This window comes from Osmerus mordax, chromosome 18 (assembly GCF_038355195.1).
Source record: "Osmerus mordax isolate fOsmMor3 chromosome 18, fOsmMor3.pri, whole genome shotgun sequence".
NCBI classification, from domain to species: Eukaryota; Metazoa; Chordata; class Actinopteri; order Osmeriformes; family Osmeridae; genus Osmerus; species Osmerus mordax.
Window position 1 is genome coordinate 10,025,436 of NC_090067.1, and position 121,733 is coordinate 10,147,168.

The 121,733-nt window shown below is 43.8% G+C and overlaps 7 protein-coding genes across 20 annotated transcripts; 5 read left to right on the top strand and 2 right to left on the bottom strand.

Annotated features, from left to right (window-relative positions):
- The first annotated feature begins 12,665 nt into the window (after positions 1–12,665).
- On the top strand, positions 12,666–36,043 carry gabbr1b (gamma-aminobutyric acid (GABA) B receptor, 1b). The gene is made up of 18 exons (XM_067255630.1): positions 12,666–12,806; positions 16,115–16,249; positions 17,320–17,490; positions 18,137–18,238; positions 18,934–18,999; positions 19,229–19,420; positions 21,675–21,920; positions 22,088–22,151; positions 24,318–24,395; positions 29,251–29,401; positions 29,930–30,062; positions 30,249–30,365; positions 32,138–32,245; positions 32,516–32,609; positions 32,724–32,851; positions 34,762–34,890; positions 35,365–35,508; positions 35,759–36,043. The coding sequence occupies exons 1-18, from the start codon at positions 12,681–12,683 to the stop codon at positions 36,041–36,043; spliced, it is 2,469 nt and encodes an 822-aa protein (XP_067111731.1). The 5' UTR covers positions 12,666–12,680.
- A 5,257-nt stretch (positions 36,044–41,300) lies between these two features.
- On the bottom strand, positions 41,301–42,597 carry tnfa (tumor necrosis factor a (TNF superfamily, member 2)). The gene is made up of 4 exons (XM_067255443.1): positions 42,424–42,597; positions 42,254–42,281; positions 42,017–42,073; positions 41,301–41,737 (listed from the first exon to the last, which is right to left on the bottom strand). The coding sequence occupies exons 1-4, from the start codon at positions 42,595–42,597 to the stop codon at positions 41,301–41,303; spliced, it is 696 nt and encodes a 231-aa protein (XP_067111544.1).
- A 6,351-nt stretch (positions 42,598–48,948) lies between these two features.
- Positions 48,949–51,091, top strand: ssr2 (signal sequence receptor, beta). The gene is made up of 6 exons (XM_067256439.1): positions 48,949–48,968; positions 49,525–49,682; positions 49,912–50,010; positions 50,271–50,379; positions 50,465–50,542; positions 50,643–51,091. The coding sequence occupies exons 2-6, from the start codon at positions 49,525–49,527 to the stop codon at positions 50,751–50,753; spliced, it is 555 nt and encodes a 184-aa protein (XP_067112540.1). The 5' UTR covers positions 48,949–48,968; the 3' UTR covers positions 50,754–51,091.
- A 98-nt stretch (positions 51,092–51,189) lies between these two features.
- si:ch73-109i22.2 (SH2 domain-containing protein 2A) lies at positions 51,190–56,192 on the bottom strand. The gene is made up of 9 exons (XM_067256438.1): positions 56,071–56,192; positions 55,344–55,504; positions 53,763–53,932; positions 53,238–53,327; positions 52,952–53,135; positions 52,593–52,868; positions 52,090–52,450; positions 51,747–51,904; positions 51,190–51,588 (listed from the first exon to the last, which is right to left on the bottom strand). The coding sequence occupies exons 1-9, from the start codon at positions 56,096–56,098 to the stop codon at positions 51,412–51,414; spliced, it is 1,605 nt and encodes a 534-aa protein (XP_067112539.1). The 5' UTR covers positions 56,099–56,192; the 3' UTR covers positions 51,190–51,411.
- Positions 56,193–57,300: 1,108 nt separating this feature from the next.
- Positions 57,301–68,077, top strand: si:dkey-240h12.4 (death-associated protein kinase 2). 5 transcript variants are annotated; one of them, XM_067256217.1, is made up of 13 exons: positions 57,629–57,955; positions 58,197–58,428; positions 60,003–60,174; positions 60,279–60,500; positions 60,842–60,980; positions 62,853–62,982; positions 64,032–64,080; positions 64,607–64,633; positions 65,079–65,231; positions 65,510–65,555; positions 66,152–66,241; positions 66,898–66,984; positions 67,059–68,077. In XM_067256217.1, the coding sequence occupies exons 3-13, from the start codon at positions 60,113–60,115 to the stop codon at positions 67,137–67,139; spliced, it is 1,086 nt and encodes a 361-aa protein (XP_067112318.1). In that variant the 5' UTR covers positions 57,629–57,955; positions 58,197–58,428; positions 60,003–60,112; the 3' UTR covers positions 67,140–68,077. The 5 variants fall into 5 exon arrangements, with proteins under 5 accessions (XP_067112319.1, XP_067112320.1, XP_067112322.1 ...); XM_067256218.1 differs by lacking the exons at positions 57,629–57,955; positions 58,197–58,428 and adding an exon at positions 57,301–57,376; XM_067256219.1 differs by lacking the exons at positions 57,629–57,955; positions 58,197–58,428 and adding an exon at positions 57,439–57,556.
- Positions 68,078–69,820: 1,743 nt separating this feature from the next.
- arhgef2a (Rho guanine nucleotide exchange factor (GEF) 2a) lies at positions 69,821–96,035 on the top strand. 3 transcript variants are annotated; one of them, XM_067255674.1, is made up of 29 exons: positions 69,821–69,880; positions 73,586–73,700; positions 73,955–74,190; positions 75,007–75,178; positions 75,348–75,456; positions 76,597–76,636; positions 76,946–77,090; positions 84,883–85,045; positions 85,473–85,540; positions 85,772–85,829; positions 86,172–86,304; positions 87,098–87,207; positions 87,395–87,538; positions 87,700–87,950; positions 88,183–88,308; positions 88,596–88,713; positions 88,792–88,868; positions 88,992–89,163; positions 89,410–89,486; positions 89,641–89,813; positions 89,902–89,969; positions 90,669–90,857; positions 91,406–91,504; positions 91,730–91,779; positions 91,988–92,029; positions 92,118–92,168; positions 92,389–92,697; positions 92,826–92,997; positions 93,598–96,035. In XM_067255674.1, exons 3-29 carry the CDS (start codon positions 73,955–73,957, stop codon positions 93,666–93,668), a joined length of 3,423 nt encoding a protein of 1,140 aa, XP_067111775.1. In that variant the 5' UTR covers positions 69,821–69,880; positions 73,586–73,700; the 3' UTR covers positions 93,669–96,035. The 3 variants fall into 3 exon arrangements, with proteins under 3 accessions (XP_067111775.1, XP_067111773.1, XP_067111774.1); XM_067255672.1 differs by lacking the exons at positions 69,821–69,880; positions 73,586–73,700; positions 73,955–74,190 and having other exon boundaries at positions 75,073–75,178; XM_067255673.1 differs by lacking the exons at positions 69,821–69,880; positions 73,586–73,700; positions 73,955–74,190; ... (2 more) ...; positions 76,597–76,636; positions 76,946–77,090 and adding an exon at positions 81,400–81,516.
- A 972-nt stretch (positions 96,036–97,007) lies between these two features.
- Positions 97,008–110,123, top strand: tpm3 (tropomyosin 3). 8 transcript variants are annotated; one of them, XM_067256372.1, is made up of 10 exons: positions 97,008–97,277; positions 98,080–98,205; positions 103,089–103,222; positions 104,084–104,201; positions 104,581–104,651; positions 105,087–105,162; positions 107,006–107,068; positions 107,282–107,351; positions 107,564–107,642; positions 108,033–108,334. In XM_067256372.1, the coding sequence occupies exons 1-10, from the start codon at positions 97,164–97,166 to the stop codon at positions 108,034–108,036; spliced, it is 855 nt and encodes a 284-aa protein (XP_067112473.1). In that variant the 5' UTR covers positions 97,008–97,163; the 3' UTR covers positions 108,037–108,334. The 8 variants fall into 8 exon arrangements, with proteins under 8 accessions (XP_067112473.1, XP_067112472.1, XP_067112476.1 ...); XM_067256371.1 differs by lacking the exon at positions 105,087–105,162 and adding an exon at positions 106,250–106,325; XM_067256375.1 differs by lacking the exons at positions 107,564–107,642; positions 108,033–108,334 and adding an exon at positions 108,834–110,123.
- Positions 110,124–121,733: the final 11,610 nt, after the last annotated feature.

A 121,733-nucleotide genomic window follows, 5' to 3' on the forward strand; every position in this document is an offset into this window, starting at 1 on the left:
GTAGCAGAGGGTCTAAACTAGGCCAAACAGCAATTCTGCCGTCTTTAAAGACCTGAGGTAAGGCTCTCTAACTCGACACCATCTTCTCTCCAAGCCTTCCTAGGCATGCAGCCTTCATTTACACAGGAAGAGGATCCCTAGAATAATAAACAAACACTGGCCTTTTACAGCACAATCTTCCTTTATTGCACTTGATTGCAATTGATTTGTAGCCTCACATGGCCTCCTCCACTGAGCTGCGTTAGATTGCCATGTGTCCTTCCGAGCACCTGTCCCTACCTTCCACAGAGACCTTCACTCACCAGCTAGGCTATTCAAAGGCTCCTGTACACTTCTAATGAATTACACCATTTGAGGGATAGGTCTTTTTTCTGAGGCATTTTATTTTCTGGACAGTTAAGTCCCTTCCCACCTCTCTGTCTGTCCTGTCTGACTGAATTGCATGTGTGTGTGTGTGTGTGTGTGTGTCCGTCCATGCGCGTGTCTCCCAGTGTTGCTGTGCCCGCGTGTTTGGACGTCCCTGGAGAATGGGCGCGTGTCGGAGCGACCCTCGGGTCCACCAGTAGAGGGCACCGTGCTCCACTACAGCTGCCTGCCTGGCTTCATCCTCGTAGGCCGGAACTCCTCCCACTGTAACAAACTGGGGAAGTGGGACACCCCTAAGCCTGTCTGCCACTGTGAGTTGACTAGTATACTACTCTACTAGGATATGGTTTGTAATGACCATCTGTTCTGTATGGAGACATCCATAGGAAATCCTCCAGGAAACACATAGAAATATCTATATGCAAATGGTTCTATAATCATTTTCTTTGAAAATATCCTATGATACATATTATTATGTTATCATCATCATCATAATGTCTATTATTTTATGCAGCATGTGATGTGTGTGCTGAGAGTAAGACAATTCAATTATGATTATTTTCTCCAACATGCATATTAAAAAGATGACAGACACTACACAGGTAAGACCAGTGTTTCTTATACACACGATTTGCACACCATAGAACACGTTGTGGGATTTAGCATGCTTTCTAACACCTATGTTAGAATAAATGCACAAATGCAGCTTTAAAATGTGTAACGAGAATTGTCCTTGGTCACATAGTGACAGTGTTGCCTTAGAAATGACATCCATCTCTTTTTTATCATGTAACTGTCAAGTAGCTTGAAGTCATGACAGAATGGAATTGAGGAAATCAATGTTAAAGACACTGTTCATTTGTTTGAGTGGTAAATCTTTTAGATTTCTGCTTCTTGATACATATTGACCGACCTGTTGTTTTTACCTCTTTTGGGTGGGTCCAGCTCTTAAGATGGCTGAGGGGTTAGGGAGTCGGGCTATTAATCAGAAGGTTGTTGGTTCGAATCCTGGCTGTGCAAAATGACGTTGTGTCCTTGCAAGGCACGTCACCCTACTTGCCTCGGGGAGAATGTCCCTGTACTTACTGTAAGTCGCTCTGGATAAGAGCGTCTGCTAAATGACTAAATGTAAATGTAAATTAGGGGGGTGAGACCCCCCCCAGACCCCCCCATAATTCGCACCCTGGGTACAGGTATGGCTCAGTGGTAGAACATTTGACTTCAAATCAAGGCTGTAATCATACACGTTGCTTTGGATAAAAGTGTCTGCTAAATAAACACATTGCATGTATTAGAATCATCATGTAAGTTAATCATTTAATTGTTATTTCAAGAATTGTCACTGACATTTTGAACAGGATTTACAGACAGTAACCTCATCTGCTGCATTTCTATTTTACTTCATTTTTATTTTATTTTACTTTATGTTTACTATATTTTATTAATGTTCCATCAATTCTCCTCAAATCACCACATCTAAGCAATCAGCATACCCTGCTAATCCAATCCCCCTCCTAATGAAATAAGGACTTAAAAAAAAAAATATCCAGTGATTATTTGCATATTAAGTCCACCCCTCTTTCTAGATTTAATCAGTTTTCACAAAAAAACTATTGCTATATATTTGTCTTGCTTTATTGGAGAGTACAGTTTTAGGTAGACAGGAAAAGCAGGGGAGAGAGAAGACACGAAGCAAAGGGCTTGGGCTGGGTTTGAACCAAGGCCACTTGGTTCCCACTGTCGTGTTGCGACAACTTTACCTAACACAACAGCGTAAAGGTTAAAAGAAAATGCTTCACTTTATTTTTGTATTAGGTAAAGTTGTCGCAACACGACGATGGGTCACAATAACTCGAAGGTTCCCAATGACCCGAAGGCAGCACAAGGGTTAATGACTGTATTTTACCTTCAAATTATAATGTGTAGTCAAATGCTTAGATTTTTTGGGGGGATAGGTATTACACAAATAGCTATTTAAATCTTGAAGTAAATTTGTTCAGTTACAATGCAGCATTGCTTTCCATTGGCTAGGGGGCAACATTGGTCAACTGTTGTAAAGACTGAAGTGTAAATGTTCTGTCTGACCACAAGGGGGAGCTAGATACACTATAAAGGAGAAGCTTGTGGACCTTGTGTTCTCTTTGTCCTATCCAGAGGTCATGAAGCCCCTAATAAGCCCAGCATTTTTCAAGGGAACATAAATCCACATGTCTGCATTCTCCTCAGTGAGAAATGACAGAGGATGGGCTGTGCTTCCTTAGCAGGCAGGAGGACGGCGGTTGGTCCTTCCTCCTGTGTGCTCCGTCCCTCGTCCATTATGATGATAAAGAGACGTGAAGGTCATGTAAGCGTCTGTTTTTTTGTCTCAGATTAACTTTGGCAGCAATTCGACGTGCTTCCCTGGCCCTGCAGTGGCCTGTTTGGGTGCCGGAGAACAGTACCAAGTCAGGGCGTCTGGGTGGCAGTGTGGTGCTAAGAACACTAAAGGCCATTTCTGCTTCATCCAAAAGTGAAAAATAAATAAATATGTTTCAGAAATGACATCTATGGCATGTTCAAATATTGCCACCATGGGTGGGAATGGGTTTCTAAAAGAAGTAAAGAGTCGCTTTAAGTAAATTCCCCGGTCACAGCTGGGTGGCTTTCTTAATATTCCAGAACGTGAACGGTGTCAAGGTTTCCGCTGTTCTCTCAGGATTATCCTCCAGTGTTTGCGAAACTGATGAATGGCAGTGCCACTGTCCCAGCATGCCTGTGACGTCAGCCAGACAGCCAGAGAAGGCAGACCAACAGACAGACCAAATGACAGCCACGGCCGGTAATAGAAAGTAAGGGTGACAGAAAGAGGGTTTTGGTGAAATAGAGGGATGCGGTAATACAGCGTTGAATAGGTGGAGAGCGGGGGAATGGAAGAGAGAGGGAGATTGGAAAGAAGACAGACATTGGGGATGGAGGGAGATGGAGTGGGAGATTTATGTCTCCCATCTATTTAGCAAATGGTGTAGTGTGGTTGTTTTGACCCAGCGGAGGGAATGCTCTCTCCAGTTCCATTACACTCCCTCCAACCCCACCTGAGTCCACTAGTCTGGGCCTGAAAGTCTCCAGAGACATCATGTCCTGCCTCAGTCTTATCAACATGCCTAGCTGGACCTTTATGGGACAGACAGAAATACTATTTCACTACCCTTCTGCAGGATTGACATTTCTCTTTTTTTGGGCTAGTCTTCTCCCACGAATACCGCTGTGCACGTTTTAAACGTTTTCATGTGAGTCATGGGATTCTGAGATGCCATCCTCTTATTTATTTGTCGCTTTTCAGTTATTTCTTTAATGGAACTGCTCCTGCAGATGAGAACACATTCAGTTTTGTGCCAATAGACCAGAGAGATGAGGAAGTCTTTGTAAGAGTTGTTAGCCACAACCAAAATAATTGGTTTACTTATTTCATAACCAGTATAAGTAAGACATTTCTATTAGAAATTGAATAAATTGGTTATTTCTAGTTAAAATACATGCTGTTATATCACAAGCAGACTCCATCTTGATACTGATGCAAATGACATCTTTCAAAACCCCTGAAAAGATGATTTTCTCAATTTCATGGATTGACTGTGTATTGTTGCCGTTGTCAGGAAGGCATCAATTTGACACAATTGATCATACTTTACAGAGGAAGCACAATACAGTGTGTTGTGGGCTTACTTCGTGGGCGCAGAGCTCTGGTTATTTGGTATTGTTTTCTTGAGGTTATAGGTAGGAGGGAACATTAATCCAGGATTTGATGGAGGCTTCCGTGGGAGTCCCCCATGGCTCCTTTCTACCAAGCGGGATGTAGAGAGAGAGAGAGAGAGAGAGAGAGAGAGAGAGAGAGAGAGAGAGAGAGAGAGAGAGAGAGAGACAGGCTCCTTTCTACCAAGCGGGATGTAGCAAGCATTAGAGTCTTTTAATTAAGACAGAACTCACGGTGGGGGGCCCATTCCATCTCACTCACAGTAGGCCTTCACCTCCCACCTGTACCCAGCCCAGCAGGGGAAAGGTTGGCGCTCTGGCTGGGTGTTTGTGTCTGTGTAGGAGGAATGGAGAGAGTGACGGAGGGAGGGGAAGAGAGAGAGATTTAAATGTCGGAGAGAGACAGAGATTTAAATGTTTGTTTATGTGTTAGTTGCACAAACGATGAGCGATTGAATACTGTGATATGGTCTACTGTGTCTGTGAGTGTGTGTCTGTGTCCTGCTTGTGTGTGAGTGTGTGTCTGTGTCCTGCTTGTGTGTGTGTGTGTGTCTGTGTCCTGCTTGTGTGTGTGTGTGTGTCTGTGTCCTGCTTGTGTGTGTGTGTGTGTGTGTCTATGACCTGTTAGATATCCTCATGGGAGATCGAAAGGAAAGGTCTCCCTCCAGATCAAAATACCATATGGCATTTATGTGACATTCTGAATTTACCCCATAGAGCTCGCTTTTTTTGGAAGACCTTACCATACTGTTCACAAATAAAGACTAGAAAATGAACGAGTATATGAGCTGAGCAGAGAACCAGCTTAAAGAAAGGACGAATTATTAGTAAGGGGACTGGTGTTAGCCGTCAGTGTGGTGTAGATCATGAACAAAGCCTGAATACAAATGATTCGATGGAGTTGGGGAGAGTGATAAAGACAGATAAGGTGAAAGGTCTGGAGTGAACTGCAGGCAGCCAGGGACTATATTAATCTCCCCACCAAGCAGTTTGGATCCTCTTCCACACCCACTCCAATGATAATGACTCCAGTCACATCTGGAATGGACACCCACTATCACCCAGCGTCACAGGGATGTCCTACAGGACATCTGTCACTAACAAACACCCCTCATCAATATTCATGTCCATGAGTGATGACATCATCCTGCCCATATTCGGAGGACGGTAAAGATGACGCACCATTCGTGCCTCTTCTGTTGGTTGTGACCTTGTCTGAAACCCTTCGCCTGAATGCTCCCTTGGCTCTTACCTGTGTGCTGTAGCTTAGACTGCTCACACAGTCTCAGTACCGACCTGCGCTCGATACTAGTCTGTCACATTAGCAATCAGTCCCCATACAGACGGTCTCTAGGGTTTGAGTTTGCCCTCACATCTCAAAGTCACGGGTCATGATGACCTACTGAGCATGTTTAGTCTAGGGCTTGTGTTCTGACAGGACTGCTAGCGTGTCAGAGGCCTGTCTAATGCAGGGGCGTATTGGCCTGTTACTCTGCCCTGATGCTGTTATTAATGCTGTGATATATTGGTCTGTCAGTCGCCTCTCTCCTCCTCATCTAACCAGGGCTCTGGAGGGTCAGCTGGGGTTAAGTGGCTCGCCTGAGGGCGGGAAAGGTGCAGGCCCTTGTCGCATGCCAATGTCCGAAGCTTGTCTTTCCAGGGGTCTGAGACGGGTGGAACTTTTGCCTCCGGAGGAAGTAACCAATCACAGAGTTTAAATGGGATCAGGAGAGATGTGCGTGCAGGAGGGCTAAATGGATGAACCTGCACCAAGGGGCCCAATGCATATTTATAAGCCGTTTATGTTGATACCGTTTCAACTGCAGTTGTGTATGTGGATACTTTTCCAATGAAAGAGACCCTGGAGGTTGTGTTATTTCGGGTGTGACAATTTTGGGTCTATATTTAATAGTTAACATTCCATTTCAGTTGGTTTCCTCAAAACTGTATCATGTAGTGAAACGCAATGCAAGCCTTGAATTCATCTGTATAAATGTATTTATTTATTTTTTACTAAAGGGAAAGAAACTTGAATAGAACACCACCTCCAGCTTTATACCATGCATAGCAACAACCATGTTAGCACTGTGGCGCATGCAACCACAGTGAAGTAAGCGCTCCAGTGACAAAGCAATCATACAAGATGTGTCGTAAACATGAGGAATGGAGGAGCCCGAAATAGCAGAGAAGGTTCAACTCTGCTCACAGACAGCCAGGCAGATTAGTGTGTGTTTTATGGACGCACTGCAGATCACATTAACATGATTACATTGAACGGGGATGAGCGCAGAGAAAGAGAGAGGGGGGGGGGGGGGGGGGCATCTGTGGGACTGGGGGGGAGGGGGGTAGGATTGTAAGGGGAGAGAGAGAGTGAGACCAAAAGTGCAGAGGTATGGACAGTTTAGATGAGATGGGTAGAGCTGAGAGAGGAAAAGGAGGGAAATGGGTGAGAGGGAAAGTTGCGTAAGAGTGCGCCAGAGATGTTGATCAGGAGAAAGTGGGAGAGTAGGAGGAGGGATAGAGGGAGGAAGTAGAGAAAGGGAGGTATAGAACAGACTCGCTGAATCATAGTTTTTGGACCGGGCCCAAACCTGCCGTAGCCCGACTGCAGAACTCTCAAGCCGCAGACAAGTGGACATCATAAAGAGCTAGTCAGTCAGATGGCGGTTTTGTCAGGACCAGGGTGACACAGTGAGGTGCATTGGCTGCCCTTCTGACAGCTATTAGTGTGAAGTGTGTGTGTGTATGTTGGGGGGGGGGGGGGGGTCAGTGGTAGCAAGGAGGGGAGATGAGAAGAGGGGACGGATGGAGCACTATAAGATGAAGAGGGCGTTTAAGGTAGAAGCTAGAGAGAAAGAGAGGAGTGGTGGAGATTATGTATGAAGCATACTAAACTGGAGAGGCCCTGAGCAGCTGAAGGTATAATGGGATGTCAGAGAGGAGTGAAGGAGGTTTGAGATGGGGGGATGAGAGAGAGAGAGAGAGAGAGAGAGAGAGGGGGGATGAGAGAGAGAGAGAGAGAGACAGCGAGAAATTCAGTGGGACAGACGGTTGTAACAGCAGGTGTGTTATAAAGCAGGGCCTGGTCATATTTCACTCTCCAATGTTCAATGGGGGGTGGGGGCATCCTACAATTCACAATTCCACCACTAACATCTTCTCACATTCCCCTGTTATTGTCTGAGTTGAAACGATAGTTTTAATACCTTTCGAACCACTGAGGAACAGGCTGACTGATGTTCTCTGATATTGCCCCCCTTCTTCCCCCCATCTGCAGCTAAATGCATTCTGTTTACTGGCAAGAGAGCTTCTGATGTCATTTTGTGTCCCCAAATATATGGACAAATGCAATTTAGACACAAATTGAGAAACGTGTCTCAATACAGCTGGCCATGGTGGAACAATAAAAGGATTACTGCAGTGATGAAATGAGAAGGCTGCGTTTGGATAAAGAAATGACATTTCTGCTACACATATTAGTAAGGAGTGTGGGTCGGAGGTTGAATAATGCTCCAAAAGAAACAAGACTTGATTTGGCCGTTTTTTGTTTTAAGAGCACCCAGAACCCCACACACACACACAGACACGCTTCACTTTTATTGATGACATAGTTAACATTTATTTTGGAAAAATGAGTTCTTTTTACGGCTGCGGAGGGTATATCTGTTGTTTGGACAAAAATCGGAAAGCCAGCAGGCCTCTTAGCTGTGCTCTCTGTCATGATGCCAGGGGTAGGATTTTCACCGGCTTCCACTGGTGTGCCTCCACTCCTGCTGGGATCTGGCAGCCCTATGGAGCCAATCGCACTGCCCTGCAGCGACCTGGCAACCCCCACAACCAATCGCAGTGTCCCGTTGTGACCTGGCAGCCCATACAGCCAATCATACCTCCCTGTGGAGTCAACTCAGGCCCAGGGCGACGCCCCAGATAGACCCAGGTTGTCATTCAGAAGCCTAATGAAGGCAAAGGAGTTTTACTCTGCAGTCCAGATTTGTTGTTTTTTCTTTATTCCGTCCAGATGGTGGGATGTGATAATGAAGCTTGTGGTGCCCAGCTTGGCTGTTTGGCTAAAGGCAAGCCGATGGGGGCTGGGGGCACACTGACCTTAGATAGGACACTACTGGCCATTTTGGCTTCACAAGTCCTCTAATCATTGGTTATTGCTTGGATATTATGGTGATGGATCAGACAAAAATGTGAATGTGGATCTGACTTTCCATTCTATAATTATTGTTTTTATTGCTTCTTATCAGAGTTTGCAAAGAAATAACTGTGGATACAGTTCATGATGGAGGCCAGGATGCAACTGGCCATGTTTATATCATATAAGCCCATGCTTTATGCTATATATTGTTGGAATAACCTGCAGGGCTTCTCTTTCGAACCAGAGACACAGATCCATGAATATCAGATGTGGCCTGGAGACCTTGGAGTCCTATCAGAGCACATCACAGAACCAGACACCTCTTAAGACCTAATCTACCCACTATCCCTTCTCTTTCCTGCCTTGCCCGCCCTTTCTTCCCTTCCTCCTCTTCATCCCTTCCTCTCTATCCGTCCTCCCGTTTATCCCTTCCCTCCATTTCCTCTTGCACACAGACCCTCCTCCGCCTCAACCCAGCCTCATCAGGCTCAGAGAGTGCGACTGTGTTCAGCACTCTCTGGCTGCGGAACAGATGTACAGGGAGTGTACATGAGGTGTCGAGGGCCATCCTGCAACTTTCTGCGGGAGCGGATTGTCTGTCTGAAGGCAACACAATCCTGTAATTAAGGTTTCATCTTAATTCAACTCCCTCTGGCACTGGGGTAATGCCTGCTAAATGGCTGTCGAGCTGGCATTCGCTACCACCCCAAGTGGTTTTATATGTCCTACTCTGCTAAGTGGAGACTAGCTGGCTAATGACAGATTCACCACCAAGCTCTGGTAGAAGGTAGTCATACGCTGTATGGATGACATTTTAATGCCATATCTTATCAGAACACTCTTAGCATGTGTGTGTACAAGTAACATCGCCAGAATTCTATTTTTGGAGGGGCCCTATCAATGAAGGGGCCACTTAATTTTATGTCATAAGCAATCCAAACTCTGGGGGGGTTGGGCATGTAAATGAGGAGGCCTAGGCGTCCACAGGCATCCCCGTGGCTACACTGCTGGTGTGTACTGTACTTGTGAGCCCATCTCTTTGTATGATTGGGTGTGTGTGCATGTGTGTTTGATCTTGCAGCATGAGTGTGTCCCCTCCTGACTTGCAGAGAAAGGTTCTAGCTACCCTAGCTACCCCCACAGAGGCCTTAGTGTGGACAGAGGCCCTGAGTGGGGCTTTCCTACCGTGGTGGGTGTAGCCTTGAGCCTGTCAGCAGTCTTCTCAAAGCAACTTTAACTTCATGTTGCTGCTGTCATCTGTAAAGCGGAGGACTGTCTCCCGGGTGCTGCTGGGATATGCATACCAATGCAGCGCCATGCAACCAAGCCTGACGGGATTCCATTTTTTGACAGACAAAGCAAGTGTTCCTCCCGCACAAAATGCAAACAATAGGAGCCAACCTAGTTAACGTTCCGATCCAATCAAATTAACCTCATTCAGATCAACGAATCTATTAAAGTGGAGGCATGAATTAATCAACACGACACAGACAAGCTAATGAGGAGAGTGGACAGACTGACTGTGTAAAGACTGTAGCTAGGTTCCTCCCCCACGGAGCGCATTGTGGGCCAAGGGTGCCGCCCCGATGGCAGAAATGGACATTGCAGGCCTTTGTGTGGAGCCCCAGGCCACGGCAGGGTCTACGGCAGGGCAGCATGAGATAGGAACATGTCATGTGTGATATGGTATGGGTTGGGCCTCTGGCTTCCGATGTGCAAGCAAATATACCAATATAAGACCCAGGAAAAGAGAAGAGTGTGACAGAGAAAGAGCGATGGTGGAAGTACCACTACAGCTATTCTCTTTACTAAAGCACTCTGTATCTAAAGTGCTCCACTTACAAAATTACCCTGTTACTTCTAAAGGGTGCTGGAGAATTGCTAATCAGCCCTGCACAAAGATGTCAGTTGAATTTCTTGAGCAATGAGGTGCACAACATTCAAAACAGATCAGGATGCGTAATTAGTTTGCTTGTTTTCTCGATATCTTTGACAATACAATTGGTATAAATGAACATTTCTCTGAGATGGATGTCGTTCTGTCTCTTGTCGGAAAGTAAAGGGGCTTATAGGAGGATGAGCTGGGGTTGGGGTTGTGGGTGGCTGTGGTGTGGTGTGTGCCTCTCAGAAACACAAGAGCCATGGATAATCCCAAAGAGATAGGAAAGCAGATAGATTGAGGCACACAGATACATATCAACCCGCCAGAGAAAATAAGAAACAGTCAGACTGGTGTGTCTAGATTGAAGGAGAAGCTGGGAGGGAACCACAGAAAGAGATGGGCGTTATGCTGTAAAGGAAAATACGATGTAACAACTCCTGGAAATGAGAAAAGGGAGAGAGAGAAAGAAATGAAGAGGAAGGACGAAGGAAGGAAGAAAGAGGAAAGAGGAGAAAGGGATCAGTGTCAGCCCATCAGTGTGCTGATACATTATTAAAGACACCGACAGACTCACCCTTAGCACACACAGACACACACACACAAATTGGTATGAGAGCGCCTTGAAGATGGTTGCAGAGACAACAATGATGAAATTGTGTTCATGTACGAGTGTGTGGGTGGAAGGCAAAAGATGATTCATTTTGTATCTCAATCTGATTTAGTAAATGTGTCTCGCTAAATGAAATGTTTTTATTGATCAACATGTGGCAAGACGGCTACAGAATAAGCCAGAAAGGAAATGGGAGCTTTGATTGAAATATTCTGTGGTTATTGGAGACAGAATAAGTGTGGAGAGAGAATAGGTGATGAGAAATAGAGGTCACAGAGAAGTCTACTTTGATAATTACTTAACATTTATAATTAAAATGCCACATTCAGTCAGATAAGGGTGGAGATTGAAATTGAGGTAGGGCTCAACAAGAGAGAAGGGGAGCCGAAGAACTGCTCCCTGTTCGAGGTTGGGAGGAACAGGCTGTGTAGTTGGCTGAATAGAAAGGAGGGAGGAGAGATAAATGAGAGAGGCTGTGTTAAGGGATTGCAAATTCAAAGTGGTTTGTGAAACGGAGAGGGATATAGCGAAACCTCCCTCCCCTCCCCTCTCTCTCCCCCTCTGTCACCCTCCCTCTCTTTCTATCTCTCTCTCCCTCCTTCTCTCTCTCTCTCTCCCCCCCCCCCCCCCCCCCCCCTCTGTAAACCTGGCACACTCAATTTCTCTCACACACTCTCTGCTGCAGTCAACGAAAATGCACTGCTTAGACCTGTTCGCTTAACATTGCTCCCGCCGTTTCTTTGTTGCTTTTTTGCGGAAGGGTAAACGGATTACAGCAACATCAAAACGACTATATTGTCCTTACCTGTGTTTTTAAATTCTGTCGTTCCAATGCGTCTTGACATCGAGGCTGATTATTAAGAGTAGTAGGCAGATAGACAACTGTGGCATGTTTATTTATTGCGGTGATCCAACGCAACATGTAACGTGCGTTTTAATTAGGCTACTTTATAGTAACATCGCCTAAGTGATCCGTGAGTATGTAGATTTTGGATGTAGCAAAGGACGGATATTTAGAACCAGCACAAAGGTGCAGTCGGCTATGTCGCATGTATAGGCAATTCTTATTTTTCTCTTAATCACCTAAAAAACTAGGCGGCAGAGAAAATATGTTCTTTCCTTTCCTTTAAAATTGTTTTATAGAAAACAATAATTTCGCTTGCCGGGGGATTATAACGTGACGTTTTGACTCCAGGACCCTGGACAGCAGAATTATCTGATTCTTACTTCTTCGAAACTATCCAATTTAACACACTGCAGCGGTTTGGAATGGTTTAAAAAATCGAGCGGGCAAATCCAATTAACTGACTCAAATCTGCATTTATGGTTAATTGACCTTATCTGTTTCCGTTCGTTTATTTTGGTCTTTTCGCCTGCTTATTGATTGTGTTAAACGCTTTTGTCTAGCGCTGTTTGTTTTACCAGCAAATAACATAGGCAAACTTATTGCACTAATTCTATTGTCTAATTTCCTGCGGATAGTCTCATAGTCGCGACAACATGTGTTGAAAACTTTGTTTTTATCCTTTATGACCTTAATCTTTATGTATTTTTCATTAGGTCATAGCGTAATACATGTTACCCTTCAGTAAAAAAAGATGACAACAGTGTAGAAAGAGGCTACAAATTAAGCCCACTGAAACTATAAAAATTGTCTTTACAAAAACTGCCATTGCCAGTTCAATAAATGACTAATATCAGAGCAAATAGAAACTACAAGATCACCTGCTTCACACATCAAAGTGTGTGAAGTTTTTATTTATTTATTATTATTTTTATAATTTTTTTGAGTCCTCTCTTCCACCATGGCGGTTTCCAGTCCAAGTCTACCTGGGGGTGGACGCTCCGTCAAGAGATGTACTCTGATCTTCGCCTCGTTGACTTTACTACTCTCTTGGTCCTGCCCGGCTCTAGGCAAGAAGAAACTCTACATTGGTGCCCTGTTCCCCATGAGCGGAGGATGGCCCGGGGGACAGGCATGTCTTCCTTCCGCTCAGATGGCGCTCGACTTGGTGAACAAGAGAACTGATATACTGCCAGACTACGAGTTGGAACTCATACACTATGATAGCATGGTGAGTACAGCTCATACACTATGATAGCATGGTGAGTACAGCTCATACACTATGATAGCATGTTGAGTACAGCTCACACACTATGATAGCATGTTGAGTACAGCTCATACACTATGATAGCATGTTGAGTACAGCTCATACACTATGATAGCATGGTGAGTACAGCTCATACACTATGATAGCATGGTGAGTAGAGGCTGCACAAGAGCGTCTGCTAAATGACTAAATGTAAGTGCACGATGAACTATCACAGACTTGCCCATGCACTGTGCAAGGGGCGTGTTTTAACATCTGCTTACACACAAATTCTTGTCTCACGTGATTTGAGGGATCATTCATTATTCATGACGAACGTTATGATAGGGAAAGCCTTCCTTTGATGCCTGTTCCATGGAAAATATCCATGGAACAGGCATCATTCTCATGTTCACATTCTAGTGGAACGTCACCACACTCCTCCTTAATGCCAAGTGCTGTCTGGTCACCTCATAAACTCCTCTGCTCTTCGATTTCCAATCGCTTCCACTCCCGTTCTCCTCTACCTTATCACATTCCTCAACCTTCCCCCCCTCTTTCTCTTTGCCTCCCACTCCACCTCTTACTCTACCTGCGTTCCTCATTCTGCGTTCCTTCTTACTTACACAGGACGTCAACACAGCGCACTCACAGAACGTAAACAGTTAAATGCACTGTGACTGGTTGGTGTTGCTAAGAGCATTGCTCTGATTGGTTAAAACCGCTCTGCATTGGAACCCTACTTCAAAAGGCTGGAGTGTGTGTGGGGGGTAGAGGTTGGCATGACAACAGTAACCAAGACAACTGGAGTTCAAACAAACAGAGAACTTTAGATTTTGCTCCAATAACAGAAGAAGATCATGCACTTATTATAGGCTACCATTGCAACGGAACAGATGGACGGCAATATGGTGCAAGCCTGTCAGTGTGAGAACATTGTATGAATTGTAGTTTGCTAAATGGTATAAGTGCTGCTAGTTGGAGTAGTCATCCATATAGATACTTTTACAACCCCAGTAGCCTGAAGGCTATGCGGGCGCTTTGGTCGGTCAGCTACACGATGAGGAGTTCGACCCCTGTGGACCAGAGTAAATACGCTCTGATGGATCTCCTGCTGATTGCAAGTCACCACCATTGCCAGCTAGACCTACCATGCTGCGAAAACGCCGGTGTCATCAGAAGGCAAACCAACCTGAAAATATTCTGCATGAGGATCAAGTTATTCCCTAAACATTTCCATAGACCTTCAGAAAAGCTAATTAAATATCTGTCCAAGCCCGTTCATTAAAGTTGAAGATGCCATTTCCAGTAGGCTTCAGCGGATGGGGCACAACATTTGAATGCGGAATTGATTTCCCCAGAGCGTCGGGTTAGATCCATGAGTCACTTGCCACGCATATGGCTCTGGATTACTGTCAGTTTTGTTTACACAAAAGTTTATTTGATTTAGGAATAAGTGGGACACAATTCACAATGCACAAGGAGTGGTAGGCCTAGGCCTATGTCTTACATAGGCCTACCACTCTTTGTGTATTGTCCCGCTAAGACTGGTGGATTAGATCTAAAAATGCTAATGTAAAGAAATATGGTGCGCTGCCTTTCTGTGAAATAGAGTGATAGGCTAACCTTCAGGTTTCTGGAGACACGGTTGGCTTCCTACCACAAAATATGTTGAAATCAACATTATTGAAGGACATTTTCTGACCACGTTCTATCTGTTGGTGCCATAGGCTGATGTTTGCAGCAGCAGGGCAGACATGTTTTATAAAAACCTGAGTCCTAAGACAAAACAAATGTCTAGGCTGCTAGCCTGCTAGGTGTGCATTCTGACTGAGGTGTCATGTGAGATTTCACATAGAATCTATTTTAAACTGTAGTTGTATCTGATGCCTTGTTTGTATTTAGTTTGGTCGATTTGGCGAAGTCAGCCCCATCTGCAGACTGCAGAGTTCACGTAACGGAAGGCTCTTGCCTATCGCACGGATTCCCCAGAGTGAACTAGGGGGAGCCAGCCGGAACAGCGCTTCACAGGGAGGGGGAAAACCCCTACGGGAAGTCTGGGCATGCAGCGCAGGCACAAACACGCAATTCAGGCAAACTCAAAGTGCCTCCTGCACCTGAAGTTCTGGGTTCTCTGGTGAACGTTGTGGTTGCCTAGGCTGCTTAAACGACCCCGCATAATGTGGAATAGCTAATTTATTTAAAGGACTCGCCCTTCTCGTCACCGTGGTGTTGTTCACAGGCAATCGACGTAACCAAGTCCAAATAATTTACAATCTAAATTTACAGAAGTCGATTACCAACGACGAGTTCCCTCACTTAGGCCTAATTTAGTTTAGGCCTAAAGTGAGCAATGGAAGCCTATATACTCAGATCCATGGAAGCGAAATCGAGCGACCTGCCAATGCTAACTCGATTTGTAGACTGTAATTGCTCAAATCAAACGAAATCAGTCATAACGTATAATCAGTGTAACACAAATAATTGGCGTGGCCAGTTCAAGTTGGTCTGTGAAATATAATTGATTTTATATAGGCTACTGATAAATCCAGTGAAGAACTCCTAAACGCCATGCAGTTCTCCCCATATCTCTCTCTCATATAGCCCTTAATGTTCAGGGATTCCTACTGCGCTTCAGTCTCTGAACCGAATGATCAGTGATCTCTCTACCCCATACCGTTAGCATTTAAATTAAATATGGATTTTTCATTTGCTGCAAGTTTAGGAATGAAAGTGAAAAATACAATTTGTTAGGGGAGGATCAAATACAATGGGCCTTAAATATTATTAGATAACGGTTTCTCCGCATTCACCCAAATAAATGTTGTTTCCCTCTCTGCTAAAGCCACTGAGAGGACAGGTGCTAGTCACCCTGTCCTTGAAACGTGTCTCACCTGGCTTTCTCTCCCGGCTTCTTGTTTATGTGTTGTTGTGTGCAAACTAGTGTGAAATGAATGGCTGACTCCCTTACTCTGCCCCTGTGCCGTTTACCATACAAATAGCACTTGTATGTTTTTTTAATGCATTTCTGCTCTGCGGTGTATGTAATCAGTGTACGTCCTCCCCTCTACCTCCAATCTTTTGCTTACCCCCTGTGTTCCTTCTTTTTTCACCATCTCATCCTCTACTCACACCCTCTTTCCATTCCTATCTTTCTCCCTATTTTCTCTCTATCCACTTTTCTTTCAATCAATCTCTTGCTCCCCCCTCTCACCTATTTTGTCTGCAACTCTACTCTACCCTGCCCTCCCCTTCTCCTTCCTTTCTTCCTCTCTGTCTCCTCTGATCCTCAGTGTGATCCAGGAGAGGCTACCAAACTACTGTATGACCTGCTCTACACGGAGCCCATTAAGATTGTCCTGATGCCTGGCTGCAGCTCTGTATCCACCCTGGTGGCTGAGGCTGCGCGCATGTGGAACCTCATAGTGGTATGTGGCTCTCTCTGTGTGTGTGTGTGTGTCTATTAGTGTGTTTGTGTGTCTTTATGTGTGTGTGTGTTGGGGTTGGTGTGGCTGTGTAAGTGTGTGATAGTGTGTGTCTGTCTTTGTGTTCGTTCGTGGTTCTACTCACAGCATTAAACACTTTTTCCGATACCCATTATGTTATGGTTGGGTGCCGTACAGAATAATCTCACTGCCTTATAGTTAAATTGTGTTTTTTATTTGATGTTCGATCCACGTCGGGAGAGGTAGGCAGGGAGCAGTGTTGTCAGATAGCCGGCTGGCCCTGGTGTCTTGTGGGAGTAAGTCTCCGCCCCCAGGGAGATGTTGGCTACACCTGAATGCCAAGGCAATGACAAGGCAGCACACACCTCTGATCCACTTGGCAGGACAGCGTCAAGCTGAACGGGTGCCATCCAACCCTCCTGAACTACATGCTTGGAATGCCAAGCAGTAAGAGATTAGACCAGTAAAAAAGAAAAGAAAAAGGAAACTATTTTTGGCAGTCTAACTTTTATTATATAAATGTCATCTCATTTGGGGAGGATAATTCACCTACGTTTTTATACTGTCATTTATATTTGGGTCAAATGTATGCCCTAGAAACTGCATTTAACGTGTCATGTGGTGAATTAACAAAGCGGATGACTGAATTTGCGTACCTTTTCATTTTCTGTCCAGATGTGAACTAGAACAGCTACCTGGTAGTGCTATCACTGCATTAGTGTCATTCTATACTTTTGTCCCAGCTGGTAAAGTGCACTCTCACAGTGAAAAAAAATCTAGACATTCTATTCCTTCATTTTTCATGTCCAGTGCTATTTTTGAATCATAAAAAGCTTTTTTTGGCCAATTCTTACTGAGTGCTTTTGACCCATATTTCTGTACATGGGCCCTGTCATTGTTCACTATATAATAACACCTTCAAACACTGCAGCTGATCAATGAGGATGGTTTAAATGGCAGTCGAGCACATTTCAGTTAGCGCGATTTAGCTGAAATGGATTGAACCAAACGACATGGGGCCCTTTCTAAACTCTGCTAATCTCCTCTCCCAGTTGTCCTACGGCTCCAGCTCTCCCGCTCTCTCCAACCGACAGCGCTTCCCCACCTTCTTCCGTACCCACCCCTCCGCCACTCTGCATAACCCCACCCGCGTGCAGCTCTTCCAGAAGTGGAAGTGGACCAAGATCGCCACCATCCAGCAGACCACAGAGGTCTTCACCTCAGTGAGTGACCCATCTTGCATGTATGCCATAGGCTGTTACAACCCAGATTACTGTGGTTTGTTTAAATTGTCACATTCCCCATCGTGGGGAATGCTGGCGGACACGGCAAAGAAAGCAATAGCAGGTAAAATGGTTTCATATTTTTCATTTCCATTCCCTCCCTTATCTGTACTTATCCATCCTAACATCTCTTTCGTTCCCTCGGTGTCTGTCTTGCTGGCACCTGCTGTCTGTTGGTTCTCTCCTTCATTCTGTGACCTCTACCTTTTTTGTGTCCTCCACCCGATGCTCTTCATGTCAACATCATTTCTGTTTCTTGAAATCACTGTTTCCTCTGCTAACCTCCTCTTCCTTTTAACACCTATATCATCTGTTTCATTGATTTTCTGTTGTGCTTTCTATATACACTATTTGTATGTCCCTTTGGATAAAAGCGGATGCTAAATCACTGAGATATGAAATAAATAATTCCATATTGTGATTTCCAGCCATCCTATCTCTTACTATCTTTCTTCCTCTCTCTCTCTCGTTCTTTCTCTCTCTACCTCCTGCCTCACTCCCATCACCTCTTCCTGTCACTCCATTGTAATTATCTCTCTCCCCCTCTCCTCCTCTCTGTCTGTCGGTGTGTGTGTGTGTGTGACAGACTCTGGATGATCTGGAGCAGAGGGTGAAGGAGGCAGGCATCGAGATCAGCGTTCGCCAGAGCTTCCTCACCGACCCCGCTGTGGCTGTCAAGAACCTCAAGGTGCCTTCACTCCTCCTCCTCCGTCTCCCCTCCTCCCTCCACCTTTCTTCCACCCCCCCCCCCCCTCCATTTATCCCACTGGCTGCCATGGCAACTGCCAGGTGATTGAACACGGGAGATCAATCAGGGCCAGTCTGGAGAACACACCCCAGAGAGAGCTCACACACACCATTACAGCAGAGAAGCAGTGGCCTAGACCTGGCCTGCCACGCATAATCACCAGCCGTACCACTGCCAAAACACAGGCCGGGCCTTTAATGTAAATCTAGACTTTTGTGTACAAAAGAATCCAGTCAATTGGGGCATACCGCTTACTCTGAACCCCTACCTCCGCCCTTTACCAGCCCCACTCCTCCCCCTCCCCTCCCCTTCTCTGTTCCCTCCCCTGTTCCCTCCCTCCCATCTTCTCCAATGTGAGCTTGGCTTTCTTCCTGGCTGGCGCCTGCATGAGCATAACCGTGCCTAGTGTGCCGGCCTAGTTTTGGTGTGCAAGATTAATTGGCCTTCACAGGAGGAGCCGTTGTAACTGTGAGAATGCAGCCCAGCGGAGAGAGGAAGTTGGAAGATGTGCGTAGCGACGGCGGGCCCAGGACTGCTCCTCGACACCTACGTAGACTCCAGGGCCATTAGCTCGCTAGATTTGCTTTCCGTCTCCTGAGCAACTCTTTGTCTTTTTTTTTCTTCCAAATCCCTAGCGCCAGGATGCCAGAATCATAGTTGGCCTCTTCTATGAGACGGAAGCCAGAAAAGTGTTCTGCGAGGTGATTTCTTTTTTCTAATTTAGTTTTCAGTAAAAAAATACAATAAATACAGACTCTGCAGATGGTTGTCAGTGCGTACTTTAGGACTGTGCCATTTTTTCCAGTTTGAACTCTTTGTCCAGTGTGCCCAATCTGTCTTTACACTCAGCTTTTTGTTATCTCTCTCTTCCACACCTCACACATGCCCTATTCTCCCCCCTATCCTCCCTTCCTCTGTACCATGGGATAGGTGTACAAGGAGAAGCTGTTTGGGAAGAAGTATGTCTGGTTCCTGATTGGCTGGTATGCGGACAACTGGTTTAAGATCAAGGACCCCTCCATTAACTGCACCATTGAGCAGATGACAGAGGCTGTGGAGGGCCACGTTACCACGGAGATAGTCATGCTCAACCCAGAGACTGTACGAGGGGCCTCCAACTTAGTAAGTCCTTCAGTCACCCTTTCCTCCATTTCAGCACTTGCTTGCCTGACTAGCATTGACAAAACGGTTTCTATTGTGGCTGCATTCAAGTCAATGCCTAGTCAGCAGCAGCTATAGGGGGTGGGAGAGTTTTATTGTGGCAATCGTATTATATTTACTGCAGTATGTATGAGTAATTTAAGCACTTACGGTATGATTTGCACATAAATATTTATCACTGCTTTTATTGTGATATGAGGTACCTATTTTAGGTTATTAAATGACCGTGTCGTTTTCCCTCAAGCTAGTCATCCCTGGTGTAATGACCTTTTCTAATACAGACTCCTGCCCCGAATGTTAGAGCCTGAGGATGATGTTCAAGCTAACTCAAGTGTCTTATTAGCTTACAGTTTGAAGTTTCACATCATAGCAGATATTTTTGATTCTGCTCATGTGCCGTGAGCTGTCGTGTCACTGTCCAGGCATGAAGTACCACCGAGTTTGGCTTCAGAGCTCTGATAAAACCCAGTGGAGACTTGAAGTTGTTGACGTTCAGGGCACGTCACACTGAAGTGCAGGTGACTGAAGAGGGGACCATTAAAATGCAGAGCCTCGTCTTTTATTGATCATAGGCCCGGTTTGGTGACACGCGCGGCGTGCACCGTCGCTTCCTGTTTCTCCCGGGGCCGGTGGCGCGGCGGCGGTGACAGATCCAGCTGCTCGCTGCCCAGAGGGAGCATGGCATGTACAGCTGGGAGCACCAGTTTGACATCCTGTTCCCCAGCGGGAACAGGCCTGGATAGGGTCCAGATGTTCTGCAAGGCACCAGGGACCTTCATGCATACATAACAGCCTCCCTCCCCCACGTCGCCCACATCCTCTTCTCTTCTACCCAGCCCTACGACCCACCTCCGCTCCCTGCCCTGGCCCAGGGGCCGCCGTGCCCATAGAACAACCCCACTTGCCCAGATGGAACCTCATTCCATCGCCCTCACGCCACCTGCCACCCTCTAACCCCCACAGCCTGTGTTCTGACTTTGCACAGAAATATATCAATCCCTTCACCTACTCACGCACCACCCATCTTCCAACCCCCATTCCAGCCTTCATTTGGCACCTTTACTTATACCCCACTTGCCAAAAATGTCATTCTGGACCGAGCAATTTACAGTACAATAGTCCCCACAAATTGGCTCAATGCCGTCATTATGTTCACTCCTCTCTTTGATGTGAGGCTCTTGAAAGGATTGGACGTTTCTGACAGAGCTGTTTACTGCTTTTAACAAGACGAGAATCGCTCACATCCATTCCCACCCCCCCCACCCCCCTTTCTCCTCCCGCCCCAAATGCACCTGTGTGGCACGCAGAGGTGACAGAGACGGCATTTTCATCAGCAGAGCGCTGTTAGAAATGGTGGCAAATCAGCTTCCATATGCCCGCTGTAATAAAAGATGAGCGGAGCAGTGTTTTTTTTTAATATATTTTTTTTATAGCTCATCCTTAATGGAGAGGGTTTCTCAAAGACAACGGCGTCTGAGACTGTCTGAAAGGGAGGTGTTAATTGTCATCACTTCAGACCGGGTTGACAGAGGACTTGACAAGGGAGTGGAAACAGTTCTACCTGCTCTGCATAATGCATTCTCTCTAGGACGAGCTCAGGGAAGGTTTCACATACCAGAGTAGAAGCCGGTCAACCATTAGACAGATGCTGGGTGACCTCTCGAAGGCATCAAGAGGTTCATGTAATTATGCTGAAATAGCGAGGGGAAGAAAGCTAATTTCTTCCTCCAATTTACTCCTTTTATGAACAAGCTCATTTGGATGTTGAGGATTCTTTTGCTCCCACACTTAGTCCCCGCTGACGTGTAATGGCTGGGACATGGGCTGAGCACTTGGGCTTGGCCCCCCGGGCGCCAGCTGATGTAGATGCTTACTTCTTCAGGTTGCTCTGGGAGAAAGGACAGCAGGATGTGAAAGTCGAGTGTCTCCGGTGGTCTCTCCGGCGTGTGTGTGTGTGTTCTGATGCTCTGTGTGTGTGTGTGTGTGTTCTGATGCTCTCTGTGTGTGTGTGTGTTCTGATGCTCTGTGTGTGTGTGTGTGTGTGTATGTTCTGATGCTCTGTGTGTGTGTGTGTGTGCCACGGTTGTGAGATTTAGGTTTCTTCTTTTTTGATGTGTAAATGTTCTAACTCACATGCATGCACAACACACTCTCTCTCTCTCACACACACACACACACACATTTACTTATACTTTATTTCATTTTGCTTCCCAAGACCTCTCAGGAATTTCTGGGTCAGCTGATGTCTAAGCTCGGGGGAAAGAACCCGGAGGAGACAGGAGGCTTCCAGGAGGCTCCTCTGGCTTATGACGCTGTGTGGGCCCTGGCTCTGGCCCTCAACAAGACGGTGGGGCCCCTCAAGGCAAAGGGCCGCAGATTGGAAGACTTCAACTACAACAACCGAGACATCACTGCCGAGATTTACCGTGCACTCAACACCAGCTCCTTCGAGGGAGTATCTGTAAGTGCATCGCCATTGTAGCAGAGAGGAGAAAGAGAGAGAGACAGGAGGAGGGATTGAGAGGGGAATGGTGAGAGAAGAATGGTGTATGATTTGAGCTTGAGGAAGAGGCTCTAACACAGTAAGGTGGTAGACATGTATTAGTGATGAACTCTGCTTTCTTCCAGGGTCATGTGGTGTTTGATGCTCAGGGTTCTAGAATGGCCTGGACTCTTATTGAGCAGCTACAAGGTAAACCTACAACTCGGAAACACTGGATTATAATCACTATCCTCACATTCTCTTGGTTACTCCGTATCATAATGTGTCCAGTGTGTCAGTCATGACAAATGGCCGACAGACTGGTCTGTACAAGGTCTTGTAGTGCCTTTATGGTTACAATACAAATCATACGCTTGGGTGACATATGACTCCTGTAGATACGTTTGTTTATAAAAGTTTAAAGAGTGGCTTTTGCAAGGTGAAAGGTTTACACTGGGGTTTTGTTGAAGTCAGACTGTACTTAGGGCCTTCACAATGAGGTCTCACTGTTTTCCCCTGGTGCAGTTGTACTCTCCAACTAAAATTACAGAATAATTTGAACATGTGCATAAAAAGTTAATATAGGTTCTTGAATATTTCATTGGAAGTTGGAGGGTTTCATAAAAAGAGACTTTTATGTTGCTGCCAAATTAACTTTTATGAAATGCAGCAGTTTTTACGTCATTTCAATGAACCCAAGCCAATCCTCACTGCCATTCTGTTTCTTGGAAAAAAAAAAAAAAAAGAAAACTGCTGCCATGTCAAAAAAAGAAAAATATGAAAAACTAATGCAGCAAGGACAGTTTTTGAAAGGGTGTCATGCCTTCTTTGGAAAAGACTGTCTGGCACAGTCATCCCCAATCTCTCACCTCATTCTGCCTCGCTCTCTCAGTTCAGGATGTTTCAGCGTCCTACTTGTCTCAGTAAGTTGCAATCAATCTGTTTTCTCTTCTTGTTTTCACATGCATGCCAGCCTATGTTCTGTACAATAGTTGAGGGGAACATAATAAGTACTAAGAGCCACAAAAAAAATAAAACTTTGTATCTCCAGGACCCCAAGGCAGAGAACTAACAGGATGTCACCGTTGTACAGACTTGTTCTAACGCCAAGGCAGGATTGGCTCTGTCCTGCATCAGTAATGACTACCCTGGTTCTCGGCTGTGCCCGTCATATACACGACGAGGATGTGGTCTGTGTCATTCAGACAGGACTAATTTCTGTTGCCATGGTGGCCATGCCAGCCTCTTCTGTCAGAAGGCGATGGCAATCGTCTTATCTCTGCTAGCGTTGGCTCCTGCCTGCAAGGCAGCGTTTCACAGCCTGAGTTTTGATCACAGCGCCTGTGTTCCTGTGTTCAATCTGTCTGTGCTTTGTGTCTCCCTGACAGTGCGGCGCTGTGTGACACTGTTAAAAGCGCCTTTTTTTGTGGGGGAGAGGGTGTGTGTGTGGGGGGGGGGCTGCTGAAAATGAAGCTTGTTTTCCAAATTTCCTTTCAAAGTGCTGGCCCAGCAGTCCAGAAAAAGCAGGTCGAGTTTTGATTTACAATCCCTTTGAGGATTGATGATGAATCGTAGTGGCGTTTGCCCTGGACCGTTTTAGGTGCTTTGGTAACAAGAACAACAATGTGTAGACTAAGTGGCACATCAGATGTTACATCAAGCTTCTCTCTCCACTAAAATGTGATGTTTGACAGACAGGCTTTCCTACCCCCCCCCCCCCCCCCCCCATCCCCTCTTCCCCCCCCTGGCAGGTTGTGTGAGTTGCGGCGTTTAGAGAATGTTTGAGTTCTCCGAGAAGGGCTCTGATTCGCCCCCGCCCTTCTCCGCCTCTCCGTGTTGCCGTTTTCAGAGCGACTGTTCCCCAGGGACGCTGGAAGTTGAGCGCAGTAATTACAACTAACGAACAGCTGATAATTATAATGGTTTTTCACTTGAGCTCATTTCTGGTTGTTTTGGGTGTTTGGGGTCCCCTGAGCTTGGTTTGGCCCCGGCCTGTCCCTTCCCAGTGGCATTGCAGAAATATTACTGTTATTATACAGTAGATGGCCTTCTGAGACCTGGGGATGTCAAATACCGGCGGATATTCAAAGCTCAAGTAATTTTTTCCAGTTTAAAAAGATTTATGGAATTATGAAACAGTATTCTCAATAAAGGATCTTGGTTTTGGGAAACACAGTTTGTCTGATGATTGTACCTACTGTTACTGTATGTAAATCAGTCAAAATCCTGATTCCTGGTCTCGGGAAGTAGCTGTTTCTGTGTATCTGTTTGTGTGCATGTATGTACGTGCATATGTGTGTGTGTGTGTGTGCATTTGTTTTTATTTATGATGTGGTGACGCTGTCCCCCCCCCCCCCATCCTCTCTTCCTACATAGGAGGGAGCTATAAGAAGATTGGATACTACGACAGCACTAAAGGCAATCTGTCCTGGTATGGGAATGACAAGTGGATAGGTGAGCCACATTTATCTTTCTCATCCCTCCTTTATTTTCCTCTTCATCACTGTCCATTGCACTCCCTCTCTTTTCCCATCTCCCCCCATCTCTTATCCCTCCACCTCTTCTTCCCATTCCCTGTCTTCCGTTTATCCTGCCTTTGTCATTTACTTTAAGCCCTCCTCTTCATCGCTCCTTCCTTCTTCCTCCCCCTCTTGTACAGTTGGCTAAGAAATGTTCATCAATCAATCAGTCAGCTTTTATTTAGCATGTCGTCAGTGAGGATAGCGACGCTCCACTTAGCTTTGCACTGCTCAACAGAAAGCAAAATGATCGGGCCATGAAAACTGCCACTGGCTTTAATACACAGCATAAATTGAGCGGGCACAGTGATGGAACCATGTGCTACAGAGCAACAGCGGGAAAATTCATTTCATTAACTAATTAAACATGATGACCAGTTCAAGGCGTTGACAGGAAGAAAATGAATGGAAAATGCCTGCTGACAGTCAAAACAAAACAAAGCAGAGCAATCTGGGCAGCAATTTAAGTGGAGTCGGTTCTGTGACCTTGGATGTTGAAGAGTAAAATGGTCTTGCCTAATCAGTATGGGAGCCTGGTGTACAGCCCTGTCAGTTATGTCTTCCTGGGCTCCGGGCAAACGCAGATAGAAAAGTGCTTAATGGTTCGAAAACAGTTTATGTGCATTGTACTATGGAGGCTAGCGTGGAATTGGAATATTAAAAATACTGAATGCTTCCAGTAAACCAGATGTAATTAATCTTTTGTTCCTCTCAGCACTTTCTTATTATTATTTACCTTTTTAATTAATTGGTGATTATAACTAAATGAATGTCGCTGAACAGATTAGTTCCTTGGCAGCAATTTGAAACAAAGGGGATTGGATTGTCTTAATAAGGAGGCTGCAATCTATGTTTGTTTCCAAGGCTTTGGTCTGTAAGGCCATCTCACTGTCAGGCAGGCTGGTGTCTGGTCTTTGAAGGTCATCATGTGCTTGGTGCCAGCTAATCCAGCTTCCTATGCAGAAACTGTTGTGTGTACATCAATACATAAAGGTATTTAAAGAGGTACATAAATCCATGTGAGACATGTTCTCTAGTCATGTGGCATCTGCCTTTCAGCATCCCCAGCCCTTTGCCAGGATCAAAAAGCCCTTATAGCCCCTCGCCGCTTGCCCCCACCCCCTCAGTGCACCAGCAATGAGTTGCCTGTCTGTTCTCAAATGTTTGCCTTCATCTCAGAGATGATGACTCAAGAGCTAAGCTGTAATTTCCCAGGTGTCCCCTTTTGTCCTTCAGTCGGTTAGTGTTTGACGTCACGTCGGACCCATTGTGGCAGAACAAAAATGTCTAGGAGAGCAGCGATATTTGGGTTCCATGCCAGAAACGCTTCCCAGGCCATTGCAAAACTGTCTGGGAGTCAAGCTTTGTGTTGTTTTTCGCACCAGAGTTATATCAAGGTTACCTTCCCGCAATCTAGACTCCCCTGGCTGGGTTTTGTCCCCCAGAGTGTGTGTGTTCATAGGGGACATTCATAGGCAGATAACCTTTCGTGTTGCTGACGTTAAGATGCTGGGTCATGCCACCTGCGTTGGGCCCGTCAGCCCTGGGGGTGGTGCCATCTGTGTGTGCAGACAGGTCATCGGAGAAAGCAAGGACCCTTGTTATCTCCGTGACATTAGTGTCCCGGCGAGGCGAGGTGTCCTTCTTTCTTCGAGAACGGTCACCAGAGGCCAGCATCTTCCTCATGCCACTGCCCACCCCGTGGCACCCGCAACCAGCCTCTCGCCTCTCGCCAGTCTGGGAACCGCTCTAAAAATAACTTTGTCGGCAGTGACGTGACAGAATAGGGCCTCTTGAAGGAGATGGTGACTTTGTTCCAGATTGGTAGCCACGTGTTGAACCGGCGCAAAGCTTGAGTTTGCTCAACCTTTGCGGAAATGTGTGTCTCTATCTCGATCTCTCCTTCCCTCTTTATATCCCTCTTTCTCTCTATCACTATCTCTTCCTTTCGTGTCTCTCTCTCCCCCACTCCTCTCTCTGTCTCTCTCGCTCTCCCTCTCTCTCTCTTTCTCTCTCTCTCTCTCTCTCTCTCTCTCTCTCTCTCTCTCTCTCTCTCTCTCTCTCTCTCTCTCTCTCTCTCTCTCTCTCTCTCCCCCACTCCTCTCGCTGTCTCTCTCCCTCTCTCTCTCTCTGTCTCTCTCTCTCTCCCTCACTCCTCTCTCTCCCTCACTCTCTCTCTCTCTCTCTCTCTCTCTCTCTCTCTGTGGGTCGGCCAGTGAGCCCCTCTCAGAATCACTATCATGGCAGAGGGGCTGAGAAACAAGCCAATAGAATCAGGGTGGCAAATTAAAAATGACTGGCCTCTGCCTTGCTCTTTTAAAGCGCAGCAACACCCTGCCCCCTCCTTTCTATTCTCGTATCTGTCTCTGTATTATTCTCTCTGATCTCTTTTTCTCCCTCTGGTCTCTCCGTCTCTTCCTCGCTCTATAGAACTCATTTTGTCTCTCTTTCCAGCACCGTATCCCTCTCATGCTCTCACTGACTATTTTATTTGCCAGCATTTTTTCACACTCTCTCCTTTCCTCCCTCGTTCGATTGGTCACCCTGACAACCACTGCATCGCTGCTTTCCTCTCATATCGCCGTGGCAACCATTATGGAACCCGGTCGCCATGGTAACACACTGTCCCGATTCTACCATCAAGGGCAGGAAGAGGTATTACAGGGAGAGCACGGCGCCCCAAAGGACAGAACGCAGCGCAAATACACACACACACACAACACACACACATTCATACACACACGCACAGTGTATTTAGGGGTACATTCAAACTCGGCACACAGTCTCAGACGTGCACACAAATCCTTGTGGGATAGAGAGGCAGCTAGGCTCCCTTGCGATTTAGTCTGACTATAGTACAGTCAAGTCTGTAGAGAGTCACTAGAATGGGCAAGCTTTTGAACTGAGCTTCTCAAGCACACCAGCTACATCAAACTGTGAAGCAGTTACTGTATAATATATCAGCTTCTCCATATCAAGCGCAAACAGACTCAACTCCATACAAACAGTGTAGAGTAGACTCTGAAACTCCATGGCAACGGGCTTCTGTGGAAATAGAACCCCCCCCTAGCCCTCCCTGTTACTATTATGACCTCAGAACTCCATGGCAACATGCTCATATTAACATCTCTGTCAAACATGGCAGGCTTGTGTGCTGAGATCTTACCCAGCTCAGCCCGAGGCCTTGCCTTATCTGAAGCAGCTTCTGATCTGATCTGGGAACTTCTCAAAAGTGGGTTAGCTGCACACTAACCCCCCCCCCCCCATCCTACTAAACTAGCACCATTGTAAACATGTGCATTATTATATTTATAATGTGTATTATTATATCCACATCACATCAGTGTTCATTGCTGTTGCATGGATACTTAATGACAATTCCATAAAGAAGATGCAAGTGGTGTCTTGCAACCATGCTTGTATAAATGGTACCCACTAGGGGGATGGGTATAGCTTAGTGGTTAGAGCAGGTCAAATCCTCCCCAGTATATTGTTTTGGATTAAAATGGCTGCTAAATGAATACTTAATTATTATTACCTGAAAGCTCAATGTGGTATCAGAAAGCTGCATCAGGGCTATGACTATAGGGCAGGGCTGGGCACTAGGTAGGTCAGGGTTGGGTGTAGGTAGGGCAGAGTGGGACTAGTTAGGTCAGAGTGGGACTAGGTCGGTCAGAGTGGGGCTAGGTAGGGCAGGGCTGGGACTAGGTCGGTCAGAGTGGGGCTAGGTAGGGCAGGGCTGGGACTAGGTCGGTCAGAGTGGGGCTAGGTAGGGCAGGGCTGGGACTAGGTCGGTCAGAGTGGGGCTAGGTAGGGCAGGGCTGGGACTAGGTCGGTCAGAGTGGGGCTAGGTAGGGCAGGGCTGGGACTAGGTAGGTCAGTGTGAGACTAGGTAGGGCAGGGCTGGGATGATACAGGGTGTTGCTAGGCATGGCTGGGACATGACCAGCCAGGGCTGGGCAGCCTGGCCAGGGCTCTTGTGACTGCTGGAGAGAGAGATGTCTCCCTCCCGCTGTGCTAGATGCTGACACAGATACAAGGAGAAAAGGACTGGGTCGCAACATTCACTTATGAGAATCTATCTACCTCGAACAGAAATGGGTCGCTGCTATCCTCAGCTTTCACACTGATTTTATCCTGTCTGTTTTGCTCTCTTTTTCTCTCCCTCTCTCTCTCTTCTTATCTTGTTACTTGATTCTCTTGAACTTGTTCCCCTCCTCTTAGTAATGTGTATTTGTCTTTCCCACTCTCCCCATCACCATTTTACAACCAATCCCTTCTCCTTTTTCTTGTCTCTCTCTGTCTTGTCATTTTCTTCTTCATCTTTTTCCTCCCTCACCCCCCATATTTTGCTTTCCCTCCTATCCTCCCTCCCTCTCCCCCCACTCCATCCTACTACACAAGGCTCATTTCTGCTGGCTTTGGTCCCATGTCGACTTTAATCCAGTGTTTGTGTACTCTCTTTGTCTTGTCTGTGAACGCTAAATGAACCCTGTTGACGGAGTGAAGGGCTACACTTACTTCCTTAAATTATGTGGTCATGCTGATGCGCTTCAGCAGCGCTAGGCACTAACTTTACACTGGCCAGGCCAGGCCAGGGGCTGTAGCCACAACTGGAAGGCTTTTTACGCTGTGCGCTCGATTAGCTAATGACCTTTCTGACATTTCTCTTGACCCTGAAGCAGGGATGTTCTCTCTCTGTCTCTCTTCCTACAACCCTTCCTCATTTCTTGATTTCATGTCTTGTGGTCCTCCTGACTGTTTCTTTCCCCTTCTCGACCTGGTTCCAGGTCCGGGACCCCCTGCAGATCAGACTGTGGTCATCGAGGAGTTCCGTTTCCTCTCCCAGAAACTCTTTGTGTCTGTGTCAGTGTTCGCTGGACTGGGAATTCTACTGGGCATTGTCTGCCTCACGTTCAATATTTACAACAGCAACGTCAGGTATGCAAACACACAAGCTGTCCACTTTGAAACTTGCATACGGCTGGCTTTAACAGGTCCAAGATAAGCCAGAAAAAATGGGGCGAGAATTATACTTTTAGAAAATGTTGCACGGTTGGGAAGTGTTTTTTTTCTAAATATCTGCTGAGCCTATCAAAATTGATCTGTGTGATATTCACAGAGCTTAATATAAACGGCACAGTGTATTATCTGGTGTGACTTTTCCAAGCATATTCGGATTATATGCCTGACGTTGGAATCCAAACTTCGTTTGCATTCCGAACGGATAGCTAATATCCTGAACTCAGTGACAGTCTCATCTGAATACTGAATGCCTCACTGATGGAGTGACAGGCAGGCACCATTGTGTGTCTGCGTGTGTGTAGAGGCAGATAGAGAATTTGACAGCTAGACACACGCCTTTATGTGTGTGGGCACGTGTGTATATAATATTCTAGTCCCAAGGTGTTACAGCCTTTTGTGTGTGTGTGTGTGTGTGTGTGTGTGCTATATGGGTGTGTGTGACAGGTACATCCAGAACTCACAGCCCTATCTGAACAACATGACTGCGGTGGGGTGTATGATGGCCTTGGCAGCTGTGTTTCCCCTGGGCATCGATGGGCTGCATGTCCACAGGAAGCAGTTCCCTGTTGTCTGCCAGGTACAGGAAGAAAAGCCCACCACTGATGCATTGTGGGGTATTCTTGAATCTGTGTTCTAGGCATGTCAAGGTCATGGCAAAGCAAAGTGCCTCTCTAAAAAGGCAGAGCAAGGCTTTCTGATGTTAATAAGCATTTGATGGATTAAAGCTGCACAATTATAAGACATTTAATTTATTTGCTTGCAGTTTCGCCTGTGGTTGTTAGGCTTAGGCTTCAGTCTGGCCTACGGAAGCATGTTCACCAAGATCTGGTGGGTCCACACCGTCTTCACCAAGAAGGATGAGAAGAAGGACAAGAGGAAGGTAAATTGGAAAGAGTGTGTCTGGGAGGTAACGGAGCGAGAGGCCCTTCAGGAGAGAACAATTAACTGAGTTGCTGGCTCCGGGGTTAGGCTCAGTTTTATCACCATCTCAGCCAAGGGCACCCTACGTGCCCAGAAAATGATGTATTCCCCAATGATCATTTCACACGTATTCATTTTATTTCCTTACCCCTTTCTTTCTCTCTCCCTATCTCTCCCTCACTCTTTCTCTCGCTCCCCCCCTCTTAACTTTTCTATCTGTCTATCTATCACTGCTTCTCCCTCTCTTTGCTCCTCTCCATTTCTCTCCATCACTTCTTCTCTTTATCAAAATCTCTCTCACTCTCTGCTTCGCCCTCTCTCTCTTGCTCTCTCTTCCTCTCACTCCCTCCCCCCATTTCTCTTAGATCTGTAGCTAGCCCTTAGAGAGACTGCTAACCTCATGCCTGCCCTTGAATGTTCTAGAACTTCCATTAGTCCAGTCCCCCGAACCACTGATTCTCAGACCCCCCCCCTCCCTCCCCAATTGGCCCCATATCTTTATACCTCCCCCAATCAGAGTCTTCCACAACGCCTTCCACCCCTCTTGCTAATATATTCTACTGCCATTTAGAGGGACGTGTCAAACATCACATCTTAAAGAGGGTTCTCCAGCTGCGAGGCGAGAGTGAAGGAATACTCCAGGCTGGGAGATAAAGCCCATTACTGAATATGTATGAATATCCCTAGCAGGAGAGCCTATCTGGGGGGATTATATTATCGAGAGCCGTGTCAGAACTGATTGAGTTCATTTTGAATCACTTAATTCCAGAGCTGAGACTGCTGTAGCCAGAGCAGCCCCAGATCTAGACCCAGACCCCAACTCGGATTCAGCCCCTGCCCCGGCCCTTGTTCTAGCTCCAGCCCCCAGCCTCTAACCCCTGATCCAGCTTGAGGCCCTGCCTTCCCCTGGTACATCTCGATAGGACGCTGCACCATTCAAATGGAAATGTTCCGCTTGGCGCAGCCGTGTTTTGAAGCTGCCGTCGATGTTCGTTTTGTGCTTTGATTTCCTCTGCTTGTGTGATACCTCTCCAACAACGAGTTGTAGCTTTTTGGGCGTTGTGAGATAATACTCATAAGAAGCTTTGAAATGCAAGGAATCATGTACTTTGTAATGGGATAAGATGCTGTGGAAATGTGTGGGACAAATGTGGTCTGTTTGAGGCAGATAATATGTGTAAAATGTATTTTCTGCTGTCCTGATGTCCTATACATTAGCTGGTTATAATACCTTTATTTACAGAGCACTGGAATGCAGAGTGGATGAATCCATCCAGGAATGAACACTTATCTACATTGCAACTGATGAGGAACACCTTCTTACCACTGCCTCTAGCTAGAACTAAAAGAAAGCACAAAAAAGGATAATGCACCAAAATCAATACCCACTTTTCAGTTCTGTGCCTCACAAGTTTTCTTTGTTGTAAGAAGTATGACATTTTAAGGTTTTATTTTTTTCCTATTGATCGCGTCACGGAGCTCTGCTCACGGTTTGATTTTGGCTCTCCGTCTTTTCTCTGTTCATGGCCAAACGCTACGGGCCGATTGAATTGGCCTTTTAGCGATGGATCATTGTTTTCTCGTCAAGAGCAGGCCAGTCTATTTATGGCGCTATAAATCCCTCCCTCAAACATCAGAACTGTGTGTGTGTGTGTGTGTGGGGGGGGGGGGGGGTCGGGGAGGGGGGGATTTGGACAGTCGGATGTGACCGATCCTCCTGTGTATCAGCAGCACCTGGAGCCATGGAAGCTGTATGCCACTGTGGGGGTGTTGCTAGGCATTGACGTGCTGTCGCTGATGATCTGGCAGATTGTGGACCCGTTGCACATCACAGTGGAGGTACAGTATAATACAGAACACTACAGTACGCCCCTCCATAGCCTGGCCCCTTATTCACCCTGCTGTAGTCTCTGTTTGCACTGCAAGCAAATACAAGTTATTCGAATCAATGAATACATAAAATAAGACTTGGAAAAATTTGTAGCGCAGCATATTGTTGTTAGGTACCGTGAGTTATGTGAGATGAGGTATTGCCTTGGTATTCTGTCTCTCTTACTCTTTCTCTCTCACTCTCTGTTTCTGTCTTCTTCTGTCTTCCCATGTGAGCAGAAGTTCACCCGGGAGGCCCCTAAAGGGGACTTGGATGTTCTGATCCAGCCTCTGCTGGAGCATTGCAGCTCAGAGAAGATGAACACTTGGCTGGGTAAAGAGAAGAATGGTCTTCACTGATCTATTTATCTCTCCTCTGAAAACAGTAGATCTTCCCTGGCATGACCAAAACGCCTCTAAAATGAATCTCCCTCTCTCTCCTTTCCAGGGGTTGTGTATGGCTACAAGGGCTTATTGCTCCTCCTGGGGATCTTCCTGGCTTATGAAACCAAGTCCATATCCACCGAGAAGATCAACGACCACCGAGCTGTGGGGATGGCCATCTACAACGTAGCCGTGAGTCCGCCTTCCCGCTGTGCATACGTGTGTGAGTGCGGCTGGTGTAGAGAAGGTGGCGCGTGCTCACGTGTCCGCCCTCAAAGATTGTTTCTCTGTTTGCCCTTTCAGTGCATCTCTGGCTGCTGTGCTAATGTGCTCGCCAGTCATTTGCCTTTCTCTATGCTGTGTGTTAGTCTGAGGACTGTGTCTTTCACTAGCAATCTCTCTGTAGCGCTTCCCCTCTTCAGGCATGTGTCCCGTCCTCCTCTCAGCCCTTCTCCCTTGATTTCGTGCTCTGGCCAGGAGGCACTCTAGTTCTCAGTGGTATAGCTCACCTCTAGACATATTTTTCACCCTTAATGAGGAGGGAACTAGCTAGTGGGGCTTTCAGCATGGGTTATCTGTCCTAAATGACTACACTAGGGTGAAGGAGGCTGAACATGGTCCAAATAGGAAGTCATATGAGAGGAAACTGGGAGGGCTTTCCTCTCATCAGGGGGAATGAAGTCACACGTCAAGGTTTTTCCCCTCACGCCCCCCCCCCCCCCCACACACACACACACACACACACTTACTCATTCACATACACACACAAATGCGCACACACATACACATGCACACTCTAGTACACATACCAGAGGGGAGACTGTTTCTGCCAGCATCTCTTGAGGATTCTTCAGTCTTGGACCCAGTGTGATCTTCAAAGAACTCCCATCCCTACACTTCCGTAATTGGTTAGCCCCTTCTGTCCGGAGGTGTTCAAGATAAAGAAGTGAATAAAATGCTTAATGCCTAACAAAAGAAAGAGACAGTTTGAATGCATCCGATTTTCACTAGGCAAATTGCAAAAGTAGCCCGGTCGGTATGCCAATTTGCCCTACTTAAATGTGGTGTTTCATATTGGTTTGTAATACCAATCTTCAGTCGCCTTGCCGTTTTAGCTCTGAGCTCTGACACCATGTTTAATCAACAGCGTCCCCAATATGGCGGATTTCCTCTTTCTCGTCTTCGTCGTTGTTTTGTTAAATTCCTCTCCAAGGATTATCCATTATGCATTGAACCCAATTTAAGATTATGCTCAGTGAGAGAATTGCAAATTGGGTCTGCGAAAAAAAAAAAAAAAGAAAAATTAAAAAAATAACTAAACTGCCTGTGCACTCACTCCTCTCTTCCTTTCCCTTCATCTGCTTTTGATGAAACGTGGCCCAGCAAATCGCCCTCTCTGTAAAACAAATTAGACTGATCCTACACACCCCCCCCCTCCACACACACACAGCTGCACATGCCCTCACTCTATTTATGAAATAAACGACAAGAATGGGAAGAACACTGTCCACCTGCTCATTCTGGAGCAAAAACAAATAGGCACGATTAATTAAAGATTAATCACAAGGGAGCAATTAACATTCTGGGGCTAATCATTTCCCCCCAAAATAGCCCGCTTGCGGAAATGATGGCAGGTGTAATGATATGGAACGTTTTTCGCGGATTGTCTTGGATTGTGTTTGCGTCATGAGATTGTCCTCTCAGCTGTGACCTGTCTATGTAAGTAATGACCCGGCAGAGAAAATACGGCCTCTGTTGATGTCCGGACGTTCTTTTCCATTTGCGAGCCTGGATGAGATTTTGCTGGTTTTGGAGAGAGATGACTGACTGTTGGTCAATATGTATCGATTTCAAACAAGCCGTCCTGCCTCTGTTCGCTCTCTCGTTTTTCATCCTCCCTCTTTCATTTCTTCTCTCTCTACGCCCTAACCCTTTGTCTCTCCCTTCTTCCTCTTTCAAACTTACATTTTCTCCCTCACGGTATTTCTCATGCTGCTTTTCTTGCTATTTATCCTGCACCACTTCTTTCTCCATGCCTCCCTCCCTTCCCTTGTCCTCCCTCCCTTCTCCTGGCCTCCTCTCTATCTCTGTCTCTGTTCTAGGTGTTGTGTATGATCACGGCTCCAGTCACCATGATCCTGTCGTCGCAGCAGGACGCCTCCTTTGCCTTTGCCTCGCTGGCCATCGTCTTCTCTGTCTACATCACCCTGGTGGTGCTCTTTGTCCCCAAGGTAACACAAGATGGCCGCTTCCCCACTCATCCTGCCCTGTTAAGCTCCCATGTAAACGTCAGATGAAATGAAAAGACTTTCATCTGGGATCTAAGTAGCTCAATGATTTTATATGTAATAACTTCAGTCTGTTAGATGGCTGTCTTGGCCGCGCTGCTGCGTCAGCAGAGATATAGACCTCCCTGTTATCTGGCCCGTCTGCCTGAGCAAGTGCCTGTCTTTCTCTCTTTTTTCTTTCTTTTTCTCTGCTTTCTCTCTCTCTCACACTCTATTTATTTGTCTTTATTTCTCTCTCTTTGTCTTCCCTCTCTCTCTCTCTCACTCTATTTATTTGTCTTTATTTCTCTCTCTTTCTCCTCTCTCTCACTCTATTTGTCGTTATTTCTCTCTCTTTGTCCTCTCTCTCTCACACTCTATTTATTTGTCTTTATTTCTCTCTGTGTGTCCTCTCTCTCTGTGTTGTCTGTGCTGAAGATGCGGAGGCTGATCACGCGGGGCGAGTGGCAGTCTGACACCCAGGAGACCATGAAGACGGGCTCGTCCACCAACAACAACGACGAGGAGAAGTCCAGGCAGCTGGAGAGAGAGAACAAGGAGCTGCAGAAGATCATCCAGGAGGTAGTCTTTAGATATGTGCTTCTGTTACTGCTTAGAAGAGATGGACAACTGGACTCAGTTGAGGTCATTGGGCCAAATTGATTCTAAATACCATTTAATCCAGGGCAAACTCACTCAAAGGAAAAAGTTTAATGAATCTGCTATTATTCCTGCTACTCTACTTTCTACTGGCAAATCTCGGAACTGCAAGAGATAGCCTCCTAACCTACCTGATCTCTACTCTGTAACTGTGTTTGACCTGTGTTTACAGAAAGAAGAAAGGGTGTCGGAGCTCAGAAACCAGCTGTCTGAGAGACAAGCCCTCCGCTCCAGAAGACGACCGTCCACCACCAACCAGAACCACAGCTCGACCCCTCTGCCCATTCTCCAGAGCGACCCCAAATCCCTGGTGCCCCCACCAGGCTACCCCCTCCCTGCCTCCGACAACCACTCGCTCCCTCCCTCCTTTTCCAATTCCTCCAACCTCTACCAGCCCGATGGGAAGATCAGCCGCAACAACTGTCACACCAGCAGGCTCCAGTTGCTCTACAAATGAGATGGAGAAGTGTGTGTGTGTGTGTGTGTGTGTGTTTGAGTGAGAAGTTGGGTTGAGTATTGGTATGAGTCAGCGTTAAAATGAGTCAATGAGGGAGCACAAGAAAGAGAGATGAGTATGGTGAGGTACAAGATGAAGGCGGATGTTGCAATGAGGGTGTTTAGAGGTGTCTGCAGTGGATGAGTAATCTATGAAGCAACATGTTGTGGTAGTCAAATCCGAGCGGCCAAAAAACTACAACAAAGGAGCTGTCTTTGGATTAGGGGGACTGAGGTAGGGCCTGGATTCAGAGGAGGGGGGGGTTAGAAAGCACATATTATTATTTTTTTTTGTCTCCTTTTTTCCCCCTCTCCCCCTGGCTCCAAACGATTGAATTGCTACCATATTTCTGTGTTGATAGGAGGTTCTTTCTTTGTTCTAAGATTCCAAGTAAATCATGGTTATGCAGCTGTCTTCTCTGCATGATTAAGGAAGAGTCACCTGAGATTCGTGAATATATTGCTCAAGACTAAGGGAGTTCTTTATTGTTCTTGCACATTTGTTGTAAATATTGTTACCAAAAGGTGTGTTTATGGACACTGCAAAGTAAGATATTGGCTATGAATAGAATACAGCAGACAGAGCTTTTAAACATCAACCTTTTGTTAGACCAGCGATTGATTGTAGGCTACACAAAAATACCCTGCAAATGACATGTTTGGGTCATTTTGCATTGATCAACATTTTCCTATCCTATTTATTTTAGTAAATGATCCTATTTTTCTCTGTTCAAAGAGACTAATGAGGTGTTTTTACACAATTCTCTCAAATGTTGCCATCCTCCCAGTTGGCTGAAGCATGCCAAGGCGATCCACTCATCTGCTGTGTGCTGATTATAGGGAAGACTCCCAGCTGCAAGATTTTCTCTGTGTGTTTGTCACTGCAGGTGAGAGCAGGTGAGCATAAGGTCTCTCTCTCTCTCTTCTCTATAATCCTTTCGGTGCCATGACTGTCATGGTGAAACACTTCTTGACAACCGCAGAAATATGCTGGCAAAGGGTTAGTTGAGTTGAGTTGTTGTGTTAGGCCACAGGTGCAGCTGTAGAAGGTCATGTGTCAGAAAGGTTGACAGGGACAGTAGAAAATAACCAATACAAATATAGTTTTAGTAAGAGAGGGTGATTACACTTCAGCGTATAACCCACACTATGAACCAACAACAGTGAAATCAAATTACATATTACCAGAACATTTGATGTGAGAATAAGTCTCAATATTTTCAGAGAGCTTAGCGCGGTGCTTACAACATTGAGTTTACGCCATGATATGTTATGCTGCACAAGACTTCCAAGTGCATAGGTTTGTCATTGATTTTTTTTTATCATCCTCTCCAGCTAAAAGCTTTAGATTCAATCAGGCCAGGCATAATCCAGTTAGTTCCTCCATGACACCTGCCATGTCTGAACCATCTCTTCTCAGGGTGGCTCTACTCTGCATAGAAAATTGTTCAAACTGTTAACAACTGGCAGGAGAATCCTCAAGCTATTCATTTAAGTGTGCCATAAAACAGTGTAGATCTCCTGGCTCTAATTAAACTAATACAACATGTTGCTGTAATATTTGCATTGTGGTTTTTAGGTTTTGCTTTATTAATCAAAGAGAAAGAGAAAGGACTTTTATGTCACGTCTCAGAAGTAAGAAGACGCACTTCCCCTGCTTCTGTTTTGAGGTGACATTTGCACTCTGAAGTGAGTGGACTGTATTCATTACGTCTTTTGGGTTCTTGTTTTTGGTGAATCACAGTTTTGATTGACAGAGACATGCCCTGCTACTCCCAACAGCCTGACGTTGTGCCTGTCTGTTTTAGCGGCAAGCTTCTTAATTGTAAATCACGTTTTAATCCCGACTTTTTAAGCTATTCATATTTCTTTTCAGGAGAGCATCACAGTCTAATACGCATGTGGTTCATACTCATAAACATTTGTGGCAACTGGAGTATGACTATGATTTTGTGCTGAACTCCCCTTAAGGCTTAGAGCTCCAGACCTGTCTCTTCCCAGCCACTCGTTCAGCCCAATGCTCTGTTGTCTCGCAGCTTGCATCATCTTTGAACTGTGAACTCGAGTTGAGCACTTATGAATGATGGTGTGGTGCTTATGAAGCACTCATGTATTGTACAAATTACGAGAGCATTGTACAGTAGGTCCTCACGTTGGATACTTTGTTATCAATCCTGCTAAGTGACCATCTGTAAATATTGTATGTTTATCATCGCTTAATTGTTTATCAATTGTTGTAAAGTACGAATATAGTAACGATATTGGTGGCGTTCCTTCAAATGAGGATATGCACAACACTGACAATGTAAATGGTTATTAAGATAAATGTATTATCTTGCACATGCGTGTACAAGCTGTATTTTGGTGTGGTACAGTATTTGAATAATATTTATACATATATACTGTGATAACTGTGGACATGATTTGAAATGCTATGGAAAACTATTATGATGAATAAAGTCATTGTTTTTTTTATATATATAAAGTGACATTGTCTCTTGTGTAAAGAATAAAGGGTACAATGTTGCGTTCACATGGTCTGGTGATTATGTTGAAGGAAATAGTTGGAAAACTCTTGGTTTCAACACTAGATGGTGTCTTGGTTGGGCTCAGTGTCACACCTGCATGTGTATTGGTCCACCACTCCTACTTTCGTAGCCACAGTCAAAGCTCTGATTCCTCTGGACTTTCCCCCTTGCTCCATCCTCCTACCACTCATATGGTGTTTTTGCTTTGGAGCATTGTGTGTGTGTGTGTGTGTGTGTGTGTGTGTGTGTGTGTGTGTGTGTGTGTGTGTGTGTGTGTGTGTGTGTGTGTGTGTGTGTGTGTGTGTGTGTGTGTGTGTGTGTGTGTGTGTGTGTGTGTGTGTGTGTGTGTGTGTGTGTGTGTGTGTGTGTGTGTGTGTGTGTGTGTGTGTGTGTGTGTGTGTGTGTGTGTGTGTGTGTGTGTGTGTGTGTGTGTGTGTGTGTGTATGAGTGCATTGTGTGCAAGGAAAAGACAAAGAGAAGCCCCGTCTCTGTGGTTGTGTGACACTCACAGCCTTCATAGTGTCATCACAACCACGGTGGGACTTTCCCCTGACAGAAACCCTTCATGCAGTTGAGGAACTGTAATGGCAATGGAAACTGTCTCACTGACTTTATTTTAGCACATCTGTGCAAATTCCCTTAAAATGAGCACATACCAATAGTCTGCTTCCTTAATGGACAATAAGATCTGATCATGGTAATTGGTCAATTATGTCTATAAATAGAGCAAGATGCTAACTGGTCATGACACAGTATGTTGATATAACTTCCTCTTTTAATCATAATGGTTCTGTATTTTACTCATCTGTTAGGTCATTGTATTCCATTACCTTTTGAAAGATTCATAAACCCACTTTGTTTGTTTGTGTGTGTGCGCTTGTGTGTGTGGAAGAGTGGGGTGTTTGACTAAAAATTGCGTAACCGAATTTTGAGAACTGACTATTAGGCCTACATAACAAATATAGACTGCTCAGCAGTGATGGGCAAGCTACTTGATATGTGTAGTGAACTAAGCTACTAGTTAGCTACTCCACAATAAATTCAGCTTCACTACACAGAAGCTACCACTCATAAAAATGTAGCAAGCTAGCTAAGTTACAAAAATCTGTCAAAAGTAGCTTGATGCATTAGTAGTATACTTTCAGTTAAACAAACTGCATGCCAAGTCAATGCAATTTTAGTGATCAACACAATTGTTAGTCAGATAAAGGCTAAAATATGTTTAGATTTATGTATTGAACAATAGCCTAATCCACAATGCTAATACACAATTGCTGTTATCTAGTCGGACTGGCCGCGCAGGCGCTGTGTGAGTGGAGATGAGACGACGACAGCCCTAGCTGTACTCAGCTCTCGTGAAATCGGTTGTAACGTGAACTGCAGAACGGGATATGTGAGATGCTTTTTCAGTGCTTTGTCAACACAATAATCCACCAACCTTATGTATGAACATAAGAAATGTCCAGGAGAAATTAGCTTTCGAGGACGCTACTGTGCTACTTGATCAATAAAAGAGCTTAGCTACTGAAAAGTTACTTGGTTTTGTAAATAGCGACGTTACCGCCAAGCTACTGAAAAATGTAGTTAAGCTAGTGCCCATCACTGCTGCTCAGCACTGCATGCTGTTACACAAACATGTTATGATTATGCTAACATAGACACTAACCTGACTTTTATATTGATTCAATGGGATTTGGAGAAGGACATTTTTTCCCACTTTTTATTGAGGTAAAATATTCACTGAACAATAGCAAAGACTGCCACACAGTGGGACACATATTTTTTTCAAGAAAATATTTCTTGATTAGAACACATTATCTGACAAAATGTAATTAAATAGTCCAATAAATAGAAGTAATAAATTAATATTTGCATGCATAACCATAAATAAACATTTCCAATCAATAACACAGATACAAAAGTTTAAAAAATTAAATAGAACATAAATATAAGATTTCAATAAATAAAACGAGACTATTACCATCCCATTACATTAAATTAAATATTTCTGACAATATTAGATCAGTAATGATCAATTTACAATAATAAACTGTAGTTTCATAAGGAACCCACTGTTGTCATATGGTAGTGACACATTCAAAATTGTGGAATACATTCACCTGTCAGAATCAAGATAAGACAGCTATCACAGCAGAGATTGATTTAGCAGTTTGTGTCAATGCTGTGGATTGTAGTACAGCAAAAGGTACTAGGAGTAATACAGCAGTACATAGTACATTTACTTCATTTAAATGTAGCTCCAAAGATCCATTTGGAAATATATTCCTATCCAGGAGTTTCCAATGGAAAACTGCTACAGTTTACATTGGTTATTCTTCTTGTTCTGTTTCAAGTACGGCATAAAACTGCCTCAACTTCTTGATTCAGTGCGCCTAATAACATTCAGTAGACATCTTTAACTTTTCTAAATTTCTATGACCTGTATCTATCTGCCTTGTTCCTTCTTGTTCTTGTTCTTCTCTCTCTCTCTCTCTCTCTCTCTCTCTCTCTCTCTCTCTCTCTCTCTCTCTCTCTCTCTCTCTCTCTCTCTCTCTCTCTCTCTCTCTCTCTCTCTCTCTCTCTCTCTCTCTCTCTCTCTCTCTCTCTCTCTCTCTCTCTCTCTCTCTATCTCTCCCTCACTCTCTCTCTCTCTCTCTCTCTCTCTCTCTGTTTTCTGTTACTTTGTTTCTCTCACAGCGCAAACACACCGAAGAAGTTCTTCCCAGATTTCTCCTGCAGGTGTGGCAGGTGCCGGCTCTCGGTATCAGTCTTCAACCTGTCTCCATCCTTCATATGGAACACAGCTCCCATATACACCGCAGTAAAAGAGTTCCCCTGGCTGCCTCCACAGACGGTGCGCGTGGAGTGGAGCAGAAGCAGGTTACGTTTCTCATCGTCGTCGTCCCTGTTTCCGTAAGAGTCAGAGAGCTTATTGATGCTGTGGCTCAGGTGGACCTTCCCGGCCTGGCAGTGGACCTTGAAGGACACTTGACTGTAGACAAAGTACAGCCCCGTGCTTGGGATAACAATCTCGTTGTTGACGAGTTTGAGATTACCCTGAGAGAAGCCTTGGTTTACATCATCACTCCATTGCACTGTGGTGTTGGAGTATGAAGAATCGTAGTAACCTTTGGTAAGGAAAGAGGACAAAATGGAGGGGTTAATCTAGGTGATGGAAAATAGCAAATATACAGACACTGAATATTTGAAGCATAATTTCTAGTTCAAAAGGAATGCAGAAAGAGTATGAGCTAATGACATTTAGGATGCAGGAAATACTTAATTAAACCGAATAGTCAAAAGTGACTCTCATTTCCTCAAGGGTGATTATTTAAACCAGACCAGTAAATGTACCCAGACTGCTGAAATAACAGTAATGTGCTGAACATTTCTGAATATGTGCTTACCTTCCAAATGAATGGCATTTTTGACTCCGGATATCTGTCTTAATGTGAGGCGAAGATCTTTAGAGAAAAAAAGGCAGACATTTAGAAACTGTGGCAGGAGCTCAGAGGTTCAGATATTATCATTCAAAGTCCACATTAAAATCTACAACATGACAAATCGTGACACTATATTTATCATTTCCATTTAACTATTTATACATATTTAACAATACACAAAGAATAAGGAAGTGCTCTCACCGTCTGCTTGCTCTATATGAACTTCGTTCTAAAATAGAGGACAAAACACAATGAAAAATAAAAAACTGTTAGAGCTTCACAAAAAGGTTGCACAAAAAGGTTTAACAGTGAACATTGTACGCTACTTTAGAATTGCAGTCAGAATCAAATTCGTTGTGGTGTCGTTTTACCTTGTGGTGCCAGGTGAAGAAGAGCGCAGCGGAGACACAGAGAGCCATAGCAAGCAATGCTCCCCACATCTTCCACCGGCCACTGTGTGTGGATGTCTCCCGTACCACTGTCACCCCAGCCGGAGCCATGAGGCCTTCCTCAACATCCAACATTACTTTGTAATCACTTCCCATTGTATAGTTTCCCTAGGAGTCTTCTGGTTCTTGTAAGTGCAGCAAACGATAACTTAAGAGAGTCCTCAAGCTCAAATGTCAGCTTCAAGTCTTCAGTTTGGTATTGGTCTTCAAGTTGTGTTAGAGACTTACTGTGTTTTGAAGGTAGTTGTTTGCTTCTGTTGGTTGGATTGAGTGAATGATACTCTGAGTTAGGTTGCTTCTGCATTTAAAGAGCCTCTAGGGGGAAACTCCAGTGATGTCAGTGAGAGTGAGCGAGTGGAGAGTTGTTGGGGAAGAAATCTTTAGTGACTGGGAGAACCCATTGAAGTTTTCACACTTGAGAAAGATGCCCCCCCCCCCACACACACACACACAAATGCACATGTCCCATTTTGCATATTCACTGGCACCCCCCACACCAATCACACCAATTTTAACGCACACACATAAACACACAACCACACACAAACCCACAGAGCCTGCTGAAAAATGAGATCATGTATTTCCTGAGCACTTTCTTTACGAAATGGTCCTTTCACCTTTCTTTTTATTTTTTATTTTCATTTAATCGTGGATATTTGTACTTTTTTTGTCCTTTTGTTTAAGCAACTGCCCATGCTTACAAGAAAGCAGCCCCTAGTAGGAACAGTACTAAAGCAGCAGTGGTGTTTCATCGACATCCCAAAATGCTTGAAAAATATGAACTTGTGCTGAATTTTAACCGCATTCAATTAAACAGTTGTGGAAATAGTCTTGTGTTAGAGTTTCATCATAACTCAACTTATCTACTGCTGGCTGTTTCTCTCATATCCTTCCTGTTCTACAAAATAGGATATGTAGGCCATCTACAGAGTGTTGAGTTACTTCTCTCTCTCTGGATATTAAAATCTCTTAAATGTTTAGAGCGATATCTTGTCACATTCAACGTATGCATATCATACATTTCTCCCAGTCATGTCAAGCAAGTGATAAGGACGGCAGAGCAAAAAAACAATCTTGTTGTTGAAATTAAAATTGTACAAAATACGTTTTTGGCCAATATTTATTAACGGTAACAAAGGTTCAATTGTGATACAGAAAATGTAGCAGATATTTTCCAAAATTCTAACTTCCAGTGGGGAAAAATGAGTTTCATAGCAATTACATGACCAATATAGATGCTGTGTTTCCGTGATAGGTGACAATGCTTGGAAACAATAAATCACTGTCATGGATGGCTTGGAAGTCAATCTTTGTTGAGTTCACTTAGATATTATACTCACTTCAGAAATAACATCCACCCACAAACAATTTAACAATACCTGACTTTCTGTATTTTTGGGCCGATGCAGAATGTGTAAATGCAATTATTTAGAAGCTGTTTTACTCACAGAATGGAAAGAGGAAAAACTAAATATTTTCAACCATGTGACAAAAAACTAACACACATCCAAAGTTGACATTGATCATAAAGGATATTTACCTTTTAACTTTTTAAGAGGAATAAAAAACCTGATAAAGGATGGAGTAGTGAGAAAAGAATGAGCAAAATAAAGAATTGTATAGAACAAAACCTTTTGTGAGCAGAAGTTGGCTACTCTATTTGGTCTGCATTTAGTTTTTGGGTTCCTGTCAGGAATAAGAAATAGACCTTTCATCAAATTAGATTTGGTTACTGAGTTACAGTTTTACCAGTCCCGCTCTCTTCTGTTTTGAAAGGTCATTTCATGAACTCAATCGCAACAGAAACCTACCCAATCGTGGGGTCATTTTCCATCTCCTTCAATGAATAGTGAGATGGGGGACTTTGTAGACCACATTTTTGTACCTCAACTTTCTACTGTACCTAGACCTGTACCTAGGGGTTTTACAACTCAATAAAGAGTAGGAGGGACCAATGTTTTTTTTCAAGGAAAACACCCCCTTATTTCAGAAGTGTATAGATTATTGTAACCCACTCCCACAGTTGCTTTCTCTCCAATGTCCTCCATCCCACATCTTTCCCTCCCAGCTCATAAAGATGTATCATTTTTACCTTGTAGCGACATTGTGTGCGTACGTGTGTGCACACACATACGTGTGTATTTCCACTTAAATCGAATCGGGCACTGAATCATATTCTTTGTGTCCTACATCACACAGCCAAACCACATCAAGTGGTCACAGAGAGGATGGATTATGACAAAGATGAGTGGTAGACTTTACCACAGAGCAGGCAGCACAGGCAGCTTGTGCTGCCTTCGGGTCACAATGACCCAAAGGCTCACAACGAACCGTTGTGCTGCAACAACTTTACCCAACACAAAAACAAATAAAAGCATTTTCTTTTAACCTTCGCGCTGTGGGGGGTGTGAGACAGCCCGACGGTTAAAAGAAAATGCTTCACTTTATTTTTGTAAAGTTAAGGTAAAGTTTTCACAACACGTGGGGGGGTCACAATGACTGATGTGTCACAATGACCCGAAGATAACACAAGGGTTAAGCAATCTTTTGGATCCATGGTCAGATCTGAAGAGTCAGGGGTAACTGTTTGCTTCACCAGAATTTTATCTTTTGTTCAAGTCAGTTATGTCAAGTTACGTTTATACTCACTTAATATTTATTGAAACAAGCAAAACATTTGTTGAAATCACTTCCAACTTTCCAACAAAAACCAAAACTGCTTTTCAGATTAAAGTAATACATTTGTTTTTTCCCCAGTTTCTGGGGAAAGTTATTATTCTCAGTGAGACTCAAAACAACATACATTTCAGGATGTGAAACCTTGTCAGTAAAGGAAAAGCTAATTATTTCAACCTGAGAAGAAATTTGAGAGTGGGCATCAAATACTAACCAAGAAGAAGTTACCATCACATCATGTGATGTTTAATTACATTTAGAAATACCATTTGTGTACACTGGTTTACACGAAAAGCCGATATTGAGCAGTATTGGTCTATGGATGAGGTAATAACTTCCTGTTTGGAATCTTACTATCACAGGATTATTTTGTGGGCTGTGCCTTTAGGGAGTGTTGGAGTGTGGCAAGTAAGAAGACTGACACAAACTGTGGAGGTGTTTCTGAAACCGTCAGGTAAAGAAAGGGGGAAACACAACTCTGACTCATGTGAAACATGTGGTTTCTTGCCTCTCCTTTAGTAACCATTGCATTGCTGTGTCTATAGAAGGCTGCCTATTGAGTGTGGTTTGAAGATCTTATCCTGAAGGTATGCCATACACTTCTGGTTTACGGTTTGAAAACAAATGTCAAACAGATCAAAATAGCATTTAATCATCTGACAAAATCCCATTACGAAAAATCTGATATGAAATGCAACTAGCAGAGGTTATCTTGAAAGCACTGTAGAGTAACACAAGTGTCGACAGATGAATGGCACTGACCCAACCAATCTGTGTTTAGCCCCATCTTGTGGCCATAGCGGCGAACGAACGTGCACAAGCCAACATTGCTGTGAATGTTGGCGATACCTCCCCCAGTTATGTGGTGTCCTGTTCTTTTAGTTTTTCCTCTACCTCTCTCTCTCAGGTGATGTGTGTCGGTTCGATACTGTGTAGGTTAATTGTTTCCAACCGGTTTTCCGAGTTTGACTGAGCCGCACTCCCGCCTCAAACAAATCCGTTTTTTCAGACACAGAATGTTACGTTCCACTTCTTCTGCTCTGACTGAGTGGCGTAATTACGGGGACAGTCATTTGATTTTTCTCTCCTTTGCCAATTTTGGGGAACGACAAAACCAGGTGTGTTTTGCGAATTGCCAATCCTGTAATGGCATATGCGCCATGCTCAATTATTTGCTTAGCCAATTGCTAAATGTGACGCACATTGGTATATCTTGGCAGACGATCTGCCACAATATACCCGGACCGACAGTCAAAATATTTTCTTTAACACCAAGAGCATCTGGAAATACAGTTTAAAGAAGAGTAGGTCTATGAGGCAAACATGCAGAATGCCACCTTTCAGCTTTCTGTACATTTCATATCCTATGTTTAAATAAAAGTGTGTTGCTTATAAACGTTTTACATAAAATAAATGTAAGAAATAGTAGGCCATTTACATTTAGTCATTTAGCAGACGCTCTTATCCAGAGCGACTTACAGTAAGTACAGGGACATTCCCCCCGAAGCAAGTAGGGTGAAGTGCCTTGCCCAAGGACACAACGTCATTTGGCACGGCTGGGAATCGAACTGGCAACCTTCAGATTACTAGCCCGACTCCTTCACCACTCAGCCATCTGACTCCATTTAAAAGCCAATAGGCCTAATGTTCTTGCATACAATAATGTTGGACAAAAACAAAAGGGTAACATTTATACGTGGAAAGAGTACAAAAGTATATTCAAGTTTCATACAATTTACAATACGTCTTCAATACACAGGACACTAAAGACAAAATAAATATTTAGCTATTCAAGTAGTGCATCAGACCCTCTCGTATATCCCTACCCTCCTCCTCCACACTCAGTGACAGTGCCACCACAGGTTCTGCTGGTGCAGGTGCATCCCACTCATTGTCATATGCTTCTCCATGACTCTCGCAGAGGTTATGCAGAGCACAGCAAGTCAAAGCCATAGATTTCACCAGTTTGACATCACAGTCATTTCTTTTCATGAGGCAACGCCACCTTCCCTTTAGTCTACCAAAAGCATTTTCAACCACTACCCGTGCGCTGCAGATTTTCTTGTTGTAGATCTTCTGTTCTGCAGTCAGCTGACAAGTGTCAGGAAATGGTTTTACGAGCCAATTCTGTAAGGGATAGGCAGAGTGTCCTAGAATGTAGTAGCCAACGTTCACCCCACCAATGTTCCTGGTGTAAGCTGGAAAGTGGTTACCACGGCTGGCCAACTCCCACAGTGTGGACAGTCTCAAAACCTGAGCATCAAGCTCCCAGGCAGTCCTGCAAACACGTTCCAGAAAAGTCCCTTTCCATCTACAACACCTTGAAGGATGATGGAGTGCCAGCCTTTATGGTTGAAATAGTCACAGTGGTCCTCCTGTGGTGCCAAGATGGGTATGTGTGATCCATCAATTGCACCAATACATTGCGGGAGCCCCCACCTGTTCTCAATGTAGGCAGCCATTTCTTTGAACTTCTCCTGGTCTGGGAAGCTAATTTGTTCCGGTACCAACAACGCCTCTGCAGCAACACTGAACTCTTGCACACACCGGCACACAGTTGTTATGCTTACTCCGAAAAGATGTCCAACACTTCTGTACTCGGAACCGGTCGCAAGCTTCCATAGTGCGATGGCCAATCTCTTCTTTAGAGGTACACACCTGCGGAAGTTTGTGTTTTGTTTCTCCATCACTGGACGCAGTTTGTTGCAGAGGTAGATAAATGTCTCTTCGGACATTCGGAAGTTCTGCACCCACTGAGTGTTGGTGAAGCCGGGAACAATCACATCCCACCACTCGGTAGCTCGGTTGAACGCCCAAACAGACGGTCTGCGGCGGCGACTTTGCAAACACTGAAAGATCTGAAATACACAGCAGAAACATTTTGATACGTACAAGTGGTAGCTAAGTTTATAGTTTTGTAACAATACAAGACTAGTAGGCTTAGTATTCGAATATAGTGACTGTGACCCTAACACGTCTTTAGCTAATCTTTAGTAAGATTACTATCTTACCCTGATCATGCGTCTCCTTCCTATGCTTCGAGTCTGATTAATGATTTTCCACACTCTCCTATGTTTTTCATCGGTCTTGTGTCTTTCTGCCTTAAGCCTTTGTTGAAACAACATTTGTCTCCTTGCTGTGATAAACAGCCACATACCAAGAATCAAGAATACTATCCCTTCTATATCCTCCATTGCATTGTTCCAATGTGCGTCCACTGTGTCGCGTTGAAGGTGACGTCACGGCAGTTGCATGCAGGGTTGCTACGACAACCTGAAAAAAATATATATATATATGACGACGTGAGTGAATGTTTGACCAAATTTTTTTTTTAAAGCTTTTTATTTTACTTGGAAAGTATCACATTAATGTTAAGTAAAGGGCAAAAGCTAAGCTGTATTGTGCACAATTTATAAAATAAATTAAACAACTTGGCACTAATTTAGATCCATCTAAAAACACAACAGCAAAAAAGACTTATGACGCACTGTCTTACCTCACATGTATCCACTTATTTTTTGTTTAATTTAATTGTTGTTTTCTTTTTCATATTTGCTGTGATGAGATGTATATGCTTGTACGGAATTTGTATACAGTATATGTTTGTTATAAAAAAATATATACATTTAGCCAATTTTTTATAAACTGAGTGTTCCGCCGGATCGACAGGGGCGCTAACATTTTTGACATGATGGTTGGACCCAACTTGATCTGACGTGTTGCTTAGAAGGCTAAAATGTTCTGAGCATGCGTAGAATAGTTCCTTGTTGAGTTGTGACACGAAGAGCAAGGTAAGATGCTCACTGATATTCCTTCATTTCTTTTGCCGTATTTGCGTTTCATGGTCCAGTATTGTCTAAAAATACAGGTATGATTGATACTGTACTAGTAGCTACTGTTCTTCAAACATTTGCGAGATTTGCGTACAGTACAAACAAAAGAGATTTGCGTACAGTTTCAAAATGCAAATGTAGTAGTTCGCAGTAATAGAACGTTAACAGCTGAGCTAGCGTTAGCTACGCTACTAGATAGCCTAGACCCAAGTACACGTAAGCGTAAGCTTTTTCTGTTCTGATGTAGACAATTATTATTCTTGATAGCATATACCACATATAGTTCTATTAGCTAGTGAGCACCAGCAAATTTCGCATTAAAATAGCGATCAACGTTTATTTAGTTTTGTAATTGTAAAATATCGGTACAGTTGACTAGCTATCTTATTTCAATCGACAAATTAGGAAGTAATGCTACAGTGTAGCTAACGTTATGGTAGGATGGGCCGTAAACTTCCTTAAAAAAACAGCATATTAAGCTAATGGTACCGTTTTCTTGTCAACTTGTCTGCAGATGAGGGCTCTCTATGTATTTGCTCTGCTGGCCTTGCTTGGCTTGGGGACAGGAGAGGAGGGCGCTCGTCTGTTGGCCTCAAAGTCGCTGTTGAACCGGTATGCTGTGGAGGGTCGTGACCTCACACTCCAGTACAACATCTACAACGTCGGAACCAGGTACAGTAAAGCATCGTGGTCAGATTATCCATTATGAGAATATAGGTCCTAATAGGATGTTTGTTATCTATCATGTTATCGGCCTTCTGTCAGTTGAACGGGTATTATGGAAGGCTATGATTGGATCCTGATGTTTTACAACAGACTTTAAGGTATCTTTTAAAAGGGATATGCTTGAAATCTTTAACATGTAGTTGTAGAGGCCAATGCCTATTTTCCATCTCCACAGCGCTGGCCTGGAAGTTGAGCTGTCGGATGACTCCTTTCCCCCTGAGGACTTTGGCATTGTCTCTGGAATGCTGAATGTGAAATGGGACAGGATTGCTCCGTATCCTTCTTGAACTGAATGCAGATAATTCCCAAGACACTTTTGGCTTGGCCAAGCAGGTAGGAATGATACAAGCCCACAAATGAGAAGCCTTCTTGTGAAGTAGTAAATTGACAATGTCTTGTTTTTCTTCCACTATTCAAGTCGGAGTCTTGTAACCTGATGTCATCAAGATATTTGTCTGATAGACTGCTGCAATATATCAGCCCCTTTGTCTGATGTGATGAAGAATGTGTTTACCTTAACACATTCCCTCCCAGAGCCAGCAATGTCTCTCACACAGTGGTGTTGCGCCCCCTGAAGGCCGGATACTTCAACTTCACCTCTGCCTCTGTCAGCTATCTGGCTCAGGAGGGAGGCCAAGTTGTGGTAAAAAACACGTCTTTATAAACTACTCGGTTGATGGTCAATATAGACGCCATATGATTTAACCTTTGACTTCTCCTTCTGGTAGGTTGGCTACACAAGCGCTCCTGGCCAGGGTGGAATCTTGGCTCAGAGAGAATTTGACAGGCGGTTCTCCCCCCACTATGTAAGTTATCCTGTCCAAAGGTCCTTGTTGGTGTCATCTTCAGAAACTCATGCCTCACTTTGCCCCACCTCTTATTCTCTTCTTCTCTTATGTTCCTCAGCTGGACTGGGCAGCATTCGGTGTGATGACCCTCCCCTCCATTGGCATCCCCCTGCTCCTCTGGTACTCCAGCAAAAGAAAGTATGACTCGCCAAAGACCAAGAAGAACTGAGGGTTCCACACTGGTGATTCAGGACTAGGGGGGGGGAGGATTAAAGGAGTTTACCATAAACTCAGGTGGGGAGGGGCATTAAGGGGGGGAATCTTTTTTTTTGTTGTCTTTTTTTTTTTTATATCCTAATTACCCATATTGGGGTAAAAGAATACACAAACATGGTAGTGATCAAGACTACAACCACAATGTAATAAATGCGTTACAGACTGCCTTTGTTTTGTTTTAATTTTGTAATTTGTTTTAAACCCTAATGGTAATTCCTAAGGAAAATGTGGATTCCCAGTTTTGTCTGGCTGGAATGTGTCTTGTTAAAAATAAACAAGCTGGGTTTTTAATACAGTTGTGAGATTTGCTTATTTATGTTTGTACGAGGGTTATGTGCTTAAGTGTAGAATGCTCTTGTGTACAATCAGAATCAGCTTTATTCGCCAAGTAGGTTTACACAAACAAGGATTTTACTATGGCAGGAAGGTGCCATAAGGTACCAAGATAAATATTAATTTCATTTAGATGACAAGGTACAGAAAAATGGCTTTCCTAATGCAATACTTCTCTTAACGAACTTCAAATCCATCTCACAATATCTTGATCAGTCATGTACAGCTAGATTTGTCAAGTTTATTCCTTTTTGATCTATCAGACAATCCCCAGATACTCAGGCACGTTTGGGGTTGGGTGGAGGGAGAGGTGGTCTGGAGGAGATGGGCCTCTCAGAGATCTGTTCGTAGATACTGGCACCTGGGTCACAGGTCAAAGGTCGCTCTGAATAAGGGGGCTGAGGGTTCCCAGTTTGTGACGGTGAGGATGACAACAGGAGGGTCTCTCCACTTCGCTGAAAAAATATATATCAAGGTCATTGAATGCTATTGTGGGAGCAATTAGCAAGCACCATCTAAACTTGATCAATTTGTTTTAATTTCCTACCCAGACTTAACTTATTTTATGGTACATTTTGGGGGAGTTGTACCGAGTTTGTATTGTATCTTGTACCTGCACACGTGAGTCTGGGTGAGGGTGTGTGTTTATGGCTCGGGAGGGTGGGGGTCTGGAGGGCAGACTTGGTGTTGCCCTTTCTGTAAAGGGAATGTGACTTGAACATTCTCTTCTCCCGTGGAGATTGACCTCTGAGTACAGATGATGCTGGGAGTCTGTGGAAGAGAGAGCAGCCATAAAGGTGCTTTTTACATTAAGGTTGTTGTTGAATTTACTAAAAGTCAAGGTCCAGTTTATATATTTTTATGAACTTAAAATGTAAAGACTTCATTGAGTACTTCATTTTTATTCCCAGTCTAAAGTCCTTGAGAACAAGCCTCTTATTGTTTCCAGATCTCACCTGCCCTTCTCTGATCATCTTTCCCTGGTCCCATGGAATTGATATCCATTTGTTGCTCCGCCTTTTCCTGTTGGAAAAGGTAAGGGGTCTTCTCGTAGGTGTGCATGCGCTCCAACTGCCTATTCCCAGGGTCACCAGCCAAGCCATGTGTCAGTGGAGCAGTGGGTACTGGCGCCCTCTGGTGGACTTGGAGATTGTTGATATTAACATAGGGCGATGCCTTCGTCTGGGGAACCACTTTAGGAGGTTTCCTGACTTTGGCATATTGAACATCAATGGAATCTTCCCCTCCCCATGCCCCAGCACACCCAGTGTCCGACTGTGGAAGGTTGGCTTGAGAGGAAAGGTTCATGTTTGGTGCCTGGAAGAAACAGGAATGCATTATTTTCTCCTTATGCTGTTCTGTACTCAATATACTGTCAGTAAAAGTGCACAAAGAATTTGTATATTATGAAAATGGATAACACAACAAAAATATTGTCCAATTCTGCATAACTCCTTACCTCCAACGAGTGCCCAGCGAGTTCACTTAGTTGGCTTTCAGGTAGAGAATGTGACTTCCTTAGCACTTTCTTCACTATAGCATACTCAGCTGTAAAATCTTTGTCTGTGTGGGTTGAGCTGGTTAAAGGATTCAGCTCAGTTTCAGATATCAAAGGTTTGGGTGAGGATAGTAGATTGGTCGCCTTGTAGTCTCCATAGTCCCCTCTGGGTGCTTCTGCTATCCCACTTCTATGATGGCCCCACTGTTTGATAATCTCCTGACTAACTTTGTTGGACTGTGGAAAACAGGAAAGTAGACAATTGTTGCATATATTGGTGCATATTTGGAGAATCCAAAATAAAAAGTTAACTGACACACCTCATCGCAAGGTGTGGTGAGCATCTCGTCATAAGGCCCAACTGGATTCTGGGTGTAGTAACTGACTAACTCCGACAGGCTGCCATGGCGACTGTCCTCCCCAGTGATGAGATAAGAACCACCTCTGCCATTGGTCCTTCCCTCTTCCTCCTCAATGATGAAATGACGACACCTGTCTTTTCCTCTGCAAGAAAAATGTAACACGTTTGTGTTTGTGTGTGAGGAGAATATAAAACATACCGGTAATTGGTTTGAATCCAAAGTATGTGTTCATGTGTTGGTTCACCTATATGACAGAACAAAACCAATCTTTGATTCGCTGAGCCTTAGCAGGAAACAGCCTTGTGGTTTGTCCTTTAGAATGTTTTCTGCCTCCCTGTTAAAACAACACAGATAATGGCTTGTACTGTGAAAAAAATACATTCATCTTAAATTGATTAGATTTTTTTTATAAAATCTAACAATTCTGCTATACGACAAATACATCTTAGAAAGAACCACTATACAGTAGATCTAAAGTTTTCTGCATGGTCGTGAAAGTTGGAGAAGTTAAACTCATGACGTGTTGAGCATGAGTTTCTGTCACACGCTATGAAGTCCTTGTGAGTCAATTCTTAGAGGTGTCAAAATAAAATAACTGCTTTGCTGTAAAATGTTTCCACAAGCACTCAACCACCTGTTACACTTCTGTTTGTGTGTTATTAGTTGGCCTTTCTCCTCACATGTACATGCAAGTCCCCTGGACTTTTTTTGTGGGCAACCCATCTACACACTCCTTGTTTTGTCAATGAGTATGACTGATTCTAAACACCTGCGTGTGGCAAAGCCATGAAGCCAACTCGGCAGTGGCAGTCCAGGTCGGCTTAGACGGGGCACCTGAGTCTTCTGGAACCATAGCAGGGTTTGGGCCCTCAGAGCTGGAGACAGGGGCTGCAGAGGCCCCAGCCCCTGGGTAGGGGAAACCTTCTTTATCTGTAAACACTGTAACAGGAGAGAGGAGAGATGGGGGAGATATAATGTTACCCAGAAGAAGGCCTATGTCCAGAATGTAGTCATACTAAACAGTGCAGTATGTCATTGGACATTAGACTTTGGCAGACAAAACACTGAATTCGTTTTCAGTTCTCCACTGCTCTAGACACGCTATGAAATGGATGCTACAGGAAGCTATATATTTCTAACTATACTGTGGTTTTCTGGTGACAGGATTTGTAGTTTCACAAAAAATCGATGTGACAGAGGGGCTCTGAGAAGTAAGCAGTAAACGGATGGTACATTTACAGTTGCACACTCCAATTCACAACATGCATGTCAAAGTGGTCTGTGTGGTTTCTATCCTTTCTATGATGCTTCAGTACAAGGCTGACATGAAGACACACTCAGAAGCTAAACAAAAGACAAACGGTCACATGTAAATGACATGCAAGGAAGATAAAAGGCCTCTCTATTCGAGTTCCTCATCTAAAATCACATCTCAGTCACATATGGGCCAGCAGACACATATGACAAACATCCTCCTGCGAGTCGAGGTTTAGTTTGACAAAAGTGTTTCCAGTGACTCATTGTCAAAATGTTGGTGCCATTTTGGAGTGTAAAAAAATCTGCCAGACAGTTTAAAAATGTTAGAAGTAGTACTAGTAGTAGTAGTAGTAGGTACTATATTTAATCTACTAACTTTACTTTTTAATTTACAAACTGGTAAATGAACAGTCAAGACCACCCATAGTCTATACTGTATGGTAAGACATTCTCAGTCATGTCCGGGCATGACTGTTGAGGTTTGGAGAAACCTCTCCCACCTCTGACTGCTTATCTGTTGTTGTGGAAAATGGACTACGGGTACTATTGGCTAGAACCTAATGCTGACAGACTTAATACTTGTAACAAGAAGGATATCTGGTTTTAAAGTCATACAGACTGTTCGCAACGGAGAATTCTAGTTTGCCCATCCAGGGGGAATAGTTGGTCAGCATAGTTTGGAGTGATGAGCCTTTACCAATCTGAACGCATGTAGAGCATCACTTGCCCCTCCTCTGTATTTTGTTTCAGTTATTACCATTCCCCTCCAAGCCTACACACCTGGGGGTGTTCCAGAAAGCAGGTTATGTGACATAACCGGGTAAGTTAACCCACCAGCTGATTCACAATGTTGCAGCAACCTACTGGAAATGTTGCTACAACGCTGAGTGTCAGCTGGGGAGTTAACTTACCCGGGTATGTCACATAACCTGCTTTCTGGAATACCCCCCTGGACTCCCTCAACTACTCCCTCAGTGTTCAGGCTAGCCTCATATTCCATTAATAGGGTGTGGTGTTTTCTGTGAAATGTTATTTTCCTAGCCGGTCTACATTAGCAGATGTCTTGTTTGTCAAACTATGAAGCTTATCCCACCTGTGTTTGAGAGGTTTTAGGAAGCTTTAAGCTCCGCCGAGGTTTAATTGGAGGACTCTGACGAGAGAGCGGCTCATGGACAGATAACTGCTGAGTTAAAGGTTTCTGGAGCTGAGGAAAAAGAGCTCCAATTCTCTCTTCTCGTTGGATGTTTTCAGCATCTGAAAACAAACCCAATATGTCTCTTTGTGACCCACTGAGCATTACAAAATTCATTGATATTCAAATGAAAATGTTGAGCCAATAAAGTGGACAATAAAAGACAATGTAGGACTTTTTAATCTAGGATGGAACTGCCTACCCCTGAATTGCACATAGTTTTGCCCTAAATTTGAATGACCATCTCCTTTCTACATCAAAACCTGACTATCCTACAGAAATGCAAATGTGTGAAATGTAGTTTACAATATCTGAATACTCAGCTGTGACTTTATTGCATATTTAATCTAGGAAACATTATTGCAGATACATATTTGTGGTCTAAATAAGTTGGGCAACAAAATGAAAATGGTGCCCACCACAATTTCATCGAAACCTTATATTTTAAGAGTGTGGCATACTGTAAAACAACTGTCTATTTATACCCCTTATACTGTACTTTGCCTGTCACTTAATCTAGTTCTTGTTTTAGCCTTATCAGCCCTGTTCTACAGCAAAACATTTCAGGATACAACAATGTTTTTATTAATATCCATAACATTTAAAAGTATATATCTTAGTGTCAAACCTTTCATGTGTTGGTAGTCAAAATCCATGATGAAATTAAAGTTATTCGAGAACAGCTGCAGCTTCTTATCATCACATCCTCCTTCTGCACATCAACTGGTTTTCTTTCTCCTTTTCTATTCCCCCTCCCCATGTGTTTGTGTAGCCAGTGTGTTTGACTGAACATGTGGAAAGACAAAAAGAGAGCAGCAGGAAGGATGTCAAGTGAGAAGCATGCAGACTTAGGTTGAAATAGAATGTCGTTTATTCATGTTGTATTGTGCAGTGCTTTACATAAAATGTTATGAATTGCATACATCCTGCTTTATTTGCTGGTATATTCAGATCCATATGATTCAGTCAGATAAACTAAACACGTTTGTTTAATAACAAGTACAACAAAAACTAAATTGAGAACCGAAATATGTCTATTTCCTGCATTATGCAGCGGATGGGTTGCAACCCTGACAAGCCGTGTGGTCACATGTATCTCTTGTCACACAGGAAAAGAGACATATAAAGCACCCACAGAAATGAGAACGGAGATAGATGAACACCTGTTTGCTAACCCCAGCAAACAATACTGTTCAAACCATGGCCACAACTGAAGACATTTGGGTCATTACCCATATATACATGTAGAGCATTATATCCATTAAATGTTGAGAATTATATAAAAAAGGTAAGGACAAATGGATTTTAATGCAAAGTACAGTAACGTATAAGTCTATCTGAACTACATAAAAGTTGATTCATCCATGATACTTAATGTTATTGCTTTTTTCCAGAAAGAGAGATTCCGTGTTGTTATTTTATTTTTGTTGGTTTTTCAAATTTCACATCCGTTTAGATAATATGTCCCAACAGTTGCTTGCTTTAATGCACAACTGCATTGTCAAGCTCGACCCACACGGTGGCGCAAAAAGAACCTTAATGCCTCGTCCAAAGAGCTTTCTTTTTTACAGCGTATGAGCATGTACACTGCTTTGATTATTCTGGATCTCGTTCATGTTTATTTAATTTTTTATATACAACCAGCTACACCATCACTACATTTAATTTGATGTTGTACGTTTTCAGGAAAGGCTATCTATAATTACCTGGCAGGGTCTGGCTAGTTTTATTTCTACGCCCCTCGAAAATATGCGTTTGACAGTAGACTGTGCAGTAGGCCATATAGCCAACAGATGGGGTAGTGGTCCATGCTTTATTAGAGGTTCAGCATTGTTATTCGGTTTAAAACAACCGCGCACGATTGTGGATCTCGGATGGACAAGCACGAATCGTGACGTCCCTGTGATCAGCGAGGCGGACAGTTTCGAAAGCAGGTGAGCTGTGCCTATTATTGTTGCGAATTCAATTAGAATCGCCTACACAAGTGTTAAGACGCAGTTGGTGGTATATTTACAATGACAACAAAATATCTAGGATTGGCTATAATGTGAATAGCATCGTGGATATGTCGCAATCGACACATTTTTATTTCCAATTCTGAGGAAGGTGATTCAGTAAGCTGAACATTTTGTCGACATGAAATTGCATGTCCTGCTAAACATCCATGCATGCCATTGGTTTGTGTGCGGGAGTGCGTGTGTGTGTGAGAGAGAGAAAGAGAGAGAGAGTGAATTATTGAGTCAATGAGAGAGAGAGAGTTTTGGGGGATCTGTCAATTCTGTTAATTCGGACAGATTCACAGTTTATTAGGAACGTATACGCTATTTAGAGATAGCTGAATGTTGTAGCCCTTGCAGTCCCAAAGTGATACTGGAATGCTGGCATGGTGACGAGGATCCCAACCGACGTGAGCTCTCTGTAGTGTCCCCAGTGGGCTTGACTCAGATGACCCCACAGACCCTTGTAACTGATGTATTCTGCTTATGTTGGAAAAGAATACTTAAAATGTTTAAGTAAGTAATTTTTGCCATTGTTAAAAGTGGTCAGCAGGCTATAGCATTCTAAACTCACGCAACGATTAAACATTATTATGACATAATTTTGTGATGGCCAGTCTGAATTGAAGGAGTAAGCGTATTTTTTTGTTGCCCATTTAGAGGCGTGTACAGCGTGTACGCACTTATGTGAAAGTTACTTCAGTAGCCTATTTAACTTCCAAAGTTGCCAAAGTAAACCGTTTCCTCAAAATCATAGTTTCATGTTGGATGAAGTAAGCAAGGCGTCTGTTGATGTACCTCGCTCTCACGACCACGCGGAAATTGGGGTGGGTCAGGGAAGCAAAAACCTTTCCGCATTCCACGTCCAACTTTAAAAGTTTGCTGGGAGCAGGTCACGGACACGGCGGGTAGTGCTGCGTAGCCTGTAGATGACCACTGCAGAGAGCTAGAATGCGACAGACGAAAGGTGGTTGTTGGAATCTTTTTCGGTAGGTGTTCATTTGTTGTGTTTCTATTGTCGCCTACCATTTCACTGACCACAATGTTGCACACATGATTTCTTAATCTTAAAAAATAAGAATGCAGTTGCAGTTTGCATGTAGGCTACTGTATGACATGTCAATGTATAGGCTACTCACTCACACTCACGCACACACACTGAAACTTATGAGCATGCATAAAACATTGATTTAAAAAAAAAAATCCCTTCAATTTGGTCATTTCCCACTGCGCAATAAATATATAGCTATTCGCATGATTCCAGTCACATTCCCGCAAATTCCCATGGACATACCTATTGTGAATATTCCCGAAACTATGCAAGTATATATACCACAATAGCCCTATACCACAATATTCCAGGTTGGCTACCTGTGTGTTCCTCTAGTGGCTTGTGTTTGCCTTTCAATCTTGTTTTGTCACATTCCTTTTCCCAAGAGGAAAATGTCAAGACATGTCACTGTTATTTATGTTTCCTCATATCATTTTGGGGTTAGGGTGCTCATCAACTCTTGAGCTGTTCACATATCACAGTTTTATTCTTTGGGGAAGGGGTATTGTTGAAGTTTCAATGGTGCAGGCTGTTGAATTGATGTATTTGTTCTCAGGCTGTTGACTAACTGGTGTTGGGGTGGGAGGCTGGAAGTTGGATTTTGTAGAATGTGATGTGGGTGAAGCAGGGAGGGGACTGGAAGAAAACACCATCTGGGAAACAGACCTAGTGGGACAAAGGGAGGAGATGTGGTTGCTGTGATACAGCACTTTGACACACAAGGGTCAGATGACAACGTTTGTTGACGGAGTCAGTAAAAGCCAGATGCATAGTGTGAAATGTAAAGGATTTATGCGGGTTTTCTTTGCTGTCATTCATTCAAAGACAATGGGAACTTACTTGATTTCCAATGGGCTGCTCTCACTCCCTGACTCCCTCACTCACTGACTCACTCACTCCCTCACTCACTGACTAACTCACTCACTCACTCACTCACTCACTCTGACCCCCTGTGACCTCTCTCCTTTGTCTCTCTTTTATAATTTGACATGGTTGACTCTGACATGCTGCCTCTCTCTTCTTTCTCTCGTTTACTCCCTCTCCAACAACATATCCTACCACAGTATTTTAAATGACGGATGTTGATGGAAGATGATCCCTCTCTTCTCTCATCCTCTGTGTTTGGATAATTAGGAGTAAATTAACGCAGATACAGCACATTACCTCCCAGCAATTACTGTAACATCTTGTCAAAAGTCATTATAAATTTCCCACGTTTCTTTTTTTTAAAGGGCCTCATTATGTAACAGCGCCAAATCGGCCAATCTGACACAGTTGCTGACGTACTTTGACTCAAGAGGGTCTCTGTAGGGTTATAGAACTGTATTTGAAGATGCTTGTTTTTCACACTGTTGAGTAAGTGGATGAGTAACACTCTGTGAACTTCACGCACTGTTCTATTTAGCTCTCACTGCAAATACAGTCTCTTGTTGTTGAGCCTTTGTGTTTGTTATTACAGTTCTATAATACCCTGCAAACAATAAGGAAGTATTTCTCTCTTTTTTATTTCAGGTCCCAGTTTGATGCGGACTGTGTGTATTACACTATGCAGCATTACTTTAAATAAGACACTCACTAACCAATCGTGGGTCCAGTAGGTGAGAGAAGCAAAGGAGAGCACCATGGCTGTCTTTAAGACTGAAAACGTGGAAGATCTCTATGAGATTGGAGAAGTACTTGGATGGTAATTCAGGCACTTGTCACACTCCAGCATTGACCTTGAGTACATCATCAGGCTTTAGAGCGAATTTAAATGCTGTCCATCCTTTGCGTCTCATTGTACCCTAGTGGTCACTTCGGTCAGGTGCGGTCTGTGCGTGAGCGGGCCACTGATACCTATTGGGCCGGAAAGTTCCTGAAGATCCGTAAGAGTCCCTGCAGCCGTCTGGGTATGGACAGGAAGAGCGTGGAAAAGGAGGTTGAGATCCTCCAGGCCTTGCAGCACAGCAACATCATGGCCCTGAGGGACGTGTTCGAGAGCCGCGCAGAGGTGGTGCTCATCCTGGAACTGTGAGTAGAGAGAGGGAGTGTGGTCAAGGATTTGTGATGACATATGAGGAAAGGAGGAGGAGTGACAGGAAGGGGTGTTAACTGTCTGGTAAGGGACAACAAAAAGTTGAAAGGGAGGTATTATTACCTGAATGTTAGGAATGATTACAGTAAAAAAAAGTATCACACAGGCATTGTATGTTAGAATTGACTTACAGAGTTACATTACAAATCCCTAGGATAGAAGATGATGGTCTATAATGAAAATGAGATGTACAGAGCAGTAGTAGCAAACTACCGGTAGTAGTAGTAAACTGATCAAGGTTGTAACTATCCTGTTTTTCTGCTGGTTCCTGTTTCAGTATTAATGGTGGAGAGTTATTTGACTTCATTGCGGAAAAGGAGAATCTCACTGAGAGTGATGCCATTCAGTTCATGAAGCAGATTCTGGAGGGCGTGGGATACATGCACAGCAAAAACATCGGTCATTTTGACCTCAAGGTAACAAGGGAAGGCAACCATGGTGACCAAACTGTCTATTGTGCTTTCAACCCCTCTAATCTCACTGACCAAGTTTATGCCAGACACAATGGAAAGTTAGATCCCTCTCTTAAGTTTAAGAAAAGATAACCTTTTACTGCCTAAGCCAACATTCCAAACATTCCATATGCTGTTGAAATATGATATTCATATTAATATGCAAATTTTATGAATTTTCATATTAAATCATACACCTGAACTGTTGACACCATATTGAAGAACAGAACTAGGGGATTTTTATGATGTGAATAAATATATGATTACTTAAGGCAAATCATATTTTATCAAGGTGATTTCAGGCAGCCATTTTTTACAAAAACTTCTCCATCCACCATACCTCATCAGACAACTTCATTTTTAACCACTTTAATTACAAGATGGAGGAAAACTTTGAGCAGGTGGAATATCCACACATCTGTGGGCAATGTGGAACAGAAGACAGATTAGAAATATCATATTTTGATTAAAAGTTATGACCATTCTAGTGACTACATGGAAACACGTGGAAACATGGGGGAAACCTACATTTCTCTGCCCCAAAAGTAGCTAGCGCTATGGCTGGATACTCCTCTCGATAACTAAAAAACGTTGGAGTTTCTTCCACAATCGACCGAATTGGCCAAACAAGGCATGTACATTTAGCTTACAGTGTATATAATCTAGCTAGTTAATGTTGTTTTTCTAAGTTTTTTAGAAATCTGCTCAAATCGAGGCTAAACAGTGCTACTAACGTCATTACTGCCTGTCCTGCCGGACACGGCAGAACGCGAGTTTTTTTCTGGAAAAAACTCGCATGACTCCCACAAACAAATTCTTCGTATGTAAAAAGTTTCGACTTTTAATTGACAATATTGACAACACATATTAATAAACTTGTCTTTACTCAGAATATCGTCTCAGATTTCAATTCGAAGCTGTAAATCTAACACTGTAGGCAATCTCCCATGGTCTCCGCTCTGGCTCCGCCTCGAAAAACAATGGCTGCCGTTGCAGACGATACATTTATTTTCCCCTCCCAGTAACCCCTTAACCAATGATATGTACTTTGAGCTTAACTTGTCATGAGTATCTGGCAGTTTTCAGAAATAAAATCGGTGATTGGACGGCAAAGATATTAAGGCGGGTCTTATGGGTCTTTTTCGACCCATATTTGAATGGGCCGGCTAGATGGGAATTACATTCATAACATTACTTGTCTACATACAGCAGATACATTATCTCACTTTAAATCCCTCACCTTTTAACCCTTTCATCAAAATCTCACTAAACTGGCAATTTCAGCTCTCCTTCCAGAAGACTCTGACCCGGATACTTTTTATGTATGCAGACTTGCTGCTTTCCTTATGATATGACACTTCTCATTGTGGGGATTGTATTCTGTGAGTGTAACTTATACAGATGAGCAGAATTACGCTATGCAACTCTTAATTTAATCCAAATAAAACATTAGAGATTAAGGGGGGTCAGATGCCTGAGCGGTTAGGGAGGCGGGCTATTGATCAGAAGGTTGTTGGTTCGATTCCCAGCCATGCAAAATGATGTTGTGTCCTTGGGCAAGGCACTTCACCGTACTTGCCTCGGGCAGAATGTCCCTGTACTTACTGTAAGTCGCTCTGGATAAGCGCGTTTGCTAAATGTAAATGTAAGTCACACTGTGAAAAGTGACTTACAGTCAGTACAAGATAAATAAGTAAAAAAAAACATTCAGATAGAATAACAAGAAATGCATTGGATGAACAACAGAATTGCAATCCTTTTCCCCCACTGTTATCATGTGTTGTGAGTGACCATATGGTCAAATAAACCTCTCCATGTTTTCTTTTCTTCAACCAGCCGGAAAATATCATGCTGTCCGACAAGATGGCCCCACACCCTGACATAAAGATAATTGACTTTGGACTGGCCCACCACTTTATGCCAGGGGAGGAGTACAAGAGCATGAGTGGCACCCCTCAGTATATTCGTGAGTAGTATGGTCCTTTAAATACAATTGCTGTGTCTAAAATTCATAGATCGTACTACGTACATTATCTTTACATTGCCTGTTACAGCTTTATATGTCATCTTGATTCCTACAGGGTCACCTTTTAGTAAAAATGTGCAATACGCTAAAGCTAGTGATCATCAGTCACATTTTAGAGTTATTTCCTCTTTGCAGTATTATAACCTTAGTGTTCTATGAGTTGACTACATAATTCAGTGTATGAACAGGGTAGTACTGTTTAGTGTCACTGTTGTGCTCTTTGTGGAAGTGAAATGACGTGTAGGTCCTGACGTTTCCATGGAGACAGTGAAAGTTATGTAGAAAGTGCCATGTCATGATCTCCGTTTAAATTTCTTACAAGTGGAAAAAGGAAGTGTTTGGCTGTATAGGTTGGCAGGCAATTGTCATTTTTTTCTTAGTCACTGACAACCTGGTGTCAGACTGGTCCATTCAAATTAGCATTTGAGGTTAAACTATCTACAAATAGTAAACATGCTCAAGGCTTTGCTCTGTTTCTATAAATTTTTAAGTATAAAACTAAATCAATCACATCCAACCTAATCGATACAAAGAATCAGCCTTCATATTGAGAAGCTCTCAAACACTCATTTTAAATTATGTTTAAAATGCATGTTTTATTTTTTTACTACACAAACAAACATGGAAAAATGCAGTATGCCAATAGTTAAGAATGTTATCTCAAAGTCAAACCAGTCAGCTGGTTTGACTGTAGGTGCAGGCACTACATCCTAAAATGGAGGTCATTACTTTAGAATGTACTTTCACATTTGATATCTGCACACATGTGAATGTCCGTTCTTATGCTTTGTTGAGTTAACATAGAGGGTTATGGAATATTATGCGTTTAGGAGGTATTCAAATATAACGTAGTGATAAGCTTAACAAATCTGGTTTTACTGCTTACGTACGTGCTTACGTTTTACTAATGTTTGTGTTTGACTTCAGCACACTTCAACACTTTACTCTCCTCATGGAACACACTGCCCCCCCCCCTTCCTCTTTCACAGCCCCTGAGGTTATCAACTATGACCCTCTGAACACAGCTTTAGACATGTGGTGAGTGTACACGTGCACACACTCACAGATTTCTATATGAAAGCACAGACTATACATCCTGAAATTACATATAGCAACTGCTGCTCTGGTCCACACTCCTGTAATGCCATAACATAACATAAACCCTCTCAATTCCTACTAAGTGCTATCTGGCTAACATGAACAATGTTCCTTCTCTGTTTCACAATTGCCAGTAAACCTTCACCTGAGCTACTTTCAGGCTTGTGTGAGCATGTTCTTTTCTTGCCCTACAGACACAGCTCCTTATCCATGTTTGAGGTTGTCTGTTTATGGTGTTCCCAATGACATCATACTCTTGACATACAAACATAGAGATAAGACACAGCAATGGTTCTTCATTGTTGTCTACTTTTGAGTTAATCAACTACACTGTTTAAAATAAAAACACATTAAGGAACAGATTTGTATTATCTTTTTGAGACAAATAAATTGTTCCAAAAACATACATAACCATATCCATACAATCATGTTAAGTTCATTTTTTCTCTATTTGTGTATTTCACAGGAGCATTGGAGTGATAACCTACATTGTGTAAGTGAAAAAAAGGTTTCCTAATTATATTCTGTATCATAAACGAGGCACAGGGGACTCCATGTCACCACACACCAGTCATCAGCCAGTGGACTCCCCGGTGGCTGATGTGTTAGGGTTAGGGAATCGGGCTAGTAATCAGAAGGTTGCTGGTTCGATTCCCCGGTCGTGAAAAATGATGTTGTGTCCTTGGGCAAGGCACTTCACCCTACTTGCCTCGGGGGAATGTCCCTGTACTTACTGTAAGTCGCTCTGGATAAGAGCGTCTACAAAATGACTAAGTGTAAATTAAGACTCATTAGCTCTTCTAAAGTAAACAAACCATTTACTTACAGTGCAAGTCCACAAGAGTCAAGCTTTTAGGCTAGTCCTCACCGGAGCGCCATCTAGAGTATAGTGGGTATACTGACGCTGACCCAATGTCTGTAACTTTGTTTTTCTTTAGCCTGAGTGGTACATCTCCGTTCCAAGGAGACACTGATGAAGAGACACTGAAGAACATCATAGCCATGAACTATGATTTCCATGACCGCCATTTCACAACCACCAGCCCAATGGCCAAAGATTTCATCCAGAAGCTTCTCGTGAAAGAGCAAAGGTAAATTATGAAAGCCAACTACTCCATTAAGATGGCTTTTTTTTTTTCATTTGTCAGTTGGCATCTTGCTTTCAGTATATATGCTTGTTTGTTTACCTGTCTGCTTCTAAGAATTGGGCTATTTGTGTTTTATTTTTGTATCTATTTGTTCTGCTTTAAGAACCATCCTTGTTTCTATCTCTTGAGTTGATTCTGTCTCTGACCAAGTTTATCAGATTGTCTTACTGTCTGTCTGTCTGTCTCTGTCTGTGTCTCTGTTTGTCTCTCTGTTTCTGCAGTGAGAGAATGACAGCTGAAGAGAGTCTGCTTCATCCCTGGATCAAGGTAAGAATCTGTCTCGTGGTTCTGGAGAGTCTATTTTATTGTAATATACTGTTTGTGGTGAAGTTCTTGGCCTTAACCAATCACACTCCTCATGGCATGATTCAGACTGCCAATATTGCATCTCACAATGAAACCATACTGTTCAACCATAAATCCCCCCCCCCCCCCCCATCTGGCTGAGCGGTTAGGGCGTTGGGCTATTAATCAGAAGGTTGTTGGTTCGATTCCGGCTGTGCAAAATGATGTTGTGTCCTTGGGCAAGGCACTTCACCCTACTTGCCTCGGGGAGAATGTCCCTGTACTTACTGTAAGTCGCTCTGGATAAGAGCGTCTGCTAAATGACTACATTTAAATGTGATGCTTAGTTTAAGGTTTTAGGCTTGGTTTTTGTCCATGATTGTTCATCGTTTGTGTATCATTGTATTACTATTGTAAAACGTCCTTGAGCTCTGGAAAGGCTCTATATAAATCAAAAATCCTATTATTCGAGATGGGGACTTGGTATGTAACCATAGATACAGTTCCCCCAGACTCCTCCATTTGTGTCTTGATCTATTTTCATCTTGGCCTCTTATTTATTTTTCTTGTATTTTTAGCCACTCACACGAACACAGGTGGCTAACAGAAACCGTTCTTCTATCAACATAAAAAACTTCAAAAGGTTCAATGCCAAGAGGAAGTGGAAAGTGAGTATGAATGGAATCCTATACGTTTGTATCTGTAAATAATGTTATATTGCAATATTAAATAAAAGGATTATCCTCGTTGCCATGGATACAAAAAACTATTCATTACATTGGCATTTATTTTTGCCTGTGTTGCATCCTTGGGGGATGAGTGAAAGAAAAAACAAATACCAGAGGACACCACAAGGCCTTAGCTGCAAGGCCTTCTGAAGTCTCTTACTAAATATTTGTTTTCACCAGTCAGCTGCATTCACATGATAAACTGGCATAAATGACTGTTAGGATAAAGACAAATATGTTTACAATTAACATGGAGAATGTCAGAAACCAGATGACTAAGTAGCAGTGTGTTTGCAGGCAGTGACCATGCTCAAATGACCACATGTTTATCATGTATAATGACAATGAATTCATTCATGTGCAATTACCTTTTTTCTTGCCTTCTTCTGTAAGAATTCTGCCACTAGATTGTCATGTTTATCATTGTACATTCTTATCCAGTATATTTCTCTCCAATGGGTTATTCTTTCCTATAAAATGTTGCCTATTAAACTGTTATCTTTCCATGGCTGATTTATTCTCTCATCCTCTGCTCACTATCTCTCTCTGTTTTCCCCCTTTCCCCATTCTCTGTTTCGCTGTATCCCTCCATTTAGATGTCCTATAATATGGTGTCCATGTGCAACCACCTGAGTCGGCTGAAGTTAGTGCATAAGAAAGGCACATTGGGTGATGAAGATTTGGTAAGCCAGAGATTGAGGAATGTGTCCATACACAATAGGAATAGGTCTAATTCCTGATGTTCCTCTTCCTTCAGAGACAGTGTGAGAGTGACCAGGAGGACACTGAGACCAAACCAGCCTCTCTTATTCGTCGTAGACTCAGCAGCAATTCATAGATCTAACCAGAAGGGGGCGACCAAGTACTACAGATTTTATTTTTGCCTTCACATGCAGTGACACAGCCCAAACATATTTGCCCTCCCCTTACTCCTTTAGGCCTAGAGGGTAAGACACAGACTGACAGAAGTTTTGATTACACCAGAAGGAATTTGAATTCCTCAGCCAAAAGTAGAATTTTCCACAACATGATATTCTACTCAACGTGATATTCCTCTAAAAGACTCACTCTCCTTGAAACTGTTTAACGCACACACACAAAAATAATTGTTGCACTCATACATTTCTTCAGATGCATAAATGGCAGTGGTTATCCAACATAGAACTAAGAAACGCAAGACAAGTGGTGACTTGTTGAGTTGAGAGAGAAAAGGACACATAGTTTAACTTTGATGTGTTGAGAAAGAGGGACACTGAGCATTGCTTTTTCCTAGACCTTAGCTCTATATTATTGTGGTTTAGTGCATGTTTTATGGTTTTGGAGTTGTAAAGGTCAACTGATAGCTGGAGCAACAATATTGTTATTATGGTAAAGTTACTCATTTGAGGATGTGCTGTACAGGATTGATTGCATCTCAAAGGTTTAGGAAAAACCTTGAGTATATGCTGTGTTCACCTCTCATGAGGATTCAAATGCAAATCTTATAATTTAGTAGATCTTAGTCTTCCATATGTTTTAAATTAACGTTCCAATTAAAACATTAAACTTATCAACTATAACTTTGCTGTTACTATAATATTTTATAAAAAGAAAAAAGCTACTGCCATATCATATATTAATTATCCTGATGTAATAAACATGTTTAGTAAATGCTATCATACTGTACATGCATGATGAATCAGCCTTAATTTTCTGTGAGAACATATATTTTTCTTACGTGTTTCTTGAGGAAGTTTGAATTCGTTTTATTTGTTACAATAAACATGTATCATACCAGTGTAGTGTGTAGGCTTACTTACTTTTAAAGATTATTGTTACCAAGTTCAACTATCTTATCATATGGAATCAATATTACCTTTAAAGGTTTCTGTAATTTGTACTGTAAACTGTAATTGGAAAGAGATAGGTATGGCAAAATCATGTTTTATGGGCTATAATTAAATTACATCTGTTGGCAAATCGTTTGTCCCAACACGGCACTTTTTTTAAATTTAATTTGTGCCATAATGATTTATAAATCATGGCGATCAAAATAAGAGGCCAAATGTTGAAAAGATAAAGCAATCTCCTACATGTTGTTGGACTCTTCCTATGGTATGTGCACAGGTGCGTCTTAATAGCACTTGAGGCCCCTGGGCTATGGACTTTATTTTTCATTTTTTAAGGCCCCCCACACGCTAATCGCACAATCGCACGAGTTGCTTGTATTGTTATTTACATTCCGTTGCACGGTTTAGGCTGAAATTCAGTTTTTGTGGCAAAAAGTGCAGTGTCAACGAAGGGAACTCAGTGCTAGCCTACGTCACAACGTCAGCACACGTTAGCAACGACGCATGGATACAACGTGCATTGATGTTGCACAGCAAGTATCGTATCGTGCCGTGGTGTACTAGCAGCATTGTACATTTAAGCAATTCAAGACTTGCATGTACAGTAAGTAATGTCACAATAAATTATGTATTTAAAATCAAGCTTGTGTTGTGCGTCGCTGTATTCAATGCCACAGCCTAAACTTTATGTCAAAAGAAACGTTTTAAATTTCTGGCGCATTCAAACAATCCCCTCAGTGAAGTTTGGCTAGCAACAGCAGCTAGGCTAGCTTGCTCGTAGCACAATTCAACTTCTCCACGCAGGGCTCTAGACTGAGACCAAAAAGTCGCGTTTGAGGGCATATTTTCAGTTAGCAGATGGTACCGTTTGAATCGCGATTCCATCTGAAAAATACTGCCGGTGACAACGTTGTTAGAATAGCTTGTCTCAAAGGGGGTTCATCTTGTTTCATATTAAATGGACCCATCTGCAACCGACGCAAGCAAGCACACCCTAATTGTACCCTCTCTAGTTTTTGTTAAATTTTGTTACATTTTGTTTAGATAAGGGGGAGGGGGGGGCTCCCCTGCCTCCACATACACCACCAGATGCCACTGTAGAGCAGAGTAATGACACCGCGAATACGGACGTTTATCATCATTATTATTTTGTATTATTATTAAGAGGCCCCTGATTGGTCGAGGCCCCGGGCTTAAGCCCAGGTAAGCCCGTGCATTAAGGCGCCACTGGATGTGCACCTTTATGTCCATTTATCCACTCAGTGCTGACGTCTTTGACTGTACAGTACTAGTGCCTAAGAGACCAACTAACTTGGGTCTCACAGCATCGATAACAAATCCAACCAAAATTCCGGGGTTAGACACATTTATTTTGCTACCTTATCAGATTTTTCAACCATCGCGCAAAAACCTGATTGCTGACCCAAAAACCTTGTTGTGCGCAGGCGCAGTAAACCCTGGTATTACAATTCGATGTGTAGCAGAAAATGAGAACACCGGTCAGTCAGTAGGAGTGACGAGTGATGACATCGTTTCATAATAAGTGACGACTAAAATGGCAGCGACATTGTAAAGTATAATATGTTACCTTTAATCTATCAGCATTTTAATTAAGAGTATATTTTTACTTTAAAGATAATATAGGCTAAACTTAAGCTTTTCAGAGCTCGCGTGGACTTCTGCATTGAGGGTTCTTTTTCTGACTACAATCACCTCAAGTTCAGCTTTCATCAAATCCCTTGAAAGACAGGTGAGGCTAAATGTTATTGTTTTGTTTTTATACGTACTTTCCCACTGAACTGTTTAACCTGAAATGAAAGTTAGTTCAAAGCCCATGTAACAGACACTTTAGCACAACGCAATATTTAGGATTTACGATAAGCGTATTTTCTACACAAGATATGTTTAGTTGTGTGGCTCCAGCAATGAGTTTTGTACTACCTGGCATTATAATGAGTGCCTTCCGAGATCACACAGCACCAGAGAGTAAACACACAAAAAAATGCTAATGAAGCTTACATTTCGTTCGGCCTGCGGTTCAGTAGACTACTGTAGGCATATGTTATCAATAATGAAATATGTGAAGCTGTTGCATAGGAAATCAAAATGTACTATTGAGAAATTGAGTTGGCATACTTGCTAAGATCAGAAGAATATTGCTGAACAGTAAAGTAGAAAGCCTTTACGAGAATGTTTAAAATGTCAAAGATAAGGGTTAGGGAAAGATAAGACTGGGTGGCTTTGTGTGACCTGTGTGATCTGACAGTAATAACACTTGGGGATATATGTGAATGGCCCATGTTTGAGTGTTGGAGGATGTCCCTTACAAGCACAAGTTATGTGACACTAAACTGTTTTCATTGTACTGGCTCTTACTTTGTAGTGTTTTCTACAGCAAATGGGGTCAGAGCATCTAAACAATGACTAGTGAGAGGAGTGAGGAGGAAGATGAAGGTTTTAAGGGAAAGTCAGAGGCAGGGTGTATAGTGTGTGCTAGAGAGAGAAAGAGAGAGATGTATTTTAGAGAGAGTGCTACTTCTTTGTCAATAGTGGATTTTAAGCAAGGGATCACAATGTTATGAGTGACACAGGAAGTTATCCCTAGTCCTTGTTGTACACTGAGGAGCGACTGTCTGTAACTTAATACCAGCAACACGTCTCTTCCACATTCTTCAACAGCATATCTCATGGATTCAGCTGAAAAGTTCACTGTACTCAAATGCCCCATGAAGAAACACTGAACAGAGGAACTGGTGCCTTCATTCACCTCACCCACTTGAATAAGAAAAGGAAAAAAGAAAGAAAGACAAAAGAGAGAGGGGGGAAGGGTGTGTTTGGGGTGAGGGACTGAGGGCGAGTAACAGTAGACGGGGGATGCAGTGAAGGTACAGGAAGGCAGAGGGACAGAGAGAGGACAAAGACAGGAAGGAAAGAGGTGAAGAAACTGAGAGGTATGTTTCTGCTTCACCTTTTAACATGATCAATATACCACCTTTTGCTTGAAAAGTTTTTGATTAGTAGCAGTATGCTGGCACTGTGACATAAGTGATAGTAACGTTGATTGATAGTTGATTAGTAAATTCTTGGGGAGGGGGTAGCTAACTGATAGTGATTATTTACTTAAAGAGTAGGATTGACAGTTGCAAAGCAACAAGTAGATGTCAGACGCAGCTAGTGCTAGTTGCGGATGTCAGATGCTTCTGTCTAAGTAGGACCTTAAACTTAACCTAGTATGCACATCAGAATCAGAATTCGGTTTATTCGCCATGTATGTTATACAAACACGGAATTTACTGTGGCAGGGAGGTGCAAAACACTAAACATATACAGATCTTAAATTAAGTAAAAGTACAAAAGTGTAACTATTTCTAAGAACTAATTAACTATTTCTAAGAACTACATGAGGAAATAGCAGTCTTCTATCCCTTTTTTAACCATTGGATTATGTGTTGTTGTTGCCCTAGAAGTACATTTGTCATTTTTACAATACAGGGGTCACAGTACTTGTGGACTAAGTTTTGCTTGTTACTTTAGCTGTAAATAGATAACAACCACATTGGCACCTAGAACGAAACTATGTTAAGAAATGGGTAGAAGAAAAGGAGGATTTAGATAGATGGCATACAAGACAGGATTCAACTTGTGTGTTCATATTGGGATGACTCTGGTACCATGGAGACTTATCTCACTACTGTGTCTTGCACACATACATGCACACACACACACACACACAGTAATTAATGGTTGCTCCATGAGCACATATTCTGTCAGATAATTGGGTATTGCTTTGATGAAATCTTAATCTTAAAAGCCATCACGTTACTACACAGTTATTTTCTAGGCCCAGTGCTGAAATACGGAAATAGCCCACACATAACTTCAAAAGAACCACATGACAATATACAACAACCTTTACTTCATCATGACTTGAACTGAGTGGAGGGAACATTTAGAAAAACATTTTAGGTAAGAAAAATACCTGCGGTAAAGAGCAGAGGGGGAGAAAAACACAACGGAATACTATTTTGGAGGATAACATCATTTTAAAGTAGTGTGTATGAAACGTTCTTGATTAGTACTGATTTATCTAACATTTTAAATGTAGTAAATGTAGGGTAGGATTATGTGGAATTCCTTTTCACAGGTGGTTTACTTATAGAGCGACAGGTTAGTAACAGAATGCCAAAGCTTTCTTGGTCAAAACAGGGTTGGAGCAGCAATGTTCATAACAGTGAGTCATGCGTTGTCCTCCCTCTCATCCCGGGTGTGCTTAATAGGGTGTGGTACCTTCTGCAGCAAATCTTTCTTTCTTATCTGAGAGATGTTTGCCCATTGCGTGATTGTATGGTGCAAACCGGTGCTTATCCAAGGAGCCGTCCAGATAGCCAAACAGCTATGCACGTGTGGCTGTGCTCCATGCTGTCTTCACACACCCAACCGTGAGAAGAGGGTTTACTTTCTGACTCAATTAAATACATATAATGCTGTATGCACACTCACTCAGACTCATATAGGCCACACTGTACACAGACTGCCACACGGACGCAAACTCTCACTGATAGAACAAGCTGTACATTTACCTATACACACATATCCACCTTACATTTACTGTGTTGTGTTGTACATCACCGGTGAGGGGAATTTGGTGGCTGTACATTCCATTAACAATTTGTAAAACGTAACATTTGATACATCCTGCATTTACACAATGCAACCACACCCTTGATATAGGCCTATTAGAACAACCCCATATTTGAATGTATGAGTCACTCAAGGATGTGAAGTTATAGGAGGAGAACCTCGTATAGTACTTGTCCTTCGGTGTATTGACTTTCTGTGTAGTTAGTCATCCACATTGTCATGATGGGGAAGTGGTTATTCAGCAGACAATGCAGTCTCTCTATTACTTTACTGTCTTGTAGTCAATCAATTATTAACATGTGTCATTTCTGCCCATTGTGGTAAATCTGTGGTTTAATCAAAGTGACAGCTGTCTACAGCTGAAGCTGTATATTAGACCATGTCATTTACCTGGATGTGGACAAGTCACATTGGTTTCCGGTGTAAAATCTTTGACATTTTATTCATTAAGCAGACGCTAAATGCTTAGATGCGTAATCCAATGCAACGTGCAAATAGTGCAAATGGAAGGTACAGTTGATTTTCACAAGTATCAAAAAAGGAAATATGCTGCTAAGTGCTACTTTGGTTGTCCATAGGCCAAGTAAAAGTATTTAGTCAAATTGAAACTTGAAGAGGGGCGTCTTGAGAGCTCTCTGGAATGACAGTTGGGATGTAAAGGTCGCTCCACCTCTGTGTAGCATGCAAGAAGAAGCATCACTTGGATGGTGCAATGTGATGACCTACTCATGTTCTAATGTACTCATGAAGTACTTAAATAGTTACAATAATTTTGCCATACATGTTTTGTCTGTCATTTTCTTTTTATTCAAAGCACCTGTTGTGGAGGAATTTAGAAACTGTGATGACACTCTTCTGCCAGTAGGGAGAGCAGTAAAGCCTCATTTGGAGTATGGGTCCTTGAGAAACGCTCTTATCTGAATCACAGGGTAAGTTGCTACTGTACATGTTTGCACTGCACTAAGGTCATGATTGTGAGCATGTAAATAATGCAGCAATTTGTACATTGAAATACCACTACTCTTTTTTGCTTCCCACTACTTTCCTAGTCAGTTCAAGCATGCGTGTCCATCTGACCTCTCTCTTCTATTCTCTCTCTCTCTCTCTCTCTCTCTCTCTCTCTCTCTCTCTCTCTCTCTCTCTCTCTCTCTCTCTCCATCTCTCTATCTCTCTCTCTCTCCAGATGCCGAGCACAGCTCCTTCCTCCGCCATCCCTCCTGGCTCTCAGTGTGCCACGCCACCCCCCGTGGCCCCCTGCCCCTCCCCACCATGCCCAGGTCCAGTGGAGGGTGGGGTGACCCTGCGCTCCCCGGCCACACGGCACCTGACCCACCTGGACCCCTGGAGGAGACACAGCTGGGAGCCCGGGGCAGTGGTGGTGATGCAGCAGAAGGCCGACCCGCAGAACGACATCCGCAGGCAGGGGGCGCCATGCACACACCCACCCCTACACACCCACCCACCCCTACACACCCACCCACCCCTACACACCCACCCACCCACACACATACACTCACACACACACATCATAGATAGAAGCCTGAGGGTAAGCAAGAGGTGGCAATTAGAAAAACAAAACAATTATACTTAAACATACTTATTGGGATCTATTTCTTAAACCACATACAATTTTGAGTTTTCAATTCTTAAACCAGTTGAAGCCTGCTGCATCACTTACAGAAAGGCATGGACACAGAAAGTGAGAGTGGAGCACCTTGTGTCCACACTGTGTTCAGATTGACACATACAGATTAGCACGTGCACACTTGTACTGGTACAGCCACACACATGCACACACACTGTCCTGAAAGTGCTCATTGTCCTGGTCCTGCCATCCCTGGGGACGTCACTGTCCTTCCTGCACCCTGTCTCTCACACGCACAGCACAAGATCCAGTCAAGAGAGGAAGAGTTAGGGACACGTTATACAAGAGTTTGAGATAGCATTTGTCAATCTCCATCGCCTTGATCAGAGGCGCAAGTTACAAAACAGGGATTATGGAAACAACCTCTTACCTTCAATCCACTTGGAATTAGTGAGTGGGACACCCTTTTTGTCAAATTCACCGCGTGGTGTATTTCTTATACTCATATCTAACACCCCTTTCCATCTCCCTCCCTCTCTCTCTCTCTCTCTCTCTCTCTCTCTCTCTCTCTCTCTCTCTCTCTCTCTCTCTCTCTCTCTCTCTCTCTCTCTCTCTCTCTCTCTCTCTCTCTCTCTCCTTCTTTCCCCCAGTGTGAGTCTGGAGAACCTGGAGCCTGGGGAGATGGAGAAGGTTCTGGGTTCCGTCCTGGGGACCCGGCGAATGCGGGACCCCCGTAGGACCCCCATCACCCAGGAAGGCTCCCTGTCCTCGCTCACAGAGGAGGAGGTGGGCTTTGACCCACAGCACTACTCTCTACTGGAGGTGAGCTGTCGCAATTGGATCTGTGAGCTGTTCATCATTCTCCTTGCCATGATCTGTCATGAATGATAATGCACGTATCGGACAGGAACAATACATTCATAGTCGATGGACTTTATTTGGACTTTTAGACGTATTGGCAAAGTTCAAATAGTCTTCTGTTGTGTTCCAGGAGCAGGCGAACCAGCTGCAGGGCTGCAGTGCCTCAGCGCCCAGCCTCAGTGTGGAGCGTCGCTCCACCCTCAATAGTTCTGCCCCCCGGCCACGCTCCAACTGCTATGGTAACCCACCACAACACTGAACTCTGGGTCAGGATCGGGATCAGTTCTACTTACCTTTCTAAAGGGTTGAGGATTGGAGTTTAGAGTAGTGTGTGTGTGTGTGTACCTGATGTTTTTTAATTGACCGTTGAAATGGAAATCGACCCCGACTTCTTGATCCTGATCTAGATTCCTTGAACTATTTCTCAAACTCTCAAGCGCATCCTCTGTGATTTCGACACTTTCTTTCTTCAGACTTGTGTTTTTGCTATTGGTGGACATTGTTTATTTTCAGTCAATGGCCATGCCATTGTCTTTTTGTGTGTCTATGTGTGTGTTTGTGTGTGCGTGAGGGAGAGAGAGAGAATATAGTATGAATAACATTTGTAATTAAACAGAAGCCAGTGTGTTTCTTGTATGTGTGTGTGTGTGTGTGTGTGTGTGTGTGTGTGTGTGTGTGTGTGTGTGTGTGTGGGTGTGTGTGTGTGTGGGTGTGTGTGCGTATGTGTCCCTGTCAGCATGTTAGTTTGTTTATGCCTGCATCTCACTGTGTGTATGTTTTTGAATGTTTGCATGGTTGTGTGTGTGCGTGTCTGTCTGTCTGTGTGTGTGTGTGTGTGTGTGTGTGCGCGCAGCAATGCGGAAGCTCTCTTCCTGTGTTTGTTCTGCAGTGGCTCTGGACTTGTCGTTAGCCAGCAGCACAGTTACACAGCCAAGCAGCCTACATTTGTCTGCTTTCCCACCATCTATCTGCCCTCTTTCACTCCAATCTCTTTCACTCTGAATCTTCCAAATTACACATCTTTAGGAGGATCTGTGTATGATCAAGTCCTTTTAATACTTAATGTAATTTCTCTGTAACTATATAATACTCCATCCTTCTAAACTATTTTCCTCTTTACGTCAAACAACATCAGTCTGTGCACTTGGCAAGTTTTCTTTTTCTTGGAAGATTGCACTGCAGCTACTGAATGAGCATCAGGTGAAGTCCAGAATAGTTCCCTGTGTTTTGTGTCGTTTAGTTAAGAAATGTCTTTCTGTTTTGAGCTAGCCTTGTTCTGCTGAGTTTGTAGTTAGCTATCACAGCTACAGCTCTTGCGTGAGTTCCAACGAGTGCTGGGTGTTAATGTGTTCCAATTTGTGTTTTCTTTTTTCTTCCAGAGACTTTACCACACTACCAACTCGGAGGATCCACGCAGAGGTAAGTCTCATTGTTTCCCGACTGCTTCCTTTGCAAACAGCCGTCTCCATTTCGGTTCTGTTTCTCCGACACGCACAGCAGACTCCATTCGGGATCACATTCTGTACAGGAGGGAGCCCCCATGCTTGAATTGAGTTTCATGTCCCTACCAGTATTGTTCATGTCCCATGAAGTGGGGATGATGTACAGAATGATTCTGGAATATGTCTTCCCTCCACTTCGTTCACTGTCTTCCTCCTCTCTGAGTCTTTCTGTCCCTCATCCGCTCCCTCCTTGGTGTCTCATCCCGTGTCCCCTCCTCGTCCTCAGTGTGGGTAGTGACCTGGGGCTCCTGCACTGGGAGAAGGAGGGAAGCTGGACGGAGATCGAGAGAGGGGAGGACAAGGAGGAGAGGACTGGCAGCCCTCTGGAACGGACTCTCAGTTTCTTACGCAAGATGGCGGGCAATCGCAAGGTACAGTACAGACTATCTTTATTGATTTCTTTGTTACTTTTATCCATCCACTTTGATGTCTTTTCTGCTCTCTGACTTCCACTGGAGCCAGTGAGGGTTGTCAGTTTTCCGCGATGCTATGTCCTCTTTAATCAGTCGAACTATGTTCCATTCTGAACATGTTCCAAGTTGAACCCGGCCTCTGTCAATGCGCAGTCTGATACCGGAACATGATAGCAGATTTTGCACAACTGCCTATTAGGCGCTATTAAGGAAAGCATTGCTGACCCCCAGCAGAGGGCCGTCTTTAACTGTGCCGTGCCATGTCACTGCCAGCTCCCCCTCAGTTCCCTCGCTCTGACGCAGTACATCTGGAACGGTGTTCGTACCACTGTCGTCATTAGTTTCGTGGGTCAGCGCCATGCTACGTGCTGACTCACTGTTGTGTGATTCAGTAGAAACGTCCTGAGTCACATAACTCAGATTATACAAAAATGGGACAGCCTAAGCCAAGAAGCTACTGTGAGGGTGACTCAATCATTTGTCCTTTTTTCCTGGGCCTAAAACATCCTGTGCATCACACATACATGCACACACACACACACTCACAGAGTTTTGTTCTGCACAAAACTTAGTAGTTTGTAGTTAATAGGGTATATTTTACCAATTGGTAGTTCTAACAAGATTTGAAGTATGCTGTATGTTTGTTTTTATTTTCTAGCGAGTAATAGCGTGTTAGTTCTCTGCAGGCTGGTGGTGTATTAGCTGGTCTCTCCTTTGAACTGACTGGTTGTTAACAGGAAGCTGTCCTCAGGCTGGATCAGTTGAGTGCTGACAGATGACATCATAAGCTTGTGATAAAACAGTCCTCCAGGCACAAGAAAACTGCTGTGAATGTGGTGTGTTTGTGTATGTGCATGCGTGTGTGTGTGTGTATTGTCACCCATGATATTCCACAAGGTCCACTTCACTATGGGTCACACCAACAGGCTGTCATACTGATGTGACAGATTACTAAATACTTAAAACGCATTTTGCCTATGTTATAGACGGAGAGAAAAAAACAGCACAAAACAAATTTTGCGACAAAACCAGCTACCCACGCCAGTGACAACATGAAGGTTAAATGTACTCTCCAGTCCAGTAATCCTGGCTTTTCAGGTCTCTGACATTTTACATTTACATTTAGTCATTTAGCAGACGCTCTTATCCAGAGCGACTTACAGTAAGTACAGGGACATTCCCCCGAGGCAAGTAGGGTGAAGTGCCTTGCCCAAGGACACAACGTCAGTTGGCATGACCGGGAATCGAACTGGCAACCTTCGGATTACTAGCCCGATTCCCTCACCGCTCAGCCATCTGACACCTTCATCACACCTCCTCTAGTGTAAAGGTACCTTCTAAAGAGCATTGAAAGCACTCCACACTCTGGGGGTCTGCAAGCCTCAGTAGTTTATTGGGGTTTAGTGTTTGTTATTATGAGTCTGGAACATTCTTTTTCTTTAGATGTGGATTGGACCAATTAGTGACACCTACTTCATGGTTGGTTATTGCATGTGCGGTGTGTGGAACTTCATTGTCTATGCCTACGTGTAGTATCAGTGTTCAGCCTACCAACCTGGTTGTGCTGGTAGTGTTTTTGAGGTGGAAGAGTGGGCGTGTTTGATACTGTAGGTGAATGAGCCCCATCGTGTCTGTCCCTCTCTTCCTGTGCCTATACGAGTAGGCTTGTGTCGGAATACACGTTTTTTTTAATTAGCCAGTGCATCCTGTAGCCCTGACTAGATCTCCTGTCTGTTCCCTCTCCCATCTCTCCCCCCCCCCTTTTCACACACACAGCCCTGGTACCTGTGCTGTTATTTTGGCCCAGACACCCAGTGTGCATTGCTGGAGCTGAGTGACAAGGTTTGTGGGTGAAGGCTCCCAGCACCTGGTCATTATCTCACTGGAGCGCAAGCTGTGGAGCTCTGAGACACCTACACATTATAGACCCAAAATACACTTAGTGACAGGAGTTCACTCGTGTAAGCACATACACACACAGACAGCCAGTACACACAGGGACACTTGTGTACACACAAACATACAGACAGAACCTGATTTACACAACTCACCCTACAACATCCCCACCATACTATACCCCTGTCTCTACAGTTATATACACACATACTTTCTGCTCTGTCCATGCTAGTATTGCAGATACACTTTAATACACACACACACACACACTCTCCCTAAGTGGCACAGCTCTGCAGCGGAGCGGTAACCCACGGCAACGCGCCGATCTGGCACTGGCCAAATCCAACAGTTTGCTGTCAAGGAAAGGCCTGATAGTGGGGCCGCTCTGCCACATGTCACACTGCCACTCTGTCAATCCACAAGAGTTTGTGTGTGTGTGTGTGTGTGTGTCTGTTGCTAGTGCCGATTAGCACGCCCTTGAATGTCAAAAAGACCCTTCACTCCCACACTGACTCACTGAGATAAAGCCTTATGCAACACCAGCATAAGCATGTGGTACATATAGAGGTAGGGCCAGATAGCGGACAGTGATTCCGTGAATGATTTGAATCTTGGGACAACTCCATCCTACTGTAGTGGGTTACTACCACCTAGAAGGGGAGCCAGATTTCAGCCTAGTATCAATACACAGTCCAGTTGGCTGTCACTGACCATATCCATCCCCTGACAAAAAGACATGAATGGTATATTCATGTACTCATGCCCTCGAAGCTTCAGATAACATAAGGTCATGACTGAGTAAACTCAAAGGATGAACTTCACACACACACATACACACAATTTTGGTCACAAATGATAAAAACCTTAAACATTCTTTGACCAAAGAGCCCTTTGTTGGATGATGTTGTTTTCTGTAACTCTAAAACACAAGACTGGTTGTTTGTTGGAGAAACAGAGAAATTTGACAGGGGTAGAGGTACTGCAGAGAGAGAGAGAGGAGTGAGGGAGAGAGGAGTGGGGGAGAGAGAGACAGAGAGAGAGAGAGAGTGGAGGGAAAGAGAGAGAGAGCAAGAGAGAGAGGCGTGAGGGAGAGAGAGAGGAGTGGGGGAGAGAGACAAAGTGGGGGGAAAGAGAGACAGAGAGAGAGACAGAGAGACAGAGAGAGAGAGAGAGAGTGGGGGATAGAGAGAGTGGGGGAGAGGGAGTGGGTGAGGGAGAGTACAGAAACTGCTGTGTGGATGTCCGCCCACAGAACAATCTGTCCTCTTTAACTTCGATCCTTCTAATAGATGGTTATATTTATCACTAGTCAAGAGAGAGAGATGGAGAGAGCTGAGAGAGAGGGAGAGACAGAAAGAGAAGATGATGTGGCGATACAGGAAAATGGTTCATAAAGTAAATATTTCAAGGTCACTGTGTCAAAGTGAGAAACACTTCTTCTCAAAAAAAGGTATGTGTGAACCACAAAACAACAAATATAAGTTCGAATCCCCATTATTGCATTCTCTAATAGAACCAAAGCAAAATGACCATGTGTTAAATCTAAGAGCCACTGAAGAAAATCAAGATAAAGAAGTTCATGTAAACTATATTTCATATTTCTGTAATTCTCTGTGCATACTGTCTCTCTAACTCCAGCTCACTTTGAGACTGTAACAAACTATTTATATTATTAATTAATATAACTCCCACCAACCAGACACAGCCAGAGTGCTGATCTGGCAGAGCAAGCTGGCACCAGATGTTGTTGAGGCAATGTTGTCATGGACACCAACCCCACCCACCCAGAACTTCACTCATGTACAGTATAAGACTTGATGGAAGTGGTTGCTACTGTAGTAAACCTGTGGGTTTCCAATGCATCTGGTTTCCGCACACTTTGAATATGCCAGTGTTTTGATTGTAATTCATCTAGTTGTTCATCCAGTAGTTTTAACAACTTTAGGAATCAACTATTTTAGAGGCATATCCTACTGTGCATTTGACACAGTTGTGTATATAACACTAACTTTTAAAAGAGACTCATGCCTGACTTCTAAGGTTAAATAAAAAAAGTTACGAGCATGTGTCATTCCAGTTACAGGGAGATGCTGCTGCGGTTATGCTTTAAGGGTTGGTTTTGAAACCAGACCTCCTCCAGTAGGCGCGGTTTTGGATGCTGCGCTCACGATATCTAGTGTGGAAAAAAAGAACACATCCTAATTTCCTGTATGAGAAAGCCACCGATAAAGCACCAGCAACGGCGAACCTTAGGCAGGGGATACCTAACTGCTCTACCGTGTTTCTTTCAGTTAAGAGTAGGCTACAACCGTTCTTTGCGATTGATAACTAGTACCGCACCAAAAGCAGATAAAAAGCCCCGCGTTACAGCCAGAAGAAATACGCCTCAAAGATTTATCTTATTTTAACGGATCTGGATTTCAACATGTCCAGAGTCGCAGATTTATCGAAAATTCGACAGGAAAGGATGAGGGAAATCAGTTTGCGGGTGAGTTTGACAAAATTATTGGATTAATTGGTTGGTAATTGTGTTTTACAATAGCTTATTATTACAATAATATACCATTTTGTATATAGTTAAAAACGGTATACAGGCTGAATCAGGATAAGTATTCCGTTTATGAACTATCAAAATGCAGCTGTAGCTGAAGCTGCTGGTTTAAGGAAGTTTGCGCAACAAGAGTGCAGTAACTTGGCAAGAGGAACAGACGCACTCGGCATTGTTGGCCATCCCCGGTACAGCTGGTTTGTCACTTTCTTTTCGGTCCACTTATTACGGTCACAATAATAAGACTGCACAAATATATACTGTATATTTGTGTCTGTAACGGCCTATGTGCCTGTAAGTGTGTGTGTGTGTGTGTGTGTGTGTGTGTGTGTGTGTGTGTGTGTGTGTGTGTGTGTGTGTGTGTGTGTGTGTGTGTGTGTGTGTGTGTGTGTGTGAGAGAGAGAGAGAGAGAGAGAGAGAGAGAGAGAGAGAGAGAGAGAGAGAGAGAGAGAGAGAGAGAGAGAGAGAGAGAGAGAGAGAGAGAGAGAGAGAGAGAGAGAGAGAGAGAGAGAGAGAGAGAGAGAGAGAGAGAGAGAGAGAGAGAGAGAGAGAAGGATGGAGCGTGCACTGAACCACATGGTCAAAGATACCGGTGTGCTCGCGCTCATGAGGGCATCCGCATAGGAAACACTTTAACCTGATCCATTTGACATGTAACACATTATTCATCACGCATGACATTGGATTCACAACACGATGGGATGCTGCATTGTATTCACAAAGAAAAGTGTACAGTATCAGAAGACAAGATAATGAAAATTAAACAGTAGTACTTAGTTCATCTACTGGATCCGCCCAATGTTCCCTGTCTCTGTCATGCTGTGTCTTAGCTGCAACGGATTAGTAGACATGAGTAATGTTCCTGCCCTCCTGGACAGCACTGGTCTAGGCATGTGTGGGTGTCTCATTTTATTGAGATGCTCTAGCAAGAGTATATCAGAGTGTGTTCCCTGTGTGTGTGTGTGTGTGTGTGTGTGTGTGTGTGTGTGTGTGTGTGTGTGTGTGTGTGTGTGTGTGTGTGTGTGTGTGTGTGTGTGTGTGTTTGAGCAGTTAGCATAGGCTTCATGTGCCTTTTTTACATGCTAAGTTTATGTCAGTATGTAGGCCTTTGAAAAAGGACACGGTGCGTGCGTGTGTGTGTAAGGTATCTGGATTCATGCAAGTTCTTTATTGAGGTGAGTGAAGCAAGTGTGTGTGTGTGTGTGTGACTATAGCAACGGTTGCCATAGAAATGCCACTCTGTCGGTGTGATATTATCTGCTTTCTCCAGCACAGTGGATAACTGAGAAAACCTTGGCTTTCCAGTTTCATACAGTAAGCCCAGTCAAATATTACACCCAGCATCCACTCACTGTAGTTTACACAGAAGGTATGAACAGCGCTTACCAGGGTCAAATGACTCATTGATTTAGAGGGGGGCCCTGATATTCTGTAGACAAGACATTTCTTTCTCATTGAGTCTTGACATGCAAGCGAATAGAGTTTTACATTTTATGATATGAAATTCACCACACTTACTGCAGTACATTGGTCATACACAGTCATTATCCTGAGTTTACATTGGGGTGATTTGTGAAGAAGACGATTCCCTTTACCAGAGGTTGACTAATAATCTTAATTTCCTGTATAACAGGGCTGCATGTGCACAACCTCTGCACATAATGTTCGAACCTGGTTACACAAACTAGTTTCCTCTGAGGGCAAGGTGGGAGGGAGAGACTGAATAGTGCAATCTATAGTACACTGGGGAAAGTGTGTAGGAGAATGTTTGTAGGCGTGAATGTGTTTTGGAAGAAGAGGACTGAGGGCAAAGGACTGCTCGAGATGGGAGGGCAAAAACAAGAGGAAGTGGAGAGAGGTGCAGGATATGACATCAGACAGTGAGCAATGATGAGTAATGATCAGTAAGGGCTGAGATCTGTCTGTGACCATACACCTCAATGGATCTACTTTCAGTTTGTGCTCTATGAACCTCCAGAACATTCCAGTACAGTGACCTTAACTTGCAGAGTGTGGTAAAAAGACTGGATCTTCTTATCGTTCTCAGGGTCCAGATTCTGTCAGCCTCGCGTCCTACTGTGTGTTATGTCGGTCAGGGAGACTAAACTTAAATCCACCCCAGGCTCCACTCTGCCCAGTGTACCTCCAGAGAACAGAAACCAGGCTACAGGGCCACCTCAATCCACACAGCGGTAGAGTTTACTTCCAAACTGGAACACACACATCTCCTCTCTCTTTCTCCCACTCTCTCTCCCTCTCTATAGACAGGTCAACAAGGTGTGTATACACTGTATATATATACAGACCTGTGTTTGTATGTTCGTTAGTCATTAGTGAGTTAGGGAAGGGATTTCCTCTCAGAACATATGTACGTGCTCCTGCTGCTAACACCTCTGATGTTTTAACGACAGTGTAAATGTCAGTACCTCTAGAAACACTGAATGTAGTACAAATCTATAGACATCTTTATCTCCCTACCACCCTGCTCTGGATAAGAGCGTCTGCTAAATGACTAAATGTACCACCCTCCATCCTAAGTGTACCCACTCTCAGACCAAAGCTAATTCTAGCTTATAGCACATTGACAGATTTATACTAAAAACAGGGCCTGCTGCCTTTTTTGTCGGCCTACTTTACAAAATTTGCCTTACATCATTAGAGGATCCAACTAAGTATGGGTGAAATTTCTAGATCCTTTGGTTTTTTTGCTGTTTTGCTTGACCCTGTGGTCGATGTTTATCAACCTTCCTGTTTCATAACTATGTGCATGTGAGGATCACATGGAGCCTCTACTCTTCCTCTCAAATCTACCCTTCTCACTGCACGAAGTAACCGATGGGCAGAAGGGACAGAAATAATAGTAGGAGGTGAAGAAAGAGGGTGAAAACAGAAATCAGTTGAATTGAAACTGTTTAGCAATTGTGTCTTTTGAAAACAGAGCATTTCAGAGCTCTTTCTCTGCCCCTGCCTCTCTCTGTTCTCAATTAAACATTGTGGAAGAGGTGTTTCTTTACATACCCTGTTCTTTCTATCTGTAGCTGTTACCTTATACACGCTTAACCCCACCCTCCATAGCCTTAAAAAGAGGAAGTCTGCACTGTGTGTTGTGTTTCCTGTGCGAAAAGTCAACATGATATGAAACTCAACATTCCATGCAAGACACACGTGTTCACCGGCTCTTCTTCTACTTCACAGGTTACAGCAGAATTTCTCTTCCACCCATTGTTTTTCAGTATATGAGATCGACCAATCAGATCACTGTTGTTTATGAGGGAGCCTCTGTGCTGTGTTTGGTGTCTTCTTCAGAACAAGGAGAAGGAGCGCATGAGGGAGCGAGAGAAAGAGGCTCGGGAGAGGGAGGCTCGCTACAGCAACGGCCACCTCTTCACCTCCCTCACCATCTCTGGTACCACGCTCTGCTCAGCCTGCAACAAGAGCATCACCGCCAAGGAGGCCCTGAGCTGTCCCAGTATGTATTACCTCTGCCATCTCTTCTAATACCACTCTAGCTACAGTACGACTGGATTGGAATTGTACTTTGGTTGCCGTTTGTTACCCAAGATATGATTGTAGTATTGAGTTTTGCTCTCCTCTCTAATCCCATCCATTTGACAGCACTAAATCCACATACTTCAATGGAACACCTCTATGGGTTTTTTTTCAAAGGAAATGTGTGTTGGAGTAACGAGGTCTCTACCTCCCTTAGTTCTGAGTCTGACTTCCTGACCTAGAACCCTGCACAGGAAGTGAAACTGATTTGAAACAATGGAAGCAGCAGCCAGGAGGAGATGAGACAGAAAAGGAAGTTGGACGAAAGAGAGGAGGTTAAAAAAAAAGAGCACAGAAAAGAAAACTTTGAGAAATAAAGTCACTCATTTGTTGTCCAATACTTACAGCCTGCAACGTTACCATCCATAACCGCTGTAGAGACACACTGCCTAACTGTGCCAAGATGAAACAGAGGGTAAGATCCCTTTACACAATATGGTGTGTTTGACAAACACATCTATTCATACTAAATATTCACTGTGTTCACTGGGTACATACAACAATGGACATTTTTATTTAAATCTGTGTTGTTAAACTTGGTTAAGCTTTGCTATGTTTTGCTTACTCATGTTGACCGTATGGTATAGTCTGCAAGATGCATTGTAGCTAGCTAGCACATGTAGCTAAACTCTCCTCATATCCACAGCAACAAAAGATGGCTCTCATGAGGAACAACTCCTCCAACGTTACTCTTCGCACCAAAAGTGAGTCTAAACGCACCAACGAGTGGCCCACACATACACGACATGTTTGATGGAATGGCAAATACATGTTGAGTCATTGATATCAAACTGCTCCTCCTCTTCCTTCGCCTCACCCCCGTGCCTCACCCCCCTGCCTCACCCCCGTGCCTCACCCCCCTGCCTCACCCCCTGCCTCACCCCCTGCCTCACCCCCGTGCCTCACCCCCGTGCCTCACCCCCCTGCCTCACCCCCTGCCTCACCCCCCTGCCTCACCCCCGTGCCTCACCCCCCTGCCTCACCCCCGTACCTCACCCCCCTGCCTCACCCCTGTGCCTCACCCCCCTGCCTCACCACCTCCCCAGCCCCCCTGATGCGGGAGCGGCCCAGCTCGGCCATCTACCACTCAGACAGCCTCCGCCAATCCCTGCTGGGCTCCCGTCGTGGACGCTCCGGCCTCTCCCTCTCCAAGAGTGTCTCCACCAATAATATTGCAGGGTGAGTTCTGACTCCACCCACATATCCTGTGCTCTAGAACCGGGTGGAGTTTTGGAGATCCCCTGCTAAGGATAGGTGGGATTGCTACACTGGAGAAAGAACATATATTGTTGGAACCAAATTGTTTGGTCAAAATGTTGGTGGTGTGTGTGATTTTATGAGTACCCTTTGGGCTTAGTCCATAAATAACCTAAAGTTTAAAGGTTTTACGGTTTTAGCCTAACACCCTTTCAAAAGAATTATAATTAAGATAATGATAATAACAATAGACCACAAATAGAAATAGAAAACAAAGCCAACATGAGAGAGGTGTGATGTTGACAGACACATTTTAACCCATGCATGACGACTCATCTTTGTGTGTGTGCGTTTGTGTGTCAGGACACAAGCATGAATAGTGTAATTCACAGTGGTCATTGATTGGTATGTATTGTACATTTGTGCCATTGTAATTGTGTTTTGTGTTGTGTCTTTTATGTGTGTTTGTGTTTGTGTCTGCTTGGGTTTCTGCTCCCTCTATGAATGTTCTTGGTATGCTTGGATTTATATCTGTATTTGTGTGTTTGTTGTGGGTGTGTTTGTACATGTGTATAAATGTACACTCAATGTCTTTGGGTGAATCCTTTTGTTTGGATGGATGTTATTTACACATGCATGTCATGTATGTGTGTGTGTTTGTACGTGTTGATGTGTGTGTTTGTATGCTTCTATATATGTGTGCTTGCATGTGAATGTATATCTCTGTGTCTTGCTGCCTGTGTGTGTGTGTGTCCTGGTCCATGCCTCTGTATAGGAGCCTGAATGATGACTCTCCCCTGGGCCTGCGCAGGATCCTGTCCCAGTCCACAGACTCCCTCAACTTCAAGAACAGAGCCATGTCCATGGAGTCTCTCAACGACGAGGGTGAGACTGAGCTCTGTTCAACACCAGCCAGGTCTCCTGACAGACAAACAAGTCTGTCTGGAAACCCACCAAGCCCTTTGTTTCGGACGGCTGTTTGTATTTGTGATTTGATCAATGTTGTCGTCTCTTGCTGATCCAAACGTTTGGATGGATGAGAGGTGGATGTAACGTGGACGTCTGCCTTCAGGAGAAGTCTACTACGCCTCGATGCTGGAGGAGATGGAGATAGAGGGGCGGGACTTTGAGGCCGACTCCTGGAGCATGGCGGTGGACTCCGCCTACCTCCAGACGCATCGTAAAGACGTCATCAAGAGGCAGGACGTCATCTACGGTGAGAACGCCCCCCCCGACAATTGTACTTCCCGCCTTTGGAACGGTTCTTCGATTTGGCTTCACGCGTGGCCGGGCGTCCGTCGCCTGGGTTCCTGAACATCTCTTCACCAAAACGCACGTGTAAAAGTTTGACCCCCCCCCCCCCCCCCCCCCCCCCAGAGCTGATCCAGACGGAACTGCACCACGTGCGCACGCTGCGCATCATGGAGCGGGTGTTCCGCCAGGGCATGCTGGAGGAGGTGCAGCTGGAGCCGGGCGTGGTGCACGCCATCTTCCCCTGCCTGGACCGCCTGATGGCGCTACACGGGCGCTTCCTGGCGCAGCTCCTGACCCGGCGCAACCACAGCCTAGAGCCGGGCTCCTCGTACAACTTCACCATGCACCAGCTGGGCGACGTGCTGCTGGAGCAGGTAACGCACGGGACACGCGCGCACTGTACACGTGCACTGGACATGTGCTGCACACGCGTGACGCCGCTCCGCCCACTTGAAAGATTCTAGAGTTTCCCTGAGACTCAGGATTCCCTGAAACCCTGAGTTTCTGTTTGTGGAAGCGGTGCAGAATAAAACGCTGCACACACAGTTGTTGCGGCTGAAGACCGCTGTTGTCAGCGGTTAATGACTGTGTGTGTGTGTGTTCCAGTTCTCAGGCCAGTATGCTGATGAGATGAGGAAGACTTACGCCGAGTTTTGCAGTCGACACCTGAAGGCTGTAAAACTGTACAAGGAGCTGCTGGCCAGAGACAAGAGGTTCCAGTACTTCATACGGGTGAGCACACATACTTGCTAGTTCCCTGAATATTTAAGAGCAAGAGTTATATAAACACGGACTCTAGCAACCTAGCCTTGAACTGCTGACATCCAGCCAACCATCTAGACTTGATAATTGTAGTGTATTTGTAGTGTATTTGAATTTTTTCAAATCTATATTCTGAATTTAGAACTGAATTGAATTTGTAGCTTGACAGTGAACCCTATGAGCAAATCTCTCTTTCCTTCTGTGTGTTTCCAACACACTCTCTTGTTCTCTCTCTCTTTCTTTCTCATCCTGGTCAGCGGGTGAGTAGAGGTCAGCTGCTGCGTCGCCATGGTATCCAGGAGTGCATCCTGTTGGTCACCCAGCGCATCACCAAGTACCCGGTCCTATTCCAGCGTATCCTCGACAACACCAAAGGTGAGCCAGACAACCTGTGGGGTTGTTTCACCCCTCGACGCAGGGCCACTTCTCACACATCCTCTCTTCCTCCACCAGACAACGAAGAGGAAGCTCAGTCGTTTGTCCAGACTCTGGTTGCGGTCAAAGAACTGCTCAGCTCGATCGACCAACAGGTAGCTACGTAAGACCCTGCTAGCATGCGTATGCTCGCCGCAGGCCAACCTATAAGAGAGAGGGTTAGTGTGGGGACCCTTGAGACACAAACACATACACGCTGTCCCTGTGGCGTGGGCCAGGTTCTGGAGCTGGAGCGGACCCAGAGGCTGCAGGAGATCCAGGCTCGGTTAGACCCACGAGCCGAAGCCAAGGTGAGAGATGGGCAGCTGTTCCGAGGAGGCGAACTGCTCAGGAGAAGGCTCATCCACGAGGGCACGCTGCTCTGGAAAAACCCTGGCTCCAGGCTCAAAGGTAAGTGCTGTGTGTGCCTGTGTGTGTGCCTGTGTGTGTGTTTGTGCCTGTGTGTGTGTGTGCCTGTGTTTGTGTGTGTGTTTTCTGGAGAGAGATGATTTAGGGATTTGTCTCCTGACAGTTCTAGACCTAGTTCATGAGTTGATGCTCAATGTTTGGGTCAATCTTTCACATTGGATAGTATTGCAGCAGCTGTAAAACTGTTAACACATGTAAGGATGGTGGCATTTGTGTGTTTGGTCATAGATGTGCAGGTCCTTCTGATGACAGACATCCTCGTTTTCCTGCAGGAGAAAGACCAGCGATACATTTTCCCATCTCTGGTATACACATGCATTCATCACTCATTGATCTTATTGATAGTTTATCAAACATAATTTATGTGATCTATGCTATTTTATTCTCACTTTGTATTCCCCTTTCTCTCTCACTCCCCCCCCCCTCTCTCTCTCTCTCTCTCTCTCTCTCTCTCTCTAGGATAAGCCTCCAGTCTTGTCTCTGCAGAACCTAATACTGAGGGACATAGCCAATCAGGAGCGAGGTCTTTTCCTCATCAGCGACTCCTCCCCTCCAGAGATGTATGAGGTTCACGCAGCTTCGAAAGAGGACAAAAACACCTGGATACGCGTCATTCAGCAGACAGTTAGGAGGTGCGTAACCCACACACCCAGTTACACAAACACACTTGTATACGCACACACAAACGCACCAGCTCACAGTATGTCGTTGTCCCTACAGTTGTCCATCTCGAGAGGAGTTTCCTCTCATAGAGACTGAGGACAAGGCCCTTCTGAGAAGACTGAAAGGTCGGCACTCAAACATCACACATGCTGCCACATGATGCTAACATGGCAAAGGATCACTCAGGTTATGTTAACTACAATGTAACTACACGGCAATACGTTTAGTCAAAACATTGTAGGACATAGGAATTGCTATAAGCCCAGTTGGGAAAAGTGAGGTGACGTGATGGATATATCAGCCAGTTCCTCAGCCAGGGCTCTCCTTCCTCTACCTCTCTCCTTTGCTGTTTCTATCTCTCCTAGCAGTGCCCGCAGTACAGCATGTAGTTCTCTGTCAGTGTGTAGGAGGACAAGTGTGAATCCACCCTCCTACACGGTGGAGGAAGGCATCTATACTGGATATCCATCATCTCTATCTCTATCCCTCTCTCTCTCTCTCTCTCTCTCTCTCTCTATCTATCTCTATCTCCCTCTCTCCCTCTCACCCTTCTCTTTCCCTCTCCGTTTCCCTCTCTGTCTCTCTCCTTCTCACCCCTCGACTCTCACTTTCTCTCTCTTTTTCCATCGTGGATTTCTCCATTTTACATATTTCATCTTGAATCAAAAAGTGACGGTTTTACGTCAAAAGTTCTATGCATGATTAAGATATACCTCGACGGCATTACACCTTTCCACAATGGAGTCAATCCATTGGTAAGGAACCACAGTTACTGACCCATACATTTGAATGTAGCCCTCTGTTGATGTTTCTCCTCCTCCCAGCTGACATCCAGCAGAAGGACCGAGAGGTGTTGGAACTTCTCCAGGAGAGGGTCACCCTTTTCTCTGACCTGGCCGAGGTCACGGGGGGTCAAGAGGTCACACTGCCCCCCAACTCCCGCAACCTGTTCCGGGCCGACACGCCCCAAGCCCCCCAGGGAGAGAAACTACTCATGGACGCCATCGCAGAGGGTGCGCTAGTGGGAGGGGAGGAGAAAGACATCAATTAGAGAGAGAGAAGCAGGCTACGTGTATAATGCTACAGATAAAGGGAGGGGTGGGGGGTTTCCAAGAGAAGTGATGACAGACAGATATCACTAGAAAGAGAGATGAGTGTAACTATTTATCAACTAATGACTACTGCTATAACCTTTTACTTGAAAGATTGAGTGTCACATTGCTATTTTATTGGCCACGCACTTTATGTAACCATAAGCTGGCAGAATGTCTTTGTCACTATGCTACTGAAGCCCTGTGCAATGTGCTGGCACAAGATGGCTGCCAGATGGATATCATTTGTGGTATGCCCTTTAGGTAGCTGGGATCTCAGTTGCCTCTATACACCAAGCTATTTCTAGACAAGCCAATAATTCAACTATCAGTCATATGAATTCATCACATCCTAATTTCATTGTCATGGAGTCCTAAATTACATTTTTTTTCATTTGATGATACATTGGGTCTCTCTCTTATTATACTTGTACCATACTGATGATGCTACATGTGTTTGTGTTTGTCAGTGGACAGGCTGAGTGAGATCCTGCTGGGCTCAAACTTTGAGATCCCTCTCCCCTGCACATTCACCAGACAGCAGAACCACACGGGGGCGCTAGTGATAAGTAAGTCCCTTCGTCGCTAGTGAGTTGCAGGTGATTATGCTCGGCACATATTGTACTACATGTTTTACCTTGATAAGTAGTACCAGCTGTCCCACTATATACACATGTAAGGATATTGACGGACTGGATGGTCATGTTGGTTACATTTACATAACGTTAGATATACATACAGTGCGTATGGAGAGTGCAGTAGATGATCAGGTTTGCTTGTTTGTTTGATCTCAGATGGTCAGGAGATGGTCATCAATGGAGCCAACGAGGCCCCAGCACCAAAGGTCAGGTTCTTTAGCTGTCCATCGGTCAGCAGAGGTGGACCTGTGGTCATAATATGATAAACCATTTCACATTGAAATTGATTCATTCTTGAACAAATCAGTGTGTAAGTCATTGGATATTTTGGGATGATTAAAAGCGATTTCCACTGATTGTGAGTCGATGGAAGTAATTCACAGATCCTTGTTAATTTGTGTTTAACTATCACAGGATCGCAATGGGAATCAAACAGGAGAAAAGCCGCCCAATGAGGTGAGACATTAACCACAGCTAAGCAGCTTGATCTTTGTGTTTCAACTAGATATCAACTGTTTAAACAGGATGTATGTGTGTCTTGCAGGAAGTATGTCAGAGGCTGGTTAATCTTAGTGCCCATCTTCACGCTCTCCAGGTCAGGTTACTTTTCATCTTTATCGTTATGTGTACAACTATACATGGCTATACTCTGTTAACTTGGCCATATGTCATATTTGACCAAAGTTGCGCTGATCCCACTAACAGGCCTTTGCCTGTTTCACTTTCATGGTTAAGAACTGGTTTATTTCTTTCAGCAGAAGCATCGGGCTAGTTCTACACACTCTCTATTTACACGAAACATGTGCTTCTCCCAGGCTGCTGTGATAAAGCAGGACTCCATCCTGGAGCGGCCCGAGGCGGCAGCCCCCGCGGGCAGGGTGTGGCGCTCCCTGTCCCGGGACGCAGGCATGGCTGAGGCCAGCACGGGGGCAGCCATCGGGGAGCTGACCCTGCTGCAGAGACAGCACAGCCTGCTCCAGGAGGAGCTGGGCAGGCTGAGAGGGGCCGAGGGCCGGCTGAAGGACAGTGAGAAGGCCCGCGTCCAGCTGGAGAGGCAGGTCCGCGACATGAAGGCCAACAGCACCCCCGTCGCATCTGCGGAAGGTCCCGGAAGCTCAGAGAAGGTTGCTGAACTAATGTGTCTGTTTTCATTCCATTGCACAGTCATTTACTTTTTGGTGGGAGGTGGGAGGGACTTACTCGACTATCTTAAACTTGTAATCTTCCATTTCATATCTGCCATTGGTTCTAGACACCAACTCCACGCAGAGGGAGTGAGACAGCCCCCAGCGGCGACGCTGCATTGGCTGGCCAGGAATCCGTCGACCAGTCAGACGGCCTGCAGGACTGCAGCGATGTGGAAGTGGACGTGACGTCAGACGAGGAGGATGAAAAAGTGTCACCGCGCTCCGAGAGCCCCCGAGGTCAGAGATACAACTTCCTACTGTAGATGAGCGAAACATGACTGGACGTAGCTAAGAGTTAAACTCTCTCAATAAACTCTCTCATATAATTCCCTGTGTCCGAGACATTCCGTTGAACGTAACTGAAAATATCAGACGATGCGTTTTTCAAGAAGCGACATCCACACTGTGGTATTATTAGTCAGAAATGCACTTCGGAAAAGATGGGATTCAACTTTGCCCTCCGTAATGCTAATGCAGGCCCACACACACACACACACACACTTATATAATACATCGATTAACACAAATACATAACTTTCTTCAAACACACACACAGTGCAGTGTGTGTATGTGTGTGTACACACTGAACCTTACCTCTATTTAATGCTCTCTCTGTTACTGTACTGTACGCGTGTGGGAGGATAAAGCTTTTCTGTCTCTATCTCTGTCTTTCTGTTGCTCTCCCCATCTCTCTATCTGTATCCTGTTCAAATATAATGTAGAAAAACACAGTGCTGCTGTCCCTGTATGGTTGTACTACTGTGACCTATACAAGGCATTGATATAACAAAGGTATGACAGAGTGGAAGTTGTTTAACCATTTGACTTTTCTTTCAGATCTCCAGGACATTCCAGAAGAGAGCGAAGCAGGAACAGACCCACGAGATCCTAACGTGTCACATTGCTAATGACCGCTATTCAAACATGGCCTTCAAAATATTTGGACCCATTGTCACTGAAAACCGACTTCCTACAATGGGCCGAAGAAAATTAGTTGTGAAATAGTCTTCCTCTTTTAACTAAAAAAGGAAGTAAAATATTCTATATAGTTTTTTTTCCATGGCTTAGCTTTATAGAGTACACAACCTGTGGCAATATGTATGACATTATTTTGTGTTTCGCGTTTTGGATGATCTGGATTTATGTGGCTTCATTTTGGAATCATCAGTGGACTAATGAGGACCAACCAAAGTGGTGTTTCTAACAGAAGGGGGAGGAGTCAAGCAAAGATGGTTTTCCAAAGAAGGATATGCAAGATATGGACTATACATTTAATAGCCCTGTCTGGACGTTCAATCCTGATCGGTTTGGGAAAGACTTGCAGTATTATGGGCATTTTGTTTTTATGTTTGGTTGCCTGGTAAATATTTCCATAATATGATGTATGAAAGTCATTGTATAAAGGGACCCAGTACATACACACATGGACTCACAGACACTGTAATGGATACATGTCTTTCACCACTTGAATCCTTTACATTTTAGTAATTATGATTGTCAACACTGTTTATGATGCTTATGCTTTCTACTTATTTATTACTCTATTTAAGCAAGTAATCCAATTGTAACATCTTATCAAGAAAGGCTGAATAGGAAGATAAATAAGAAAAACTGTAGGTGCACTAATGAAATTGGATCTCTGGTTTACAATAAGTTTCACTTATGTTAAAATAACTATATTCATTTATTGCTTTTTCTGTCATGAGAATTCTTGTAAGAGTCGTGTGTGGCTTGCAGTAATCTTAGGAGTTCTTTCAAATGGAATGTTATCCAATTGGTAAGTCTTACACTTAAATAAAGTTGTACTGTATTTTCTGCTTGCGGACTAAAATGGACAACAAAGACAGTGTATTGAGGTGAATGTTCAGGAATGTAAGCCTCTTCGACTTCCTTCGCACTTTGTGATCCCCATAAGGAATACAGAATTCAAGGTTAACACACTTTTAAAAAAGCCTTCATTTTTCTTAGTAAAGCCACTTTTGGGACTATGTTCACACAACGGACAACCAGAAAACCCTCATACTTGACTATTGTTCCTTTCAGACAGGAATTAGGCCTACTTATTTCTGTGTCATTGTAATTTCTGTTGTCTGTAACTCTGACAGTGCCATATTTTACTTTATTGTTTATAAATCCGGATGAAAAGTGCAAAATACTGTGTTTGGAAGGATAACTGTACTGCATGCAATTTCTATACAAAGCTATGACACATAGATTGTGACATCCAATATGACATTGACATGTTTTCCTGTCTACAATCTGTCCATACTTTCTGTCCGTTTGCTATTTTGTAGAACTGGTAATAATTGTCAGACTAACCTTTGATGACAAGAAAGGCTATATTGGTCAGCTGACCTTCTTTATAAGATAACGTTTGAATTGTTCCTTCTGAACTCTTTCCTGGGGCCCATGCGTTTCCAGTCTGACCTTTTGAGTGGACTTATCTGTCTCCTATCCCTAATGCACAACTCATTCCAAACCTCTCACGTCAGCAGGGAGACTGATCTGAAACAATAGCTCAAATGTATTAAACCCTAAACCATCTACCACATATTTTGAATATTTTGGGACACCCACATAGAACACAGTACCCCCCTCCGCTTTTCATTGTGGGCTACCATCTCTTTACCTTGCTCTGTCTGTCCTTGCTGTAGCTCCCCTACACCACACTCCTCACTCTCTCTTTTGTTCCCATCTCAATCTCTTGTTCCATCTCGCCACAACCTGGCAACCATCTTTGACAACCAAAGCTTCTTCTCCCTTTCCCTCATCTCTTTAGTCTATTCCCAGAGACAATGTCAGCCCGGAGGCGTGTATTAATATCCCCAGAGGGGTACATAGCTGGCATAGTCCCTCCCCTGACCCTCTCCTATGGTCCCCTGTGCCCCCAAACACCCCATCCATCACTGTGGTGTCCCCTCTACAGGCATAGCACTGTTAGCTGGGCCCGAGTATGGCGGCTTGGGAGAGGAACAGAGGGAGTAGGGTTACGGGGAAACTGCTAGCTATCCATTCTCTCTCTCCATCTCTCCTTCTCTCTCTCTCTCTCTCTCTCTCTCTCTCTCCATCTCTCCTTCTCTCTCTCTCTCTCCCTATCTCTCCTTCGTTCCTAAGCCAGCTAACCCGCTTCATAATCCAAACAGTAGAAGCCGTTGTTTTGGCATTTGTCTTTATCTAGGGGTAGAAATTGGTTGGCAATACTTAAAATCGTATGAATAGTGTCACATTTACAATAATATTTGTATGTATTGTAAATAAAACATACAAAATGCAATTCAGAGGTTAAAATAGATTTGGGTGTACATTTCTTGTATTTGGCACGTGTGTGTAGTGTTCATTGGGTGCAACTATTAACCTCCAAACTAAATGTGTTGTTGACTTTTGTGCCTTACTTTAACCTCCGCATATTTAACCTTTGACACCTAACCATGGCTATGTTAGCCTTGCTTGGCACACTGTGTCTGCTCCCTTCTCTCTGTGACCATGTCTGCCAAGTCAGCCTGTTAAAATGAACGTACTAAAATAATAGAGTTCTCATTGCAAAGGTCCAGAACATGAACAGCTGCTGTTGAATAGTAACATAAGGCTATGAACTATTAAGAAATTCTCAAAGGAAGGAAGGTTTTTTTTTTTACTGAACTATAGGAACCCTGCTATCATTCTCACCTGTCTTGACAGGATTCAGACCATTCATATTGCCTACGCGGCTTCCTACAATATAAAGGTTGACATGAAACAATATCTATAACAGTGGTGAGGGTGTGCCTTGCTGTGTTATTGGAGTGTCTACCATCCTTAGCGACAAAAATGTGACCTCTGTGTGACTGACAGAAATAGAAGTGTCTCTTTGTTTTATGATGGCTTCTGTCTCTCTGAATCCTTCTCATTCTTCCTCTTGCAATGCACTTCTCTCTTATTCCATTTAAATCTTTAGCATGCACACAACATGAAGAGAACATGTGACATTAAGATAATGTAAAGTGAAAGATGCTACCGTAGATTATGTAAAAAGATGAACAGAGAAAATTGTACTAGACATTGTTTTATACTAATGAAGAAGATGATAATACTGTGTGGGTACAGACACAGTTTTAGCTAGGGTTCGATTATTTTTTTAAATAGAGTTAGGGGTGGCCACGAGGATTAGGGGAGGGCCAAGAGGGAGGGCTCTTTCAAGGGGAGGGGCCATACTCTTTCTGTGAAATAAATGCTCTCTCTTGATCCTGGACTGAGTTTGGTCTCCCCTCTTACCTCTCTGCCTTCCTCCCCCCCCCTTTCTCTCTCTCTTTCTCAGTTGTTCAGGAACCAACTCAACCTCCTTCCCACCAGTGAGCCACTCTCTCTTTCTCTTTTGTCTTTGAGTTTTGTTCTTTAAACTAAAAGCCAAACGAAAAGCAGTAAAAATGGAAGCCGTCAAGAAGAAGATGCTGATGCTGAAACTGGATAAGGAGAACGCTCTGGACCAGGCGGAGCAGGCGGAGACCGACAAGAAAGCAGCGGAGGAGAGGAGCAAGCAGGTTGGCACAATGATATATTAGGCAAAGCAATAGGTAACGAAACAAAACTAGATTGAGGAAATAATCTCATTGGTCAAATGCCTCATTAAATTTGACACTCTTTTGTGTTTACAAAATGTACCTAAAGAGAGGTATTTGAGCAGATGACTATATCGCAAACGTAACCTTCAATGTAAGAAGCACTGGTTAGCTGGGACATTGATTGCTAGACCTGTTTGTCAGGCCCTTTGTGTTACCCTCTGACCAAAGTGACCTTTGCATGGAAACATCAGTTTAATTTGTGAGAAACTTAATTCGCCATTGCTTTGGTTGACAAAAGTCAGGAGGGTCAGTTTTCAATGTCCGATAAGTGATCACTCTGTGGAAAGGTTGTGAAAGGAGAGAGGACTTAGAGAGGATGGAGGACAAGGGAACGGATATTCTCATCGAGTGAGCCAGCATGAGGGGAAACAGTTGTCCAAGTATTTATAGCATCCAAACAGAGCCAAGAGCCAGTCTGTCAGTCATCCCCTCACCACCATTTGTTTGTGGAGGAAGAAAGATGAAGGGAGGGGTCCTCCATTGAAGGGGGGGGGGAAGTAAATCTCACATTGAGATAGCTGTGAGCCGAGAGCAAGTAAGGAATTTATTTGATGAATGTCATACAGATTACAAATAAGTATTGAGATTCTCTAGGGCGATTGATGAGATTGATGATCAACTTACTCGATCACTTACTGACAGCCCCTTCTCCTTTCCAAACATGACGTTATCTCCCTACCTCTGCTTTCTCTCGCTCTCTCTCTCTCTCTCTCCCTCCCAGCATGAAGATGAGCTCCTGCAGATGCAGAAGAAGCTGAAGGGGACTGAGGACGAGTTGGACAAGTACTCTGAGGCCCTGAAGGATGCTCAGGAGAAGCTGGAGGTGGCAGACAAGAAGGCAGCAGATGTGAGTTGTGCAACTGATGTTGTAATTAGCAATGGCCCTAGATCTACTACTCGGACTGGAGTTTCTCATCAGGTGTGAAACCACTGTGAAAACTCATCTGATAACCTAGTGATCGCCTAGATGTGTAATCCACCCGATGAAAGTCCACTTCAGAAATGCAGCCTTTTTTAATTGCCCCATGAATTTGAATTTGCCAGACAGAAGAACATAACAACTTTGGCGTCAATTTGGAACACCATTGCGTTCCATCATCACACCATGAATAGGCTAGCTGCCTACTGTCCTAGTAGGGATGTAACAGACAGCTCTATGCCACACCCTGTCCTTTCCTATTATGATATCTGATCCTACTTAGCAGGCTTGACGCTATCAGAGGCTTAATACACAATGCTCATGTTATGAGCAACATAGTCCAACCCCATTCCAAACCTGAACACACACACAGTTATACAACACAACCACACACACACACATTGTGAAAAGCCACCCTGCTATGTGGATGGCTGTGACCACGTTTAGACCACAGCAGGTTAAGCCCGGTGTCTGACTGATGCCCTTCACCCCTCCGTTTCGGTCTATTTAACCCTCCACAGCTGTTGTAGCTTCATTCCCCTCTTCTGGCCATGATGTCATTCAGGCAAGTCTTCATGAATGTCTATCAGACTAACCACACTACCATTTTAGGTGCAACAAAAAATCTGAATGTCAACCAACAGTCCCCAAGGGTCACAGTATCTGTTGGGTTTTGTTTCTCTGTTCCAGTTTAGAACAGACTTAACGACGCTGATTTGCTTGGATGTACATTCAGCACATTTCTGAAACAAAAATAGAAAACAATGCTGGGGGCATACTCATTAGACCCAGGTGCAAAGAGGATAAAATGAAGGAGGTTTTTTTTACTCTGTGTCAGAACATTTTGTCTAAGTGAGTCCGGTTGTCCCTTAGCTCCATTGACACCACACTCCATTTTCGTCTTTCCATACATTTGACAAGAATGTGTGTAACGAAGAATGGTTGATACACGTTTATATTTCATCCAGGAGGGAGGTCAACATAGTACATTTATCAAGATTGTTGGTAAACCTAGTTTCAACTCAACATCCCAATTCATTTTGGGATGTTGAGTACTCCCCCCTGTTTATACCATTATGCTCTCAACTTTCCTTCAATTCCTCTTCTTCTTTTCTCTTGGTCTTTTTTTCCGGACTCGAAATAAAGAAGGAGCACCTGTCACCAAAATAAATTGTCTCAACAAGGAGAATGCACAGAGAGCCAATGATAAATACTAAGCATGTGTCTGTGTGTGTGTGGCGTCTGTGTGTGTGTGTGTGTGTGTGTGTGTGTGTGTGTGTGTGTGTGTGTGTGTGTGTGTGTGTGTTGGAGTGTGGATAGATTGAGTGGAGATAATAGATTATGATGTGAAACTCCTTTCTAGCATAAGACATTTCATGGGAGGCGTCTCTTAAGGTCATACAAAGTACTTCTTTGTATGACTACTACAACGAGTTACATTTTTTGTTCCAAACCTGCTTTTGTCTTCTTTTACACATGCCACTTGGCAGACTATGACTCAAACTGGTTTGATCATACCAGGTTACCTAAAACAGGAAGGCAGACTTGAGATAACTTGATAACAGAGTATCATATGTCTTTCCTTCTGACAGACCATATTGTCATTATTTCCCTGTCTGAAATAATTGTTCCACAGTGAATTTGATGATAGAAGGGTATTTTCCCTGCAGTGCAACCAGACCTCCACAATATTTACTGTATGCCAACCTGTTTTAATTATAGGAAATATACTGCTTACTATAGTAAGAATGGTGTAGGCATGACACCTAGTGGTAGAAGTACAAAAATGTCATGGAACAAATATGACCCTCAAGGTTCTGCAGGATGTATTGGATTGGGTAAAGGAATTGAGAGGCTGGAAGTGATGACAACAGCATGATTTCTCAATCATCTGCATGCTCAGGCCTGTTTAGTTTCAAACAGGCCAGAGTTGGCTTTTGTCAGTGAAAGACACTGATGTGAAAGTATGATTGTGGGTCATCGTGTGGCAGTATGTTACTTATTGTTAAAAAAGTAAACACATGAGACACATTTGCAATTCTTATTTAAATAGTAGGCTATTGATTAACAACTACATTTAGATCCTCATCAACTTTGCAACTTGGATTTTATCGATAACGAAATAAGGATCGGTGTTGACATTAGTGTTTTCCACTTTTTGTACTCTGTCTTGATTTAAAATGCTTAGAAAACATATCAAATGAAGATATAGGAATATATCTGGCACTGATCTCATCAGTAAACAATGTGGAGGTGGAGGCATGTCTCAGCGATTTGCAGTTGTGTAAGTTGTGTTTTCTGGAATGGTTTGAATCAGCTACCAGGACAGTGAGTCAGAGCTGACTATATATGACATTCAATGGTGGCATGACAAATGAACAAAAAACTGTAAAGTCTATTGGCCATGATCACATGGCCAATAGACTAAATGAACATAGCCTATGACTTAATAGTTAAAATATATGATACTACTTGTGATATGTCAGGGTATCTTTGAAGTGAAACTAAACCAATTTCAGCCTTGTCCCATCCCTTCATGTTAAAGAAGTGAAAGGTTGATGGTGGGGGATTTTTCATGAATATTTAATTGGGGGCGAAGTGATACAAGAACAGTCAATAATCATGGCCTACAGTGTAGGCCCTACACAACCCCTTCATGTGATTCAGAATTCAGTAAAAAGACTATCATACTTCACAAATGTCTTCTTTTTGCTAAATTCTGTCTGAAGCAAGACCAGGATTGATGGGTTTAGCCATGCATGAGTATTAATCTTAGGGGTTGAACTCAAAAAATACGTTTTGTAGTTTAGTTACATTTTCAGGTATTCAACACACCTGTAGCCTAGTCTGTGTAGACTAATCGGTAGGCTAAACTACATCGGGAGTGACTTGGAACGCAAAGGTGGTTTATTGGTTTTACGTCACTTTACCTGGCCAGGACACGTGTAATCTAGGAGTGTCTTTTCCTGTCGTAGACTTCTTGCCCAAAAAGCTGACAGTGGATCAGTATTTTTTCCCCCCAGGGACAAACTCATGCTGCAGGGCAGATTCTGGGTCAGCATTTCAGTTCATTGTCTGTCAAGACTGGGTGGAGCAAGCCGGAAGTGGGTTGAAAAAAGGAAAGGGGAGTTAGGTGAAGGGATTTGAGATTGGAAAGTGGGAAGGGAGGAACTGGACAACCTCACTGGACAACTCAAAATCGAATTCATTTGCTTTAACGACTCAAAATTAGCAGTGGGGTAGTATAGCCTACTAAAACTGTCTTTACAGTAGCGGAAGCCCATGAATTAGGACTACCCTTGCCACGTCTTGGCAAAAAAAAGTCAAAATTGGCGTTTCCTGGCCAGAGCTGTATATATTTTTTATATCATTGCAAAAGTTTCCACTGCATCAGCATTAGTTTCGTGCATGTTTGGGCGTGTTCTTTGATAGTTTGCGATATTTCGTCAAAAAGTATCACTCCACAAGGATACCATCAACGTGTGACTTATTAGCTGGGCGTTGCTACTTTTTTTTCTTTCTGAAAATCTGTTCCAAAGCTCGGAGTTCAAGTAAACTGGTTAAAGAGTTTTCAAACTAGGCCTTTACATTTGCAAATACAAGAAAATGTCTGGAGTCAACAGCATCGACGCGGTAAAACGAAAGATCAAAGTTTTACAGCAACAGGCAGATGAAGCGGAGGAGAGAGCAGAAATTCTTCAGAGACAGGTCGAGGAGGAAAAAAGATCAAGAGAGCAGGTAAAGGGCCCTTAGTGAAGTCTGCATATACTACCGAGTTTTACAACCTGTGTTTCAACAGAATGCCGATATCCAGAGTCGGTATCACTAATTTTGTTTCAAGGGCCAGCTGTAGAATAACAGTGGTGTGAATTGTATGCGGGCCGTGATTCATGCTCTTTTAGCCTACACCTACGCCCCAATGGATTCTTTTAACTACATTCCATAGGCGACGTCGACTGACTTTCGTGCAGATGTTTTGCGTTTTTGCAAACAAAACCTCAATCCTATGATGTTACTTAACGTGGGGTGTCTCCTAGAGGTTTTTCTTTCAAATGAACACAATTATTGGTGTCAGGAGAGAAGAGATTTCTAGCCTGTCCTACATGCACTAGAGTAACGTTTGGGATGCGAGCCTCAGCTGGCCTGCATCTCGTTTATTTAATGCGAGGAGTAGCCTACATGTTGCACTGGGCAATATTACAATAATACATAAGTGCCGTCGACATGCAGTTCGTAATAGGTTAAGCAGCCCCTCTGACCTGTTATCTCCCTGATTTAATTTTCAGTAGGCTATCCCTTAGCATTTATTTTTTTTACAAGTTTATCACATTTAATGCAGCCCGTTTCTCAGAACACGATATGAGGAAAGATTCCTTAAAGATGACACAGCCTGCTTGGAGCCAGAGTTGATTATGCTTCTTCCCATTCATTGAATGCGTGTCAACGTTTCCATCTCTCTCTTGCCTCCCATCTGGCCATCTATGGTCAGCTCTCTTCAATAATCAACTCTGTTGCCCCACTCTTTAGTTGGGGATGATATGACTTTAATAATTTTGGAAAGTAAAAGAGGATGTGTGTTTATGTATTCTCAAAATATAGGAGCTTTTTAAGTTCATAATATGAAGTAACAAATTAAATTAATTATACATATATGACATTTATTTTATGAATTGCTGAAAGTGGTCTGAACGAATAATTCAATGTCAACTAATACCATCCAGTATTGCAGGTCAGCAGTATACAATGTTTGAATAGTTTTTGTTTGTTGTATTTCATGGATTTAACATGAATTGTTTCCCTGTTGCCCCCAGGCTGAGGCTGAGGTGGCTTCCCTGAACAGGCGTATCCAGCTGGTGGAGGAGGAGTTGGACAGGGCCCAAGAGAGACTGGCCACCGCTCTGCAGAAGCTGGAGGAGGCAGAGAAAGCTGCAGATGAGAGCGAGAGGTGGGTAGGCTACAGTAGAACTCAGCCTGGACTCCTGACCTCCAAGGACTCCCAGACTCACACTTGTAGGAGAGAGTATAGGCTTGGAAGCACAGTAAAAGACCAACGCACTTAGCGTCAACTTCAAGACATGTGCGCCTGACAAGCACGCCCACAACTAGTCACTAACTTAAGTGCATTGTGCTGAAGACGCCCACTCACGTCATGGGCTTTTACTTGAAGATACACATTGTTGATGTATTTGTCAGTACCCATCATTTCTACAACAACTACGGATGTCTTAGGTTTTATTGTACACCACACTGTCCTTAAGTTTAAATAGTATCTCAATCAATAACAAGACTCCTACATATTCTCTAGTCTATCCAAATAATAAAAATGGCTGTGTGCTCACATGGTTACTGCACACTGTAGAGTGCCATAAGTAAATTGGGGATATTGCTTTTAACTTCCATCATACTGAACTTTTGGTTTCTAAGTTTTATATTGGACAGGAAATGGAGAACACTTGTGTGCAGTGATGGGGTGTGGGCTTATCTCAGTTAACATGAGTCACTCCTGGCCCAGCACCAGTAGGTCATTGTTCAGAGGATATGTGTAATTCTGTAACCACAATGGATTTTCACCTTCAGTTTTCCAACACAAGTTGTTTTAATTTGGTTCTTGCTGACAGTCAGTTGTATAGTCGTGTGTGTGTGTGTGTGTGTGTGTATATATATATATATATATATATATATATATATATAATTTAATTGTGTGTAAACGCACACACACTAGATTTTCATACTAATAGCACTCGTTATTAGACTGAGCCACACAGTCATATTACAGTCTAATGTAAGGTGTGTGTGTGTATCTCAGGGGCATGAAGGTGATTGAGAACAGGGCTCTGAAGGATGAGGAGAAGATGGAGCTGCAGGAGATCCAGCTGAAGGAGGCCAAGCACATCGCTGAGGAGGCCGACCGCAAATATGAGGAGGTAAAATGTCAACATATACACACACGCACACACATACATAAACTACGACACTTGCAGAAATATGTCCCTGATTTGTCCAGACATGTTGAGAGACATTGCTAAAGAAAATCCTCAGTGTTGCAGTTGCGTGTGCGCAGTCACACACACACACACACACACACACACACACACACACACACACACACACACACACACACACACACACACACACACACACACACACACACACACACACTTGAGCAGCATGTGCTAAAACAGACAAGGTGGCATGCAGGGGAGTGTGTGCATACCCATGTGTGTCACAGACTGAGTTAGCTTACACCATTGCACATGAGGGAAAGTGTGTCCTGATGCGGATCTCTGTGTTCTGCGTCTCCAGGTGGCTCGTAAGCTGGTGATCATTGAGGGAGACCTAGAGCGCACAGAAGAGAGGGCAGAGCTTGCTGAGGCGTGAGTATACATGATTTTCAATTGATTCGCACATTTATTCTTGTATTTGTTAGGACATAGTACTTTTCCAAGACAACAACACAACAGAATGAAGATGTGCTTAGGAACATAAACAATTTTAAATTCATCACAACTGGGATGATGTTGTTATTGTTGCAAACACCAAAATGTGTCAAGTTCTCCAGTCCCACGCCCCTGGCGTCCCCCATATCATCCCAACCTGGCCCCAGACACTGTGTTCCCACGTTCATGAGAATGACTGAGCACGTTTGCATAACAATGGTTATGTACCCTAATAGAAACTGCCCTCCTCCCTTCTTCTGGTCTGGTTGCATGTACATGGGGGTCCGACCTAAATTCCACGCATGACCTCCCCCATCCCCCTGCTCTGCATGGTTGCCCATGACTCCACCCCTCCCCATCCTCCACTAACAGCAAAGCCAGGGCACTGGATGAGGAGCTGAGGGGATTTGACCAATCTCTGAAGACCCTGCAGGCCTCTGAGGACCAGGTAGAGTATTTATGTCTGTGGAACACGCTCATTATACCTCCAAGATAAACTAAGTGTTTATATGTATCATGCAAATTCTGTAAGACTTTTATTATTGACTCAACTTTGAGAAAAGTAAAAGATTTTCCCTTGTTTGAATTATTTGTCTGTGATTCAAGGCAGTAAAAACATATGGGCATCAACAGCCATTGGGATCTCATAATGGTAGGATGGTTAGACCTGAAGAAGTTCATGCAGCTAGCGGTGCTTGTTAAGCTGCAAAATAATAGAATAGACAGTAAAACTATTAAAAATGAAAGGACATGCAAGCAGAACAGAAAATAGCAAGTGATTTTTAGGAAGAGCTTTTTTGTGCGTTTGCGTGTGACTGTGCGAATGAGGTAGACCTAATTGGATTTAAGCACTCAAGACGAAAGGATGGTGCACTTCAGATGACCCTTAAACCTCCCAAGCCAAACTTCCCCCTCCTGTTCGGTTTGCATCTCTTTCCTCTGAATCATGCTTGCCTCCATTTACCTTAATCCTGTCTCTAGCCCTACTCTTCTCTATCCTAGACCTGTCTTTCTTCTCTAGTCCTGTCTTTAACCTAGTCCTGTCAACTCGCTGCTCCAGTGGACTGTAATGTGGTCAAGAACGTGTTTAACTATGGCATGCTGGCATGATTTTTACATGGGACCAGACTTCAGGTTGATGACAGTCTGCTAGGACTCCACCCAAGACAATCTGTATTGAACACTGTTTCACAATCTTATCACACCATTGATCAAAGCATACGTCACATCAAACTCCACACTTTGGCTGTCATTGGTCCATCAGTATGGAGGAGGGGCACCTTTCACTTCTTTTGCTTTGTCACAAATCAATCTTTTGTTACCCTATCTTCACTTCCAGATTTCAGCTTGGCTAAATTTATACTACAATCATGCTGAGATTTTCTGTTTTCTCACTGCTTGTAGCTCTCTGGCTTTTCCTTTCTTCTCCATTGCCCTGTAGCTCTCTGTCCTTTTTCCTTTCATAAGCCATCTATCTATTTTCCTCTCTTTATCCCTTGAAACAAAAATGTGCAACATGGTCTCCCCAAATCCAGTAAATGTGCTGAACTAGAGGAGGAGCTGAAAAACGTCACCAATAACCTTAAGTCTCTGGAGGCTCAAGCAGAGAAGGTAGGGTGTGTTTGTGTGTGAGAGTGATTGAGTGCGTGCAGGTATTTACCTGTTGAGTGTTAAATCCTGCATGTCACCGGTTTTTATAGCATGTTGTGAAAATTGTTTTAATTTAGTAAGGTATTTAGTTTGCTTTGACGTAAGCAGGAGTGTTTTGCATGTCTTGTTGTTGCATTCTATATTTGATGGCATATTGTGTAGGGATAGTGCTTTATTTTCTGCCCTATTACATAAAAGTTAGTTTTACCATGCTAACTTTATCTTAATGGTCTGGCTATTCGATTCATCCTTGTCATTGACCTCTAATCCTCTTGAGAATTTCTGATGTCGCTCGATTGACGTGTTGCAGGGATTAAATCTCTGCATTTGTAACCGAATCAACTGTTTGCATTGGTTAGTGCTCAGTTAAATAATTGTGTTGGTGTTCTCCAGGACAGATAAAACAAGTGAAAAGCATTTGTAATATTTCTTGCTGTCCTCTACCAGTTTGGTAGACATAAACATGAATATTCTTGTAATTCGATTCTTAAACACTCAAGAATTTCTCGACATGACCATATAAAATTTTCCCCCAATATATACCTTCCCCTGTAAACTACTGTGCACAAGTTTGGGGGAAATGGTACAGAACCCCTTTATGTATTTGTGTGGTTTTGACCAAAATCTTCTCTTTACCACAGTACTCACAGAAGGAGGACAAGTATGAGGAAGAGATCAAGATCCTGACTGACAAGCTGAAAGAGGTGAGTTTTAGTATCATTATTGTGAGTGACCTTTTGACCTCCAAAAACTGACATGGATAGTTATGGGATAACTGTCCCTTAATAGCTATACTGGGTACATTGACATTGGTTACAATTGGATGCTACATATGTGTTTGGATGTTGTCAGGGGGGGATGTTCTCTCATACAACAGTTGTGTGTTGCTTAAGTTTGCATGTGACTCATTCTCCTAGGCTGAGACTCGTGCTGAGTTTGCTGAGAGGTCTGTGGCCAAGCTGGAGAAGACCATCGATGACCTTGAAGGTAAGACATGGATTCCGTCTGAGACGCTTCTGTCATCTCCGCTTACCTTATTTGTCGTTTCTCCAGACACTGATTCTCCAGTCTGATTGGTTTGTTTTGTAACCTTTTGTATTACTTTCTGTTCTACCAGTTTCCTTTGGTTTGCTCACCTATTCTTCTCTTTTGCTACACTTGTCCACGCTTTTCTGCCTGGGGTTGTGGCGGACCCATAGATGAACTTTATGCACAGAAACTCAAGTACAAGGCCATTAGTGAGGAACTGGACCACGCCCTCAATGACATGACATCCATGTAAATACAGGCCTGCTGTGTGTGTGTGTGTGTGTGTGTGTGTGTGTGTGTGTGTGTGTGTGTGTGGTCGTAGCATGCCGGGACTGTTCAAGTCCAACATGGTCTAATTAGTGAACTTATGGCTGGCATTTTGGTGTTTTGTTAAATAGTTTGTATGTTTTACAGGTTATGAAGCGATGTTTTACTACTTAAACTCAGCTGGTTACAAGTTATGACATTGTCTAACAAGGGCAGTGAGGTTTTTAATGCTGTGATCTTGGACTTCATTGCAATGTTCATATTTGCAATCATATATCCATAACTAACAGCATCCAAATAAATTTAGCATCTAGAAATGTTAAGCCATTGGAAATATATAGTCACAGCTCTTCCTCCCCTCTGTATTTTCAGATAAATATCTGGAAACTTGGTTGCGCGCCCCCAAATTGTGGTTTCAAGAATTTGGACTCCATCCTTCTGAATACATTAATCTTGATTGCACAGTTCTTTTTCTTTCTTTCTCCCTCCCCTATTTTCTCTTCCTTCCCTTCCTCTGTGCCAATACTATGTCTTTGCTAATTTGTTGTTCAATTTGTCCCTCTTTTTAATTGTGCACTTTTTCTTCATACCCTTTTCCCAATTCGGTTTGTCTTCACACTTGTAATTCTCTGTACTGTTGAACAAATGGGGGAGAAAAAAAACATTTGCTTCTACTTCTTTGTGTCTCTCGCCTCTTTTTCCTGTTCCTTTCCTGTGGATGAATGTGGGTAATGTGGGCACAGCAAAATGTATGAGAAATCAAAGACTCTTCCAAGCATTCAATTACAATGCACAAGTACTAATTTAATAGCTGATAGTAGTGTAAGATATTTAATTTAATGCAATATAATTTAGGGGAGATTCTTTTTAAATTTCTGAAGTCACCTACCACTATTGGGGAGAATTAATACATTAAACAGCATAACCCCAATAAATTATGAAGTACATATATAGTAATACTAGATTATCGTGCTGATTTGACTTGGGTCTTTCCAAGTTGCTTGTCATGTTAATTCTTAGAGAACAAACACACCTGTCATGTTAGTTCACAGTGCCCGGGGGGGGGGAGGAGGGGAGCAGGGGAGCAGGGGAGCAAGAAGACCCTTAACTACACACATCCCCGTACGTATTGGATTTATAGCATCGAAGCTCACTTTTTTCCTCCCCTCACAGAGATGCTGGTGTCAGCCAAGAAGGAGAATGTGGATCTGCACACCACCCTGGACCAGACCCTAGCAGAGCTCAACAGCTTCTAAAATCTCTGGAGTCCACTAGATCCCTCCTTCTCCTCCTTACTCACTCATCTGATTTCTCTCTCTCTCCTCGCTTCCTTTTCCTCACTCTTGTCACTCTAGCTTTCTCATACACTTTCTGCTGCAGAGACTACTTTCTGTGTGCAAATTGCACTGGGATTTCACCCCTTCATGCTGACCACTTAGACTTCTTTGTGCCACTGTCTGAAGTCTCTGGCCACTTGATGAAACACTCTTGGTTCAAAGTATTTGTTCCACCGTTATTGTTAATCAGTAAAAATACACTTTCGGCACCATGTAAGGTTTATTTTTTGTACTGATAAGGCCTACTTGTAACAAAGAACTGTCTAAACAAATCTGGAGAAAAGGCACAGATGATAATATACACAAAATCAGACTCCCTTGCTTTACATTTAGTTGCTGGTTGCCTCAAGGCCTAGCTCCATTCTAGCGCTTTGTCTTGTCATTCACAGATCAGAAACGATAAAGACTGTGGGTTAAGCTTTACTTACTACTCGGTTAAATGGAGCCACAAACACATTGGAAGTGTTGATGCATCATTTCTGATTGCTGGGTTTGGGGCATTCATGCATTCTCTCTTCCATTTCATACCAGTGTGTTTTGGGATCAAGACCACTTTGGGTAATCCATCCAGAGGACTTCAACAGTTAAACGTGTTCTATGTCAAATGTTTTTTTTTCTGGTTTTACCTGTTCCTTTAAGGGGTTTGTGTATTTTGAAGGTAAATGTGTTTTTGATTATCATATTTTGTCCTCATTATACCCATATCTACTTTTACCAAACACTGCACTTGTATGATACACTAACTGTTGCCCCCACCTCAGTTGTAGAAAATATAAATCTTGTATACTTAAGATTTATACTGGGTTAAAATGTCATTTGGCTAGATCATCTTATCAAGAATGGGTCATTTGATCAAAGTGGGTTGCAAAGGGGAGTGTATGTCTCACATCTAATGGACAGATATTTCAACAGCAGTGCTGAAAGTTAAGGGTTTAATGGGAATAGCAGATCCATGTCAAAACAACTGTAAACATTGAAAACTACACAATTAGGAACACAAGGTTTGAACTGGAAAACTAACTAAAGAAAAATATATGTATAATCACTATGTAACCACGTTGTTCCTTTTTGTAATGATTTTTTTTGGTTTTAAGAATAAAGACCATGATTTTTACGGATATAGAAATGACTTTGCATCTTCATTGAAGCTGATCAATACACCTACACATCAGCATACAGTGCCTTTTGCCTCCCATGCTATCCTTCTGGGGAAATACTCCTGTGGCCCCACTGCAACTTCATCAAACAATACAAAGGAAGTACCACGCAGTAAGGAAAGTGGGTGAGGGAAGATACGTCTATTAGTGCTTTTGGCATGCTACGGTCTGACCGAGCGAGGTTCTTATGGGGTGAACGCTAGCATTTGGCTTTTGGTTACCTTGTCAAATTCTTCACATCAAAGAGGGTACAATTTATCCAAATGGTGCCACCACAGAGCCCCGACAGACACCCACCGGGGACTGTATAGTGATAATTAACACATTGACGGTCTCATGAGATTACATGTTTTCCTTCGTAATATGATTTTGAATAGCCTATATCTTTTCTGGAGATAATGAACCTCACTTTTAAGGGTTTGAATAACGAGTTCAGTCCAGTAATGCCACACAGAACGGTCTAATTTATCGAAATTTGGCGCAGCCACTTATAGTTTGACGGGCGCAACCTTGGCTGTAAATCCAGATACCCGTGCGTATTTAGTAAATTGACTTCCGAGTTTGATTGACAACTGCACGGGTAGCCCTATATTATTAATGATTTGTTAGTTGTATGTAAATGCATTGCATGCTCCACATTCGTTGCAATAATTATGTGGGGCGCAAATATATCATTGGAAGTGCTTTTTTTGATGTCTTGGGTTTGTGCTGAGCTAGCCAAGCACAACACGGTGAAAAGTACTTTCGAGGCCGAAGTCAACCGACGTTTAACCAGAAAGGGCAGTGTCAATGATGGTCATACATCCAACAATGAAGCATCTTTAGACTCAAAGGCCCTGGAAAATGAAAATAAAATATATGTGCCCAACTGGAAGTACATCAGAGGTAAGGGTTTGTATAGGGAACATTTAATATATTATTGCTGTCATTTTAAACCTATGACAAACAGTGGTAGCACTAGCATGCACACGTAAGCTATGTTACATGGGCCAGTAGAACCTCAACTTTGTAATGAGCCACGTTTACATTCGTTAGTAGTTTCTAAGTGCTTTTAACTTTTTTTGCAGATTCCAAGGCTACCCATGAAAAAGGAATTAAATCTCATTTCAACCAGCCATTGTATCACTGTGGCCATGAAAGTATTTCAATCAGGCTTCATCTTATCCGACTGGCTGACTTCTACTTCATGAAAGGTGGGATGTGTTGAAAAAGACCTACACGTAAATGGGATACTTTGCTAAAGATTGTGTAAAGGTTTTGCCACTTATTAAAATGGTATTGAAGGTAACATTTGGGTACATTTTATGGGACAAAAATGTTTGAAGTGTTATGCAAGTGTAAAAAGAGGTGAGAACTACTAGACCAGTTTGTATTTTTTGGTTTGAGATTTAGATGTCATGTCTGTTTTCTGTGATCTGGCAGCCATTCATCTGTACAAAGTAAAAAAGCACACTTGGAGGCCATTCCAACACAAAGCGTAGTATAAATGACTGCTCAACACAAGCTATAGCGGTGGCTGGGCCAGCTTAACAGGCTCTTGATGGTCAGTAGTAGATTTTGTAGTCTGTGGTGTGAATGCTAAAAAAAATGCTTGAAAGACAAGATCCAGGATCCTATACAGAAGGGCCTCGATTTCCTGACAGTATGATATAATTGCATCTTTTGGATGAAGTTTAACAGGGGACACCACTTTTCCCAGGTACATTACCTCCACTCTCACTGAGAATGTTGCCAAAAGAGTGCCACCATGTTGAGATGGAACGTGGGCCATTGCTGCTGATTAGGTTACCCTACCAAGGTTGCTACATGACCCAATGGGTATGTAAGTTCGTTTCATGTGATTGTAATGAATGCGATACAATTTGTACTTCACCTACAAAGGACTTTTTGGCCAAGGTTTGTTTGCCTTGTGCCTCAAAGGAAAGAAAAGCTTTTCCATGACAACTACTCTGAAAAAGCTAGACATTTCTCATCTTCATATGCTTTCTTGCAGATTGATGGGGCAGTCCAGTACCATTCTATGACTCTGATGTACTTTGATCGTCTCCTGATGAAGAATGTGACTGGCAATGCAATTTGTCAGACTCCAACCACCTCTCTTACCTCTGAGGTTAGCTGTGGAAAGAAGAGCATGACTGTAAAGCTACCAGCTGGAACCCATAGGACTATGAGAGTGCTTGGTTAGTGCTGCTGTTGTCTTGGCCTGTTGGAATACAATGTTTCATACGTCACCTAACATAATCCCAATTTTGTGTGATCTTGTAAGCATTTGATTCATGAAACTCACTTCTTGGTGTGGTGTTTAAATACACCTGCAACTCAAATTGCAAGCCTTTTGGTGGTAAAGCTGGCAAGTCCATTGAGGGGTATAAAAGGACCAAAGATTGAACCTGAGTGCAAGTGAAGGAGGGCCCAAGCAATATGACTGATCTTGAATGCTAAATGTATCGTGTTTACTTGACATTTGTTCACTCTGAAGGTCCACAAGCACAGGATGAATACAACATATCACTATTAGCGAGTAGTGATGCTTTGTTTGTGAAGTTTTCACAAAAAGTAAAGGTAAGGGCTTTATTTAAACATGCTTGATTTTTATTACCAAACAATTGAAAACGTGTAATCAGATTGCATGTAATCTCTATTTCAGACAGAGTACGACGGTATGTCCCTGCAACTCGTATATCAGAACTTTGCTGGAGAGATGTCCACTGTGAAGATGTCGTGTTCCTTCAGACGTCCCAAGTCAAGGCGTTTCACAAGAGAGGTTGATGAAACTTTTTTGGATCTTTGGGAGTTTCAAGACATTGCACTTAAACCGTACATTCCAGATGAGACCAGCAAAGCTCAATCATATTTTGAGTACTATGATTTCCAAGATATGCCTGAAGCTCCTTATGTTCCTACCTTGGCACCTCAGACTACAAAACGAGCACAAACTGCGCCCACCAGGCCATCACTGACCAAAACATTTCCTACACGCTCCCCTGCCCCAAATGTCCTAGACGATGAGTTCTGTGGTTTCCAACAACTGTTTGCTATTCCTTGTGTTCCTGCCACAATATCACTGACTAAGAAGCCAGTGCCAACCACCACCTCCCCTATGCCACTGACCAAAATATCATTTGGCACGGTAGATCTATATGATTTTGAGTACTATGGTTTCGAAGATATGCCAACAGCTCCTTATGTTCCTACCCTAGCACCTCGGACTACAAAACCAGCATGTACTGCAACTTTATGGCCATCATTGACCAATAAAGTCCCTACACGCTCCCCTACCCCTACCTCTTGCAATCCTGGATTGCAAGAGATTCCTATTATTATAGCACCTCCAACTAAAAAACCAGCAACCGCAAGGCCATCAGAAACCAGAACTCCAGACTCTACCGGCGCCCCATCAACAAGAGCTCCCACATTTGAGTTCTGTGGTTTCCAAGGTATGTCTACTGTTCCTTATGATCCCACTATCTCAATGCCAGAGCCCCCCACCACCGAAGTATGCCCCGCCACAACAGATTTAGTGGATCTTAAAATCTGTGGTTCCCAAGAGGTGCCTACTGTTCCTCATGATCCTGTCGTAGCATGCCCAGTTATTGTGACGCCACAGCCTGCTTCAATAGATCCAGAAGATCTTGAGACCTGTGGTTCCCAAAAGACCACACTGCAGTCAGAGCCCGCCATGACGACCGCAAAGCCCTGCACCACCACCACCACGGAGCCCACCACCACGGAGCCCACCACCACCACCACCACGACAGCAGAGCCCACTACGACAACAGTGGAGCCCTGCACCACCATCACCACGACGACAGTGGAGCCCTGCACCACCATCACCACGGAGCCCACCACCACCACCACGGAGCCCACAACCACCACCACCACGGAGCCCACAACCACCACCATGACAGCGGAGTCCACAACCACCACCACGACAGCGGAGCCCACAACCACCACCACCACGGAGTCCACAACCACCACCACGACAGCGGAGCCCACAACCACCACCACGACAGCGGAGCCCACAACCACCACCACGACAGCGGAGCCCACAACCACCACCACGACAGCGGAGCCCACAACCACCACCACGACAGCGGAGCCCACAACCACCACCACGACAGCGGAGCCCACAACCACCACCACGACAGCGGAGCCCACAACCACCACCACGACAGCGGAGCCCACAACCACCACCACGACAGCGGAGCCCACAACCACCACCACCACGACAGCGGAGCCCACAACCACCACCACCACGACAGCGGAGCCCACAACCACCACCACCACGACAGCGGAGCCCACAACCACCACCACCACGACAGCGGAGCCCACAACCACCACCACCACGACAGCGGAGCCCACAACCACCACCACCACGACAGCGGAGCCCACAACCACCACCACCACGACAGCGGAGCCCACAACCACCACCACCACGACAGCGGAGCCCACAACCACCACCACCACGACAGCGGAGCCCACAACCACCACCACCACGACAGCGGAGCCCACAACCACCACCACCACGACAGCGGAGCCCACAACCACCACCACCACGACAGCGGAGCCCACAACCACCACCACCACGACAGCGGAGCCCACAACCACCACCACCACGACAGCGGAGCCCACAACCACCACCACCACGACAGCGGAGCCCACAACCACCACCACCACGACAGCGGAGCCCACAACCACCACCACCACGACAGCGGAGCCCACAACCACCACCACCACGACAGCGGAGCCCACAACCACCACCACCACGACAGTGGAGCCCACAACCACCACCACCACGACAGCGGAGCCCACAACCACCACCACCACGACAGCGGAGCCCACAACCACCACCACCACGACAGCGGAGCCCACAACCACCACCACCACGACAGCGGAGCCCACAACCACCACCACCACGACAGCGGAGCCCACAACCACCACCACCACGACAGCGGAGCCCACAACCACCACCACCACGACAGCGGAGCCCACAACCACCACCACCACGACAGCGGAGCCCACAACCACCACCACCACGACAGCGGAGCCCACAACCACCACGACAGCGGAGCCCACAACCACCACGACAGCGGAGCCCACAACCACCACGACAGCGGAGCCCACAACCACCACCACCACGACAGCGGAGCCCACCACCACCACGGAGCCCACAACCACCACCACCACGACGGCGGAGCCCACAACCACCACGGAGCCCACAACCACCACCACCACGACGGCGGAGCCCACAACCACCACCACCACGACGGCGGAGCCCACAACCACCACCACCACGACGGCGGAGCCCACAACCACCACCACCACGACGGCGGAGCCCACCACCACCACCACGACGGCGGAGCCCACCACCACCACCACGACAGCGGAGCCCACCACCACGACAGCGGAGTCCACCACCACCACAATATGCCATGCCATGCCACCGTCTACAATCGATCCAGAAGATCTTGAGTTCTGTGGATTTAAAGAGGTGCCTACTGTTTCCCCTAATCCTACCATAGCATGCCTATCAACAACCATGCCACAGCCTGCTGAAGGAATTGATCCAGAAGATCTTGAGTTCTGTGGATTTAAAGAAGTTCCTCATGATCGTACCTCAGCAGGCCTGGATGCAGCCAAGCCGCAGCATGTCACAATCGATCCAGAAGATCTCGAGTTCTGTGGATTTAAAGAAGTTCCTCATGATCTTACCTCAGCAGGCCTGGATGCAGCCAAGCCGCAGCCTGTCACAATCGATCCAGAAGATCTCGAGTTCTGTGGATTTAAAGAGGTTCTTCATGATCCTACCTCAGCAGGACCGGATGCAGCCAAGCCGCAGCATGTCACAATCGATCCAGAAGATCTCGAGTTCTGTGGATTTAAAGAAGTTCCTCATGATCGTACCTCAGCAGGCCTGGATGCAGCCAAGCCGCTGCCTGTCACAATAGATCCAGAAGATTTAGAGTTCTGTGGATTTAAAGAGGTTCTTCATGATCGTACCTCAGCAGGACCGGATGCAGCCAAGCCACAGCCTGTCACAATAGATCCTGAAGATTTCGAGTTCTGTGGATTTAAAGAGGTTATTCATGATCCTACCTCAGCAGGACCGGATGCAGCCAAGCCGCAGCATGTCACAATCGATCCAGAAGAGCTCGAGTTCTGTGGATTTAAAGAAGTTCCTACTGATGTACCATAGCATTTGAAACTACAAAGCACCAACCACAACAGGCGCACCAATCGTAACTACTACAACGTCATGTAATTGTAATGCAGCTACAATGCCAGAGACTACAATACCAGCAGGACCTGGTATCCCCTACTCCTAATTTTCACTACAGCATATTCAATATTTTGACCCAGCATTGTTGCATTTAAAAATTAAAAACAAGGTTGATTAATCTAACAAAGTTTGACTTCTACATTGTTCTAAATTAAGTGTAGACTTGCATGTTTCACGCTTTCAGGACAGTCAAAGGATCATTGTTTTCTTGCCTTTGTCACCATCTGGTGACCTGGTGCAGCCAGAACAACTTGGAGCTCAACACTTAACAGTTGAGTTGATTGTGGATTTCAGAAAGAGCCCAGCCCCATTCATCCCCCATCATCCCGTATGACTCCCCAGTCACCACCCTGGAATCCTTCCATTTCCTGGGCATTCATTTATAACAATCTCAAGTGGGAGCTGAACATCAGCAAGGGATTTTTTATTAAGGCCATTTATTTAAAGATACTTATCTAGTTTCTTGCATTCAAAGACCAGCCTTCTCAGTTTCTTGACATCTTCAGCATCTGCCCTTCCTCCATTGATAATCTTCTAGTCTCATCTGTTGTTTTTTTGGAGTTCATTGCGCTTCTAAGACAAACATTGTGCCACATTTTACGTGTTCAAAGGTTTAGTTAAAGTATGAGACACATTGGACCCCGAGCCATAGGTAATATGTATTAGTATTTAAGACAATAGGAGAGTCAAACAAAGGCAACCGAAGATGAATGTACTCACCGCCAGGGGGGTGTACTTGGCATTGTAATAATCAGTTTTTACCCAGAGATTAGCTAAATATCTGTGGGAATGGTGACGTAAGTTTACTGGGGCTGGACACAAGTTGGACTGCTCTGAATAGAGATAAAAAGGAAAAGATGGTCAAGGGGACATTATTAGGAAAAAGTGAATGTAAATCCCTCAAAAAAAGTTCGGAAACGTTATTTCGGTCGATTATTCATCCTCTTCAATAATACCAATTGATGTTGTATTTTATATAATTGGAAAGCCTGATTAGTCACCTTTACAATGAGGTACAACTTGTAAGGTTCGTGCATTCGTGGAACGAGCAACACAGCTAACCGTGTAGGTAGCGGACCAATTTGTTTAGAAAATATTTTTCTATTGGGATTCACTCTCGTTTTGAGTTGCTTGGTGAATTGGATGATTCCACTCTCCCACAGTAATAAGGAAAAAAACAACACACATGGCCATTTTTACACTTAATTTATTTTACACTGTCAGGGACCTCAGTAGCGTGTGGAAGATCCATACGCAGCCACAACAGCTTGGCACCTCCCCCCCATGCTGGTCACCAGCCTGGTCACACACCGCTGTGGGATGGCATCCCATTCCTCAACTAGGATTTGTCGCAAGTCAGCCAACATGTTTGTGTTGGTCACTCTGGCATGTCCAGCACTCCCAAGCTGATCCCACTTGAAGCTCAATACGAGAGTGAATACCAACAGAATATTGCAGGGGATTTTGGCACATTTATTTGGGCCGCTACCCACACGGTTAGCTGTGTTGCTCATTCCACGAATGCACAATCCTTACAAGTTGTACCTCGTTGTAAAGGTGACTAATCAGGCTTTCCAACAATATAAAATACAATACCAATTGGTTTTATTGAAGGGGAGGAATAATCGACCGAAATAACATTTCCAAACTTTTTTTGAGGGGTTTATATATGTGGGTTTAGGGTGACTCACAGAGGAGTTGTGGGGTGTATATATAGGATCCAAGAACGTCTTCTCCGTTGCAGAGGCTATGCAACAGATTGGGTGGCTGGGTGCTTGGGGTCGGCGAACTGGTGAGCAAACGTTAAATCAGAAACTACTGTATCGATCAGTGATCAATAACCCTACCTGTGCCCTGGGACCTTTCAGTGTTTGTTACAGTCTGATTGTAATGTATCCCCTTTGGCATTATCAGCAAACACTACTTGTATAGATTTATAGGTTTTATATATATATTATATATAGATTATAGGTTTATAGATTATAGGTTTGTAAACCTATACAAGCTCTTCTCCTGTCTGGCCCCCCAGTGGTGGAGTCAACTCCCCACCTCCATCAGAGACACTGACTGTCTCTCCACCTTCAAGAAAAGGCTCAAGACGCACTTGTTCCGGGAGGACAACGGTACTTAGGAATGGTTCGCTTGACCCAATGGTAGTTTCCTCAAGGATCACAATAACTCTTGCTTAGAGACTTGTTGCTCTTGTGGTTAGTGGTAACTGATTAAAATTTTTGTACTCGCTGTGATATATTGTTTTTATTATTGTTGCTTGCTTTTTCCACAGGTACACTTGCACTTATAGCGGTTCATGTTGTTTAATTGTAACTTGTTTAACTACATGCTCTTATGGTTCTTCCCTTTGGCACTTACTTTGGTTGTTCACAATGTGTGCTTCATGTTTTGGCTACTCGCAATGTTTTTGTGGCTATCTTGTTGTCATGATCAGTGACCTATGCACTTTGTAAAGCTCTCGGAAGTCGCTTTGGATAAAAGCATCTGCTAAATGAATAAATGTAATGTAAATGTAAAGGCAAGGTAAAACACAAGAAAGCAGCAATGCTCCAAGAGACCCTCACCTGACTAAGCTCTGCCCCTCTAAGCCCCTGAGTATCACCGATTGGCCAAAACACCGTCCGTCACCTAATTCCGGGCAAGCTGATAGGGGTTTCCAAGGCAGCCCATCAGAACACTCCATCAGGGCACTAGGTAGACAGCTGCCTTGCGCCATGGGAAAGGGAATGGCACCATGAGCTGCAACCACCTTAAATAACACACCATGTCATGTCACACACACTCATGTACATGTATTTTTTGCATTTAATTGCACTCCTATTTGATAATAAATAATAATCAATAAATAATTGTGTGCATGGCATACATTTCTTAACCCTTGTGCTGCCTTCGGGTCACATGACCCAAAAGTTCATAACGAACTATCGTTGTCTTTACCCAATACAAAAACAAATACAAATAATTTTATTTTAACCTTCGCAATGTGGGGGGTCTGAGACAGCCGACCGGTTAAAAGAAAATGCTTCACTTTGTTTTTGTAGGCGGTAAAGTTGTCGCAATACGACGGTGGGTCACAATGACTGATGGACCAGAATGACCCGAAGATAACACAAGGGTTAAGGTAAACTCGTTGCATGGAGGCCAGTGGACTGTAACACGGTTAAGAACGTGTTTAACTATGGCATGCTGGCATGATTTTTACATGGGACCAGACTTCAGGTTGATGACAGTCTGCTAGGACTCCACCCAAGACAATCTGTATTGTACACTGTTTCACAATCTTATCACACCATTGATCAAAGCATACGCCACATCAAACTCCACCCTTGGCTGTCATTGGTCCATCAGTATGGAGGAGGGGCACCTTTCACTTATTTTGCTTTGTCCCAAATAAATCCTTTGTTACCCTATCTTCACTTCCAGATTTCAGCTTGGCTAGATCATCTTATCAAGATGATCTATCAAATCTTATTAACTGGGTCATTTTATCCGAGTGGTCTGCAAAGGGGAGTGTATGTCTCCCACATTTAAAGGACAGATATTTCAATAGCACTGCTGAAAGTTAAGGGTCTAATGGGAATAGCAGATCCATGTGAAAACAACTGTAAACATGGAAAACTACACAATTAAGAACAAGGTTTGAACTGGAAAACTAACTAGAGAGAAACGTTTAATCACTATAACCTATTGCATCTTCATTGAAGCTGATCAATACACCTATACATCAGCATACAGTGCCTTTTGCCTCCCATGCTATCCTTCTGGGGAAATACTCCTGTGGCCCCACTGCAACTTCATCAACCAATACAAAGGAAGTGCCACGCAGTAAGGAAAGTGGGTGAGGGAAGATAAGTCTATTAGTGCTTTTAGCATGCTACGGTCTGACCGAACGAGGTTCTTATGTTGGTGAACGCTAGCATTTGGCTTTTGGTTACCTTGTCAAATTATTCCCATCAAAGAGAGTACAATTTATCCAAATGGTGCCACCACAGAGCCCCGACAGACACCCACCGGGAACTGTATAGTATAGTGATAGATTATCACATTGACGGTCTCATGAGATTATGTTTTCCTTAATTTCGTGTTCATGCTAATCCATAATATGATTTAGAATAGCCTATGCCTATATCATATTTTCTGGAGATAATGAATCTCACTTTTAAGGGTTTGAATAACCAGATCAGTCCAGTAATTCCACACAGAACAGTCGCAATTTGGCGCAATCAATTAGTTTGACGGGCGCAACCCAGGCTGTAAAATCCGGATCCCCGTGAGTATTTAGTAAATTGACTTCCGAGCTTGATTGACAACTGCACGGGTAGCCCTATATTATTAATGATTTGTTAGTTGCATGTAAACGCATTGCATGCTCCACATTCGTTGCAATTATGATGTGGAGCGCAAATATATCATTGGAAGTGCTTTTTTTGATGTCTTGGGTTTGTGCTGAGCTAGCCAAGCACAACACGGTGAAAAGTACTTTCGAGGCCGAAGTCAACCGACGTTTAACCAGAAAGGGCAGTGTCAATGATGGTCATACATCCAACAATGAAGCATCTTTAGACTCAAAGGCCCTGGAAAATGAAAATAAAATATATGTGCCCAACTGGAAGTACATCATAGGTAAGGCTTTGTATAGGGAACATTTAATAATATATTATTGCTGTTATTTTAAACCTATGACAAACAGTGGTAGCACTAGCATGCACACTTAACCCTCGTGCTGCCTTCGGGTCACATGACCCAAAGGTTCATAACGAACCATCGTTGTGTTTACCCAATTTACCCAATACAAAAACAAATAAAAATAATTTTCTTTTAACCATTCCAATGTGGGGGGTCTGAGACAGCCCGACAGTTAAAAGAAAATGCTTCACTTTGTTTTTGTATGAGGTAAATTTGTCGCAATACGACGGTGGGTCACAATGACTGATGGTCAGAATGACCCGAAGATAAGCTATGTTACATGGGCCAGTAGAACCTCAACTTTGTAATGAGCCACGTTTACATTCGTTAGTAGTTTCTAAGTGCTTTTAACTTTTTTGCAGATTCCAAGGCTACCCATGAAAAAGGAATGCAATCTCATTTCAACCAGCCATTGTATCACTGTGGCCATGAAAGTATTTCAATCAGGCTTCATCTTATCCGACTGGCTGACTTCTATTTCATGAAAGGTGGGATGTGTTGAAAAAGACCTACACGGAAATGGGATACTTCGCTAAAGATTGTGTAAAGGTTATGCCACTTCTTAAAATGGTATTGAAGGTAACATTTGGGCAGAATGTAC

Excerpts from the sequence above, each read along its gene's own strand:
- gabbr1b (XM_067255630.1), top strand. The coding sequence starts at position 12,681 with ATGAGCGGAGGATGGCCCGGGGGACAGGCATGTCTTCCTTCCGCTCAG. Across the intron at positions 18,239-18,933 it reads TGGCTGTCAAGAACCTCAAG|CGCCAGGATGCCAGAATCAT; the intron begins GTGCCTTCACTC and ends CCAAATCCCTAG. Across the intron at positions 19,000-19,228 it reads CCAGAAAAGTGTTCTGCGAG|GTGTACAAGGAGAAGCTGTT; the intron begins GTGATTTCTTTT and ends ACCATGGGATAG.
- tnfa (XM_067255443.1), bottom strand. The coding sequence starts at position 42,597 with ATGGGAAGTGATTACAAAGTAATGTTGGATGTTGAGGAAGGCCTCATG. Across the intron at positions 42,282-42,423 it reads TCTTCACCTGGCACCACAAG|AACGAAGTTCATATAGAGCA; the intron begins GTAAAACGACAC and ends CCTCTATTTTAG. Across the intron at positions 42,074-42,253 it reads TCATATAGAGCAAGCAGACG|ATCTTCGCCTCACATTAAGA; the intron begins GTGAGAGCACTT and ends TTTTCTCTAAAG.
- ssr2 (XM_067256439.1), top strand. The coding sequence starts at position 49,525 with ATGAGGGCTCTCTATGTATTTGCTCTGCTGGCCTTGCTTGGCTTGGGG. Across the intron at positions 49,683-49,911 it reads ATCTACAACGTCGGAACCAG|CGCTGGCCTGGAAGTTGAGC; the intron begins GTACAGTAAAGC and ends CCATCTCCACAG. Across the intron at positions 50,380-50,464 it reads AGGAGGGAGGCCAAGTTGTG|GTTGGCTACACAAGCGCTCC; the intron begins GTAAAAAACACG and ends TCCTTCTGGTAG.
- si:ch73-109i22.2 (XM_067256438.1), bottom strand. The coding sequence starts at position 56,098 with ATGGATTTTGACTACCAACACATGAAAG. Across the intron at positions 53,328-53,762 it reads CATGGCTTTGCCACACGCAG|GGAGGCAGAAAACATTCTAA; the intron begins GTGTTTAGAATC and ends TTGTTTTAACAG. Across the intron at positions 51,589-51,746 it reads ACCCAGACTCACGTGTGCAG|CGAAGTGGAGAGACCCTCCT; the intron begins GTACAAGATACA and ends ATATTTTTTCAG.
- si:dkey-240h12.4 (XM_067256218.1), top strand. The coding sequence starts at position 60,113 with ATGGCTGTCTTTAAGACTGAAAACGTGGAAGATCTCTATGAGATTGGA. Across the intron at positions 64,081-64,606 it reads AACACAGCTTTAGACATGTG|GAGCATTGGAGTGATAACCT; the intron begins GTGAGTGTACAC and ends TGTATTTCACAG. Across the intron at positions 66,985-67,058 it reads CATTGGGTGATGAAGATTTG|AGACAGTGTGAGAGTGACCA; the intron begins GTAAGCCAGAGA and ends CTCTTCCTTCAG.
- arhgef2a (XM_067255674.1), top strand. The coding sequence starts at position 73,955 with ATGCCGAGCACAGCTCCTTCCTCCGCCATCCCTCCTGGCTCTCAGTGT. Across the intron at positions 77,091-84,882 it reads AGATGGCGGGCAATCGCAAG|AACAAGGAGAAGGAGCGCAT; the intron begins GTACAGTACAGA and ends TGTCTTCTTCAG. Across the intron at positions 85,541-85,771 it reads GTGCCAAGATGAAACAGAGG|CAACAAAAGATGGCTCTCAT; the intron begins GTAAGATCCCTT and ends TCATATCCACAG.
- tpm3 (XM_067256375.1), top strand. The coding sequence starts at position 97,164 with ATGGAAGCCGTCAAGAAGAAGATGCTGATGCTGAAACTGGATAAGGAG. Across the intron at positions 103,223-104,083 it reads GCTGCAGATGAGAGCGAGAG|GGGCATGAAGGTGATTGAGA; the intron begins GTGGGTAGGCTA and ends TGTGTATCTCAG. Across the intron at positions 107,069-107,281 it reads TGACTGACAAGCTGAAAGAG|GCTGAGACTCGTGCTGAGTT; the intron begins GTGAGTTTTAGT and ends TCATTCTCCTAG.